The sequence below is a fragment of the Vidua chalybeata genome, chromosome 5 (assembly GCF_026979565.1).
Source record: "Vidua chalybeata isolate OUT-0048 chromosome 5, bVidCha1 merged haplotype, whole genome shotgun sequence".
Lineage (NCBI taxonomy): Eukaryota > Metazoa > Chordata > Aves > Passeriformes > Viduidae > Vidua > Vidua chalybeata.
The window spans coordinates 38,073,948-38,218,126 of NC_071534.1; the positions used below are offsets into that span (position 1 = coordinate 38,073,948).

The 144,179-nt window shown below is 38.4% G+C and overlaps 5 protein-coding genes across 11 annotated transcripts; 1 reads left to right on the forward strand and 4 right to left on the reverse strand.

Moving 5' to 3' along the window:
- The first annotated feature begins 302 nt into the window (after window positions 1–302).
- LRRC10 (leucine rich repeat containing 10) lies at window positions 303–1,139 on the forward strand. The gene has a single exon (XM_053944035.1). It carries the CDS (start codon window positions 303–305, stop codon window positions 1,137–1,139), a length of 837 nt encoding a protein of 278 aa, XP_053800010.1.
- A 2,486-nt stretch (window positions 1,140–3,625) lies between these two features.
- CCT2 (chaperonin containing TCP1 subunit 2) lies at window positions 3,626–14,117 on the reverse strand. The gene is made up of 16 exons (XM_053943716.1): window positions 14,017–14,117; window positions 13,163–13,237; window positions 12,630–12,695; window positions 12,420–12,531; window positions 11,510–11,586; window positions 10,682–10,794; window positions 10,014–10,216; window positions 9,717–9,817; window positions 9,511–9,638; window positions 8,996–9,099; window positions 7,341–7,460; window positions 6,645–6,773; window positions 6,456–6,559; window positions 5,351–5,450; window positions 4,505–4,646; window positions 3,626–3,925 (listed from the first exon to the last, which is right to left on the reverse strand). Exons 1-16 carry the CDS (start codon window positions 14,017–14,019, stop codon window positions 3,895–3,897), a joined length of 1,608 nt encoding a protein of 535 aa, XP_053799691.1. The 5' UTR covers window positions 14,020–14,117; the 3' UTR covers window positions 3,626–3,894.
- A 1,664-nt stretch (window positions 14,118–15,781) lies between these two features.
- Window positions 15,782–67,665, reverse strand: FRS2 (fibroblast growth factor receptor substrate 2). 2 transcript variants are annotated; one of them, XM_053942663.1, is made up of 7 exons: window positions 67,613–67,665; window positions 34,505–34,610; window positions 32,014–32,105; window positions 30,019–30,205; window positions 26,842–27,000; window positions 25,879–26,042; window positions 15,782–23,525 (listed from the first exon to the last, which is right to left on the reverse strand). In XM_053942663.1, the coding sequence occupies exons 3-7, from the start codon at window positions 32,077–32,079 to the stop codon at window positions 22,578–22,580; spliced, it is 1,524 nt and encodes a 507-aa protein (XP_053798638.1). In that variant the 5' UTR covers window positions 32,080–32,105; window positions 34,505–34,610; window positions 67,613–67,665; the 3' UTR covers window positions 15,782–22,577. The 2 variants fall into 2 exon arrangements, with proteins under 2 accessions (XP_053798638.1, XP_053798639.1); XM_053942664.1 differs by lacking the exon at window positions 67,613–67,665 and adding an exon at window positions 67,460–67,535.
- Window positions 67,666–86,573: 18,908 nt separating this feature from the next.
- Window positions 86,574–91,956, reverse strand: YEATS4 (YEATS domain containing 4). The gene is made up of 7 exons (XM_053944068.1): window positions 91,860–91,956; window positions 91,640–91,759; window positions 91,030–91,096; window positions 90,844–90,938; window positions 89,316–89,408; window positions 89,151–89,238; window positions 86,574–87,165 (listed from the first exon to the last, which is right to left on the reverse strand). Exons 1-7 carry the CDS (start codon window positions 91,908–91,910, stop codon window positions 86,996–86,998), a joined length of 684 nt encoding a protein of 227 aa, XP_053800043.1. The 5' UTR covers window positions 91,911–91,956; the 3' UTR covers window positions 86,574–86,995.
- A 9,568-nt stretch (window positions 91,957–101,524) lies between these two features.
- On the reverse strand, window positions 101,525–132,652 carry CPSF6 (cleavage and polyadenylation specific factor 6). 6 transcript variants are annotated; one of them, XM_053942172.1, is made up of 11 exons: window positions 132,526–132,652; window positions 121,923–122,132; window positions 120,670–120,773; window positions 119,761–119,906; window positions 118,944–119,117; window positions 117,348–117,852; window positions 116,050–116,142; window positions 114,952–115,067; window positions 114,459–114,612; window positions 113,676–113,867; window positions 101,525–106,181 (listed from the first exon to the last, which is right to left on the reverse strand). In XM_053942172.1, the coding sequence occupies exons 1-10, from the start codon at window positions 132,583–132,585 to the stop codon at window positions 113,681–113,683; spliced, it is 1,749 nt and encodes a 582-aa protein (XP_053798147.1). In that variant the 5' UTR covers window positions 132,586–132,652; the 3' UTR covers window positions 101,525–106,181; window positions 113,676–113,680. The 6 variants fall into 6 exon arrangements, 5 of the variants coding, with proteins under 5 accessions (XP_053798147.1, XP_053798145.1, XP_053798149.1 ...); XM_053942170.1 differs by having other exon boundaries at window positions 113,676–113,870; XM_053942171.1 differs by lacking the exon at window positions 101,525–106,181 and adding an exon at window positions 113,369–113,568 and having other exon boundaries at window positions 113,676–113,870.
- Between the last annotated feature and the right edge of the window lie 11,527 nt (window positions 132,653–144,179).

A 144,179-nucleotide genomic window follows, 5' to 3' on the forward strand; every position in this document is an offset into this window, starting at 1 on the left:
AAGAATATTTTACAGTGCGCAAGGGGAGGAAAGAAGGAATGTTTTGGGCGGGGGGGCAAGTGAGTGGGAATGTGGGGAGAGAGGGAAACCTGGTCCCTGAGTCGTCCTGTCTATAATCCCCGTCACCAAACACTCATTCAGTTATCAGAAGCATTTCAGAGCCCTTGAGATTAATGGCTGGTGCCATGTAAACAGAGCCTTATACTGGGAGGAATGAGTTACCAACAGGCCAGTGTGCAGCAGAAGATCAAGGCAGCCTCCTGTCCCTCGCAGTGCCCACCATCCCAAAACAAAATCCCGAGATGGGCAACAGTCTGAAAGCCATACTTGCTTTTGTGCCCTCTAACAAGTGCCAGAAATACCTCCTAGAAGACCTAGAAGAGATGCCAGTGGATAAAATGGTTGATCTGAGTGGCAGGCAGATGAGGCGGCTGCCTGTGCACATTTGCTCTTTTAGAGAACTGGTTAAGCTGTACCTGAGTGACAACAACCTGAACCATCTGCCCCCCGAGCTGGAGCAGCTGCAAAACCTGCAAATCTTGGCACTGGACTTCAACAACTTCAAAGCACTGCCCCTAGTTGTGTGCACACTGAAGCAGCTGTGCATCCTCTACCTGGGCAACAACAAGCTCTGCAGCCTGCCCCTCGAACTCCGACTCCTGCAGAACCTGAAGACCCTGTGGATCGAATCCAACTGCCTGCAGTACCTACCCGAAGTGGTGTGCGAGCTCAGCCTGCTCAAGACACTGCACATTGGCTCCAATGCCCTGCGCAGCCTCCCTCCCCAGCTGCAGTGCCTGCAGGAGCTGCGCACCATCTGGCTGTCAGGAAACCTGCTGTCCGAGTTCCCTCCCGTGCTCCTGGACATGCCCTTCCTGGAGGTGATCGACGTGGATCGCAATTCCATCCGGTTCTTCCCCAGCCTTGCTCACCTTCCCGGCCTGAAGTTGGTGATCTATGACCACAACCCCTGCAGGAATGCACCCAAAGTGGCCAAAGGGGTGCGCAGGGTGGGCAGATGGTCAGAGGAGACGCCTGAGCCCCGCAAGCGATCCGGGGCGGTAATAGAAATCACACTCGACGAGAAACCATTGCTACCTCCTGCTGCCAAGACCGAGCCAGAAACTGAGCCCTGCTGACCCTCAGCTGCCCCTTTTGGCCATGGTGGCAGCGCACTCCCACCACTGCCCAACCTCTACTTCTCCCTTGCTTGCTGGTGTCCAGGGAGCACCACACCGCCTGGCCGTCATTAGGACTATGTGCACCAGCTTGGAGCAAAACTCTTGCACAGACATCCGTCTTTTTGCAGCACCCAGCACTCTCCCTGGAACAGACTTCTTCCTTCTGCCACTCCTCCCATGCCAGGACCATGCACAGTTCACAATAGAGATAAGATTCAGTTTAGATGTTTGCCACGGGTAGATTGCATGGAGCAGAATGAACTTGGCTGCTCCTCACCCGTGGGCTCACTCTCCTCCCTTGCACCTTGCTGAGGTGTCCCAGCTCAGCTGGAAGCCACTGCTCAAGGTGATCACTGCTGAGACCCACAGCTCTAAAGCAACCCACAGCATTGGTCTCAAATTACTTTATCTGAAACACAGCAACGCCTTGAAGGTTTCCCTGTCTGCTGAGTGGGAAGTGGTAGCAGAGTCCCGGCTGCACTATCAAGGAAACAGCACATATGTACAGGGGGCTCTCCTCTTTCTTCCTACAAAATTTGTGACAACTGTTTCATTACTGATGAGCAGCATTCAAATGATGATGAGGAAAGATGTAGGCTTTGCTGCTGGGTTTTGTTACTGACAACATTGCCTCTGAGGGCAGCTGTACAGGATAAGTTTTCATGCAAGAGCAAAGAAGAAAATTAAAGCCTGACTAAAAAGGAAAAGCCACAAGAGCTGCAGAGGTAAACCTTGCATTAATAAAATCCAGGGCTGTGAGCTGTCACTATAAGCTTGCACATAATCTGATGAGGCAAACTTTACTCAGATGATTTTAGCTGGGTATTTCTCAAGCTTGCAACTTGGACCAGTTCAGATCCCCTTAAAAATGCACTTTTTTCTTAAGCTTTGCTTTAACTGACTAACAGAAATCTGGCTCAAAGTGATATTTTAAACTTCAGACTCCATAGCATGATTGAATTAGGTGACAGGTTTGTTACTAACAAGAGTGGAAAGCCCTTGGTGGCACACTCTTTGAGTAGAACTGTCTCACCAGCACAGCCTGCAGAAGCGGCAGTTGACTTCCCAGAAAAGGTTTGATTCCATGCCAGTTTGTGACTACTTAATGTCATCTACATGCTTGAAAAATTATCTGGAAATATATAGATTCTGATAGCACTTCTTGTCTTGTAAATTGAAGTCCAAATTTGCATCTGGCTGGCACCCATGTAGTGTACTCCTAGTCAAATTAAATAAAAATATATTAGCATCTTGCAAATTAAAAAAAACCTTCTTTGGAATTAACAGCAAATTCTTTATCTAGTCTTGTTCCAACAATTTCTTCCTACAAAAAGGAAAGCAGGATGTGAGTTAGGGGCACTACTTTAATATCCAAGGTCAATATTTTATATCCCACAGAACTGAGCTGGTACTGTATTTATCTGAGGGGATGAGGAAGAGCGTGCTTTCACTGGCCTATCAATGGTCTGTGTTTCACTCAGCCCTCTCCATACAGCACTGTCACTTCCGAAGAGCTGAAGAGTCTCTGTCAAGAGTTAAGGGGAGGATTCTGTAAGCAGATCCCCTTCATTTTAAGAAATCTAAGGGAGAAACATCTTTGCACACATACTTGCTTATTTCAGCTTTATCTTTCTGTTTGGCAGACTTGCCCTGGTGTTTGCCAGGTGCTGTACTACACTTGCAAGAGCCAGAAAGGTCACAAGGCCCGGCAGGCTCCCACACAGACAGGGCCCCTGCTTGTCTGTGCTTACAGTCCTCACAGATCTGCAGACTGCTGCAGGCATCACAGGCTTCCTTCCAACCTAGGCACAAAGAAACTAGTCCAGTCAAGAAACACGTTGCCTTTGCAGCAACTAATATAATAGGAAAGTGAATATAAAGATAGGATTCTTTGACACATGAAAGGGGTGGAGCAGAGAGGGCAGGAAGTGAATGTTATGGAGCCTGACATATTTTCTAATAAGTGTCCACAATTACAAGTGTTTGTAAAGTCAGCCCAGTACTTTATAGATCAACACTCAGACTGTTTAGTCCAGAATGTTGCTATCTCTCCCAGACTACATGTTCCTCTCAACTCCCCTGAGCAGAATGTAACATTTGTGGTGTAAAAAGCTGTAAGATCACTTAGTTGTAGTTCTGGGCATTGAGTGAGGTTCCTTGTCAACTCTCTCTCTTCCATCATCAAAAAAAAAGAGTAATACTCCAGTACCACTAGAAAAAGATACCATCTAACTTAGGAGCCTATTTCTAGGACCCCAATTCAAAACCTATGCAGCCAGGACTGGAAAACATCACTCACACTAACACAGCAGGTCAACATGAACCAGCAAGCCATGAGGGCTTAGTCATTCCCCAAAGCACCTGAGGCCTGAGGATGTGCACCACAGCTGTCCTCATGGATCTGCCCTTCCTGGTTCTACAGAAAGAAAGACAACTTTGGGGAATCTGATTTTTTTTGTTTGTTTTTATTTCTGTGTATTTTAAGTGGAACCTGGAAGGAACAGTGTAAAACCCCTGGATTATACACCCCTGAAAGTGAATTCTTCCTCACAACACATAAAGGCTCCAGTAAGTAAAAACCAACTGAAGACAGTGCCGTTGATGGAGATCTGTTTTTCTCAAGCTTCTGTTCCATAACCTCACAAAAACTAGACCATTAAAAAAAATTACTAGGTGAGATCTGGTCCACACATCCTCTGGTACTGAAGAAAATTTAACAGGGGCGATGGTCTGGTACACGTTTTCTGGGGAGAAAAAAAAAAAAAAATCAGAAAATTCCCACCATGCTGATGCCCACCAGCTCCTCCTCACCCACCCTTATTTTTAACCTTTAGTTAGTACTTTGTGCTCAGTGACAGCTTTACCTCTCAGCACAAAAAAGTACCACCTCAAAGCTAACACACCACCCATGACCATGCTAAAAAAGATCTTGTGATTCAAAAAGCAGTGAAAATTACCTGGTAGCAGGCACCCAGGGGATAACCTGCCTATGAGCAGCAATTCTTCTCAAACCTTTTAAGAAACATCTAGACATTTCACTATAATTCTTGCCAAAAGAAAAAAGAAAGCATGATCCCTTACATTTTGATGAGCCACTTGCGCAGATGTTTAGTGGTGACCTAGGATTATCTAGGCACTACTCAGGCACAGCAATTTAAGCTTGCTGATGGCTCTAAAGGCCTGATGATACTGCTAATGCAGTAAAATTATCTAATATGAACATCAGCATGTCACATGTCAGGTTCCCTTTCAAGTAAAGCATGTTTGGACCAAGACTTTACTCTTCCACAGAAGGACTGACCATGCAGATACTCTGATCATACCTTGGTGCTGCTTTAATGATGTCATCTACACGAAGAATCATTTCCGCTGCTTCAGCTGCACTCAGCAAAACTTGTCTCTTGACCTGGAAACTTTCTGTTACTCCCAAAACTGACATGTCCCCAATGACCCCCTCTTTCATATCTGGAAGAAGAAATAAAGGCATTAAGAGGTGAGGCTTGGTTTTGTTTTTTCAACTTAACATTGTTTTAAGGAAATTACAAGAAGCTGGGAGGATAGTAATTTACCTGCTCAAATGAGCTATATTGATAGGGAAGTATTAAATAAAGTCTTCTACCTCAAGACTCCTGATTAAAGCCTAATTTTGCAATTACATACAAACACTTTTTGATAAAAACTTTATACACTGTGATGAGGAGACAAGATCCCAACAGGACTCTCAGCGCTATGTCCCTAGGTACATTAACTTCAGGGTTCTTCTCCACAACTCTGTGGTTGTTCTTCGGTTGGGTTTTTTTGGGGGGTGGGGGGGAAGGGGCAAAGGGAAGGATGTTTGGTTCTTCTGGGTTTTTAGCTAGTTGCTGGTTTTAAAACAATGTTTTTCTTTTTAGGCTTCCTATAACTAGACTCAGTGTTAGGAAAGTGGTATTTAGAGGTAAAAACCATCCATTTAAGAATCAAAGGTTTTCACTCTACTGTCAAAAGCCTGGTAGATCAGAAAAGAATGTAGTAGTGCTGTACACCAAGTTCTATGCAAAGCAAACAAATCAACATACTCACTTCTCCCTGCTGAATATACATGACAGACATACATGAACAACTTTAATGAGCCTAATGGACCTGGCCAAACAGCAGTTCAAACACAGAAGTGAAACTGATCCCCTTACCCAGTCCGTAAGTAGTCTTCCCTTCACTATGAGCAGCTCTGAGCTGAGCAACCAAATCAGCACTGTCATAACCAGCATTATCAGCTATTATTGTTGGGATCTAAGGGGATAAACACAGGTTGTTTTCAATTGACATAGGGATTGACTGTTAGTAAACATGAAACATACTTTGATGTTATTAGTTTACAACTGAATTTCAAGAAGATGCTTCAGAAACATGCCAGATGATCTGTTACTGTGATAAGTAAAAAACACAAACTACTTTTCTAAGAATTTCAAGACTCTGTTGTAAGAAAGCACCTATAAGGACAGAAGCATGTTAGCAGATCTGTAAGCTCATTTTACATGGACAGAAGATAAAAAAAAATCTTATCATTTTATCATTTCAGACTACAACTGGAGAAATGTTTTCATTTAAAAAGTACAAGTCTGCTGGTAAGCATTAACTACCTGACCATTCTGTTCACTATTTCCATGATAGCAGTGCAAACTTGCATGTGCTGACTGAAGGGGTAATGCCAAATGTTACTATGCTCTTGAATTTATTTTTTTGGGAGAGAGGTTTTCCCTAATTCAAATTGCAGAGAAGTCAATTTTTTTCTCAAACTGACAGCCTGTTATCACAATTCTATTAATGTTTCTTGTGACACACTCATTTCCTACTAAGATGCAATCTCCAGTGCAAGACCAGAAACTTGTAGCTAGTACTAGAGTATGAATACATCCAAACAGCACTAGAGCACCAATGGAACAGAAGGGTTGCTCTTTTCTACGTCAGTTGTCAACTATGTTAGATGAGGTCTTTATGTACTATTTCTGCAGCACTTTTAACTAGCAGGTAAGGTGAACAAGAACCAATTAGAGGAGGGTTAGCATATGAACACTTACAATTCTGTAACATGCAGAATTACTAAAACACCATTACTTTTTTCCTAAGGCAAAAAAACAATTTCCCCCTTTGTTTATCCAAAATGTGTTGCTAAACTTCACTTTTTTACTTTGGACAACCAAAACTTTTAAAGTGAAGCAAATATCTGATGTCACAACTAAGTAAACTTCATGAAACTTTGTCTCTTAGTCCAGCAATCTGATTAAATAAACCTACCATTCGTAAAGCCTTAGCAAAGGACTCCATTGCAACAGATTCTTTGCCAGGTGTTCTGACAGCAAGTTCTGCAACAGCATTAGCCATCAGCATCTCTGAACAACCTGTTCATTGAAGATACACAGATGTTACGTATCTAACATTCAGTAATACGAAATGTGTGACATGTACGAAGAATCTGATATTCACCTCCACCATACACAGTTCTTGTGTCCTTCACAGTCTGGGCCAGGACACAGAGAGCATCATGCAGAGACCTCTCTGCTTCATCTAGAATCTGCTGTGTGGCTCCACGCAAAACTATGGTGCAAGCTTCACCTGGAAAGCACAAATGTAAAAGGATTAAAAAGAGAAACCAGGACACAAAAATGGGCTATCACAAAGCATTTACAATGGTTTTGCTATTGCTGTGGTCAAGTTCTGTATTACTTAATTTTGGGAGCAAAAGAAAGCATGATGACATTTCAAAGATAGAATGAAATTATGTGCACAGTGTAGTGCTTTGATTCCACAACACCTTATTTAATTTAACAGAAAATTAATATCGCCTCAAAACTCCTTGAAACATTAGAGCATTGGCACTTACTAGAACAAGAAAATGCTGAACAAGCTCTTTAAGTATGACATATTGCTACTTTTCTCAATTGAATTTCCCAAAGCAGAACCCTTGGTTCCCATCCTTAAAAATGATTATATGTTCATTTACGTAACACAAAACATCTAGTTTCAACCATGAAACTGTGCAAGATTTTTACTCAAAAGTAAGGCTTTAATAAAAAGTTACATAAATAATTACAGAATTCCTACGCATCACTGGAAACTGAACAGCATTAGCAGAGGGTTAACACAAATGTTACAATACACTGTTAGCGATAAAACACTTACCCATTGCTACTCCAGAGAAATGAATGAGTTTATCTTCTCCAATCATGACTTCTTCAATAAGCTTGCAGCTTCCTAGTTTTACTAGCTCAGGGTGATCAAAGGTTGAAGCAATTTCACCACCTACAAGTGTAAGATCATAAAGAAATCAGAGCTCACAATGAAACCATCCTCTTAGGCAAGGTCTAACCAAGGGCAGGGGGGGCTGTGTGTGAAAAAACGGTCTTCATAATTGCCCCAAAATAAATTTAAATTAACAATACTGATAAGTCAAGACTTTCTCATGTCAGCATGTGGCACCAGAAACCTTTAACCAATGCTGATAAATCCTTCAAAACCCAATGTTTTGTTTCACATCACAAGACATAAAATGCTTGTGAATTGCATCTGATAGCAGAATAAACATTAATTTTTGCTAGCATTAAAATGTCATTATGTTTCAAGTTTTCACAGTATTTACTGATTAAGGATTTATAAAATACTAAATGAAGTCTCCTATGCTTTAAAAGTTGAGCTTGTGACAGTATTCATCTTGCCTGCCTGATGATGGCTGAGAACCAGTGGCCACCATTCTCCTGCATCCCAAGTCTCATTCCATGCTGCAGCAGCAATACTCTGCACAATCTGTAAACTGCCATATTATAAACAAAACAAGCATTACAAAGACCAAAATGTCTTTGAAAACAACATCGTTCTAGTTCTTGATCTAATTCTTTCCTCTTCCTATTAGAAAACTCTTTACATTTATGCATTCCCAATGCATGCTCAATTATCCCACAGTAGATTGCAGCACTGTGTAGTTGCAGCACCACAAGAAAAACTAAGACTTGTAGCAGAGAGTTTGTGTAAATTAAAAAACTGTCCTTTTTCCAGCTATACCATTCAAGCCAGTGTGGCCTGATAAGGCCCATCTGCTCTGCACAGAAAGTTTGCTTTCAATTTGTTTCAGAATGTAATCAGTGTTCCTCTCAATCAAGCATTTGCCTGTGTCAATGTGCCTACTGACAGTTATACGCAGTTACTACTTCAATTTTGCTAAGATAAGCAAGTCAGTGTCTTTTCCTTTCTCCTGCAAAGCAAATTCATCCTCCTGATCACTTTCAAAATCAACTATGATGTCCCAGTTAACTATCTATGACTTCAGCAATGAGAATTATCTGTAGCATTCCAGAGGTTTCATTTTCAGCAGTTACTAGAATCACATTTATGCTGACCACTACTTAAAATATCCAGATTGCTCATGTCATTTGGGGTCCACCTCAAATCAACAACTCAGGCCCGCATTTTAAACAAAGGATGACTCTTTAGTCTTCTCTATTGTCACAGTCAAACAACAGCCATTTAGAACCAATTGCTAGAACAGAATCAAGAACTGTTAATACTAACTTGTGGAGTTATTCTTTCTGTTGCTACATTTCATCTTTTCCTTGGGAAACAAACATATCAAAATCTTATCAAGCAGGAACTTAACTGAAAATATTTTTAAAATTTGAAAGAAAATTACTAACTGGCACTAACTTGCTAAATTGTAACTCATGTTTTGCATTATGATCCTTTATTCACAGATGCTGAAGAAGTATGTTTAAGTAAGTTTAATGTTTACTAATGAGCAAACAAATAATGTGCCTCTCCAAGTTTCATACAACAACTCTACATACCTGTGACAAGAGCCAGACGTTCTACACCAGCAAAGTCTGCATGTTCAATAGCCATGACACCAGCAGCTCCAAAGAGATGCTCAGGGTAGTTGTAGATCAGCTGTCTAAAACCAAAACACATCTCACCATCACACACAGAACAAACCTTTGAAAATAACACAGAAACAAAAGACTCAGATTCTCAGTAGCATGGACACAGGACAGATTTTTGAAAGCTACTAAAGCAGTCAATGGATGAGGCATCTGCCACACATGGAATGTTACACAACACAGAAGAAACTGTAGTGAAAGGAAAACATGCAAAGCTAAAGAAAAAAAATCAAACTATGATGTTTTTTGAAATATCCTTTCTCTGAAGAAAAACTACCACACTAAGCACAGGCAGCCATATGCTTTAAGGTCTAAGTCCTTTGATCCTAAGTGCCTGCCGGACACCTAACCGCCTATTCTAGCAGAGTGAACTAGAACAACATGGAAAGTAATGTAACTCTCCCTTTTTCCCAAGAAATACATACCTGTTAATAAAGCAATTTATTCCATGTTTAAGAATACGATCCACTTTCTCCTTCATTTTTTCTTTTTCTGCCTGTTCTATTTCTGCCACTTTTGCTGTGGAGTCCACTCTAACACGAGAGCCAAAAATCTAAATCAAAGGGAAAAGAGCTCAGTCTCAAAATTCCATTTACAAAAAGAGTTTCTCAACAGTAGTTCTGTCACATACCTTAATCTTGTCTGTATCCATACCAGTATTTGCAATAAGAATCTTTGCATTTTCAATTCTTTTTGGCTGATTTACACCAATCTTCTTGTCAAGTAAAAAGCCTGTAGTAACAGAAAGGTCTTGTAAAACTTCAAATTAAAAAAGGAGAGTAATTACTACTTATTACAAAATCCCCCATCTTTAGTGTTCAATTTAATAATAACATAACAGCGTTTCCTGTAAGAAATGTACATAGATGTGTAACCTTTAGCAGTTTTATTTCTCAAGTGCATACACAGTCAACACTCAAAAACTTACCTTCATCTAAGTAGGAATCAGCCAAACTTCCACCAAGTTTCTTAATGACATGGATAGCCTCCAAATTACCAGAACCTTTCAACCTAAGAACAGCTTCTACAGCTAGCTTGACAAAGTGATCTTTATGGTGAGTAAGTAATTTTGATGAAAGAGTTGTTCCCGCAATGTTCATCAAGTCTTCACGGAACTTCACTTCATCATTACTAAAATAAAGACAGTTCAGTTAGAGTAGAAAGTCTGAAAGCCTTAACTACCACTAGCTACCACCATGAGTCTTTGCCCACTTCTTCTAGCCTGTATCTGTATGTACCGTATTTTGAGGAACGCTACACAGAATCCCTCCACTTTCCCAGAACACAACCTTCCTCCTATTTGAAATACAAGTTTTGTTAGGAGAATTATTGCATTCAGCTTTAGAAAGTTTGTGCTCTCAAAGTGTTGGGTATGGGAAATAGTTATATTTAAAATGTGAGTACAAAATCTGAAATAACAGCTCAGATCTTTGTTACAGGGAGCAAATTACAGCTTGCATATCATTTCTGCACATCATAAGTAATTCTGAACCTTCTTTAACTCATTTGAAAAAAACCTCATTATTTTTTTCTTAACTGTTAAAACTAATGAACTCAGAAGTACACTGAGAGTTACAGCAAATGGACATTACTAACCCATGATCCACAGCTGCTTTCAAAAGTGCTTCTCTTGAAGCCTTTGTGGCTGCTCTCCAGCCTGCAATGATGGTCTGAGGATGAATCTTCCTCGCAATCAGTAATTCTGCCTCCTGTTTAAATGAAATCAATAATTATTCCCCCCCCCCAAAAAAGTACGATTTCACTAACTAGAAAAGACATGTTCACTTATGGATGCAACTTAAAAGTGTAGTTGAAAAAAGCTATCTTTATTTTTCTGTGGAACTTGGCAAGCTGATAGATCATTCCTTAAGATGCTCTTGATCCCAGTTACTGGACCTGAGATGATCAGGCTTTCTGACACAGCTCTGCAAGGAAGAACTACGCATTTCTTAAATCTCTTTCATAGTAATTTCAGGTTTAGAGTTTGGCAGTATAAATTTTTCCATAAGCATAAAATCCATACAGAGCAGTAAAGGAACAGTATGAATTCAGGCCTCGAGCAAAGAACAGAATTTAGCACAATTTTTTTTAATGGAAATGGATTTCAGAGGACTGAGCCTCACAACTAAGCAGTGCTGCATGCTGCTCGGTGCAATAGCCAGGAAGTGAGCTTTAAGAGTCAACTTAAAATACTTGAGAGTTTATAAAAAATAAATAAGGAATAATAGTCTAAAATAATACCCAGAAAATGATGATGCAATACCTAAGGGTTGTTTTTTGCCCCCTATCAATTTCACCAGCAACAGAGCAAACTATTCCTTTCTATGCTTTGGGAGCCCTTTCACAAACATAATATAACACACCTCCTACTGGTGGCATCACAGAAGTACACTGACAAACATCTGAAAAAACGTAATACATCACCCTCAGTAATTCAGCTGCCAACACTGTGACAGATGTAGTTCCATCACCAACTTCATCATCTTGAACCTTTGACATGTCTGAAGAAGAAAAACACAGTATTAATGCTATTCTTCTCATGCATTAATTTGGACAAGAAAAACAGATCTTACTCTTTGTGTAAAGAGGGAACTCAAAAAAAAAAAAAAAAAAAACCAAAAAAGCAAGAGATGCAAATGAAATTCAGCATCCCTCAAATTCCTGCTCCTCATTTGCAACCTAGACACCAGTTTCAGCCTGGTGATGGTCAGGATGCTCCCCTCTGTTCCCCATCCTAATGATGGTTATCAAAAGGAAGTACAGCTGGATAGAAGCTCTAAGGTATAGATACAGGATCAGAGACTATAATAACCAGGCCTGCTGCATGAACTGCTGATAAACTGGGATGCAGCAAACACGAAATCATTACGAAACCTGACACCCAATAGTTCAGGCTCCTGCTTGTCACCAATAGTGGACCACTGGCACAGCAGAAGAGTCACTCACAACAGTAAACTCTGTACAGAAGTACAGTGCTCACTGAGTGACAGAGATTTAAACCTGGAAGAAACAGAGAACTTCTGTTGCTGCACAGATTCAGTTCCGAATTTTCCCAATGCAAAAAAAGGGGCACACAGCTGTCTTTTCTCCCTTCTGACTCCTGGGACAAAGCAGGGTTAAGGGAAAAGAAGATAAACAGTTTTGAGTAGCAGCATACACCACGATTTTACTTTTGCAGAGTGTCACAACTCTTGCAGTACCCTGCCCTTCTTCAGATTTCTACTCCCCCTCCCTTCAATTTTTCATAGTATTTCATGAACATTTTTCTAAGAACAAATGAAAATTCCACGATAAGAGTTACAAATTAAGAACTATCAAGCCTTTAAGAACTCACCAACCAAGACCTTGGCAGCTGGATTGTCAACTCCAATAGCTTTCAGGATGGTTGCACCATCGTTGGTAACTGTGACAGAGCTGTCTCTCCCGGTACTTAAAAGAATCTTGTCCTACAAGATGCAAGATTTAGCACAGTGCTTGAAAAGGCACTGTAAGTATTAAAGCTAAATTAATGGGCATGACTACTGAGAGCCAGCAGCTGTCTTACCATGCCTTTAGGCCCCAGGGTGCTCTTGACTAGGTCACCAATGGCAATGGCACCAACAAAGGATGACTGAAATGAAAATAAATATACCTCAGGGAACAATTTATTTATATTCTAATACAAGAATTATACACTACCACACAGCTTTTGACATTTTAACCAACCCTTCCACTGTTTCCAATGGAAGCTTAACTGACCTTAAGGCAAGTTTCTTAACTGCTAAATTTTGATAACCAGATCAAATATACTTAAATCTCCCAGAAACTGTAAGTCTGTCTCAAAGCCAGAAGAAATGCCAACCAATAAACACCAATCTTCTGAGCTGCAGTAGAGGTACTTTGGTTTTGACAATGAAGAGTTTCCCTAAATTTTTTGTATAAACACTCCTCCTCCCTTCTGTTCACAGACATGCAACAAGAAAAGCCAGTTAAAAACAGAAGTTCCATATCATGACACAGTGAAAGTATTTTTAGTAGTAGAAAAGACAAAGTGTAATTACCTCAAGTACTACCAGTTTCTTAGAGAATTAAACTTACCAACCGAGCTGTTTCTGCCTTCTCTTCATCTGCACCTGCCTTGAAAATGTTCACAGGAGCAAGGGAAATGGATGCCTAAAACACAGTTAATGTAAGAATATTGTTCTAGCTTCAATAAAACTATGTGTTCTAAAAGCAAAATCCCTGACTTTAACAACTCAAACAATTGTTTTTTTTTAAATAAAATTACTTCCATACTCCGTTTTGTTGCGATAACAGGTATAGTTAAGAAATAGTCAAGGTTCTTAAAAATCTGTCTTGCAATTTCGTAGCCCTGTGAAGAATTACAAGAGCGAGTGCAGCTGCTCGCAGTCTGCAGCGTACACAAGGCCCCTGCCAGCCCACCCCTTCATGGCTGTGCGTGCGCTGCTGCTCGGCCCAACTAGCCGGCCCTTCCCTACAACCCGACGGCAGCCACAACCAGCAGGAACCAAAAGAAGTCTATTTACTGGCCATACCGATCCTTTAGCATTTTGATACCTGAGCCGAACTCACCTTTTTTGGTTTTGTTTTTTTTTTTTTCATACCAATGCAAATTAATCATAGCGGTAACCAATACCCGCCCTTAAGGACCAACATTTGCAGAGCACCCAAGGCCTTAAACGAAGAAGGATCAAATACCCGAACACAGGTACCAAGGCTCTCAGAGTCGCCCCGCCCGCCCCGGCTCCAGAACCTTCGGGGCGGCCCCGCCGCCCGCAGCTCCCGGCACAGCGCGGGGAAACGAAGGGCGCGGCCTCCAGGCCCCGCGCGCGCGCCCGCCCGCGTGGAGCGCAGCCCCGCCCGGCCTCGCCGCACCCCGGCCCGGCTCGGCCCGCCCTGGGCTATGCCGCCGCCACCGCCCCGCCGCTCACCATGGTGCCGGTGCCGCCGGGACCCGCCGCCCGCCCCTCCTTCAGCAGAGAACCAGCGCCGCGCCGCAGCCCCCACGAGCTCCTCCGGAACGGCGTCACAGCGGCCGCCGCTTCCGGCGGCGCGCGGCCTTCTGGGAGCCGCAGTCCGGCCTGCGCCCGGCGCCGTCCGCGGCTGCGCCGCCCCGTCTGGGGGCGGGGGTGGGTTCTGTGACTTGGAGCCCTGTTAGGAAGAAATTCTTTACGCTGGGCTGAGAGGCACTGGAACGGGTTGCCCAGAGAAAGCGTGCGTGCCCCATCCCTGGCAGTGTCCATGGCCAGGTTGGATGGGACTCTGAGCATCCCGGTCGAGTGGGAAGGTGTCCCTGCCCATGGCAGAGGTTGTGGAGCTGGAAGATTGTAAAGGTCCCTTCCAACTCAAAGCTATTTTGTGATTCTGCGGTTCTGTAATAGTCCCGGAGGTCAGTTCTCAGACAGGTCAAAAGCATTTTTAGTTACTGCTTATGGCCTCCAGTGCGCTTGCCAGCCCAGCCCAGAGGGCTGCTCTTAGACCACGTCTCCAGTTACAAGCAGTGAACAGGAGATGCTGAGCACAATCCCACTCAATACACTGCAATTCAATATAGAAAAACTGGTAACTATTCCCCTGGCAGCTTTGCCAGGGTGAGACAACACTTAAACCTTGCTTTGTCACTGCTTTTCCTCTACACAAAAAGCCTGTTACTTGGCCATATAAAAAGAAAAAAACCCAAACCCAACCTGTATTATTTTGTATGAATCATCTTAAGAATTAATTCCAGCTGGTATCCATCTTCTTGCTGATAGGTACTAAACTCTTGGGATATATGGAAAGTTGTTTGTTCTAGATTCAAACTGGCCAGAGAGAAATCCATCCCAATGGAGACAGCAAAAAAGAACGACTAAAACTCTGCCAACTCTCACCTGTATTGCTAATTTTGTCAGTACCTGGTTAGTATTAGTTCTTGAGTACGTTAGGCTTTTTGTCCTGTTTTCTTCACAGAGTTAGATGACATTTCCCTCCAGAACCCTGTTCTGAAACTAGACTACTAATATAATTTAAATATCTTTAGTTTTCGTCATAGTTATGCTGAAAACTATTTAGGGTTTGGCTAGGGCAAATAATATAATTAAAACAATGTAAACAGCTTTTCTCAGAATCACAGCATTCATAAAGATGTGCACTGAAGTAAAAATTCATTTTAATTCACATTTGCTGCTACTGTGGTGAGTTGGGAGAAAAAATGTTTTAAAGTGCCTCAGACTTATCCAAGTTATGGCCTTTGAAAGATCCAATGCTCGCAAAAAAACTACAGCAAATTAATAAATTGGGTTTAAGGGGCTTTTGACCCTGAATTACTAAAGTATGCTTTATAATGTGTAGAGGTAGTGACACCAGAATGGGAAGAACACAGCAGCAGTGTTGGTTCTGGGCTCCTACCTCTCTCACCTGTGCCGTGCCCTCACCTCTCTTGTGCCAAGGGCAATTTTTCAAGTTGCTGTATGTTTCTTCACTGTATGTGAAGAAAAAAAATGCCTCATTTAAAAAAAAAATCTCCATCTACATGCATGACCAAAGGTGTGACAGAAAACCAGCAGAAATGAAACAAAATTTTGGAGATGGATTTACAGACTTCAAATCACCATGATCAGTTTTGGGGTTTTTTTTACTACTGAGTAATGAGTGGAATAGGGAGGCAGGGAGGAGGGCACAGAGAGAGGTACATGAAGCAATAATTTAAAGGAAAGCAAAAAAGATTATACAAACAAAACACAATACAGTGACACTAACACTGCAAACTACTGAAGTAATCCACAGACAATTTTTAATGTAAAATCAATAGTTTATTGCCATGCTACAATTTTTTTTTTTCCAAATGAAGTTGGCACTGGTAAGGGGAAAAATGTACATAACACATTTTTTTTTAAATGTGCATTTGGTAAGCTTTCTCTATAACAACAGCTTAAAAGAAGTGAAATTATTTTTTTTAAGATTAATGTGGAATGGCATAAAAATACACTCTTTCTGCATAGTATAAGAAATACGGAATGTTTGTAAAAACAAATTCACTGAAGAGGGAAAATTACTTGAAATTTTATAAACAATTTGGCAATGGTACTCCCACTGTTTAGACTTTTTTATATAAAAGAAATAAAAATCTAGAAAGCTACCTTTATACAAAGTTGCTATATTTATGCCTTTAAGTAGGAAAAAACATTTTATAATGCAAATTAGGACATACAATAATCTTACAATATGATACAATGTAATGACAAGAAAGGAACATACAACATAAGATTTTGGCCTTTGTAGAAATGTCTATTTCTGCATTTAATAAATGCATTTGTGGCACACTGGTGACTACTGTATCACTACTGTCAGTCAGCTTTGACACTAGTGCGGTGTGCAGCTGGCCTGCGGTTTGGCTGGACACAGACTGCTTTCCAGGAGACCAAAGGTGATTTTGCAATGAAGCGAGACATGAAAAAGGCAACATGCCTGCTGGTCGAGCCATCTGGACTGTGGGACACCATACAACACTCTTTCCTCTCATACCAGAGCATTTCTTATACATTCAGTTATTAAGTACCAAAGTCTTACAAGTGAGAACATCTGTGTTTGCGATTTGGCAAAATTGCAAAATACAAAGTTAGTACCAAATATATAATATATTATATATAAAATGTGGGTGTATGAGATACACACATATTCCAATGCAAAAAAAACCTGCATTATTATGGAGTTAAATTTGCTGACATCCATTCCTAAATAACATTACCATTAAAAAACAGGTGTAATCCTGACCTTTCACACATTTTAGAATCACTTCCTCTTTCATACACAACAGTTAAAGCAATATATATGCAACTATGACTAAGAAATCAAAACTCCCATAATTATCTGAACTCTGACCACAACAAATAGGATTTGGTTTTCAGTACACGTAATTAAATATATTTTTACATCTTTTTAGACATTCCTGAAGAACTTGACCAAGCAGGTCCTCAGGTGTAACAGAGCTGTTACGCCAGCAGTACTTGATCTTTCAGGAGCACATCCAGTGGCCCTTGAAACCAACAGGAATCATTTCTTAGTCTTCAAAGGACACTGCATGCAGACCGAACAAGCTTTGGAAGGGTCACCCCGCTAAAAAGGAAGATTTCCTGAGGACACCAAAGCTCCTTGTCAGACTTCCTTTCCTACTGCCAAGGGGAAGGACCGGAGCAAAGGATACTCTAAGCTCTCTGGGTTGCTTGGCAGGTGGTGCTGGGAACAGCCATACACTGCACAGCCCAGCACCGGGGATCGGCAGGGTGACCTTCACGGCACCTTTCATACTAAGGCTTCTCATGGAAAGTAGGGAGCTGCTTCCCCCACACTCCTCACTTGGTAATTCGGTCTCAGTCACTACAGGTCTCAGATGGGAGCTCTGGCTGGAACCCCAAGGCATTTAGTACTTTGTAGACATAGAGGAAGACGGTTCCTGTTCTGAAGGGTTTGAGCCTATTTTTTAATCATAGCTTTTACATAATCTCCTTTCTATATACACATAATTGCTACATAAAATAGAATTACACCAAAGTAATGGATATAGCGGAAAACATTGTCACAATATATGTATATTATCACACTAAATAATTACTAAAACTGCAAGAAAAATTTCAAAAATGCCCTTCATAATGTATAAAAATATAGAAATGTCCAACAATTGTTTCATCAACCTTATTTCTCATATTCTATTTCTACCTGTACACCTACATACTTCCAAACAAAATACTGCGTTAATCTGGAGTAAACACCGTGTTAGGAAAATATCCTCATAAGACCTCTGACAGACTTACTCACATACCTTACAGCACAGCACAAGAAATAATGTATACATGGTCAGAGTTGCAGATGCTAAGTTGCTCTTTTTTCTTCTGATTCACTCATCTTGTCCAAAAGAGGAAGTAATTCCTAAAGATCCTGAAAGAAACTCAACATGACTTCCTTTTTCATAATCTTCTGTAAGAAGGACATCAGCAAACCTGACTCCATCTTAACGCAGTTTTTTGTGGTGGAATTTCTTCTGGATTTTTTTTTTTCTTGGAGTGTATATGAATTAAAAATAAAGATATAATAAATGAACTTAGGTTTATAGTAAGTAAATACTGTCAAATATAAATGCCTGAATTGCTACCTCAAGGAAGAGATGGGAAAGATCATATCTTTAAATTCCAAAAATACCTAACTCTATCTATCACAATGAAGGACCAGACTCCTTTAGGGGAAATAGGAGAATTTCAGATTTAAGTCCACTACTAGTTCCTACTCCATTCGTTTCATCTTATTTGCAGCCATTAAATAAATTAGTACAGTGCAGAAATGGAATTTCACCATTGATCTCGCCTTACATGAAGCGAGGAATACTGCTTAAAAAGAGACGTCCAAATCAGATACATCATTATATGCTCAAACTAGTAACTGACATGAATCACTATTTCCACTCTTACTTCACTGACAATGAATAAGAACAATCTGCTCTCTCTTGAATCTCTCTCATTGAAAAGCGGGTAAATATAAAACAAAAACAAGAACAGCTAGATTTTGATTCAATACACAGTGTTATAAAACCAGCAAAATCAACTGCTGATCTGTCACCTATAAAAAGCAGCTCTGTTTTGACATTGGTTTGGACTTTGTACACTTTACACATTTCCATGATCCTTTTTACACCCAAGCCCTAGTTAGAGGTACACACACATTGTGGGGGGGGGGGGAAGGACATTTTATCAATTTATTATATGAAATTTCTACTTCAACACTTACATTTGCTATAAAAGCTCTGAAGACTTTAATAGGAATAGTGCTTCAATGCACACCATCAGATTGAACCCCTGTTAAATGCAAAACATACTTATTGGGGGAAACAAAGGATGTTCTAATGAATGTCATGGTTTTCAGAATGGTCTTTTTCAATATTGTTTTAGGAATTCAGCAAAAAACACCACAAGAATTAAAACAATTGGTCCTCCTTCTGACATCATTTTGAGGAAAAGATTATTTTCCTGATATAATAATGGAATAAATTCTCATTCCCTCTATTTCTAGCACAATCTTTATTATGTACTTTTGGTCACTTTTTTGTGTTAACAACTCTGTTTCCTTGTTTAAAAAATACAGTAATGTATGTCTTTCCCAAATCATTGCACTAAAGGAATACCTACAGTTAAAGGTTTCCCCTTGTCAAATGTGTTTGAAGGGCAGCAACCGACTGCACATTATGGATGAATAGTGGAATTGATGGAGATGCTACCATTTTTATAGGACCTAGTTTATGTAAACTTAACATGCCACATTTACTAAAGGAAATGGTTACATATTTCTAGTTTCTCAGTCTATACACCTGTGGGCCCAAAATAAATATGATCTAAATACCATGGAGAGATTTCAGCTGAAAACTGAATCCTAGATTACAGACACTAAATCTATCATCACAGCCTTTAAAAGAGACTGAATTGAAAAAATATTTACCAAGTCTCAAAGGGTAAAGTGCATTGCAACTGCATCTACTTCAAGGGGCAGAAAATAAGGAATGTTGAAGATGAGTAGTGTGGGTGACAGGGACTACCCAGTATGTTTGCAGCGTACACAAAACAAGAAAGCATTATCCCACCTGGGAAACGTAACAGGTTAAAAAAGTAGTCCTGGAAAATATGTCATCAGACTTCTTAATATAATTAAGGCTAGAGACAGTTGAAATTTCAGTATGTTCTCAATTCTGGGGACCAGAGCTAAGAAAACATTGTGAAACTTGCAACAATGTAAAAAATTTGCTCAGACCATTCTTTTTATCTGAGACTATTCAGAATATATGCATAGGACAGTGCACTGGAACTAAGGAGGGATATGGCTGGTCGTTGAAATTTCAGCAGGTCACTTATGATCTACCCAAAGCCTCTGCTTCCCTACTTAGTAGTTAAGAATATTATTACTTCCCTGCCTCACAGGTGTGTTTTAAGGGTCCATTTAATTAGTCCAAACTATACAGATGAGGACCATATATTGCTAAGCAGCTAGCTAGATCAAACAGGTTTGCCTCAAAACACATGCAACTCACAAATTTAAGTGAGCTATATGCTAAGAACAAGAATCACCAGTATTATTAACCCAGTAAGTATTTTGCAATACATGGTAATTTCTCTTCAGTACAGATGAGAAGGTCCATTCGGTGAGGCAATGGCAAAGATGTGAGGGAGCAGTTACAGAATCACAGAATCAGTAGGCTTGGAAAAGACCTCTGAGATCACTGAAGACAACCTATGACTGAACACTACCTTGTCAACAAGACCATGGCACCAACTGCCATGTCCAGTCTTTCCTTGAACACCTCCAGGGACAGTGACTCCACCACCTCCCTGGGCAGCACAGTCTAATCAGCCTTTCTGTAAAGAATTTCTTGCTAACATCTACCTGGCACAGCTTAAGCTTATGTCCTCTTGTCCTGTTGCTGGCTGACTGGGAGAAGAGACCAACACCCACCTGGCTACAGCCTTTAAAATGCCTAGCTCTAGGTAGCCTTTACCTTCTTGAGTACCAAGGTCTCCTCACAAGTCAGCAAGTCTATCACAAGAGTATGCAGAAGCTGACCATGAAATAATTAATAAAGTTTTTTTTATAAAAAATCTCTTTTAAGTTCCTCACAATGGTCTCAATGACTCCCATCTTTTACTTCAGCAAATTATGTTCTTTGTCCATCTGGTATTTCATACAGTACCATACAGTCTATAAAGAATAGTGAAAGCTGGAGTGAAAAGGTGGCCTGATGCCACCCAATGGTATGGCAAGAGACATATATTTCAGGTGCTGCTACTACTGCTGCCACTACTAAGTGAGAGAAGACCAAAGAAAAAAGTTGTAGGAACAGAAATACACACCAATTTAAAAGACAGAAAATAATTGTAGTTTGGTTTTTTATAAAATTTCAATTCAAATATTGCATGGAGGCCCTTAATGCTTTTTCAGATCTCCAAATGGCTTTTCTTGCATGTTTTTCCTCACAGTTCAAGGGTTATTTTCCATCATACCAGTTCACACAAGTGTCAGTTCCTTTGCAATCACAGGCTCAAGAGCAATCTCTTCTGCTGCTAGTACCAAGGTGCACCTGCAATACTGCCAGAATTCTAAGATTATTCAGAGTATTAATAAACAATACAGAAAAAAAAAAGTCTAAGGGCGCCTCTGGCATATTCAACCAAGAACATTCTACCTGGATGTACCTGGAACACTGAGCAGCCATCATTGTAAGCAAATTCACCAACTGCAAAAGGAAAACAAGTATGCTCATAGATAATACTACCTTCAGATAATTTACTACATATCTTTTTAAATTAAAGTACACTATCACCTATGGATGCACATTGCTAGAACGTACAACTTCCTATAAAGAACTATCAAGTCCAGTACCCTGCCTCCCATGTAACCTGTGTTTGACACTTTAGAGGAAGACAATAACTGCATAATAAACCTTTCCAGTTGTGCAATAATTTATGCTGCTGGAGAGCTGGGATATTTCTGTCAGGCATAAAAAAGTAAAACACTGGACGAAGACAACCATTTGACCTTCAAGAGTCTTGCTTTGTCAAATGCAGAGAGTAAGACAAATACATAGATGATCCTGAACAATTAAAGCTATGTACAAAATTTTGACTTTTAAAACAAGACATTATGAAACAAATAAAAAGGAAACACAAAACACAAAGAAAAGGCACACTGAACTAAGAAATGACAAGAGAGCCTTAATTCATACAGCCCACCTGTGAATTCCTTCACAAAAAAACCCCAAAACTCTTAACGAGATAAAAATTCTGTCAGATTTCAGAGGGAATTTGATATGTCACTTGGAATTCTATTCCAACAGAAGGAGCTTAAGGTTGGTTTTTGATGTGTTTATAGCTCCGATCAACAACCATTAGTGGGACCTCTCAAATACCACACAAGTTAAGAAAACTGTCAGGAATTAGAGGCCTTCTTGCCCACAGACAAAAAAGGTGTGGTGTTTATATTCCTGGAGATGAACCAATATATCCTGTGCATGTCAAACTGAGTGAATTAACACATTACACACAATTCATTCTGGAGGAACCACTTCAACGAGGAATGAACATCAGATATGTATATTGAAAGATTAGATTTACCTGCTAATAATGCACATATCAAGAGGCTTTAAAAAGTATTATAAATGCCATTAATGAGTATAGGCACCAGACCAGAATATTTATAAATTCAAAACTGGCATGTCACTCAGACTCTAATCAATTAAAGAGGCACTGTGAAAGGTGGCGATGCTGCTATGCAGTAATTACTTCTACTGTAGAATGAAATAGTGTTACCTAAAATGAATACTTGCTCTACATTAATTCCCTTTAGTAAGACAAGTACATGAAGTATGCAGAAAAAGTTCTATTAGTCTATAAAAGGCGTTAGTGTTAAGAAATGCAAAGTACTTGCATCTTCAATTTTATAAACTTCACAAAAGGTGCAAATGATTCAATGCTCCCCAGGCTCACATAGGCAGGTCAGTACTGTTATGTCTAGTTTTCCTAGAAGTACCATCATCTCGGGGCAGTGCTTTTTGCAAGCTTGACATAGCAGCAGTTCTTTCAATGTCTATCACAGCATACAGCTCTGTGCGCCTGGTTGGAGTTTGCGGAAGTGGAGTGGTGGGGGTTTTTGGAGTCTGAGGGTTGTCAGAATCACTGCCACCTTCCAAGTCAACCTGTATATAGTTGAGCTGCCTGTGTTCTAAACTTGGACGCCTAATGTCAAAGTTAAAGACCGTTGGGGTACAGTCCCGACGTCGTAATTCTACTTTATGAGCACTTGCTGGTACTGTTACATTCTCTGTATTGACATAGTTATGCATTAGATCTAGGTTATTGTGGTAGCCATTCAGAGACGGGGTCTTTGGTCCTAAACTGTCATCTTCATCTCTGCTCAGCTTCCGGGCTTCCCAAACAGGAGGCAAGGATGGCAAGTTCTCGTAGTTCAGCAGCGCAGTTCTCCTCTGAGCAGAGTTGTTAATGTTCTGGGTGTCTGAGGTACTGGTTGATGTCAAGCGACCTCTCCTGACCCCTGAGGCACTAGGGATTGATAACCTATTTATATTTTCATACACCAATTTATTACCAGATGGTGTCTCTCTACGTTCATCACTGTCATACCCAGTGTCCCATTCAGTGTTGTTTGTACTGCTGCCGCTAACTTGATCTCTCCCAAGTTGTTCCAGTTTCTCTCTTTCCATTAACTGCCTTTGAACAGGTGTTGGTCCTAAAACAAACTTCACTCCTTCAGGCTCCAGGAGAACCTGAGCATCTCTGTCATCAGTACACATCTGGTCTTCTTTCACTTTAGTTGTTTCAGTGTTTGAAAGCTTTGATTCCAGTGGCACATGCACACTTGATCGATTTTTTCTTTCCTCTTGTACTCCAGTAGTGTTTACGTAAGTATGCACCTAAAAGGGAAAGAAAAAAGAAGAAATTCAAACACTATTGTGCCTTCCCCCCCCCCCAAATTAATAAATTTGCTTCTTAACTCCCCACTTTTCTAACCAAAGTATCTGAAAAGAAAAACTTGTGCTGGCAGGTGTTTAAGAGCAAAAATCACCTCTCTTGCATTTTGCTGAACTGTAGTCAGTTTTAGTTTTTCAGTTCAGGTTTTTTCCCTGAAATTTTGTTATTAGTTATGTTAATGTTCCTCTAATGAAAAAACAAAATTTATATCTTACACTGATAATTATTTTTATTTGATGTTTTATCTCAGTTGTGCTCTAGTTCTAGAGTTTGGCTCTAATCAAGGCCACCTTGGGCTGCCTCCAGCCTAGCTCATAACTTTACCTGGGCAGATCACTGAGAGCTCTACTTTGCTGTCCCTTACCAGTGACCACCAATTACTTTGGCTAAGTTTATGTTCTTAACTTCCACACTGCAGGGAAATCTACTGTCCATACAAGTTAAAAAAAAAAAAAAACACACCCAAAAAGAAATGAGACCTAAGAAAACCCTCGCTCTCTTGCCTTGTGTACTACTCCAGGAACAAAAAGAGAGGTTGGGTCTACAGGCAGAACTATCCATTCTTTCTTCAAGAGCCAACAGCCTCCTAAGAAGAGGGAACTCATAGAAAAATATAAAATTCCATATCAAGTGTGGCACTCAGAATTAAAAAGAAGCAGCAGTTGGCACTGTATGTCACTAAGAAAGGCAGAAATACCCTCCCAGGTTTATCCCTCCAATTTCCACAGTGGATCAATACAAGGCTGAATGCCAAAAACTGGATTCCTTCTCTAAATTTTAATTCTGTGTCTGGATACCCAAATAGCAAAAGTAGTATTTTACAGCAGCAATCATGTAGCTTGTCAACTTCTCTGCCAAGCTCTGCCAGCTGAAGTGCCGTTTACCAGATCACTTGACGCCTACACTAATTTTTTTAACTCACTTACTATTCAGTAACTCCAATGATAATACCTGAGCTCTTCTGTGAGGGCTCCTAACAAATCCTTTCCCACAAGACAGTTCACAGCACTCTGCTCTGGCTACCTTTGCTGGTTTCCAACATTGTTTCTTGTCACACATGAAGGTCTTCCTAAACCACATGACATTTTTAAACTTGACTACCATTTTCATCCGCAACCTGAATGATGAGAGAGAACATACCCTGACAATTTTCATTCTATCCAGACTGGCAGGGTTTCCACTGAGAGGGACCTCTGCAGCCTAGAGAACCGAACTCATAGAAACCTTATAAAATTCAGCAACAGCAAACAGAAAATCCAGTGCTTGGTATGAAACAAAACCAACAGTACAGGCTAGATACTAACTGATTGAAACCAGCCTTGCAGCAAAACTTCAGGGGCCCAGATGGATGGTAAGTTGAATGCAAGTCAGCAGTCTGCTCTTGCAGCAATGAAAACCAAACATGCACTGGTTTGTGCTAGCAATAGCACAGCCAGTAAGTTAAGGAAAGTTACTATTACCATCAATTCAGCTCTCACAAGACTGAACCTGAGCTCCAGAGTACAAGACAGACAGCACCATACTGAGGCTAGTCCAGTGGAGGGCCAAGACTAGAGAGGAGCTGGAGCACATGACATACAAGGAGAAGTTGAGGACATCATCTTAGTTCCATTTTAAGAGAACGCAGGGAACCACCTAATATCTGTTTTCAACTATCTAACAGATAAAGCAAAGACAGAACCAGACCCTTCTTGGGGATGTTCAGCAAAAGGCCAAGGGACAGCCAACACCAGATGTAACAGGCAAAAATCTGGTAACACAGAGAGAAATGATTTCACAACAAAAGTGGTGAAACACTAGAACACATGGCTCAGATTCTGTGGAATCTCCTTGCCTGTAGTATTCAAAACGTGACCAGGACAATGCTCTGTGCAGCCATCTCTAACTTAAAACTTTGATCTAGAGGACTGGAGGTCCCTTCTAACCTAAATTATTCCATGACTTCTATTTGGCAAATAGAAGACGAACATCTAAAGAAGCTTTTTGACCAGGATCTCTCATAATATACAATTACTCATGTGTAAAAATAGTTACTGAATTTTTTAAAAATAGTATAATGCAAACACATACTTTCTGTATCTTTATTTTTATACAAAATATAGATTCCTCAGCAAGCCATTCTACAAAGTATCATTTTAAAGAGGCAAGGCAAACACTTTTCTGAGGTAGTTAAAATACCGTAGGAATACTTTACACCTGATGCTGAAAAACATAAGTGAAAGCCAACAGAACAATCATTAGAAAAATCTGAAGTAATGTAGAACCTAAGCTGTACAAAGGGAAAAAAACACCCACTTGCTCCTCTGCTACAAGTAAAGGATGTGTTGATTCTTCACCGACAGAGGGGAGGCGTGCACTGCCAACAGAAGGATGTCTGCTGGAAGGGTGTGATGAAGCATCTCCAAAAGATGGGTATCTGGGGTAGCCGTTGGGTAAACTTTGTGCATTGAATCCAGGAGCTGATTCAATTAGAAAACAGCCAAAACCGTATTAAAATAGAACATCTTACTGTATATGAATAAGATACTTTATATCTTAAGTTTAATTTTCAAAAGAGAAAGTAAAATATGTAAAACAATATTAAATATTTACAAAGCTCAATTTTGCTTGGAAGAAGGAAAACAGAATAGCATCCCAGTATTTACGAGAGCACATTTATGAAGCAACCACTGAAACCTACTGGATGTATTACACACCCAGTAAACTCCCTCCAACTTTTTTTTTCCCCATTAACATCTCTCCCTGACAAACAGACTCCTTTACCTAAGCTTCCATTTCTCTGAAATCATCAATAAACTGGAATTCCTAGTTTCAAATATCAAGCCATCTGCCCGAGATTTCAAAAATACCAGAAAATTTTAGGTAAACACTTCACTCATCCATTCATCTACTCAGAGCAAAAGAAAGATTCCAAACCAACTGCACATGTGATTTAAACAGTAATTTTTTCCCCTAATAAAAAGTTTGAAGCACTGCCCAACATTAAAATTTCTCTGAAATGCTACAGGTAAAGCATGTTGACATATCATAAAGCAATTCAATAGGTGTATACATAAGTGTTCTTACACAACAACTAAGTTCCCAAAACTTATTTCTTGAAGATAATCCTCAGCAAGTACCTCAAGAGGTAATTAGCCTCTTAGCTTTAAATTAGCCTTCTTTTTAATTACTTAAAGATTAAATTCAAATCAAATGGTATTTTCAGCTAAGTAGCACATTACATTCAGGTATGTCATCCCATAGTAGAACCATACTTACTGGTAGGTGTTCGAGGGGTTCTTGGTACTTCCAACTCAGTTTGATGATTATTCCTTTCTACTACTGGTTCTTCTACCACATTTATGCTATTATTCTGCATTATCTCTTGTAACATGTTAAACAGCTCTTCTGCCCGGGCGCACTTAAAGGCAAAGATTCCTATAAATACATTAAAAAAAAATATATATCAAAGTCCTGTAACTCAGAAACATACCTTACAATATAGATAACTTTCAAAAAGTGGAACTGGAATCCACATAATGAATACCTGTTAAAGAAGCAAAAGTGTTATGAAATTTTTATTGCACCAAAACACACAAAATTACTGTGACAACCTTAGAAGTGGTTATCTAATAGAAGAATAAAGTTCCCATGCACCAAAAGTTAAATTAGAACAGAAAACTAAGTTTTCTGTCAGGAGCAAAACTAAGTTTTGAGCACTAAATGAGGGAAAAAAAACAAGTTGTTTTTTTTTTTTTAGCTAATAAAAAGGATACCTGTTAAATAAATATATATTTAAAAAGCATTAAATGAAACTATGGTGGTGCTACAAAGTTGTATTTTCTAAATCAGATTTCTATTAAACTACCATAAGAATAAGATACCTGCACAACAGAAAAGGGTTTAAACACTGGATACAAGTTTAGTTTCTTTAAGAAGACTAAAATGAAAAGCTAGTAAGACAAACTGTGTGAAACAGACAGTAACAAACTAATTGCTTTAGGCTAAAGGATAGACACAGAACACAAAGTTAGCAGCAATACCATGTATTTTGCGTGTGTATTGTGCCACTTTGCCTTTGAACAGCAGGGAGTGTCCCAACTTACCCTCACCAGCAAAGTCGCAGCTTTGGATTATTCTTCCATTGAAAGCATGAAGTTAAAGTTGACATGCTTGTTAAACGTGGGTGCAGGTGCTCATTTTTTAAAGTGAGTATTACAATCTTTAAACACTCTTTACTGAAAACTACGTACCTATATAGCCACTTCTGTAAGTGCAGTTATGTGAATATGCTGGCAATTACAATTCCTCATATATTTATTTACAGATGCAGAGCTGTGACAGATCAGAACCACCAGAAATGCTTCACGTGGCAGAAGTTCACACAACCCCAGCTGGGAATACACCAAATGGGCTACAAGGAATGATGCTTAGCTATAAACATGCAGCTGCTGCACTGATTAAGCTTCATGTTTGCAACACTGCACCTATAGAACTTCTACTACTATATGTACCTGACCCCTAATCCAGCCATGTAAAATAGTCCACATTTAATATTCTGTATATTTCTGAACATTCACACTGGATATTTCAATCTTAATGGACAAAACCCAGATTTTTAAAAAAATCTAGGTTCACAAACTTTAAAAGCTCCCAGTATGTTTCTGAGAAATTCAGCTGCCTTTAAATACATTCATATGTGATCTGTCACACAACATGGTGACATACCAACTTCTCCAGGTTCTATATCCTGAATTATCTGTTAGATGTGCTCCCAAGACATGTCTGCAAAGTTTGTAATACCTAGAACAAACTCAGTGTTTCACCATCATTGCTTCTCACAACTTAACAATAGAAATAACTTGATATTAAAGGAAAAACAGAAACAAGAATACTGACTAATGTAAGAAGTTGCTGGGCAGTATTCAGGGAATTCTCAAATGAAAAACTTCTTGGTCATCCCATTAAGTGAAGTTTTGCAACTGTGCCCACAAAACCCACTGTAGGTCTCAGGAACAATGTTCCATTGCAAAAGGGCAGCAAAGAACATTTTCTGCCAGATTTCTTTTTTCCCAATATTCACAGTATTTTAGTATTACATAAGGAAGGCAAGAAACAAAAGAGGGAGGAAAGGCTTGCTGCTTACACAGCCTGCTTAATCTTGTTTATATAAAAAAAAAGGATAAATTAGAAGGAAAGTGGGGACGTCAATTAGACTTGGTGTAAGATTTTGCAGAATTGCTAATAGACTATAGAGAACAACCTTCAAATTAGTATTTCAATTAAGTATTAGTAGTATCTGTTTTCAATATTCGGAAGAAACAGTAAATTCAACTGCAAAACCCATTAAAGTGATCTTCAAAACAAAGTTTATTACTTTAAGAATTAGGAAAGTTTAGTTTAGTATGGAGTATACTTCAGTGTTTGAAAATATCTCCATTTCTCATTAGGAGATGAACTGAGAGTGCCTTTTAAACTCATGTTAAAAAAAAAATACTTGTTTTCCTTTACCTCTGCTTGTACAATTAATATTGACTATATTTATATATTATCCAATTCTTCCATCTTTGACTTTTTAACACTGAAATTAAAAAACAAAACCTGTGATTTCTCAATGTCTAAAATTATTGATAAGAACATTGGTAAATGCCAAAAATCCAGAAGAACATTGGAACTTAACCTCACAACATACGAATACATAAGAATTCCAGCCACACACGGCTATTTCACAGTAGGAAGATGCAAAAAAAGGCTGAGAGCTCCACAGAAACAGCTGTTCCCTCAGGGTCTGCTGCAGGGGGAAGAGAGAAACACCTGAATATTCTCAGAGGAAGCCAACCTTGGCCAAGGCACGCATGGTCTTGGTACTGGAAAGGTAATCATCTTTTCTGATGAAAGCCACTCAAAAAATAACTAAGCATAGCTGAAGTATACACATCTCATACAAAAACGTCAAAATTTGAGAATTATGTCATTGATATTAATGAAAGTGGTATTTGCTTTAAGAAGAGGATGAAATACAAGTGCATTACTGAAGACAATAATAAGTTGGGGACATCCTGTTCATATCAGTGACCCAGGCTTTTAAAACCTTAAAAAAATATAATTCATTGAACTCTGAGGGGATTCCTCCACAGTTTCAGATTCTACTGCCTCCCCCTGAAAGTCAAGTCAACCTCTGAGGCAGGAGAATTTCCCTGTCAAAAGCACCTCCTGAGTTGACCAAAAGAATACTCACACAGAAGCTTGAAGTCCTCCAGACCTACAAATGCCAAAAAATATGTGCAACTCAAATCCTCATTCTACCAGAAGACCATTCCTCATAAGGTAATTTTTTTCCAGAAACCACATTCACATATAGAACTATAGCCTTTTTAACTCTTGCCAAAGGACTGGCAAAATCTTCCAACATCAAATAAATTTCCAAAACACTTCATATACAACATTTCCACATACCTTGTCCAGTTTGACACCTTCGACCACTTTCAAAAGAGAAAAGATTTGAGTCATAGCCATAGCGACGGAGACAGAGGTAGTGCCATTTTACAGAGTCCCTTTTACGGGTGTACAAAACTAGTTCTGTATCTGTAAGTTCCATTATGCCAGAACCCAGTTCATTACCATCATCATCCACATTAATAACCTATAAAATAGAAATTAAAAAGCATTAGGTAATTACTCTTTTGAGAAACAACACCATTTTTAATATTTAATGCCTGGCTGGTAGATTCCATCTGTGCTATCATATTAGTTAAAATCCTTGAAGTAAATGTTTAAAAAAAACAAAAAAAGAACTCAAGAAACTAGTTTCTGTGCCACCCTAACCCAGAATTTAAAAATTTAAATAATACTTATTTAAAAACAATACAAATGAGACTGCCTAACATTACTGTAAAATCTGATGAAAAATTTAGAGTAGAAGAGATTTGTAAGTTAAATATTTTTTTTAACTGGCTTTATGTACATATTCTAATATTCCCACATGGATAAGGCATACCTCAGATAACGGAATCTTTCAGAGCCCCATTTCTAAAAAAAAAAAAATTATTTGCTTTGTCATATAACCCCACTTACAGTTGGGAAAAGGAATGAGAAAGGGTAAGTGGCTCCAAGATAAAGCTTCCTTCACATACATGTATAGCCTTGCACTGTGCTGAATCACCCGACAGATCTAGACATTCTGCTGCCTTTTCAAAGTCAACAAATAATTCAAATACCTTATAGTTATCTTGTGTGAAAAGATGTGTATAAAGCTAAACTCTTGCTCTTTCTGCTTTTAAGCCAGTTTTGAGGTCATCTGCACCCTTTATAGAATTTGGACAATATATATTGCCCCTCTATTTCACCTCACAATGCTGCTTTTAGTAGGATTCTTACTTAATCAATAAAAAAATCTACCAAAAAAACTTCCCTACGGAATTAATGTTACTCCTTAAAAAATACATTTTCAACTTGAAATCTAGTCAATTGAAAAGAATTAGGAATCTGCCTGTGAGGCTTATGCCCATTTTCATCATTTTGCAGATTACATTCTTTTATCTCTCCCTCCCCGCCCCCCGCTAAACAAACAATAGAGAAATTCTACAAGGAGAAAAATAGGAACTAGTTACACAAAATGATGCATAAAGAGCAAGAAAACAGAAAAATATTTTATCCTTCAGCTTTCTTAACTGATAGTATTAAACATTTCCAGAAATTCACATGGCTTTAAAGCTCATTTCATTGTTGCCCTAAGGCAATGCATGAATCAATTTTCACTATGGAAGCATTACATTCCTTTGTCAACTCACAGAGACAGTCTGGAGCACAGAAGCAAACCTGACTTGTGTGACCTATGCAAAGGTATGTTGACTTACAGTCACTGACTTCAGCTGCTTCATGCTTAGCGTGTCAAGCACATGAACGAGTGTTTGCAGGCTTATAAATTCCAGAGATTTTTGAGACAAAAGGGCACTTAGAAATAAAATTTCTCCACATAAAGGACAAAAGTTTTCAAAATGTGTAACCAGTAGCGACCCTCAAGTCAAATCAGCAGTCCTAAAATTTTCTATTGATGACCCCACATTCAGGTTCATAATCACACTTCTCCAAAAGCTATTTATTCCCTTATACTAAGGACTCCTTTCCTAACATAACCTTCTATAAACTTCCATAGGCAACACCACTTACTTGGGCTCAACTACCTGAAATGGAGATGGATGAAAATCACAGGGCTTCTTCTCTTTCCTGAAGATCAAAACTGCCCTAAAAGGCCTACCCTGTCTTCCTGTTGAGAAGAGAAGGTTTCTCAAAGGTGCAAGAGAAACCTGTAGCCACAGGCGCCTGCAACTCTGCAGTGTTTCAACTGTTCAGAAATTTGCACTCTCTTTTCATTACTTGTTTTTCTAATCACAGACCTAGTCTGTAAGAAAACAACAAAATAGTTAACAGCACATCACACCAGCTGCATACCTTAAATTTGTTTCGGTGGTTATCTGGGACAGTTTCTTTATCTGGACAGCTACAACAGCTACCCATGACTTCTTTAGAAGACCATCTGATCTCTAAAGGGGGGAAAAAAGACCAACCAACAAAATGATCATTTAGTTGAAGTAAAAATGAAGTAACATCAACAAACAACCCAATGCAAATTACTCTGACATACAATTATTCATGATGAATCTTCCAGTCACATTTGATAAAAAGTCAACGTAGATGCTGCAAATATGATAGTTAACTTGGATTTGACAGTAAGGAGTGGCAACACTGAGCTGTTAAAAGTCCTACCAATAACTCAACTTGAGGTTACTACCAAACAGACTCTTTTGATTTGTCACCTTAATTCCCATAGTAGCAGCTTGGGAGAAAACTAAATCCAACCACTTATTGTGTGAGATTTTCATTTCCTAAGCCAAGCTTTTTACACAAGGCAGCTATCTGGATCCCAGTTCCATCTAAATAAGCACTCCCTGGCTCAGGAACACAGCGCTAGAGACACCCCTAGAAGCCCTGGGCTGTAGCAGGTTACCATGCACAAGCAACACAAAAAGCCCATATAGCAACCCTGAAAGGCTGCCCTGGCTTTGGCAGCTCCAGGGTGGAGGGGTTCCAGGCCTGCAGACAGCCCTGTGCTGGCAGCCACGCAGTGAGGCTCTGTGCTTCCAATTTTGAGTATTTCCAATATAGCAGTGTATATCAAACTATCTATTCAAAGACAAGGGAAGGAAAAAAAACCCATATTCAACACAAATGTCTTAAAACTTGGAGTTTCATTATTTCTGTACAGTTCCATTTGGATTGCATTATATGTTCATTTTTAAACAGTAATATACTCAAGTAACACTGAACAGCATGGCTAAAGTAATGAAACAAAAGATCACCTTGATTTTTTTTTTTTGTATTTTCATTTAAAGATTTCTCTGTGTGTGGCAAAATTTTCACAAAACAGTTTAATAAAATGTTCACAGAATGAAGTCTCATAACTTGCTTTTTCATCCTCTACCAACATAAAAAGGGGTTAAGTCTCACATTTCTTAAATACAAGAAAGTCTGACAAAAGAAAACCCATTCACATTATTTTTATATTGGATAAGAACTAAAATTTCCATGACACAAATGAAAAATGGGACAAAATCCTGGAAGAGAGCTATTAAGTCAACAAGAGATACAACACTAGAAATCAAGAAGAAAGAAGACAGTATGGACTGGTAAGTTTTCCTGACTAGAGGGAAAAAAAAATCCAATGTCATCATCTTAAGAAAACCATGACTTGGTTTCTAGACAGGCATTTGTATTAGCATGCAGCAGTAGTGTCCATGTAGCTCTTTAGTCTGTTAAGGGATAAGATGCAAAGAATATAATGAAGAGCAGCTAACTCTTCCACTTTTTTTCATCAGAAAAGCCATTCAAAAGAGATACTCCTACTCTAGAGACTGTATAAATCAGCCCCCAAGAATTCCCTGCAGAGGTAACAACACTGCTCCAATTAATCCAGTCATAAAGAGGCAAAATACCAGACACCTAATCAAAATCATGGATCCTTTAATGTCATTTCTGGCCGTAACATGAAAACATGCATTACATTAATAAATATTTTTTCCCCAACTCAAAATCAAACTGGGCATTGTTCGTTTGCTTCTACTGCTGCAGAGAGAAGCTATGCTAGACAAAACTATTTTTTTTTTTTGCATTGTGAAGTTTTGAAATTTTTATAGTAGTAGCAGCAGTAGTTGTAATAGTAATAGTTCTTCCTCTTCTGTTTAGAAAGGGAGATACAGGTGATAACACCTGATCCTGGTTTCCTACCCTGGCACCCCTCAATGTCAGGGTAATGTTCAGATGATGTTCTTGTCAGCCTGCTACCGCTGTGCTATTTAGCCTGAGAATCCCCTGCTATGAAGAGCAACAGATGACAATAGCCTCAACGCAGATTAACAGTGAATACTCTGGTCCATACAACATAGTTGCATGTACCTCGAGCAGCCTTCAGGCACAAATGCATGCACTTAATAAAGCCCAGACTCAGACCTCCTCAAATGTTTTTTGTAGTGCAAACAGAACTACATAGCTGCATGCTTTCTATGCATGAAATAACTGACAAAGCATGAAATAACTGACCAAGTCTGTAGAATACAGGTGCCTGCTTCTTAAAAAAAAACTTTAAAAACAACCCCAGAACTTCAAATGCAAAGCACTTTGGAGACAAAAAAATCACTAGAGTTGCAAGAAAAAAGCTGTAGTATATGAAGATGTTTGAAGCACAGCCTCTGTATCTCAGGAAAAACAAAGAAAGGGTATGTAATCAATAATCATACAAGCTTGTTATTTTGTCTCAAGTATGCTCTAACACTAATAATTCAGAAAAAACAAGAATTGAAATGCTGCTTCAAAGGAGAGATGTGAACCAAGGCTATCAGGAAGAAATTAAACAGCTAGGGAACTGGCAGAATTAAAAATCACTCACCTAGATTTGGCCATTAATATTCCCAGCCTCTGCTGCAGCATCAGGGCTTCTGTCATACTCAAAGTGTCATGCTGTCTTGTTACAGAACTAATCATTGGACCTAGAACTAAAAGGGTAAATAAAAAAATGCCAGTTGGTAAACTAACAAAAATACATGCTTTTGTTTATAACTATTTTGTGAGTATTACATCAAGCAAGGTCTTCATGATGTTTTAGATAAGACTGACCTCTGAGTTGCCCTGGCATTTCAATGCCATGAAAATAATCTGGCATTCCTTTCTGCAATGTAGCCTGTCACACTGGGGACTCCATTCATTCTCCACTCACTGCGTACCCAGTTCAGTGTGGAAATGACAGATGTGAAGCTCCCGTTATTCCCAGTGCATAGCAACCCAACCCAAACCAAACCACAGCAGACAAACAGAACATGTACAACTCACTCTATTTAACTCCCTCCTGCTTATCCTACTGAACATACACAAATGCTGAGTTATATGGCTAACACATCACCCTTTCTTTGCTTCCCCCATGATTCTTGCTCCATGACATTAACCATAAATTGCTTGCTGTTACTTACCCCCCCACCCGGATTATTCTCAAACTAGCTATCCAATCACATGTAACACTTAAAGCTAACTGCTGCTTCCATCATGCTAACAGCTGTTCTCTCTTTGTCAAATTGCCAAGCAAGCACTTGATGCTTCCTTTGATGCTGCTTATTAAACTCAATAGATGGGCTAATTTCTCAGAATAATACTTTATTATTATGTGTATGCAAACTTCTTTGAGACCACTGCAGCTTGGCTTATAAAATTTTTGCTGCAATTCTTTGTATTCATCAGCTGTCCACTGTCTTGCCCCTAGATTAAAATCTTCTTGGCAAACCAAAGCACTCTGCATTTCTGCATAATATCACGTGCAATGTAGTCCTAATTTCATCCCAGGTCCTAGGGATGATTGTATCAGTTGCAGAACCCTCTTACTTGTGAGGGGATTGTGGAAGAGATTACCAGAAATTCAACACTGGCAAATGCAAAAATAACAGTCCTAGCCAAGGAGCTCATCTGTTAGGAAAGATCAGTCACATAGTCATGCAATCCAAAGGAAACTCTAGCTGGACAGCTATCATAAAGCAAACAAAACATAACTGTTTGGAAAGACTTAAAAGTGCCAAACCAAAAATACAATTCTACTGCATTAATCCATAGTGTACCCACAGATGTAGTAATGTATGCCATCAGGCCTCCCCTGTCAAAAAAGAATAAAAGCAGAAATATGCTACTTAGACAACTCAGGCTGAAAAAAGGAGCACACAGAGCAGAAAAAAATAGTACAGAATTATAGGTGACAAAGAGAAGATAAATAAAGCACAAGTATTTTCCAAATGCAACCATTAGGGAACAGCAGTTGACATTATTAAGGGGGTTCAAACACATAAAAGTTCTTTTTTGCACATGATCTGTAGCTAAGCTTTGTGATCTACAATGAGTTCCAAAATGTTAAAGATTCAGAAAGTAAATTGGACAAATGCAAGCTCCACAAAGAACTTTTAAACTCAAGGATGTAATATCTTGCTCAAAAAGTCTCTAAGGTGCAGATACTTAGAAGGGTCTTAAGGAATGATCATAACATGTTCCTTCTTACTATTCTCTTCCCTATATATTTACCATTGGCTCTCAGAATATACTATTTACTGTCAGAAAAAACATACTGGACAAACTGACACTTCAAGTGTGACCCAATAAAGCCATTCGGATTAACATATATGGATGATATCAACTCAGCATAGATTTGTGAACGCTCTGCCATAAGACTTTAAAAAAAGGAAATAATTAATAACTTATACTTAACTTGAAACTAAACCCTAGATTTCATAAAGGTACCAAAAGGTAAACTTACTGAACTGCTTGACAGAGATGTACTTTTGCATACAGTTGTGCACCTATCCCTCTGCAAGGTCAAGATTTGGTTATGGGATGACCCTACCCAATTCTAGCTGGTATTATTAAACAGTGATTTTGGTCAGGTTAGACCAAAATCTGGCTTAGCATACCAAACCAGCTAGCAGAGAGTCTGGCAAGTGCCAGAACCAGCTGGGGACAGAATCACAGCCTTAGTCACATCCACCTAGTGTTCAGAAAAATTAGTCACTTTACTAACTACTGGGATTGAAGTTTACCAAATTCCTTGCTAAAATTTTCAGAACAGGCAAATGGAAAGAGGGAGCAGAAAACCTGACCTACCCACTTGGATGAATCTTAGGAGGTAGTCATTAGAAAAATAATTAAAATAAAAATGTTCATAGGCAAGCTATTCTAATGCAGGTATGTTTGCACTGGTCTTTACCTTGGTATTTTTCTAGCAGAGTTTTAAACTTTATACATGGTTTGTCTACCTAAAGCAGAGTAGCCTATTTCAGTTACCTAAGAATGATTCTTAAACAATCTAAACAGAATTTTATAATGGATTAAAGAAAGCACACAAACCTGCAGCACTTAACTTCTTTTAAATGTAAAGCAATAACAAAATTCTCCAAACAGTTGATTCCAATCACAAGTTGGCTGTTTATTCAGTTCGGGACTTTTTAAAATTTTCCCAGATTGCAAAATATTTACCCAAACTTAAACATACAAGAAGAAGTAGACATTTACACAGTCACAACCCTAAGTTATGTCTACAATGTCAGATTTAGTAGCTGTGACTTCCCATTCACAAAGCATTAGTGGTGGTTGGGTGCAGTCCTGCAAGGAGGGGGAAAGGGATGGAAGGTATCTTCTGCTTGTTCCTAACACATTCATTACTGCATTGCAAGGTAAAAATCCCAGGCAAGACAAACCAGGACCAACACTCATCTAAACCTTGTTAATGGGAGTGAAAGGTAGGAACTGCTGTAACTTGACTAGGATTTATTACTTGGCTTTGTGAAGTGAAATGTGGCTCTTTCCCTCACTAATTAAGCAGGGCCAACAAGTTATGCTAATCTCTCAGAAGTCGAGGAAGACAAGGCATCAGTGTAAACAAGAGTGGATACTTTAATAAAAACAACACAGTCAAAAGCTTGCAGATATTCTAACATTTGCAATTCTGCAGTCTCTCCAGGCTGGGAATGATGAGAACAAGGCATGTATACCCCTGGCACAAGAAAGGCCACACAGACATGCTGCTATCCGACTCCTCATTTGCTGGTAGTGACCCCATTCAAATCAGCTCATGGTTGCAAAGCTGATCTAAAAGCTGGAGATATTTTCCATACACACAAATTCCTCTCACAAACCTCCTAAAAATCAGGGAGAGAAGAAACCCCAAATCATAGCACACCTCAGAAGAGGCAGGGAGAAGCAAGGGTGCCTTGTCTGTTAACCCATCTTTTGCACAGTCTTTTCAAACGAAAAACTGGCCTTCCAAACCACTAGCTTGCCACAGTGCTAGGTCCTCTGCTATATCTTTCCATTTAGTGTGTAAGAAACAGAGTCCAAACATTGGTTGTCTAAACTGCATCTAAACTAGACACTAGGAGTAAATATCACAAATAATGTACTAGACAACTGAACACACTGAAAGAGGCAAAACTAACTTGGATAACTTCCTCTCAAAGTTCAAAATTCCTGGCCCTCAAGAATTTGGATGTTTACAATTTCTAGAAGGATTCAGAGAAGTATCCCCAATTTAGTATTACGGTGACCATCAGTACACCTGCCCATCCTGCAATCTCACACACAAATAGGAAATACTTACAGAAATCTCAGCCAAATCCCCACAGATACATTATAACCCATTTTTTCATCTCAGTTTCTGAGCACTTGTCAATGGCTTTTCTACAGCAGGTGATAATTTCACCTGGAAAGTGTTCCCTCAGAGATTAAATTGAAACTGAGAGTATAAATCTGAACATTTCAGGTTATACATAGAAAATTTCTAAGTAACTCATTACACCCTCTCCTCATTAACCAGAGTAGTCACTACAGCAAAGTAGCTTTCAGCTTACCACACAAAAGAAATGTATGGAAGTGTAAGACAGCAGACAAATAAGAAAAACCAATTTAGCATGTAAGAAAAATGTTATTTAGTAAGACAATGACTGTTTTATTGGCATGTTATTAATTTCAGAATATAGGTGAAGGATGCTGAATGGTACTGCAGTCAGTCTTCTGAATTTTGCTGGTAGCTGAAAACTGCCCATTTCACAACTGGCTAATGCAACAGATTAAATGGATAACCTCTGTACCTAATGTGATATATCCTAGGTCTTTAGAGTTGTGATGTAATCCATGCTGGCAAATTCTACATGATTTAAGAATCCTGGTATCCTACTCAGACTTAAAATAACCTATACTTTGACCTTCTGTTTATTTTGGCTAGCATATCTTCACTGCCATGAAGCTGAGTTTTTCAATTGGAAAACAAAATGTTTCTGGTACACAGGACTCCTACGTACCAGACCTCACACGCACATAAGAGATGAAGCACCAAAATAAAACTAATAATTACTGAGTGTGGCCTTAAAATCCAAGAGCCTTATTTCCCCAATGGTCAAAAAAAGGACTTCTTTGCTTTATAATTACCAAAAGGGAAAAAGTAAAATTTGTACATCAGCAAAGACTGATTTGAATGTTTGGAATCACAAGAGACAAAAGAGGTGCCAAAGCTGGAATGTTCTCCCATGGAAACACAGGGCTTTAATGGCATGTGAGTGTTCAGAAGAACAGGGAGAAACCCCATGAGAAATACAGCAAAAGAAGCACAAAATGTTCTCTTTGCCTGCCCATGTCTGCCACCATCATTCAAATCTACTCATCTTCTTTCAGGTGTTCTGGAAGGCTCTTGCCTCGCAGAGTCTGACAAACAACAACATAACAACAATTCACACCCAAGAAGAAAACGCATTTTGGGAAGAAGGCGCTTTAATAGTAAAGCAAACTGAACTAGGGTCAGACATAGTCCTTGCCCTTCATCCACTTGGCAACAATTACTAAGAAAATTAATACTGAAGGTGCCTCAATACCTTAGATGGATGAAAAAAGCAGTACTAACAAACCATAGCAGAGTTAAAAACTACAATGAAGGAGATCCAAGAAGAAACTAAACATGCTGAGAAACAGTTTGGTGCCGCTGGCTGCAGTTAGGGAAAACAAAGTACTAAGGGTTGAGGTGAAGCTGCAGAATCTAGTTTATAACTTTGCTTATGCTAACAGGTGCAGTTTTCACTCAATATTTTTATTAAATGAGCATGTTGTCAGACTTATGATGAAAACACAGCAATAAATGTACACCCCTTTTCTCTCTTTAGCCCTTTCCAAAGGGAAAAACAAAAACAAAACAACAAAACTGACATAACCCAAGCTAAACTGTAAAAGCTTTCTGGCTCCAATGAAAACAAAATTATTGCAACCACACACCAGCTTGAGCAGACCAGCTTGCCATTTCAGTGCAGTGCCCTCAGAGCCTCTTTGAACACACCCTGAGGAGGCTGATGCAGAATCACACCAGAACTCGCCCTCTCAGCAGCATTCCTTTGCCGGCACCTTCTGCTGCTGCCAACTGCCTGCTCCTCAAACTCACAGGAGACTTTCTTTTTTTCTTACTCCTGCTTTTTAACACTCAGATCACCTCACAATTTGACCTGTCTGTCTGTACATGTTTCCATATATTTGGATTCAAATGAACAACAACTTTTTATTTCATATTTATTAGTGCCATATAAAAATAGCCAATATCATTTAACAAAACTAAAATGGAATAAAATTAAACATAAGGAAAAGCAAACTTGGAGCCTTGTTGTTTTTTAAATTCAGAACTAGCAACTGATCTTGAAGATTCATTATGCCAACAGTATGCTACTATTAAATTAATTCTTTACAGTTTTCCTTAGAAGTGATCATTTCAGCAAAATGCTCAAATTTAGGTGAGATAGTTAAACATTTGCAGGAACACTGTTCAACAGTAATTCCTTAAAAAAACACATGCTCATTCTGACAGAAAAGCTTTTATATTCACCACAATTACCGCAGAAGTGAAGATCAAAGACCAGGTCAAGTAGCTGAGCTAAGATGAGCAGAGAGAGAACTGCAGCAGGCAGCAATGTTGTGCCAACCCTAAATACTTCATGGCATTTAAGACCAATTTACATAACACCAATCCTACACCTCTCCACTTTGCTCTGGCATGACATGCTAAGAACTGCATTCCCTTATCCTGACATGCGGTACCCCCAAACTTCAGCCTATCCCAATGCAATATAAAGGGTGATCACTTATTTCATCCAGGTACTAGGTTGGTACAACTGTTCTATTCAACAAGTGCACACAGACACACATACAGCCTTAAACGGAGTTTTAAATTTTCACCTCAGTGCATTTTGAAAACTCCAGGTCTTTAATGAACATGAATCTTGAACAGGAGCACAAACACTGTTTGCTTCACCATCCCCATCAGTCCCTCTGAGGATGTGGGACATCGTTGCTTGCTCTACTCTTTAATCACTCTCCAAAAAATGATCCTCTTACACTAAACTTCCAGAGAAACAAGACTTATGTTTTACTTGGTATCATTTTTAAAACAACTTACACACATGCAAATATTTTCAATTTCTTAGTAAAACAATTTCTCCAGATCCATACCACCATATTGTTTCCTGTGAATGTCGGCCAGATTAACTGCATCCTTTTAACAGAAATAGCAAAACATCAAACTCCAAACCATGACATTAGGTTAAACAAGCAAGCATTATAAATTATTTTATTCTTGGAAAATCTGAATTTCTTTTAAAACATCCTCTAAGAAATAGCATATACTGAAAGCATCATTTTTACACAACAATAAACCAGCAGACATGGGACTGAAGTTTTAAGAGCTGTGCTATAGAAATGCTTTTTGGATACAGGATCAAGGAGTAAGGCAATGAGATGGGAAAATATAGTGGAAGGCTACAATAATTAAGTAATGGGGCCGAGGAAGAAGAGAGAATCTAGCTTAATTCTTGAAAAGGAAGCCTGACTTTAAATTGTTTAAATAGTGAGTCAGTTCTCCAATATTTAACCACAAATGCCTTGTACAACTTGAGGCCTGCAGCTCTTGCCAAGTTTTCAAAGCCAGTAAAGTACCAAATCTTGTCGTTAAGTAAATGGCATTGAGTCTATATTTTGCAATATTTTAATATTTGAAATATTGTTTGTTCAAACATTTCAGGAAGGGTTACGTTCTGCTTTTATGTTTTTGACATGTTTTACACACAATTTTCTAATAGATTAATAGAAACTACTCTGGAAAGCCTACAAGGTCTTTCTTACTGAAATATTAAGCAGATTCAGTAAGAAGTTACCAAAACTGAGACCATTCCACTGTGTTTTATTAAAATAAATAAATAAACACAGTTTGTATATCATTTTAGTATGTATTCTCAATATGTGCCCTTCTTCATCTATCCATTGCTTACACTACCAGCAAGTTCTCAGCACTTGGATACAAGGAATCTGGCCTTACCTGAACATCAAGCTTTTATATATGGTTTTTATTTCTTGGAAAACTGACAACCGAATCCTCCCAAGATCTCATTAAAGCTATTAAAAAATAGCTTGACTTCTTTAATTACCATTTTTCCATTTTCCACACAGAACTCTTCTCATCACTTTTGAAAGGCTCACAATTTTCTTAGTTCTGTTTACATATCTCCTCATGTCTTTCTTGCACATTTTTTTCTTCCCACTTTAGGAGACCCTCTAATAATCATTAAAACTTACCTACCCTGTGGCCCCAAATTATTACATAAAAGGGAAAGACTAACAACAGCTAGTTACGCCTCTAAATCAAAACTATGCAGATTGGTCACTGAAGTAAAATCCACAGTTTTAGGGTATCTTTTGTCACCACTGAACTACATCTGCCAAAAAGCAGGTTTAAATTAAATTCATTTTCTTTGTGTTCACAGTGAAGAAGAGAATAAAAACATTTAGTTAATGTGGCTGATTTGCTAAATCATGGTAACTTGATTGCGCAGATGTCTGTCTGTGCTTTGGGCTACAGCAACTCATTCAAATTCTGATTATTAGGATGTGCATGGCAGATTTAAGTAAAACCCAATTATAATCACATTTTTACATCCAAGCAATTATTTTCTCCTTTTCCTTGTTGAATCTCTTACAGTCAATTTTATGTCATTAAACAACTACATCTTTGAGTACTACTTTGTTACTGATTTAACACCCTCCCCATTAGTCTAGTTGATCCATGCCCTAAAAATTACTTTTCTATTTGATATGGAAGCTACTAAAAACTAGTTTGATCTAGCTGTAGGATGGAGAGCAAAGTTTCATTAAGCAAAACAACATTTATTCACAGTCCTCCATAATTAACATACCTAAAAGGTCCACTTCCTTATATTATACTTCCATGTGTTTAAAAAGCTCCATTTAGGGTCTTATAAAATGTGTCCTTCTTGATCACTGCTGAAACACTACAAAAATGTCTATATTAGCCTAGTTCTCTCAATACAGAACCCTACAAAGATTTATTCTCTTGTGGATGATTTACATCATATTTTACAACTGCTGTTCAATGTTAAGATCAGGCACCATTTTGTTCTAACAAAGAATAAATGTACCTTTTAATAAATCCATATTGTCTGCTTTGCATAACTGTCCTTTTGTTATTTTAAAAAGCTATAAAAGTAATATTAGGGGAACATGTATCAATAGAAATGTGGATGTCAGCACGTGCATGTCAATATCCACCAGAACAAGGAGCAGGACAAAGATTAAAGCTTAGCTTGCCCACATAAGGGAGAGCACCATACCCACAGGAGTGCTCCCAGCACCAAGGCCTGATCAGAACAGCCACCAGTGGAAGAGCCTGCAGCCTAACACGAGTTTGCATATTGCTGTGTATATTGTTCCTTTTCCTGTTACCACATCCCCGAAACAGACTACTGACACGTATTTTAACACATAATTCACCGATGCCCCTCCTGTGACTAGTGGAAGCTGAAGATTGAGAAAAGCATACCACAACATCTCATGATGATTAAAACACATAAAAGATCATGCAAAAATCATTTTGACATTAGCAGTTGATAAAGATGCCAGAGATGTCATTAAGATGTTACAGCTTTTTTCTTGTCCCGTGTCACTCACAAGGAATCCTGGCTAAATCACCCAGGCAGAAGTCTGCTGCATAGTAAGCAAGGGGACACAAGACTGCAAGCAAATTAAATCTGTCAGAGAATGCATCTCAGGTAACTTGAAGATCAGAGAAAAAAATATCACTTTGCCCTACCACAGGATCTTGCACTGAATTTTCTTATGCCATTCTTCCTAAAAAGATAAAAATAAAATTAAATCTCTGATCCTTATGGTAAAATAACTTTAATAGAACCATTGGTTTCATTACAAAGTTTGCCTGAGTAACCATTTGCTCACTTTTACTTTTCAACATAATGAATTGTAATATAGGAATGAACATATGGCTTATGCAAATGCAGCCACTATTTAGAATTCCTCAATACCATCAGCTGTGGACCTCATTATTTGCTACTATTTACATAATTAATTTTTTTTCCCCCCCTGGGTCACCTTTTTGAATTTCTATTACCAACTCTATTTCCTAGAAGAGCATGGCCTGGGATGACAGGATTTGAGATGGTGAAAAAAGGGAGGCAAAAAAAAAATCTGATTTTCTTATTTTTGCAAAATTTAACTCTTCCCAAGACATTACTGCAACTTAATCTTCAGGCACTTTACTGACCCATGTATTTAGATTGAAAGACTGTACAGTGATAGTGCCCATTTTGAAGAAAGGATATTTACAACAAAAGGAAGCTTTTCTCACCAGAGAGAAAAAATAAATATATATATACATTAAAAGTGTATATCTATGTTTATATATATATATGTATATGCTTCTGTTTAAACAAGTCCTTCCATAAGATCCTTTCTATTAACAAGTCTGATTAGCTATCATTTAGAAAATAATTTCTGTGGAAGGTTTTTAGGATTAAACTGTTGACTTTGTGTGTCACATGACATTTAGAAGTACTCTTTAGAAGCACATTCTCTTTCTTGTACTGAAATGATCTCCTATTATCATAAGTGGTAGATATTTAAGGATGAAAAACAACCATTTTGCATCTTCATTTTTGTAACGTATGCATGTTTTCTAATCAACAACTATGATGCCAAAATGTGTGCACTACATGCTCTTACAAAGCAGTCATATCCAAGATTTGGATTCATAAGCTGAATAAAGACTGAATAAAGTAGGAGTGATACAACTAGGTTAAAAAAAACAAACAAACAAAACAAAACAAAAAAAAAAAAAAAAAAAAAAAAAAAAAAAAACAAAAACAAAAACAAAAACACTCCCAAGTGAAAGGCCTAAAGAAGTGCCCTGAACTTTCCCAGTGCAGGCACAGTAGCCTTAAGTTTCAGCCTCAGACAAACCTCACACACCTTCTCTTCTCCTTGGCCATGGGGAATTCCAAACACTGCAGAGTGTCAAATATCACCTGAAACACTGTAGCCCTTTAAGCCTCCATACAGATGTTTTGTTTCTCTACAACTGCATTCATCGGTAATCTCTACATAAGAGTTCACGCTGACTATATGTTTCTGTATTATTTTGTGACTCAAATCTTTTGTGCTGCAAATTTCTATAACTTCTAGATAAGAAAGAGGTTGATGTAGTTTAAATACCACACTAAAACTCCAAACACGTTTGCATATGGAAAATAAACTGATTTGATTTATAGCTAGCATGAACAAGCTTGCCCTTGCCCACCCATTTTGTTACCATCTGATGGCTATATTGAATGCACATTTTCTCTCACAAAGAATTAATTCTAGAAACTGCTGAAGATGCCAAAACTCTACCACCATTACTAACCATGACTACATCAAAACAGCACTCACAATACTCTTTGAAAATGCTATCAGTTACACAACAGGGTCTTGTCTTTACCTGGGACTGAAGTCTCCAAAATTTACCCTCCACAGCTACATAGTTTGTGTTTTTTTCCTGATGCACTTCCACAGTGGAAAACATATACATTTGAAGCCAGAGGGCCAGCATGCGTAGAATACACTACATTAATTCTTCGTATTTTTATGACACTTTCATTCACAAATCATTACTTTTAACTGATCACACTGTGATACTGTGTGCCACCTATGCTATTTAATGGATAGTGAAGTAGTACCACTTGGCAGAGCACATTAGCTTTTAAGGTCCAAACAGTAGCTCTGCTGTTAATTTTTTATTATTAAACTTCAAAAAGGCCTTGCAAACAAGAAACCAAAACAAACGGAATACTGAAGCTCTGAAAACCCTGCAGACCTCCATGAGAGTTGTTGATTCTGAGGCAGTATTGGCTAAAGCAGACAAGTTGTCTCCTTTATGAAGAGTCCCTATTCATGACTTAGCCACCATCTCCTAAACCAGCAATCCTCAAAAGGAAGCTCGCAATCTCAAGGTTCATTTCATCTTCCCATCCCTCTTTTTCTCCCCTGCAGTTCAAGCTCTTTGCAGGAGGCAATGGAGAATTGCAATGGGATAAACTGAATTATGTTCCTCCTCCAGCTAATACATCTCTACCTAAATGTATGTAAAATACCATTTATCGCTACTGAGAAATAAAATACAAAATAATAATAAAATCCCTAACCATCTGAATTCCAGATGTCTCAGGTTTTCCTTTCTAGAAATATTTTTTGCATTACCCATCACTTCCAAACAATCAGCAGGTCACTCATAATTGCTCATTGTTTTCCTTGCTTAGCTATTTTTTTTAATCTGGACCAGCTTCCTGATCAGGTTCACCACATGAACACTTAAACATAAGTCAGGGGCTGGCACTGTTTACACCATCAGCACCACAAAGAGAAATGCTCTTTGAAACCATGCCTACAGATACATCTTTGTAGTTACTTATTTCATGTTCCAGGTAAGTAATCAGTCACATCTTACTGTCATTGAAAAGTCACAGAAAACCTGAAAGAAAGGACAGAATAAAGAAGAATTCAGATTTAGGCAGGTTCTTTCAAACAGAATAATTAAAAGAAAGTTATGGTTCTGACCAATCCACGGGACTTGGAGCTTAATTTTAAAGCAGTTGCAACAAGCAAAATGGATACCACTCCAATACAACAATTTTCCAGAAGAGGACAGATAAGTTTAGTTAGATATTTCAATCAGCCAATTTGCTGTTTCAGAGTATTAGAAGTCTGCCCAAAAAGGACACAAAACCCGGTCATTTGCAGATGCTGAAAGTACAGCCCTTTGTGGGTAAAAGCTCTGCAGTCTCTAGCAAACGAGCACCACTTGTTTAAAAGCATGAAATGTAATATGACTTGGCACAAATCCCATTTTAATAACAAGCCCATAAAACTTGCTGGCACTTACTTTGAAAGGAGTGGAAAGAAAACAAAATCTATTCTAATTCACTCAATTCTAAGAACTAGATTCGTATTTTAAATGTAGTATTTATACAAGACGCAACATCTTAAACTAGACTTCAAGTACAGAGGAATGCAAGTTCCTGACTTACTAAGCCCCTTCTAGATTTACTTTCTAGGTGAAAACTCAAAGCAGTAACATATATAAAGTGCTGGTTTCCTTTGTTATATTTCTATACTCCAGCTTATTAGCATTTCTGCAGTGAACTATATATTTTACCAGTTTTTTTTGAAAAAAGGGAAATTGCTTCTTACCACTGTTAATATTCAAAATCCTGTAAAGTAGTTACAGCATATTCTCACTCCCTATAGCACATTTCAACTGCTCAGGGAAGTCCAAGGAATGATACACAAAAAGTCTAAACCAGCTAAACTGAACTACCACTGTCCACAGAAGAGACTGGCTTTTACTAGTTACTGTAAGAAAATACAGTAATTTAAAAGTAGTTTCTGCTGAACACCCTGCCATCTGAGACCCATGTATTTTATTGTGTGAAGAAATGCAGTTATTTTTGAGGTGCTCTTTTGTGTATAAGAAACATGGGATATTACCAGATTTCTGAGCTGTTTTATCTTAAACAAGTTCTAGGATTAGAAGTTACAGTTAATAAATATTTACACACAAAAATTATTGGCTACATAGAAAAAAAAAAGTTTACACTTCATTATGAGAAAACTTGATAGAATGTTTGAAAATGAAAAAACCTTTTAAATCCATTAATTATAAAAAATACCAAATACTTAAATACAGAATAAATACATGGTAATTAATGTCTGCAATAAGATGACAAGAGTGGAGCTTCGATGTCTTGAAGAGATCCAAGATCAAGGTTAAAAAACTTTCTGGAATACATAATTAGGTAGAAAGTTAACATCTTGCAATAAATGGGTGAGATGTAGTGTCTTATCAGAACACAAAGGATTCAAGATACACTCACACATAAGCAACTTATAATAAAGAATAAACACTGGCATGAAAAAAAATCCAACCAAACAAGAAAAAATCCCTTTCTCCAATACTTACCAATTTTCAAAAGCAGTTTCAGGATAAAAACTATATTTGAACTTAGTGCTGAAATATATTCCTGGCAAGAACTAAATTCTAGCATAACACCATGTGACATATTAGACTGACATAAATTTCAGAAGCGATTACTGAGGATCTTAAAAAATGGAATCATGGAAATAAAACCAATAAACACCAACACTTTGAAAGTATGTGGATGTTTGGATAGAAAAATGACAATGTTTGATACGTAGCAAAGCTACAAAGTCTGCAATGTAAACTTTAACATTTCATTAATATAACTATTAATCTTTTATAATTACTTTCTTTGGTATCTTTTATAATGACTTTCACCTATTCATTAAAGGAGAAAATGTCACTGGACTCTCTAAGAGGAGGTTTTCCAACAATTCAGGTAAGATTTTTATATGACAACTGATTCATAAAACATGATTAGTGAACACAGTGCTTGTTCCTTTTCTGTCTACCTCAGTTACTTCTTCCTGTCTTTTCCATAGCATTTAATCTCCTCATGCACCTCTGCTGGCAAACACCCTGAAAATAACAACTGACCCTTTTGTACCAGCTTAGGCGGGTTTAGTAAATCAACAGGGTGATCAGTAATAATCACCACACTGCCACTTATTCCGTCCAGTGAAGACAGCATCAATTGGAGCCAGGTGGCAGGACCTGAGGCAACTAAGGCCAGGACCTTTTGTTTCCAGGACACCGGAAGGAATCTCTGTACAGCTCACTGATGGTCTTTCCTATGTTGTCGAGAGGTTTTTTTTCTGCTACAGTCCTCATCTCAGTTCCTTGCACCCTCTCCTCTCACCTCATCTCAGTTATCTGCCTCTTTCTCCATTTTTTGTTCAGCTCTATCTGAACAAAGCTAGTATCTGGGAATTTGCTACCACCATTGCTGTCAATCTACAATCACTTATATAATATAGTTTTCTTGTTTTGCATGCCTGTCTTATCCGTTTAGACTGTAAAGAACAGTTGGTAACACCTGCTCTAATATTTATATTGCAGCCATCACAGGAGATGTGATTGCAGCTGATCATTACACACAGTGTAACAGACAAAAGCTCTCAAGCCAGCATCAGCTCCTTGGCAGGAACATGTCTACCAGTCAAAACTGGTATCCCCATTTTATGGCACAGCTACCTTGCTTTTGTCTGTTCCCACGCAATGAAAATATTCTGCATCCAAGAACTGGCAATGAGCAGATTCATTTCAATTAAGTTAAAACACTGTTATGCTTATAATACAGTTTAAGTGCCTTGTACTTCATCCTTAATTTGTGTACAAGTTACGAGGGGGTTTCATGTGCAATTCTGCACTTACAGAGATATTACCTGATACTGTACTGCTTATAACCCTTCTAACCCTAAAGTGTGAAGACACCAAACACACATTTGATGGGTACAGGCTTTTAAAAGCGAAAGTGTACAGTTTGTCAGTAAATTTGGCTTAAACAAAGCTTCCTAAGAAACTACAGCTACACCTTATTTACAGTCAGCAGAGTGATGACAAATCTACTTATTTATTTTTATCTTTAAAAACTTTCTCTGCAACAGTTCAAGAGACAAGGGAAGAAAACATAATGGTGGATGACCTTGAAATAAAGAAACTCTCAAGACATGCTGTGCCAATTAGTTTACTTTTCTTACAGAAACTGTGTTCTTAGAGATAATACAACTAGCAAGTCCAAAGGTCCATATTTAGGAAACTCAATCATGTCCTAAATATGAAATATTTTAAATATTACCTATTAATAAAGTATTTAAAATATTTTTTGCAACCGTTTTTAGAGTTTTGATCATGCCTGCTAAGGTAGAAGAGGCACCCTGTCACGAAGTCTCACCCTTCCCTTACAATCTGAAGGCTATATAAAAGAAAGTCTATGTGGCAAAGAGAAAAGGTGAGTGAAGAGAACATGCACCCATCAAACATTCAAAAAACTTTCTGCATGGCAAATGAAGTTGAGCACTAATTAGTATGGATTACACTGTAAATAACCAGTGAGAACTTTAATGAATAAATAGTCTTTAGGATGACCTATTTCTACCAAATACACAAAAATTATCTCATCAATCTGCCCAAGTGATCCAACAAACTTGCAATTTTGGATATAGGCATGTTTTGGAAACACACTGGCAAGTATACTTGACTGGTTCAAAAATCTTTGGTCATTACTTGTATTGAAATATCCATTAATTGCCTACTCATAAAATACACAGAATTGTTCCAGTTAACAGCCTCTAAAGCAAAAAGTTCCATCTTTACCCAAACTACAGAATAAACTAGCAGAAGGACATGATCATTTCTACTCATCAGCATGGTAATACAGATGCAGAGTCTCTGAGCATGTAGTTTCTCTTTTCCAAAGCTTTACTACACACCAAAACCTTGTTACCCAGTGCCACTGATTTTAAGCAGAGCAGATTTTACACGTGGTCTCAACCATAGATAAATCAAGTATTTGCTATCCTAACTCTGAAATAGCTTGTTGGTCTTCATAAAAAGGAACAGCCTCTTTGAGCTTTCTATAAACTTCAAGGCACCAACTGCCTGCCTATGCCTCCATCTCACCACTGCTACTGCTGGCTGTGCTAGCTAGATAAACACTCCTACCTGTAAATATCAACAGGGATCCCCAAAAAGTTGTACCAGATCTGTGAGAACTAAGAGAAAGATTATCATTTTGCACTGAGTTAAGAGACAGTCCCCTCAAACCACCACTTAAAAACAACCAGACAAATTAACAATAGCCCAGCCTTGTATACCACACTCTGCATTTTCCCATAAAAATGTACAGATATACACAATATGAAACATTAAAGGATGCCATTAAAATTTAAACATATTTTCCAAGTCATCCCTTAAATTTATTCCTTAAAGTATTTTCCAAATCATTCCTTAAAAGCCACATCTTCAGTTACCAGAAACTGATGCTTCCAAATTCAAAATACTGAAGTGGTCTTGCTTATTTAGTCTATCCAGAAAAAGACAGGAGTACAAATAGCAAAGCCAGATGTTGTTAATAACACCTAATTAACACCACAAGGTTCCTACTGATTCACTGCAAACCCAGAAACCTGGGGTTTCTGTTGTTTTCAGGCAACCAGGAGAGATAGGATGTTTCTGGGAAGAACAGAGAAAATAAGTGAACATCTGTGTCTAATAACACTGCTCACAGTCAGTAAAGCTATGAGTTAATATTAAAAATTTAAGTTTATTGTAGTAATATTTCAATCATTCTGAATTTAAAAGTCAGGAGAAATCCCAAATAATTTTGCATTTTAATATATTCTGCACATCCAAGGACAATACTAATCTAGGCAGAATGTACCCAAAAGTCCAAGTATTTTGCAAGTATCAACAAGTACTTAACATGAAAAGGAAATACAAAGGTTAAAAGAAAAGTGTGCCTTTTCTACTCCTATAAGCTCATGTTAATAAGGGCCATCTTTTACATCAAAGATTTGAACATTACAGCCAAACAGCTTTCAAACAGTTGAAACTGTGAAAGCTCTTTTGACCTTGTACTCAAGATTAAAGCTAAACTTCTAGAAGTTTTGAGTTTCTTTTAAATAGTCTCTTTCATAATTAAAAAAATAAGACCTCACACATGACATTACATGTGTCCCAGAAGTCATATTTAAGTACATGTGATACAGGAATGAATGGGAGGTAGGAAGAAGGATGTAAAAAAATTCCATAAACAGAAAAAATTCAGTTGTATTCTACTGAATATAATTTTCATTATAAGAAGTACTTTAACCACAGTGTTTGATTTTAGTTACATTAAGGGAGTAACTTAAGATGACTGTACAACTTTAAAGAAAAAAAAAATAAAAAGGCCAAAACAGTGAATACTGGTAATCAAACAGTTGTGTAACACTCACTAAAGATTAAGTTGGGCTGCTCCATAAATTTTTACACTGCCAACCTCTGCTTGCTTGCCTGAAAAAAAAAAACTAATTTCTTACTACTGTTGTGAAATCACAAGGATGTCCAAATGACTCAATACTAATATTTACATACCTATGTCCTACTCCACTTGTTCTTCTTTATATGTTGACACTGAAGCCCAAAAATGCTAAAAATAATTATTTTTAAAATTTGTAATTTTTCTCTACTGCAGTTATGTCTACTAGAATTGACACAGTAAGAGGTAAAAGGTAGTAACAAAACCCATCTCTTTCAAAACCAAGACTATGTTTCTGAGGTAATACAAAGTCAGTTTATAATAAGGATGTATCATTTCCTCACATGAACAGAAAATAGTTGTATTTTTACCAAATAGTGTGAAGCTTTCCTTTTGTAAATTAAAAAGTCATTGTGAGGTAAGATGTATTAAATTAACTGCTTTTCTTTCTCAGAATGCTATTTTGTGTTCCCCTCAGCTAATCTAAAGGTGACAGCAGCTGAAAGACATGATCTTTCCTGCTCTGGCCATATTCTAATCAGCCAGACAAGCTTCAATCCCAACTACTGCACTGGTCTTGCAGATCAAATGACTACACTGTGACCAGCCAACAAAGGGAAGGCTGGACCATGATGCCTAAGGAGAAATCAGATCCTTCGTTTTTTCACAGCAGGTCACACTTCAACCATCTTAAAGCTGTCATGAAAATAAAGCTTCATTGTAATCTAAGATGGTACTACCAGAATTTGCCAAAATAAATTAAACCTGTGTATCACTGCTACTGAATCCTACAGAAAATCCAAGGGAAAAGGAACCAATCTGTAGCCTCTGAAACTGCTTTCTTTTAACATACATTATGCAAAGCTAAATTCATATAAAGGCAAAGTTATGTGCCAAGTGTAAATCTGTTTAAAAGTTGGGAAGAGCTTTATACATACAAAGTACAGTATTTCAGGTGCAACATGAAAAATTGTATTGATAAGGCTTATTAAATCTAGACTTATACACGCAGCTGCTTGGTATTCTACAACTTCTAACAGTGCTATTTCTAACTTGCATTTACACTACAGTGCAAGTGTCAAAAATTCTGCACAAATACAGCTTCAAAAGTTCCTATTTATTCAAGAGCAGGATTAGTGACAATTTAGCCAGTACAGATTTTGTATTCTTACAGAAGTGCACTTAATTTTGCATTTTGTTTAAAGAACACAAAGCCTCATTTAAGTGTACAAGTTAAGATTAAGCTCCTGACAGTTAAGCTGTTTCAGCTGACTGATGGAAGTAATTCCTATCATTTCTCAAGAAGTCAAATACAGATATCAAGTTTTAAATTACACTTTACATAAACACTCAGCATGAAACCTTTGGAAGTTTGTCATTTTCTAAACCTGATCACTAAAGTATTCAGTAAGCACAGCTATATATTGAAAGATTTTTGTCCTCCCATCTGCAAAAGATAAATAGGAGAAAAATTAATTCAGAGCAAGAACAAACTTTAGGCCTTCACATTTTACATCTGATTTCTAATGACAGCGCAAGATAAATTATTTGCTTTCACCTTACACTTACTACTGTCCTAGTTTACTGAATACCAGTTTAAAAACTTATACTACTTGGCTTTTAACTTTCAAGTTAAAAGGATATCTTTGAAATTATAACTACATATTGTCTGAAAATATTTTGGCACTGGCACAGAATCTGCAAAGAATAGCCCAAGTTTTAACTTAATTACCCTTTTACAAGAACTGTGGTTTGAGAAAACACAACAACTTCGTAAACATAATAATCACTAAGAGTAATTGCCTTTGGCAGTAATGTCCCAAAGCAAGTTTGGATAGCCAAGATAAACCATGATTCCTGTTCTTTCTTTCTGTACTTTCCAGTTAATATAAAAAATTCAAAAGTAAATGAAAATGGTGTGTCTAACACTGTACAAGCAAACAAAATACAAGTTTCTGTCAGAGCAACATATTATCATCAATAAATAATGAAATCAGTCAACAAGAGTATGTTACAGAAACTGTAACCCAACAATAAAATCTGCAAAAGTTACATTATTTTCTAGAATAGAAATAGAAAGGAACTGATGAAAGTTTAGATGCAGTTACAGAAGCAGTGTGAAATAATCATTATGCTACTTACAGTATACTTTAATCCCAGATACACTATCCACTTACTGCAACCCCTTCGTATATACTGGAAGACACCCAACAGCACAGAAGCCATTTATCCCTGCCTAAAAATATTGCAGGGATTTTGAAAGCAATTTAGAAAACTAAGAAACATGACAATTATCTAATGTTAAGACAGTAAAACACCATAATAAAAATTCTATATGTAACAGGCAACATTAGGATAAATTAAAGCAAGCACACAAAATTCCCAAAAAACAAGCTTCTTCCTAACTGATTTCAAGGCCCCTTTCTTTATCAGTTCCCACACAATTCCCTGTGCTGATTCACTGCCTCACCTTATCTTGCCCAGATCCTACAACTTCTGTTTTAACCCACCAACCTTTAGGCTGCTCACCTGTGCAAAACACTGCAAGTTTTCACAAGTCCAGTTCTACATCTGAATTGGATGTATTCCCTCTAATAGCCGATCATTAAAAGAAGTGAATTGTTACTGTGTTTGTAAACGTATGTGCTTTGATACCACTGTACAACTCCAAGTAAATTGAAACAATTGAACATGTTCAGAGTAAACTATAGGTAAACTAACATCCCTACACTCCTTCATATAAATTCAAACCCATTTATGTTGACTATCTGAATATGTAGCTCAATTTCTGTACATTACCCTCTCTACTACAGCAGGAGAAAACTGTTCAGTTTAGCTGGAAGTCAATACATTTTAACAAGGAGGACTTCTAATTTACATTATTTCAGTCATCCTATACACACCTGCAATGTCCCAAGTGAGAGGGATGCAAAATGTAGTGCAGACTGGAAAAGAAGTAGTTAGAAAACTTTTAAATAATACATGATAGAACCACAACAAGATTATATTCATACCCTGCTTCTGCTGTGCCAGCAAGTAAAAGCCTGTAGTATGATGCAGCAAGGAGGGCTGCTGTCAAATTCTGAAACCTGCCTAGTGCTGCAGCTTGACATAAATTCTCCTACTGCAGAAGTGACTTTTGCACACAGCCCTATTACACCTTCAATCAGGCAAGCATGTTAACTTTGCCTTTTCTAACAACCCTCACAGCAGCAGCATGAATCAATTAACCCAAATGGTGTAATTTTTCAATTATTCAACCTAAATTGCATTAATTCTTGACTGCTGAGGCAATACATTTTGTCTGTTATATTCACTGAACTATGACCAAACTGGAGAGGACAAATTTGTATGGGTATGTTAATGCCATTTTTGTAACTTACTGTGTATTGAAGCAAGAGCTGAGTTCTTTAATGTCTAGCAAACCTAGGCTTCCTTGATGGTCATCAGATAGCTTAGCAAAAAAGAAGCAATCATAGGATTCTAAGAACTCAGTCTGCTACTTGTGTGGTACTGTACATGACTCATTTGAGAGTTTCCCTAGGGAATCTTCTAAAGTGGACACTTATCAGAAGTCTTATTACATTTTTAAGTGTTTAAAATCTCTGCCAAGTCACTACTATAGACTTATGCCATCAATTGTGAAATATGACCTTAGCTGAAGCACGTCTAGTAGCTCTGTTAGTTAAAAAAGTACTAAAATAGATTTATAAATAATGCTTAAAATCCATATGAAAAGCTCCAATGCACCACAAAACCCATTAGCACAATTCATTACATTAGGCACAGGTCTAATGTGGGCCTGTGAATGCACACACTTCATAGAAAAGCATTTACAGGCTTCTTAGAAATAAAATGAAGTTCTGGGAAGTAGCAACTACCATCACCAAAAAGCCAGCCAATAAATTCACTGTACTCACCAGGTGCCAGCCCCCCCACCAAAATCCCCACCTTATTCAGGAGACAAACCCCGAGCCACTCACGAATCAGCTGCTAAACTGCTGCAGTTTACACCATGGCCTCGTAAAGCAAACAAACAAAAAAATACCATAAGGCCATACTGTAAACTCATTTATAAACAGTTCAATCATAAGTGTGCAAGAGGAATGCAAAACAAACTATAGAAAAAAGTTCACTACCTGCCCCCAGATATGCCATTTCTGACTTAAAAACCCAAATCTACTGATACTCAGTTTAACTGCTACCACTTCACCCAAGTGTACAGCTGGTGGGCAGAAATGTGCTGTTCAAACAAATTAAAAATATAGTTAGAGAAAGGGGGAATGCTCTACTCACTGTGCATCTGCACCAGAATAAAACTTTCAAGCCTTGGAAATAAAGTGTTTCTATTAAAAAAAAAAAAAAAAAAAAAAAAAAAAAAAAAAAAAAAAAAGGCAAAAGTCTCTGGCCCCAATTTATACAATATTTAGCAATGACCAAAGGAAATCCAGCTTGTAGATTTCGGTTATTTTTGCCAAATTTCCATTTAACAATGGTTTTACTTTCACCACTAACATAAGAGTAATATATTCACAAATAATTTTGAAGCCCAAAAAAAGTTTAAATAAATTCTGTTATTAGGATTAGCCTATCAGCAGCTTGGCAAATAGCTTTTAACATACAAAATTTAACATCAAACATTTCTGGTTACAATTTTTGGTAACAATTTTAGTTGCATTTTATTCACAACTCTAGACTTGTATTTCAAAGACAACACTCCCTTATTCTTTCTAGTTTTAAGTTCTCTTTACCTGTCACTATGTAGTTTCAAAATTTCCTACAACTACCCACTTCGAAACAGTTCATTCACACTGAAAGGCAATCAGAGATATGATGGCTGAAATAGTCTGGTATTGGAATTAATTCATAGAAAGCCTTTGCAACAAATGTCAACCAAGATCTCTCAGAAATCACTGTCAGACCACAATATTTACTGTTCAAAGTACTATGTTAAAAAACCACTTCTAGTGTTCACCACTGCTAGACTTTATTATTCCATCATCAGAAGTATTCTTCTGTGATATAGTCATGATTAGAGAAGGTACATTTCCCTGGTATAGCACACTCAAAAAATAATATTTCATACAGAATAAACCTAAAGTGTAACTATTTTAAAAGCTCACTAATACACTATGATAGGACACTACTGATAAGAATCCAGTGCACCCTCCTTAACGCACTGCTCACTTTAGAAGTCATCATCAATGAAATAGTGCCACTGCATCCAGTCATCAATGCAAGAGCTGCCTGATATGTCACATAACAACTGATTTTATGTCTACTTATCAGCATAAAGTATCTCCTGGTAATCAACATTTAATCATTTATTTAGAGCTTTCCCCAGAGTACACCACTTATCACTTAAGTACTCTAGTCTGTCCTCAAGGCCTCAGCTGAACATTTTTCTTCTCTTCAGACATCATCGTACAACTTAAAAAAAAATCCTTCCTATGGAGAGCTTATAACCAGTAAAGCTAAACTGATATGGTAATGGTACAATCAAACCTTCAGAGAGGTAGTTTTAATTTGATACTACTGAGAATGTTAAACTGCTTTTCACTTTGATACGAAACTATTTTAGAACCATACCATTTGCAATTACTAAGTCACATCCATTTAACAAATAGAATTCTATATTACAGCTGACATAAATGCAAACTCTTCAAGAGAAGTAAATTTAAATTTAGCAGACATACATGAAGTTGTGCTCTATGGGACTAGTGAATAGGGACTTAACAAAATAATGAACTCTAAAGGAGAAAGAAATAAATATTTATTAAGCAAATGTACTTAAGGGACTAAAATAATTATAAAACTTAGGGACACTTAGGGAGTAAAATAATTATAAAAGAAAACACATTTGTGAAGGTCAGATGATCAACATAACACTGTAGGCAGAGAAAATTCAAGACAAATAACTTGAATTTTAGATTTTGAAGAGCACTTTGTTGCACTTTACTAATAGAAACATTTCAAGAACCTAAGTGTCCATAAGTATCTAAAAAAAAGAGTCGTAATGTACACTTAAACCCAAAGAGTCCTACAGAAACTAGAAGCTTATTTAAGTTTCTGGTGTATGTTGTACCTCCGAGACAAAACACACGTTGCTCTAGAACTAAAGAGCCACAGGTCAAGCTGGAAATGCTCCCCAAAGCTCCGTTATCAGAAGTTGTTCTGGAACTTAGGGAGGGAGAATATAAATACTGCACAATAAAGGTTCACCTCTCTACTGAAACAAAAAAAAAGGAGGAGGGAAGAAAACATAAAAAAATAAAATAGTTTGTCTGAGGTCTATGTAGCACCTTCCCTTTTTCATTTCTTCTACACATTCTTTTCTAGACCAGCAGTTTTTAGGAATGGAGTAGCAGGACTGACCAATTAGCATGCATTACTTAGAATTTCTCTAACTATAGGGACAACAATATTGTTAATATAATACTAAGTAAATACCACAAAGTTCAAGCTTAGAGAACAATTTATTGGACTGGATTTAATATTAGCTTGTTTGTTCTTTTTAAGATCTAAAAAGCTAAAATACCTTTTAACAACAAAGATTAACATAATGGCATCCCTCCTAGCAAAACATTGGTACACCTGAGAGAATTAACACCCTTAATTATCACTGCCCTTGTCCTTTTACATTTATGACAATACAAATTGATGTGCAACACATAGACTACATTCTCAATTTCAAGCATGAAAGACTATTCAGCAGATTTTAAGAGAAGAAAACATAAGGCAGCTGCCAGGACACAGAAGAAAGTCACAACAATTTAACGATACTATCCTAAAACATTTCTAAGACACATACAGCAAGCTATACATTAAAATTTATTATTTTATCTATTATAACTAGTTTACTTTTTCATGATATTACCAGACAAAAAACCTCAAATTACCAGTAGCCACAGCGGTTTACCTTTCTCCAAAATAAACCCCCAAAAAATCACAAACAAAATGCAAAACACAAGCCACAGAAACCTTGGGACCAAAGCTTCACAAAGCATGAAAAAAATATTTAAGAGTGACTTGGCTTTCCTTAATAACAACAAAAGAAAAGTATTACCTCTGTTAATATTAGCATTAGTTCTACAATAAGTCAAGTGTCTGACATAGCACTTAATACTACTTCGACTGCCAGTTTAATTCAATTCTTATATTATTTCAATAAAAGCTGCAGATTACATCTGCCTCACCAAAGAAACCTGCCAAGTGCACAATATTTACTTACTGAAATCACATATGATCCTAAACGTCCACAAAACATGACACTGTATTCACACAACAGATTTTAAAGCATGCCACTGGTACACTTTACTCCAAAGTAAAATCACTGGACAAATAAATCAGATTTAAAAGACATACAGTATATACATTTCCCAAGTACCTATAAGAAAAGATCTAAAGGTAACATGTATCCCTGACCGTTTACATGGTTTAAAACGTTATTTATCTGTATAAACAAAGAGACAACAGGAAACTCTAATACTCAAGAAGAAAGGTCAGAGGTGCAGTCATTTTCTCTTGTAATAGTATGAACATATATAACATCTCAGAAGTTTTGTAAAACCAAAGTATATGAGATGAAACATAAGTAAAGACTTGGGGGGGGAAGAAAAAAAGACAGATTCAGGTGCCAAAAGTAGCAAGGAAAAAGACTATGATGCAGAAATATGAGACACAGTTCTTGGAATTCAAAGACAATAAATGAGCTTTATCTAGATGAGGAAAGTAGCAGTCAGACTACTGAAAAATTGTAGCAGCTGTATTTTGAACAGATTGCAGAGATAGGAATATCAGCAGAGGGAGAAGGTACTTGAAGTACTCCAGATGGCAGATACAGAAACTCCATTTGCAAAGACAGAAAAAGAAAATGTGGTCTTGAAATGCTATTTGGACAAGGAAGGAGTATATTAATAAAACATGACTGTGGACTCAAGGAGAAGAAGAAAAAGAAAGGGCTATTCCCAAACAAGTGCTCTCCCTGGGTGAGGGAGGATTATTACACTGTCAGCAGCATTGCAAATGGCAGGCAAATGAGTTAAGTTTGAGAGAAAAGATAAAGAGCTCTGAAACATGCAAAATGTTTATGATGACAAAGAACACTTAAAGGAAATGCAGGACTGAATGAAGACACATAAAGAGCCATGAAGCTCTACAAAATTTACAGCAACCTAAAATATAGGAGATGCAGAGATTTCTATGAATGTTGCACACTCTGGGATTAGTGGGAACAGGGTACAGAAGTGGGAAGATGCTTGCAGTAAGCAGCACCGCAAAGGCAGGAGAGGGTCAAGCCTGTGACAGCCAGGCAAGTTTCCCGACATCATACGTCCTCTCATTCCCACAAACCTAAAGCAGATTAGTTACGCATTTTATGAAAAGCCCAACTACACTTTGAAAATTTAAATTATTTTTAATTGTATTATTGTACCACCTGCCAGATGCACAACAGCAACTACCTTCAATTACAATTTTTGTGGTGATTTAAAAGCAAGATCATATTTTATTTAAACTAAAATTTGTGTTCTAACTACATGCTTCAATCAGCGTGGAGTTACTGAAAAATACCAAAAGCTACAAAGTAGTCTAATACCCTATACTTGTGATAGTTGCCTGAAAAGGCTAAACTTGTTGAGTGACATCAAGGGGAAAAAAGGTCCCCTTATGTTTCAGTAAGATTTTCTTAAAAGAAAAACAACAACTGTGCTTTAAAGGAGTAATTCAAAGAGATTAAAAAAAAATAAATAATAATAACCTACAACAAATGCTAAAATGTCAGAAGAATCTTAACATACTTTCCTGAAGAAGTAGCCCTCCCTGTGTTTGCTTGGTATCTTAATTCCTTGGATTTCAAAACCCTAGGCTTGCCAAGAGCTATTCCATTCAAAACCTCAGGAATTCCATTACTAGTTTTCAGCTAAATTAAAGGAAAATAGAAGCATTCAATGCATGGCAAAAATATGCACAAAGTGTTTGTTGATACTCATAAATAGACTGAAAAATTTAGCCATGTCTGATGGATAACTGCTGCAACTCAGTTTTGCTCTGCCATGCTGCTAAGCAAAAAGCTACTGCTGTCAGCTCAGACATGCTCAGCATAAGATTGATACATTGCTACCAAGACTGAACACAGCACTAGATCATTCATTTCTCACTTTAAGTTTAAATAGAAACTGAAGTTTGCATTTCTGCAGGAGAAAAAGAGGAAATAGTGTGAGTTCCCTCTTTAAAGCAACTGCTTCAACATCTCTGTCAGGGAAAAAAGTCTCACTGCCCTAAAGCATGGCAAAATCAGTCAACTCTCTACCCTGTCAAACATCTTGCAAGTAATGAAATAAAGACATTTCATCTCAGAAATTCATTTAGTATTGTGCTGATGAATATTTTTCCAATATTCACACAATTGGGTCTCTTCCAAGTCATATTTTATGATTCTCAGCAAGCAGTATTACTACAATCACATTTGCCCAATAAATAATGGTAAGAATTAAATGTCCCCACCTGCATATTGTGCCAGGTGTCACACTATCACACAAGAAGGTAATATCCCTGTGCATTTAAGAAAATCTTTGTGAAAGACAAATGCTTCATCTGTGTCAAGGTGTGCAATCCCAGCAGGTAAGAACTACTATGCAGTTTAACTTCTTTGGCAGCAGTGACAGGAGAACAGTGAAAATATCAACATACTATTTTAAACTGCAGCTCTCATGAGAGATCAAAGATCTGTATCTTGCATTAAAAACACAGGAATCCAGGTATATAGGATAGAGAGTTTATTTTACCCTTCAAAAGGCAGGAAATTAAAGCAACTTTTCATCACTGAGTCAGCAGCACTCAGTATGGATCAGGGGTTTACAGTAACCATCACCACTGTGTGAATGACAGCAGCAGCATCTCAACCCTGCCAGGACCAAAATCACAATGAAGAAAAGCCAAGGAAAAGAGTCAGTTCTTCAGACTGACAACATGGGGCTCTAGTCTATCCTGACTTGGGCATCCACACAGGAAAACGATCACTATCTCAGATATGCCAACTGTCCAATAGTATTTTACATTTGCTACAAGCACAATTAATACAATATTTGTAAATTAGATTTTTATCAACAGAAAATTAATACACACATGTACAAGAAAAAGCTGAATAGCAAGATATACTTGAGCATCTTTTCCATAAGATACACATTTATCGTAAATAAAGGAAAGAAAAAGGATAAGCTTAAAATCTACATTTGGGGTATTTTTTTAAATCCTGGTCCAAAAATATACCAACACAGAGGTGTTTCTATCTACAGCCAAAACAGAACCTAAACATCTATTAAAAAAAAAAAAAAAAACAAACAAAACCAAACAGTAACAAAATAAAACCAAACCAAACAAAAAATCCCCACTTCTGTGAGAAGAAACAGCAGGTCTAGTAACTGGCTGATTCTAGAAGCTGAAGTGAATAAAGGCCATCCAGCATGGTCAGGTATGATTGCAATGCCATGCAACACAATGATTTTACATTTGCAGTATCTGAGAGGAACACACTGCCTGACACAGATACTAGTATTACTTTGTTGATTGGGATTCAAGCAAAAAGTTCAGGGATTACCCTGGACCGCCTGAGAAGTCAGTAACAGATTACATATCACTCCTGTGACAAGGAGCTTCTCATCTCACTACCCCGCATATGGACATAAAAGCATTTTAGAAAAATAACAAAATAAAACATGAAATTAAAGTACTCTAAGACATGAGAAGGAAACAGTCAGTAATCACAATGCCATTTCCACTAATTAGAAAAGAATGCATATAGTCAGTCCCAAGCATGCAATAATCATGAATTTTTATTGTATAAACATCAGAAATAAGTTATTAGTTCTTTTTATTTAAGCCAAGAGGTAATTATTTCTGTTGTCATTTGAAGCTTGAGGGGAAAACTGAAATTGTGGAGAATCCCATGGTTGCAGGAAGAGGGAAATCAATAAAGAGTGAACTAAATTCGCCATCATGATTGTTGCCACCCTCCCAGATGCAGTGAAGATGAAGCTTTGAAAAGTACAGCTGGAGAATACATGGCATACATACATTGCACTATATTTGGAGAATACATGACATACATACTCAGACATTTGTATGCACACATACTTATATAAGAAAGCAGAACACACCTATTTATCACCAGTTCAAGTTTAAAAAGAATCATCACATCTAGCAGTGATTACACAGAAGGGCCAAAAACAAAAGACTATGTTTAGGAACAGAAAACTGGAAGTCTATTACAAGTGCTGTTCTACAACTCATACACAACCAAAATACCATCTGCATGCCCTACATGAAATTACACATCACTGGACAGCAGTTTTCAGCCAGCAGTTCCTCAAATCATTTTGATAAAAAAAACAGTAGCAGACAAAAATAAAACCCATTACATTTTTACAGAAAATGTTACTTAAGAGCTGCAGATAGGTCATCTCTTCCAACAGCAGCTACTGTCCAGTTACTCATCACCACTGAGCGAAGAGAGACTACCGCCCATACAGACTTGCAACAGAGTGAATCATGTAAGAGCACACTTATCCACTTTGGGAAAAATTAATCAAGGTAACTGACCAGTAAAGGTAGGCTGAGCTAATACTGTCCATTTAATGGCTTATTATGCCTAAAGCATGTAACACTGCATACGGCTTCTCTGGTGGAAAGGATTATTACACATGGTAATCCACAGCAGAGGAGAGATAAATGGATGGGGGCACTCTATCTACATTCTTCACAGATATTAGGGGTGAAAAAAAACATATAAAAATCAATGCCTATCCATATCCTGAAACATTAACTACAACCTTTATGATAGGCTGAATAAGACAGATTTTGAAAACCACTATCCATTATAGTTACTTAGGAAGAGAAGTCACAGCCTGCCTCCCCAGAAACTGTGTGAAGTTAGAATGTGTATCTTACATCAGCCTCATAATTTTCATAGATTTGTTCTGTCTCTTTAGCTACAAAATACCCCACCATTTTCTTAGTGGACACTCTGATCACTAACTTTCCTTATTTAAATTTTTTTAATTTAAAAATTCAATATACATGCCAAACAAATTCATTTGTGCAGTAATTTGATGAACACCAGTTATATGAAACAATAGGTACCAAATAACTTTTTTTAATTATTTACTATACAAAAGGCTAGATTCTTCCCCCAAAATCCCTTCAAAGCACAGAATGAAACCAGACACACACTACTCTGGTTTAAGGGGTCTTAGATGTAAATATTCCCAAGAACCATAACCAAAGGATGCCTTCAAACCCTTAATGCTGTACCATCTTAACTTCACAGAATTAGACCAGTATCAAATATACTTGAAACTGCATCATGTGTCACTGTCACCAAAAGAAACAGACACACCCTGCTCCCCTTACTGCTTGCTTCCATCCCCATCTCTGCGCCAGCACAAATGTTTGTGCAGCAAACTGATCCAGCTCAAAGCGAACCCTTCCCTGCCTGCCCCTCCCCCAGGTTAGTTCAATCCTCAGCCCAGCTCACCACATAACCATACAAGTATTTCCTGCACAAAGGAGGAAGCAGCAGAGCAGGGTGGAAGCAAACAGAACCATGTTTTTCAATGGTGGAGCTGGTCTGTGCCAGCTGTATGCCTATGCAAAGCAGCAGTAGGTCAAAGGCTGGAGTCCTGCAATACCAACTGATTGTCTGCAGCAGCCTCACAGATCCTGCAGCAACCTCACAGATGGAGGCCCGTGGCATGTCACTCTTGCCCTTCCTCTCTGGGATCCCACCCCTCCACTCACACAGCCACTGACAGCTGTGCAACTGCTGGGTGAGTCGGTTCAGGGTGCCGAGTCAACCGAAAAATAATTCTACCAAGAGAAAAAAAAAAAGTTGCTAATTTTCAGCCAGTACAGGTTCATGATCCAGTTCCCAGTGCAATCCTTACCAGCAAAAGGAAGGAAGAGAAGGAAGGATGCTGGGAAGGTGGGAGGTCCAATTTTTATCAGCTTGGGATGGTGTGGAAACACTCAGACACCACCACATTTAAATTTCAACTTGCCTGCAGAGCTGAATGTGACTATTTTAATAAATTTTTTTTCCCTAAGATTAAACCTTATTCCAATCTTTGCAGGAGCCTAAGCAGCCATAGTCGACTTGGGCACGAGAAGCGAGGCTAGTTCACTACGTTAACCACTTTCACCCTTCACATTCAATAAAACAAAGAAGGAGCATTAGTTTCTGTAACTTAATGATAGTTTTACCAGATAATTGTTTTAAACATCACTGATTAAGTGACCTCAGATATTTGCATACAAAGAACATACATGGAATAAAAACATTGCAGTCATGTTAAGTATTATCTCAACCATAGTTTAGTACTCACAAGGAATTTAAACGGTTCTGGTGATTAAAGTCATCTAACAAACTTCTCCACTCAGAAGTGAATTTCACCCATTATTCAAAAAGTTGTTTTGCATAAACTACAAGTCCCAATGATCACAGAAATGAATAAAATCAATTTCAATGAGGTCATAATCAGACACCTAATAAAAATTGATGTAGCTATTTTCAAGCTAACTTTTGAGCAATGAAGTATCATAAGTAGGAGTACAACTGTTAGCAACGATTTTTTAACTTATAAACAATTGGATTTATAACTGAATTGTTAAATTTAGCAGAGATCTATTGCCATGCAAAGTAAATGTATGTTTATGTTCATCCAGTTAACAAAGAAAAGAAATATAATCATATCAATTCAAAAGATAAGACCTAGCAACATTATAGTTAAAGAAGTGCAGAAGCAGATGCTTTTTCCTGAAAACCAGTCTTCCCAAGTGCCATACATCATATTTTTCCAGTTAATGAAACTCTCTTACAAAGCTAGATTCTTTCACAGACTACCACCTGCCTACCACAGCATTTTATAAGACAATTGATCTTCTCTTTAACAGAAATTTCTTGTATGATGACAAAATGTTGCAAAATACTCTGCCTATAAAAATTTTAGAGAACAACAGTTCATTTTTACTACAATTCACCACCAACACTTGAGACAAGACACTGAACTGGAAAGTGAGCAAAACCCTGAAAAGCTATTTAACCATATATTCATACAACTGCTGACACACTGTTTCAACAAGCATTTTCAAAGCATTCTTGACATGGAAGTAAATAAACTCAGGGACTCTCTGTCAAGGAATAAGGTTCTTAATTTTGTTCCCTTCAGCATGGAGTTAGCAGTACTTGGATCTGAACTGGTGATTTATACTGACACAGGTTTCCTTTCAAGCTGGCATAGACAGGTGTGCTGTTCAAATGCACTTGCTAACCAAGGAAAACAGAAAATGAATTTCCTTGGCAGTTCTGCTGATTTCAACAAAAAAAACCAGAATGCTTATTGGATCTGAACCCGTATATCTTAATACCAAGACACTTTTAACAGAGCAATAAATCTTCAAAAATTAGTTTTTCATTTTGCTAAATACAAATACACGGTAGAATTAGCAGAACAGATTAAATGACAGGCTCATGACATGGAATTACTGCTAATGTTAACATCATTAAAGATTTATTCAGAAAACTCTTTTTGCTCATTATACTAAACATCACTTTGTCACTAGGCATTAAAGTTAAAAAAAATCCAGGAGTATTCAAAAGTGACAAATAAAATGCTTGTTAAAAATATTAATATCAAAGCACAGTTTGCAATATTTGCAATACTTACTGAAATCTATCTTGATTTCTACACTATTTTTTCATTGCAATAATAGCATTACTTTCAACTCACAGTCCAACAACATCCCTAGTGATTTCTGATTATCACATTTTATGCAATGACTTTGAGCAAGATGCAGTGACCAGGAAGATGAAAAAACATGCATTTTTCTTCCAAGATTTCAAGTTTAGATGAGCACTCAAGCCAAATCAGTGCTGAGACATCTTTTGACGTCTGCGTGTCTTCAGATCTATCCTTGCTACATTTACGTGTAGCGATATGTCAGAGGAAGGGCAGTTTAAAATGACGAGGAAGTGAGCCCGGTATCGCTTTCATTCATATGCACAGCACCCCTCCCAAGAGCCGGGAGGACCCCCTTCCCCTGGCAGGCTCTGTCTGCCAACCCACCGACCCGACAGAGCTCTCAATTAGTCTCAGGGCTGGCACCTCGAACGCCGTGGATTAGCAAACGCACTTGTCTTGGGAGGCATGTGACGGACACAGCTGACCTAGAGAAAGGTGCGAGGGCTTGACAGGTGACATGAGATGAGACACAGCCATCAGACACGCCGAGAACCGAGGAGGCGGTCAGGCAGCCGGGAACGCTCCCCGCGCCAGACCTGCCTCTAACACAGCCACTGCACGGACAAATTTATCGCCTCGTCTTTTGTTTCTAAACTCGCACTCCGCTCGTCCACCCCCGCACCCGCCCCAGCCCCAGAGTAAGGCAACGATCCCCCGCCGGGCCCGGCCTTCCCCGCCCAGAAACAGCCCCGGGCCGGAGCCCCCCGTGCCCGTGGGGGCCCAGCCGCCACCGAGCTCCCGCGCCCGGACCCACGGGGAAAGAGAAGCAGGTCCTACCGCGGGGGACGTCCCAGCCCGGCTCCCACGGGAGCAGGCCAGGCAAGGGGCTGCTCCGGAGCCGGGGGGACTCCACTGGGAAGAGGCGGCAGCGGAGCCGGCCAGGCACCCCACGGGAAGGAGCCGGGAGAAGGGGCGAGGGCCAGCACCCACCTGGGCCATGAGCCCCGCGCTGGCCGCCGGGCCGGGCCGCCTGTGACGGGCGAGACGGCGGCCCCGCGTCGGGCCGGGGCACAGCTGCGCCTCCGACCGCGGCAGCGACAGGGCCGCGCTCTGGGCCGGACCCTGCCCGGCTCCGCTTCCGGAGCGCGGCACGATCGCCTTCCGGGGCAGCGCCTGGGGAGCCGCGGGGCGGGCGGGGCGGGGGTCCCGGCACCGGCACCGCCCGGGCGGTGGGGCGGCCGCGGGGTCGGCGGGGAGGGAGGCGGCTGCGAAGCGTGTCTTACTGGTTCCTCGGGTTAAAAAAAAAAAAAAAAAATTTAAAGCTGTAATTGCACGCACAGCTCTGGGAAGAATTGGCTCAGTTTGCCCTAACTGTTGGAGCACTCGGTGTCACGCTGTTACTTCAGGCGCTGCCGCGGTGACTCCTCACCTACAGCCGTCGGAGTTGGGCTGTGCTAGTAAGGTTGCACTACATGCGACTGAACGCAAAGGCAGGCGCTGTGCACATCAAAAACAAAGATATAGTACAATTGATGCGGGAAACAAGAACCAGAGGAGGTGCCACACCTGTGCAGGTTTGTGGAAACGCTTAACGCTCCTGTTAGCCAGTGCAAAAACACCCACGCATTTGTTCTTGCTCTCGCTACCTCCGTGTCACCATGTCTGTTCCCTCTTTACAGACCAATATGTGTGACAGGTCTTGGACCAGATCACACTGTGATCTACAATAAATCTTGAATGTGTTGGTTTTGTCCCAACATACACAGAAACACACTGCTCACAGTCAGAGCAGCCAGCAGCCTGCATGAAATTCAGCTTTGTCTCTTCTTGTTATCTGCCTGCTTTGGCCATAAGCTAACTTCTGAACTCTTCACCAAACAATGCCTTGCACCAAGGTCTTCTATGTCCCTGACTTTCCCAGGGGTTGTGCAACTCCTCTTTTGACTCTGTTTCAGTCACCTCATGATAAGGAGAATAGAAAATCTTGCTCTCACAATTGCTCACTTTCTTCCCTTCCCTGGATAGTTACTGCTTTGTAGCAGAAATGTAGAAAGTAAATGGATCACAGTACTCCACTATCCTAAGATTCATTTAATCTGTAGGTTGTGTGAGAGCCGAAAAAGCTGAAGTCCATGCAGAAATTTTCTTCAGCTGGACATGCTAGAAAGGTGATAATACCTAGAAGGAAAAGGGTGGAGAAAGCACAACTGTGGTTTAGCATTTGTACCACCGCAGCTATTGGCTCCTGTGCATGTGAGTCAGGACCCAGAGGACTAGATGGATAAAGCACAGCAAATGGGATTTTCCTATATCTGAGTTATGTAATAGGAGAAGTAATGTAGCAAATGCTGTCATCTAACAGACAGTATCTGCTCGTATGCCATAAACATACCAATGGGCCACAAAGCAATAGGCTGTTCTTAAACATCTGCAGGATTCCTTGTGACCTTCAGGTCACAGGACTTGCCTTAAAGTCTGTTCAGATGCAGTTGTTGATCCTGATGTGTGAGTGCACCTTCAACTAAGTATTGTGCCTTGCAATTTTTCCCTAGTCTTTTCAGCAGTGTCTGAATGAGCAAAGTTTCAACGTGTCTCTTCTTCTGGGTAATTTATTTATTTTCTCCTCCCTCTGGCGCTCACCATGCCTTCACCAGTTCATTTAAATGGCTGCACTTAAATTATGTCAGGATTTGTATTAAATTAGGATAGCACAGCATCTCTTTGACAGTCAAGTTCAACATCTTCATCAAAGGTGAAGTGCTGTGTTTGTTCATGTGTGAAATTGGTCATCCTTACTGTTTACCTGAGCGATACCTTACCCAGCTCACTCAGATTTACTGACAGACCAATTCAGTATTTAGATACTGGACCTGCATTTTGTGGCTGTTATAGATCTTTCTCCAGGGCATTTTCTTTCTTCTTGAGACCTTGCTGTGTTGCATTCCTGGTGGGAATTTCTGTTCTGTTGTTGCTCCTTCTCATTCTCACTACACAGATGTTTTGGATACATGACATATTTTGTTGCTGCTCCTATCTAGAATAATTTCTATCATCCCAAAGTGAGATTATTGTAGCTCTGTCCGGATGCTGCATCAATTACAAGTCTTTCAAAGATCACATAGCTGCCTACAAACTTTTGTAAATTATGAATTTTTATTGCTTTACGTCCTTTGAGGGCATCTTCATTTCTATTAGATCTTGCTAAACTTTCTTTATGTCAACTTTGAAGTCAAAAGCCTTCTGAGTTATTTCACTGTAGCTCACATTCTTTCTTTTTAAAAATTAGGTGCTGCTACTATCTTTAAAGCTTTTCCATAAATGTTTCATCCATAGATAAAATTTGTAAAATTATTATTTTAGTAACTACACTTTTCAAATTGTTTGCTTCAGCATTTCTTTATATGGTGTTATACAGCCACTACAGGGTGTGCTAAATGCATGGCTTTTCTGAGGCAACAGAATTTAAAAATTAGGTCATTAGGTCAAGATGATACCTGACACGTTTTGGTGCCTTTTATAATGAAATTTGGACGCTGCAGATCAAGCGCTTTTGCCCTTGGCCTATGTTGATTTAGGCAGTATTCAATTCTCGAAGCAGGAGCGCAGTCCAGTCACATACATTTTAAGAGCAGATTTTTTTCCCCTGTACTGAACATTGGTGAGGCCTTGCCTTGAGTCCTGTGCCAGTTCTGGGCCCCTCACTGCAAGCAAGGCATTGAGGTGCTGGAGTGTGTCCAGAGAAAGGCAGTGGAGCTGGGGAATGGTCTAGAGGGTAAGTCATATGAAGGGCAGCTGAGGGAGCTGGGGTTGTTTAGCCTGGAAGAAAGGAGGCTCAGGCTCCCCTGAGCCTTATTGTTCTCCACAACTACCTGAAAAAAGGCTGTAATAAGGTGGGGGTCATCCTCTTTTCCCATGCAACTGGCAACAGGACAAGAGGAAATGGCCTCAAGCTCCCCCAGGGGAGGTTCAGGTTGGACATCAGGAAGAATTTCTTCATGGAAGGGGTTGCTAACCATTGGAATGGACTGGCCAGGGAAGGTGGTGGAGTCACCAATGCTGGAGGCATTCAAGAAATGACTGCACTTTGTGCTATGGTCTAGTTGACAAGGTAGTGATTGGTTACAGGTTGGACTCAGTGATCTTAGAGGTCTTTTCCAACCTAATTGAGTCTGTGATTTATCAGATTAAAACAGTGTTTTCTTATTTATTTTGTATTCTTTCTTAATATCTGGACCTGTCAAAGAGAGGACTCTTGGGGAATAGAACACCAAATTCTGCACTCTGTTTCTGCAATTTCCTTTCATATGCTGTTCAGAGATTCATGGCAACAAACTTGTCAAAGCCACGAAGTGGAGACTTATATCTCTTTTTTTCAAGAACTTTGGAACCTTTTGCATTTCATGTGTAGTTTGTCTTATCCTAAGGGAAGTCTTTTCTGACCGGTATGAGATACGTCTACACCAGCACAGAGCCTGGATGTGTTTCTGCGGATGAATATGGACTCAGATCCTTAATGTTTCAACTATAACTTCTACTCTTGCAGTAAACATAGGAGAGTATACCATTTCTCTTAAAAATAAAATCATAGGAACGGCCTCATAACAAATCACAGAAGTTTGCAGTCGCTTTGTTTTGTAGCACAGAAGACCTTTGATATTCCTGTAGGCACCACCTAACAGAGCTATAGGTGAGGGCTGTACTATAAACACTCCTGGTTTACAACTGCAGCGAAAGCATGTTTCTGGTTGAAATCAGTGCAGAAGTTTGTGCACTTTCTCTGCTATAGGAGGCTACTGACAGTAATTGTATTCTGACCCACACTTTCCAAAATCCATTTGACACTAACAAACCCTTCTTATTAAAAATTAAAACCCACACATTCAGACTATGAAAACATTTCAGAAACTGGAAGACAAATTTACAAAGGGAGAGAGTTGGACTTAGTGTGCTAACTGAACACAGTAACTCCAGTCACATCACATTCTGTGTCCCCTCATGTGTGGTATGTTAAGTAGAATAACCCTTTGTACATCACATCAAGAAGTTTTTGTTTTCATAACCAAACAAACCCCCTGCATACAGTAAGGACTATACAGCAGCTACTTATGGTCAGATCCTGTCCTTCTTATGAAGGCACATCTCCACAGTATAGTTAATATTTGGGGTTTTTTTGTTTTTTTTTCAGAAGGAAGTGCAAGGTTGAGCTAGTTTAAACTAGTAGTTTACTGCTTCATTGAATATTGTCATTACTTGTGATTTCACTTTAAAGTGAAAAAGAAAGTATAAATCCAATAGTAAATAAAGGTGTCTTACAGCTGGACATTTTCATTCACATAGTGAATTTTTTCCTGAAATGACTGCTGAAATTTCCTGAAATTTCTGCTCTTACAGGGAAAAGTGGAGCAGACCTGGACATTCAGGAATTCTTCTGATGACTATTTGTATTGCAATTTGGTTTTCCTCAGTTTTATAAATTGTCTTGTCCTTGTACAAATAAACCTCTGACAAAGTTAAAGGACCCATGAGTTCTAAGTAATATTCTATGAAGGACAGGGTAGTTGTGACAGCTGGTCAGTAAACTTTGAAAGATAGTACAATGAGTTGCAAAAATGTAACTTTAAACTTCGGTCTCTCCTCTGACCTCATTTTAGTCTGAGCTTGCTCTCTGACGTATTATGTAGTTTATTCTTAGAGATGCTAGATGTTTGGTCCTTTATTATTTGAATATTGAGAGCCTGAAAAACATCATTCAAAGTGAAGCTGCTTTTTGGGCCTCACGAGTATATATACTAACTCAGTTCTCACAAGTTAATGTTCTTTGTAACCAAATTGAACTGGTTTCATTTTCCTAAAAAGGGCTTTCATATGCAGTTCCTGTAACTTTTTGGTGTTTGTTTCCCTGGAGAATCATCAGTTTGTTGAATGTACACACGTCTGTTTCCAGGTTATTACACCTGTAATAAACAAGTGGGATATAAATCTAATTAAGGGCCTCAGAACCATGTACACTTGACTATGTGCTATGTACAAAACAGTGTCCAAAGAACACCATCACAATGGCAGACTTATAAATCAGGCAACTTGTGCAGCTGTGTTTTTAACTTCCTTGTGGGCACCAAGTATGATAGAATTAGGCTGCCTATCATATGGCATTTTTCTATTTTGTGTTTTTTGGGGGAGAGAATAGAGGCCTCTCACAGGAGGAAACAGTTGGTTATTTTAAATCTCTGCATGCAGCAAGTGCCTTTTGCCTTATTCATTTAGTGAGTAAATACTTAGATATTCTTAGGGCATTTGTCATTGTGTTAGTTGATACTTCATTATCATTAGTGGAACTATGTCTGTGCTTCTTTGGCAAGAGAAACACTAGAGTTTCATTTTGCTTACAAGGAAATGTGGGTTAGGTCTGCAGCGCATCTTGGTACTGCACAGCTCAGTTTTGTGGCAGTTAACATTGAATAACCTTGGTGCTGGGTGAATTCAATTGCATCTGGTTCTCTGTCCAGGTTTCCTATGTGGTATGTGATGGAAGAAACTGGACGAAAGGATCACTTGGGATCCACTCTGAAAAAGATGCTGGCTAAACTTTTCACTGTGAAATGACATTTATGTGACTGAAGTCACAGTGACTGGGGAATAGTGCTAAATAATATTGGCAAATGCTGGACTTGTGTCAGTTGTCCCCTATAAGCCAGTATTACAACTGCTATTGGAAAACTTGTGGGTGGACTGTGCACCTTTGCCTCAGCCATGACAATGCTAATTCAGGAATGTTCAGTTAAGTCCACACTGCAAGTTCATAACCAGGACACTGACAAACTCCATTTTGCCAACACAGCAAGTATTTCCATGTTTCAGTACAGAGGCAGAGCAGGCAGAAAAGTACAGATGCAAAACTTAAAAGTGTGTCCCTCAAAATCCTCAAAATAATAGAGTTGGAAAGAGCTGCTTGCTCCACTAGGAGTTAATGTTAGTGAACTTTTTTTGCTAGGCACTTTTTGTGCAGAATGTGTATATTCGAGGCTGGGAGAAGCCATCCTGTCCTTTTCCTGTAGTTCAGTGATTAGAAAGCCTGAAATTCACCTGTGGGGGATGTGGGTTTCATTTCATCCTCAATCTGTGAACTTATAAATTAGTATTTTCCACATACTCAGAGTGTGCTACAGCCATCATAGAGTTATTACAGCTTCCTTCACCTCAGAAATTAATCCACGGAAATTGTTTAATTGATCATGTGGGCCGGACTTCTAGGAGTAGAATTATCTTGCTGAGAGATACATGAATTTATGGAATATAAGCACCTTCATATCTGGAAAACAATTGAGTGAGAATTTTTGAGACAATAATTTGAGATTTAAGGAACATAAGTGTTCATTTTCAGCATCTGAGCCCTCTTGTTGGAATAGTCAGCAAGACTTGTCTCAGGTCATAGAAGCTAACCAGTGACAGAGAGGTGGGGTGAGGCTTTAGTATACAGACAAATACGTCAGACTGTGGAAAAATCAACATGGGTTTTCATAGATAGAGGAGCTTTGTCATAATTATTAAGTTCTTTGACGAAATCAACAAACTGATAAACCAGGGTGATACATTCATTGTAGTGATTTCAAAAGAGCCTCTGGCACAGTCTCTCAGCAGTGCTGCTAAGGAGTACTAGCTGTCACAGGCTAGGAAGGAAGCCTCTCCTGTGAGTTAGTAACTACCTGAAAGAGAAGGGTTAACAAGGTAGCAATAAGTAGTCATTTTTTACAATGTGGGAGAGTAGATTGGACTCCCACAGGGATTCATGCCGGGACCTGCACTAGTTAGCATACTCAGAAATGGTCTTGGAAAGAGACTTGAGTAAAAGAAGCAGCAGCAAAGTTTGCTGCTGATGCAAAATCCTGTGCAGTAGTCCACAACGAAGCTGACAGCAAGGAGTTTCGAAAGATCTCCTTCTGCTGAACAGCATGGGTCTTAGACTAGAAGTGGAAATTTGGTTTCTAAATGTAAAGTAATGCAGGCAAAACCAATAAAGGAAATAAAAGAAAAACGGTGCATTAGCAGCTAGTAAATTGAATGGAATATAGTGGCCTTTCGTTCTGGTTTTCCCTAGCCAATGATTTACAAAAAGCTGAATATATATCAAAAAAGATTGTGCTATACTTGACCTGTTCTTTCTACCCTTGACTGTTTAGTCCTAGTCATTAACTCCAGAAGCGAGTTGGGAATACTTGTGTAACCTGATGCAGTATGGCCATTTGGCAGCTAATATAGGACAGAGACACCGAGATGGTCAGGGGGCTGGAAAAATGGTGTATTGCTTCAAGGAGCCAGCTACAGGAAGGACTTACTGCTGTTGTCCACAGGGAAAAATGTGCCAGATTCTTCTCAGAGGTGGACAGTGGTAAGCTGAGAGGGAATGGACGCATCCTGCTAAGTTCTGCTTAGATTCAGAGATTTATTTATTTATCTTTCTTGCTTTCTTTCAGTCTCTCTATCTCTCATTCTGTCTCTTTCTGTCCTTCTTTCTATCAAGAAGGTGGTCAAATATCATAAGAAGTTGCCAAGAGAGGCATGTGACCTCCTTCCAGGGAGATACCCAGAGTCTGAGTAGACATGTTCCTGAGCAGTCTGGGCTGACTGGTCCCACTTTGGACAGTAGCTGACCAAAGCAACACTGTCCTAAGTGGCCTCCAGAGGCCCATTGCAACCTATGGCTTCTGGCTTCTTAAGATGGGATCTTACCACGTGCTTGTGCTTAGCTATACATTATTTCAGATGGCATACTCATGACAGAAGTGGAATGTATTTGCTCCATGTTAAAAACTACGTATTAAAACTCAATTCAAGAACATTGTGGGGCTAAGACCATTTGGATTTGGCATGAACAAAGCAAGAGTCAGCTATGGTATTTTCTGTCTAGTGGCTTGACAAAGTATTAAAATACTTTGTAAAATGTCAACAAGAGGAATTGATTGTCAGGGTGCAGCTATAGCAGGAGTCAGTTAGTGGTACTGTTTGTTGTCTGTTCTTTTTGGTTTTTTACTTCCAATGTCTTCTTTAAACAAATGACATAATTCATTTGTCAGACACTGAATGATGGGGAAGAGTTAACGTGGCATACCATGTGCTGCCATGTCACATGATGTGTTTGTATAGGTACATATTCTCTGCATCTGGATCAAACCTGTCTCCAGCAAGAAAGTCAGTAAAAAGATGTTCTTCACCCTGATATGTCTAACTAGGGTCAGTGCTTTTTAGTACTTGGGCTAAGATCTTTGAAAGGTGAGATGCTGTTTGTGGCTGACTGCTTCTGTTCAACACCTGGAACACATGGCATGAACAAACAATTCAGACTACAGCAACACCCAAAACTGCCCATCACTGTTTTCTCCTGTAATAAGAACTTTTATTTGTAAGCTGAAGATCCTGCCACAGCTCAGCAACTTAACAACCATGTATTCATCAGCAATACTTATGGAATAAGCTGAGTCCTATAGTTTTAAAGAACAAATGTACGTCAACTTAATTACAGTCAGGCCTGAATAAAAATTAAAGGGTTTGCATGTTTGTTAGTCTGTATGTGGGTAGAAAGGCAGTGAGGTTAAGATAATAGTCTCAAAATGTATTCTCAGAAAACATTTAAAACCACAGCAGGGTGTGATTGTATGCAAATAAGTATTTTTGCAATAGTAGATTAAACACCTTATGGAATTTGTATGGAAAACTGCATGCTTGTACTTGATGCAAAGTATGATTAAGCATCAGTGTGTGGAGTTTTTGCCTTTGGTCAAAAATTAAGGCAGATTTAAATCAATCAATGTTTTTTTTTTCCAGTCTTTTCACAGTGTATATTATGAGTGGTGACTACTAGAGAGAAAACACAACTTTCTCCTTGGGTCTGCATTGTTACAAGAATATGTCCTGCTATGGGTTCCAATCAGTAAATGCAGGGCAGTAGCAGAAAGTCTGGTGATAAAATGGCAACATGTAGCATCTGAGACAGTGAGGGAAGAAAACTGGCAAATGGATGTAAACTTTTACTAGAGTAGTTCTTACTGTATGTTTTTTGCATCATCTTACATACAGCTTTTCATGAATGGGTGAATGAAGCATTTCAGGTTCCAGAACTACATTTAAATAAACTTTTTTCATGTTCAAAGATTGTTAAAATGATCCTCAGGCAACCCAGTGCCTTTAGGGGCAGCAGGTACCTTCTCAAAAAGCTATCCTTAGCAGTAGTAGAAAGACCTGCATTGTCACAGGCAGATAATTGCTGCTCTACTTGGTCATTTGCATAGCTAAGGGACATTAAAATAGTCTTCCATGTTAACTTCTAATCTACATTTACATACCAGAGTTGTGTATCTGCCTTTCTGAAACTCCTTTCTCTTATACACAAATTAGCATGTCCTGTGCAATGAGAGTGATACCATGGCTTTTCCTATAAAATTGCCCTTTGGTATGCTCAGGAAGAAGTTTAAAGGAACATTTAAAGTTGCAACCTGAATATTTTTCTCCTAGCAGTGATAGAACTGATTTAGCAAAATCAGATATAATGGTGATTGTTTTAATCCTGTGTTTTTCCTATCTGGAGTAGAAAAAATAAAATTCATTACTTCAAATTAACTTTTATATAAAATAGTGACATAAATTGGACTCACGGCGATATGCAGTTTCTCTGGGATGGATATAGTACTTCAGGAAAAACATAAAAGCTTCTCTGAAGAAGTCAGATTATCATGTTGAGAAACAGTAAAACACACTCTCTCTCTTCCAAAACAATTCTGCCTACTCAGCAGTAAATCTACAGAGGGACCCCAAGCTCACACTGGCAGGATTACACTTCTGCCTCTTAATCATGATTTGTTAGTGAAAGCAGTGGTCAAAGGAAGTGCAAGGTCAGCTGTTCTGAACACTGGTGGAGCAGGCTTCACTCTCCCTCATTCATGTGCCATTGTCCCATAGACTCCAAAATCAGATCTGGACATGAGTAGATAACTAAGAATTGTGACTTATACAGACAGGTGAAAACTGGAGCACTCTGAAAGGTATCACCCACCCTCCCCTTTCCTGCTTAGGGAAAGGTTTATGAAGCTATTGCTGAAGTACTGATCATAGCCCCATGTTTTAAGGGAAGAAAAGCGTAAATGCCAGGTTTTTTTTTCATTCTCTCCATCATATTAGGAGTGGACTTCTTCAGGAAAAAAAGAACTTTATAACCATGTGGGCAGAAACCACCACATGGGCCATCCAAAGTGATGAGCCGCTCCAAGCCCTTCAAAAAATAACTTTATAGTTAGAGTTGAGACAGCCAATGTAAAAGTCTGTGGAAATAACTTTGGACATGTTCCCTCAGAAGAGGCATAGAAGAAGAAAAGGTGACTTGTGGCAAAGCAGAATTATTGGTAGTGAAATGTAAAGCTGTTTTTGCACTGTCTCATTTTGCAGCCAGCATATTATTTCTCACTTTTAGCACTGCCTAAGTTCACACATAAGCCAGTAGAAGCAAACTACATAATTGCTTGAAACAAGGGAAATAAAAGCTGAGTTGTTAATGTAATGATATTTTAAACAATCATTATTTCAAGCAGAAATAATTAAATTTCCCTTCAGTAGCATATAATACCTTACATTTTAAGGCAATTTAAGAACAAAATCAAAATATATGCCAACATTATTCCCTCATGCAGAAACAAGTGTGGGGAAGAGTCTGAAGGATGGAGACCAAGGAAGTCTTGCTCATAAGATTTTTCCTGAAGCAGTTTGGTTCAGGTGGGACTAACTAACTCTATTAATAGAGATTTGCCCAGTTGTGTTTGTTGTTCCCCACTGCTTCACTGCTTGCAGGAGGAGGGAAAGAAGACAAAACAGTTTTTGCTTTAATAAAGCATTAAAAAAAAAAAAAAAAAGTCTTGTGTTTACATCAAAGAAACCCAAAGAAACAGGCCTTCAAGATGAAGTGAGAAAAGGTGAAGTTTATGAGTCTGCCTTTTGGGGAAGTTCATTGCATTGCTAAGAAAACTTCTTCCCCTCATGACAGAGAACTTCTGTCATGTCAGGAGAGCCAAACTGATAGCTGCCAACCATAGATGACCTTTGATGGGCTTTTCCTTCTCTCTCCGTCACACTCTTGGCCTTTCCTGAGATGTTCAATTAGTTGCTGTTTGTGTCAGAGTGGACTGACATGGGTATGCAGGGTAGACTGCATATCCTGGTTTTAAATGAGACCCACTCATCAGTACAGACCACTGTGAAGCAGCCTGAAGTATTTGGGTTTTTTGTTCTGCTTTCAAAATTGGTGAGAACAAAATTATTTTGTCAAAGTATGAAGCAAGATGCTCAGAGTTTTTGTTCTTTTTTTTTTTCCAAGGCTACTTAATTCTCTACCAAACGTGTACCCACTTCAACCCTCAAACAGTCTTTTTGCTACAAATGGCAGAATTTCAGAATATTTTTGCTCTTTTTCAATCTCTCCTTTTTTAAAGCCATAACAACATTTTTCATGCAAATGACTTCCTGGAATACTACTTCCTTTAAAATAAGTCTGATTTGTTAAAGATGGTAAATTCATAGACAGCAGTTGCTTCTGACCCACTATAGTCAGACTGGGTTGTGCTGCCACAGGATGAGAACTGCACTGTACTGAATGCTTCTTCAGATCAAAGTGGATGAAGGGTATAATTTTAGAGCTGAAAGACATTGCTTACATTTTGAGTAAAGAACTGCAATTTATTATACCACCCATCCCATGTTGCCCATTCAGATTGCAGGCCTTGAGGCCTGGAACTCTGCCTGTGCATTTTACATGTGCAGTATTCTCAGGATACAATATAAATAATAATATATCATCAGTGAAGGGAATAGTCCGGTGGAACAATCCACAACTGAGTGAACCTTTCTGATATTGTGGAACAAGGCCAGCATTACTTCAAAAACATTTCTTTTTTCACAAAGTCAGTCAAATGCCTAAATTAAAATCCTACTCAATTGCTTTGGTCTTATCAGATAAAGTATCTGTATGTTAATTTAATATGTCTCTCATGCATTTTATCTTTATGCTTCATTTAAATATGAGAAGCAAACACATTTTATATAGTTGTTATTCTCCAATTACTACAAAAGCTTCTTGGAATCTTTGATCATGAGAGTGTTATTTCAAATCCAGTTCTGCTTCACAATTACAAAGTATCTTCACTTAAGTTAGTTTGGATGCAATTCTAACCCGAGTAGAGTAAACCACAGTCAGTCCTCAAAAAAACAGGTATGACTATGAAGCAGTAAAGAGATCAGCATAAACCCAAATAACTGAGTTGATTTATGTGGTGATGGGGGTTTTTAGACAGAAATTCCAACCAAAGCTGTAATAATAACAAGAATCTGATGTGAAACATCAATGATTTAGCATTACATGGCATTTAAAAAACATTATTATTAAAATACAGTAGACCAGCAAATTTTATTTTTTTGTATCAAGGATACTAGGATAGAGGTTCAGCCCCAGAGTTTTGTTTTCTTAGGGGTATTTTTACACAAGGCCACAGAGAAGTGATGCAGGTATATAATAGCTGCTAACCAAGTTCAACATGCTGGAGTACACAGCTATTCAATGATCACAATGTATTCAGAGTTGTCACACAAACTGTCTCTAGATTTAAGTAAGACTGAAGCTAGCATTCTACAGCATCAGTGTCAGCTAAAGCTCAGGAAGTAACAGCAGCAAAAACAAGTTACACTGCTTTTTGTCTTACAGATCATTTGCCTAGTATTTCTTGAGTAGTGAAGTAATTGTAGCATAGAAGTGAGGAGAATGATGGAACTTCTAAAGGGCAAATCTTTTGGCAAATGTGCAAAATACAGTGCAAAAACTCTTTTTACAGCAAAGTCAACAGGAGGACATGCAGTAGCCATGGCTAGGCGACAAACTGACAAGTGGTTTGTTTAAATTTATGCATAGGATATCTTCAGATTTCCAAAAGCCTTAGCTTAATACTTGTAAAGGAATGCTGTAAAGTCTTAACTATCATGAAATATAAAACATTAGAAAAGTGTCCCTTCTCCTATTAAAATGTAGCTTCTTCACTTACTGATTTATTACCTTCATTCACCAGAGGTCTGATTGAAATTCACTCACTTCACAAGGATTGAAGGTCAGTTTATTTAGTGAAGGACCGAGCATTTCCATCTCCAAACAGAGGCAGAGCAATTGCAAGTATTTAGTAGCATATGGAGTTAGATTAAACTACGAACAAAGTATTTTCAGACAGTGAATCCATTAAGAGTTTTACTGCTTTTCCATTTTAAAATACACATATTGTGTCAGCCTGTTCCAAAAAGTAATGATTTTGTTTCTGTCTTTTATCCCTGAGGGGAAGAAGAATACTAGAAAGAATTCACAGCCTTAGAAATGTATCTTCTTTATTCTCAGCAAATGCACAAGGACTAGGACTCATTTCTTATTTACTAATAAAAACCAAGCAAAACTCACAACACAGTTTAGTTTAAATTCAGCTAGACTGTGTTCGATATTTGAAATTGTAGACTCCTGACTACTAAATAATATCAAGTGAATCTCTCAGGATGCAGGACTAGCAGACAGATCAGTGATGAGATGCTCCAAGAGTACAAAGTGTCACCCAAGAGGAGCAGCCTCGTGGTTGGTGACTTGCAGGCCTGGCACACCAAATCAGCTGTGCCCTCTGACATGGCCCACCATTTTCTGTTGTGATCCAAGGCAATGCCCATCTTCATCCAACACTGCACCTCCTGGCTGTTGCTGATAAGGACTATAAAAAGAAGATTCACAGCAACCACAAAGCTTTGCAAAGCAGCAGATGCTTGGATCATTTTAAAAACATTATTATTGTAGTGGGTGCTGGAGTTCAGTCTGTCTAGTTAGTCCTGTGTCTTTCTTCACCATGCAAACATACTTAACCTGTTTGATACCACCTGTTTGTAGCAAGAAGAAAAAAAAACCCAGTTCCAGTTGTCCAATGTATATATATACATATTTATTCTACAATCACTAAAAAGTTGTATAACTTCTAAAGGTAACAGGAAAATAATTCCATCTAATTTAGACATATGTATTTACTAAGGATGCAACTCTTTCCTGAGATGGTGGGTTTTTTCAGTTTGAAAAAAAGCACTCAATTTGTTTTCTCTAATGCCCTAATCACTACATGAGATTATGCTTTTTCTTGCCTGTTCCCTGCCCAGTCTTAGAGAAGTCCTGCAGAGCTGACTGTCTACAGCTCACTGTTGGCAGCAGCACAGGAGAGTACTCTCATGATCTCATGGTGAAGAACTAAAACTGTGTGATGCAGTTTTCCTCGGGAATATTTAGCTTACCAAGTAAATGCTTTACCTACTACATAATCTTCCATAAAGAAACTGGGAAATAACATCAAAAGTTAACTGCAAGCTCCTCAAACATAACTTCTCAATATTCTCCTTTTTACCCGCTCAGATTTCAGGTGGATTGGAACCTGAATGGAACTTTAGGTGGAACACAGTTGTCACTCAGGATAGTAATTAAAACAAAAATAACCTAGATTAATTCTTATTTTAAAAACATAGAGATGCTTTTTTAACATTCTAGATCAGAGGTTAAATAAAATGTTCAATTTGAAAAAAGCTGGTTTGTAGACTAAAAAAAAAGTGAGATTTGCCCGACATTGCAGAATTAAGATACTAAGAAGAAAATAAGATATTGGTCACTTCAGGTGAAAGTATTTGCAAAGCAGGAGCCAGTAGTAGATCAGATAAAATTGCTTTTCTGTCCTAAAGTACACAATTTCCCACAAGTGTGGGGGAATGAACACCTAATATAACAAATGAACATCTTAAAAATACAGTCATTATTAGGGGCAGAGTAAGACAAATACTGTATATTGCAATGTTAATGAAGTTCTTTTTGTGGCCTAATCACTGGCATTCAAGAGATTTTTCCTATGAAAATCAAGATGTAAATTTTAATTTTGGATTTGTATTAGCTATTTGCATAGGCCAGACTGTTTCACTAGAAACTTACCTGACTTCATGTGCTAGCTTAAAATATTTTTAAATGGAAATATTATGAATGTATCATAAGCAAATGTTGCATAGATCCCAACTAAATATATACATAACATTAATTTCTCATTGCTGCTATTCTTTTCTACCATCCTAATTCTCTTTTCTTCCCCCTCTTAAGTGAAACTGCTCTTCCCTGCTGTATGCAGGAAAATTAGAACTTCCAACACCCTTGGAAGCCAAAGGTTCATTATTTATTATGCAGTAAGTAGTCAAATAAATTTATTAACTTCTTCAACATTAAGTTGTAAAAAGTAATTACTTTTACTGGTGTAAAATCCTGCCATTTTGGACATGCAATTGAGTGCAAGCATAGTGTGCAGTCCAGCAGAGTGCCTAAGTTATGTTTTGTGCACTAATTTGACACATAATCTTGGCCTGAAAAAGGAAACAAAAAATGAAATAACTAAAAGCAACCCCAGAGATTTCTATTTTGAAAGCTCTTTCCCTTCCCAAATAGAGAAAAATTACATCACTCATGCTTTATTTTGTGCTTCCTGGCATGGCACACTTGATTTGTTGACAAGACTGCTGTTATGTTCTGTAACATGCAAGAGATCATTTGGTCACCTCTACAGAAACAAATACAGGTGTTATGATCAGGACCCAGTGTCAAAGCAAATGAGATTAACCAAAGATGTCACAGATCCCAGATGCCAAAATCCCAGTAATTAAGCTGCTGTAGAGAATACTGGAGAATATTTTGGGCATACCTGCCCCCTGGTGTTTGGAAAACACCATGCCTGAAAATAACCTGAAATGCTCTTAAATCTGTATTCTCATTAAGATGCAAACACACTTTGATGTATTTTATGTGGATGAAATACATAAGCAGCAAAAGGTTGGTGTTATTACCAGCATCTGTCTAGAAAGAAAATGAATACAGTGCTTTAATGTTGCTTCCAGTCCCATCTCTACTGACTACAAAAATTCTTTAACTGTGTCTACATATCTCCTGTCAGATAATGGCACTTTTGGTGAGAAACATCCTGGGCAAAGCCTTATAGTACTTCACATCTGACTGTAAATTACAGTGTGCCAAATCCAAAGGAATGAACTGAGTTATATGAGGTGGAGCTAGCTAAGAAAAAGACTAGTGATATATAATACTGGGTAAATGATTCCTTGTCTGAAATTACTGTGATGAGTATTAATTTGTCTTATCTAAAACATTTAAAATGCCCATGTCTTTATAGTGGAAGTGGCAATGACACTAACTAATAGTTTTGCATACTTGATATTGATGCTCACTGGTAAAACTCAAAATAGTCAGCATGTGAACTGAGATAAACCATGTTTATCTTTACCCAGCAAAAGGTTACTTCAAGTGGTGGTTAAAGCTTTGGTGCAGGCAACTGAACAAATCACTGTACAATTCAGTGATATCAATAGCACAGTGAGATTTTTTTTCTTCTCCTCTGCAAAGCAAGATTGAAATACAATTGTGTTTCCCAATGATAACTCAGGATGAAGCCACAGTCTAAGGTCAGCCTCAGCAATATAAACAGCATTTAAATTTGCACCCTGGCAAGCACAAACTGGAACTATTTTTCTGGAATTGCATCTCCATAGGGTTGCCAAGCGTAGCATTTGGGTTTGTCTTTTTTCTTCAAGGCAATGGAGGTCAAATGCAACTGTATCCTTAGGTGCCCCACTCCATTTCAGTTCTAATAACTTTGAAAATGACATGCACTGTAAGATCAACACTTACTGCAAATTTACTGTGTACACACACGCTCTCAGGTGTTTGCATCAATAGCTTTTAACTGCAGAGCACATAGGAACAAACATAACCTCTCAATTAGCTGAGATCTATGCAGTTCTTGAGGATGACCTGTGCAAGGTCAGGAGCTGGACTCAATCCTTGTGGGTCCCATCCAACTCAGGATACTCTATGAGTGAGTCTATGATTAATTGTCATTAACTTCTCCCAGAATTTAGTTACTGTGTAATACAGCACCTGAAAAAAAGTGTTTTCTAATGAAAACACAGATCCTAGCTGGAACTTTGTAAAGCAGAAGGTGTTCTTCCCGTTGTCTATTAACAGTGACTACTCAACAGAGACAGCTGTGTTAGCAAATTAGGACTATTTTCTTATTATTGAGAAAGGAGCCTAATGGCTCTTCTAAGATCTTTGCAGAGTGCGCAAAGGAGAAGAAAAAAATACAAAAAGTTGAAAGAAAAAATGAAGAAAAAAAGACCACTAACTCCAAACAGAAATTACATCAGTGGTCTAGCATGCTGATGGCTACTAGCAGTGGAGCCAAGATCATTGCTTCTGTATCCTAAGACACTAGGCTGTTTATTGGATGTAAACAAAAAAAAAAAAAAAAAAAAATTCAGCCTCCCATGAAGAGTTGGATTCAAAAGGTACATCTCCATTATTTTTTGGTGTGCTCAAGTCTGCTCAGACCTGTTCATGTTAGTCACAGCTCCTAGAGAACCTCTTTAATATTCCATTTGAGTTGGTCATCATTACTATTATTTTAACTGACAAATATGAAAATAATAATGTTGTATACACCAAAAATTGTGTTTTCCATTCCCATTTTGTTTCAGCACGCACAATGTACTGTGGCTTATGCAAGTGCACATCTCTGGAAATGGCATTCTTCAGCTGCTGCTTAGAAGGAAATTGGCTAGTGAATAAAGAAACTAAAGCACTTAGGTAACCAAAAAACGGACAAATTTGGATATTCTGCACTACTAGAAAGGGTCTGTGTGGATACCAGAGTACAAGCTGTTCCTCAGCCTATGTGTATTCATAATACCTAAACCAAGTGCCACAGTGATGTTCTTAATGAAAACTCTAAATCTACATATGGAGTGATGAAACTTTCACTTTACTAAGCCATATAGAAGCCCATCAATCATCAGTTGTTTCAAATATGAAGAAATGAGTGCTTTGTTCTTAAAGGATTGATGAAATCATGTACTAATTTTTCGGGGGAACACATGCAAGTGACTTAAGAATTATGTGGCAAGGTTTTGGTAGTGAGGGGGCTGTAGGGGTGGCTTCTGTGAGAAGCTGCCAGAAGCTTCCCCTGTGTCCACCAGAGCCAATGCCAGATGGTTCCAGGATGGACCTGCCACCAGCCAAGGCTGAGCGCAACAGCTTGCTGATTTAAAAAGGGAGGAAAAAAAACCTGCTTGGGCAGGGAGAATGGGAGTGGAGAAAGGAGAATACGTGAGGAACAGCCCTGAAGGCACTGTGGTCGGTGAGGAAGGAGATGCTCCAGATGCTGGAGCAGAGATCCACCTGCAGCCTGTGGAAGATCTCACACAAGACCAAAGGGATGCCCAAAGGAGACTGTGATCCCATGGAAAGCCTGCACTGGACCAACTCCTGTGGCCCCATGGAAAGGAGCCTACACTGGTGCAGGTTTGTTGGCAGGACTTGTGACCCCATGAGGGACTTCATTCTTTGTGAAGAAATGTAGCCATTCAGAAGCTCTCCCAGTGGAGGAATTAATGAAGACTGCCTCTTGTGGGAGGGACACCAGGCTGGAGCAGGGTAGAGTGAGAGGAGGAAGAAGTGGTAGAGATAGTATTTGATGAAGTGATTGTAGTACAGTACAAATATCAAACAAAATCGTACAAAACAGTACTGGAATAATTTGCTGCTTCTGAACATAGTTTGTAGCATTGATGCATTTGTATGTGTTAAAGCAGCTTTTGGGGCTAGAAACTCTTATCTGTAGATACAAAAGTTATTTAAAATCCTGTTTTCAGAAAGTGTTCTCACTATGCTGATCAGAGAGAGACATGCCAAAAATCACTTAAATAACTTGCATACCATTGTATTTCAGCCTCTGCCTGAAATCAGGGTATGCTACTTACAGTAGCATATTTACAGTTATTCTTGAAGCCCACAGCTGGACAGAGACAACAAACATTAAAATAAAAAAACTGCGTATTTTATTTTTAGCTTTAAAGATGCATCTCTAAACAATCAGTAGAAAAAAAAAGTAAAAAAAGTAAACACCAGCATTTTGTAAAATCACATTGAACTAATACAAGACTTAATACAAAGTTTTCATACATGACTCAAATGCAGTTTTCAAAGAAAAAGTAGTCTGGTCTTCAAGACCACTTCCACTTGAAAAAAATCGTTAAATACCCACAGGTTTTAACTACAAGACAAGGATACAAGCTTTCTTTTTTGTTCCATTTATGGAGTTGATCACCACAAACTTGAGTCATTTGCCAGTGAAATTCTTGTAGTCTCAGTTAAAGAACTGAAGAGAACTCATACAATTCCATGACTGAAGTCTTTCCATTTTCAGCATTTTCAGCACACACTCAAGTCAGCACTTATCACATATCTTTAGACTGATCATCTTCTTCAAGTTTTCTGATTTCATTCTTTAAACAGTTGATGGTTTCACGACTTGCTTTTAGTCTTTCTTTAAGCTCAGCAATTTCAAAACTAGTCTTCTTTTTGGCAGCTTCGAGTTTCTCCCTGGTTTTCACTTCCAGATCTGCAACTGTGGCAGTGATAAAGAAAAATATGTATTTTAAGTGCCATGAAATTTGATTTTTTAAAAAAAATTGAAACAGTAATTTGGATATAATTTGTCCTGAAAAAATATCTGTTACTGTTAGCCTTAGAGATTCAATAATTGTAATCAAAATGGTATCCACATAAGAGTCCGGATTTAGGAAAAAAAAAAAAAAAAGTTTGTTTTGCAGCGTTATTCAGCCCTCAGCCCATCAGTTTTGCAGATAGTTATACAATTCATAAAATAATTTTCTACTTTTTTTTTTAAAGATTAGGTGAGGAAAATAAAACCTGACATGGTGACAGCAAATACATGGGAAATTACAGAGAACTATGAATATGTGGTGCCCAGTGACAGCTCACAAGGCCACAGGCACAAACTGAAACATGGGAGGTTCCCTGTGAACATCAGGAAACTCTGACTGTGAAAGTGACCACAGGTTGCCCAGAGAGGTTGTGGAATCCCCATCATTGGACACATTTAGAAGCCATCTGGACACAGTCCTGGGGAACTAGCTGTCAGCAGCCCTGCTAGGGCAGGGGGTGGACAACATGCATCCAGAGGTCCCTTCAAGCCTACACCATTCTGTGGTTCCTTCTCCATGTACTCTAACCATTTTCTACGTCTCACTGGAGTTTAATTCTCAATTAAACTCCATAAGCTTCCAGAAACTTCCTGTGGATCTGGAAGTTTCAGTTACGCTGCCCTGCTTTAACAAATATCTGACATCAAGTATTCTATTTTTTTATTATTTTTTCATGCACAAGTTTTAGGACAAAGATGGCAATGCCAACAAGTCTATGAAGGCTGCAGAGATCACTCATATCCCACACATTACATAACTGTGGGCAGTGGCAAATATTATCTGCTTCATTAGCAAATTTTAAAGACGTATTTATACAAAGAAACCACACTGAAAGTTTCTACTGCTATCTGGAGAAATATCCAAAAATTTTAAATGAAAAAAAAGTTTAAATTTGGATGTTTTTATCAATCATATGATTAAACATTTTCTAAACAAAAACTGTAACATGCAACAATAACAGAAATCCACCTCAAGACTGGCTGAACTGAGGCAGGAAATACAAGTAGCTCACATATCCACACAACCAAGCAGACATAAGGCAATCAGAAACTCTAACTCTGAAGAGCTTCAAACTCATAATCACTTGCCACTCGTAGCTCTAGGTGTTTGCTGGCCAAAAAAAATACCTGACATTTGTTGTCAGGTGAACATAAGGTCAAGTGAGGTGGACTACAATGGATTAAGGTTTGTAATTAATAGGGCAGGATTTTGGCTCAATACTACATCTACTCTCAGAAAGCAAATAACAGATGAAATACAGAAGATCAGAAAAGAAATAAGCACTAAATGCATTACAACTACAACTTATGAATCAATGGATCTTTAATTTAATTTCCTTCTCTTAATATTTTTGCTTATATTTGGAGACAAACTGGATAAAAATTACACAAAAAACATTATGCTGTACTTAAGAAGTATGTTATGAAATTACCTACAATTAAAGAAGTAGAAGGGAAAAAGAGCTTTCAGACACTACTCTTTATCCACAAAGAATTGTTGCTTTGACTTAAACATCACTAACTGTTCTGTACTTCATGCCTTCAAGAGTGACTTTTGCTTGCAGTGCTGAACAGAACTGTACCATACGGTGGCCTTCATTTATCCTCTGTTTTAATTTATTTCAAAGATGTCAGACTAGGTGTAGTTCATGCCATCATACCAAGTAATTCCTAATTCCTTTGTTTTTAGCAGCCATAGGGATAAGAAGTTTTCAGGTAAGTATTAATACCTTTGCAAAAGCTGAAGTTAAATTTAATGCAAAATTACCAGCTTTTTGCAGCATCCAAATCCATTGTACTGTTATAGCCCCGTATAAAAACCATGTTAAAAGCAAATCCAACTATTGTTATTTCTAAAGTTTAAAAAATTTTAGTTTTCAACTTACACTCTGTTTCATGTTTATAAGCACCTAGTGTTAGTTGACGAGACGTTGTTAACAGCTGCTGCATCATTGCAGTAGGATCTTGAAATATCTGATGAAGGAGAAAAATACATGGTATCACTAATACTCTTCAAAATAAAGTGAGGATTACATTAAGAATGTTCATACCATTTCATCATAGAATTCAGAAACTACAGTTTTCTTCCCCAGGATGGCATTGGTATCCGACTGAAAGAGCTTCAGCAAGTGATATAAAGTTACCTATGCAAAAGACAGAATTTTATTAGCTTCAAAATTGTAGCGAAATAGAACTCCTGTTCTAGATATCAACAATTAACATTTGATCCCACAAAATAACTATAGGATTTAAACATGTTTTAGGAATGCAAATATAAATGTCATATAGCTTCAGGAATTACTTTAAATTTAACATTAACTGTTAAAACATGCCAACTATCCAAAGGCCTCTTGAGACTTTAAAAATGTCTCCGAAGTGGTTTAGGACTGGTATATAAAAAATACTAATACCATCTTTTCTGAAACATTTTCAAATGGGTGATTTAATTCAAACTGACTTTCTCAATTAATCAGTTAGAAAGTGCTTTCTGTGACCTTATCCTCTATTCTTGAGAAAATGAAGCACCAGGGAGGCTGTGAATTGCTTTTCACTGAAATCTCTCTTTGTGGGGTTATTCTTCCATTCCTGCAGTGCAAATGGCATGGTGGGGAGAGGACTGGAAGCCCTCTGTGCAGCTTTGAGAAGCCACTGACCACCTGGTCTGTGGTCTGGGAAGAGCACACACAGGCCACGCTTCTCCCCCTTCCACAAACAGGCCCAGGAACGGTGGTGGAACAGAGCAGTACCTGACTCCCCTTGGTACCTCCTGGAAAGGAAGAACGTGACAGGCTCCCAAACAGCCTTCCAAGAACAGCAGCAAAGAAAAAAAACCCAACCAACCTTAGGACAGCTTGGTCAAGCTGTGAACGGAATTAATACAAGTCAGGATGCTACCGAGCCCAACAGCACAGGAAACCCATTCTTACCAATTGCCACATATTCAAAAAAAAAAAAAAGAAATTCAATTTCACTCTCATTTACCAAAAAATTGATTAAAAAAAGGATTGTTCATGTGACAGAAGGAACTCAGTCCTTCCAGAAATAAACATCCTGTTTCCCTAAAATAGAGTAATCAAGTTCTTACGTAAACCTGCTTAAACAAACCTACAAGATATGTCTAAAACACAGGAATGGAAGAAAGAAATTAATTCAAGTACTTTATGTAACTACAAAGTTGTTTTAACCTGGTCTTCTTAGGCAGAGACTTATGCTAGTGTAGTAGCCCTACTGCTTTTTGATTGATTTTGATCTGACAGAAAGATTAAAATATTCAAATATCCTAGAACTTGGAAGCTACACGGAAGAGAAATCCTCAGCGTGTGCTCAACCCAGGTAAGATGTAATACGTGGTCACATATTAGTATATGTCAGAGAAGCCAAGCACAGGAAAAGCAGTCATGAATACCAGGAGTGTAGCACAGAAAGAGGAAAATGTGACCAATCCGTAAAATAATTTTCTTCAAAACAGACCTTTATTACTTCCATGGCCAATGAGACTTATTTTGACCAGCAATTTCCTAGAGCTGTAGGCCACCATAATTAATTATTTAAGCTTTGTTAAAAGTTCAATGTACTTACAGGTCTTTCATTTGGATCAATGAAAAATATCTTAATGATTATTTCAAATTCACCCCAGCCTGTTTCGGTGATTTCATATGGTGGTTTGGTAACAACTGCAAGAGGCAACATAGAAGCGTTAATCCCATGATAAAGCTGGATGAAAAAGCCCAGTTCTAGGAACAACTGCCGAAAAGCAAAACCCACCTCTTAAAGGATTACCGTAGCTTTCATGCAACTTGAATTGAATTTTTTTCACATACGCAGACATGTCCTAAAACAGAAACATTGTTATTTCTGATTGTTCAGCACACCAAGTTACTATTCAGTCATCTATCCTACGGGCCTACGTTACTTCTGATTTTAAATAGTATTTCTTCTGACTTTAAGCACAGAAGGATAGCAAAGCAGTAAACACAGGTCCGTTAGTATTTAATCCCCATGAATATTCTCCAATCTTCCCCTACACTGGGAAAGATCACTCCAAAAAACATAAATGGAAGCATGCCTTTCCCATGGTTTTCCTTTCTGGAAACCCACCAGCCTATGTGTTTTCTTGTCTTAAAGGCAAAGCCCCTCCTGCCCTTTCCTTTAATTCCGGCTTTTCAAACCCCCACGTCCCGGTGCTGCTCGGTCGGAAAAGACCTCTAACATCACGAAGTCCAACCCTTATTAACCCAAGGCCACCACTAAGCCATGACCCCAAGTGCCACATCCATAGGCGTTTTGCACCTTTCCATGGATGGCAGTTCCCCGGTTTCCCAGAACGCCTGTTCCAAAGCCTGACCAGCCTTTCGGGGAAGCGGCTCTGCTGTACCTCGTTCCGGTACGGCTTCACATACACCGTCCACTGGTGAGTGTGACCATCCTCCTCTCTCTTCTTCCCAAAATACCGCGCGACGTTCCCGTACACGATCGGCTTCACGATGGTAACGCCCTTAAAGAAAAGGAACACAGGCGGACACGGCGCGTTCAGAGAGGCGCTGCCGCGCCGCCCCCTGCGGCCCGAGCCCCGCCAGCGGCCGCCGAGGCTGTACCTTCACCCTGCCGCCGGAGTCAGGCCCGAACTCTGCCATTCTCTTGAACATATTGCCCGGGGGCGCCGCCCGCCGCCGCCCGCGACCGCCCCGCCCGTCTCCGCCGCCTCTCCCGCCGCCGCCGCCGCCCCGCGACCGCCATCCCCCGCGGCTTCCGGGGCGGGGCTGCGCCGCTGCCGCCGCCAGCCGGGGCGGAACGCGCCCGCCGAGGAGCGGGCCCGGCCTGCGCCGCGTGAAGGCACACGTCCATGGACGGGACCCCAAGGGGCGCCCCGGTTCCACGCCCAGCACAGGGACACCTTCCACTACCCCAGGGTGCTCAAAGCCTCATCCAGCCTGGCCTTGGAACACTCCCAGTGATGGGGCATCCACAGCTGCCCTGGCAACCTGTTCCAGTGTCTCAGCACCCTCACGGGGAAGAATTTCTTCCCAATATCAATTTAAAATCTGTCCTCTTTTAGGTTTAAAGCCATTCCCCCTCGGCCTGTCACCACATGCCTCTGCAAAAAGTCCCTCTCTAGCTCTCACGGGCCTCCTTAGGCAGTGGTGGTCTGTTCTGAGGCCTCCCCGGAGCCTCTTCTCCAGTCTGACCCAGCTCTCTCAGGAGGAGATGAGTCTGAGGGGGTTGTTGATTTGTGGAGTTGCTTCGTGCCTCAGCTGCACCCTCGCTTCAGCCCAGCTCTGTCTGTCCCTGTGATGGACTGGAGAACTTGGTGGACTCCTCCAGGGAGCTGCACACAGACCCTGCCTGCAAACCATTTTCCAGAGCATCCCTCTCGCGTGGCCCTCTGACGCCTGACAGACAAGAAGACAGTGAACATCATGCCTAACCCTCTCCCAAAAAGCAAAAATTTCCTACCCTGTTCATTGTATGAACTAGATTGTATGAACAGCATGCTCAGCTCTGAAATGTTACAGCTCTTTTTATTAAAGCAAGTTGGCAAGACTGGCAGCTGGGCCACTCTTTTACAGGCGGTCAAGCTCTGTCTTCAAAGAAAAATTTTCTGTGGTTAATCTAACTTCTAATTACTAACTGGCTTCTGTGGAAGACTCTATTCCAGTAACAAGATGAACAAGAAGGGGAATGGTGCAGTTCCTGATATGAAGAAACCTTTTACTGCCATGTACTCATGACTACTCTACAGATCTGCCTTTGGGATGGGTGGGCTTGAACATATCTGCTTTGGTTTTTAAAAACAGAAGTGTAACCAACTTACAGTGTTAGTCTGTCAGAAAGAAAAGAGGATATAAGAGCATTAAAAACTTCATCAGAAGCTATCGTACAAACCCTGTTAAGACCCCATCTGGAAAAGAGTGCACTTTTCAGTTAAAAGAGTCTATAATAAAATGGGTTGGGAAGAACCTTAAAGGCCATGTAGTTCTCGCCCTCGCCGTGGGCAGGGACACCTTCCACCAGACCAGGCTGCTCAGAGTCCCATGCACCTTGGTCTTGAACACTTCTGGGGTGGGGCATCCAGAACTTTTCTGGGCAAGCCATTCCACTACCTCACCACCCCCACAGTAAAAAAAATTCTTAATATCTACTGTATTATCTCCTGTTATAGAAAAAAAGCTAACTGAAAGGCAAATACGCAAGAACGTGGCAAATTGGTGTAAACACCATGTGCTCTAAAGAAGGCCACAGCCTCCTTAAACAAATTTGCCAAAATAAAGGTAGAGAAAGTATTAACTAGCTGTTGCAAATGCCTTAGGGGGTTAAGCAAGATGGGAAGGGAAATAACAAGAGGGCAAGCAGTATCAGCACACAAATGAGATTAATATAATCTAGCCAAAAAACAAGTCAGACAGCAATTTCCTTTTGTAACCCCTGGAGCATGGGAGTAGCAGGATACTCATCCTGTAAGAAGTGCAGGAGCAAACACCCCAGACAGACCCTATGAGGCTTTAAGAGAAATGATGGAAGAAGTTAAATGATGCAGTTGCCTGCCCCAGGACAAGACTGAGCTTCATATCCCAGGCAGCATTTTCCAGCCTTTCTTGCTATTTTGCTTTCTTGTGTAGCCTTGCAATGGAAAGGCTAAAACACACCCACACCATTCCCAACCTGCTTTGCCTATAAGCATGGCCAATCACAGAGATATAAGTTGACTGAAAAAGAAATAAATTCCTTTTCTAAACCTGATACAAAGACTTGTTCACCAAAAGAATGATTAATGGATTTATTATCTAAATATTCACAGGCTTGAATGTTATTACCAAAATGGAAGCGCATTTAAGAAAAGAAGTGGCAGAACTGGAGAAACTGGTACTGGACATGTACTCTGTGCCAACTGAAATAAAGGAAATCATCTCAAATGCAGAAGGCTTCAAGACAATCACTGAATTTCCGAGTCAGATTGTGGCTATGGAGGGCAAACCTTTGTTGGAACATGTGGAATGAGAAGAATCTGCATAACAAGATGACATAGGAGAGATTGGAAATGGATGGGATTGTTTGAACTAGACCACGTTAGGCAGGTTCCTGGCTGTAGCAATGGGCTGGCAGTACCCTAGAGAAGTTAAGTGCTGAAATCTGCTTCTACCAACCTGTTTTTGGGAGCTGCTGCACATGATCTGCCACCATGCTGTAACTGTTGAGCCCAGCCTGTGTCCAAGTGTGCAGTTTAGGTGAAGTTTCTTCATATGCCACTGTTGTGAAAGGAAAGAGCCACATACAGGGAGCTGGCCGCTCCTCAGAGCTGAGCCCTTTACCTGCCAGCTGTCCTCAGATAGCACACACAACACCGGATACTGGCATTACACAACACATAAATAAAGAACAACTTCCAACTCCAGATTCTCAGCAAAATTACCAGGTTCCTCAGCATCTTCACCCAGGTCAGGTCATACCAAGATTTAATTCCAAAACTGTGGGTTTTAATTTTCCTTTTTTTTTTTTTTTTTTAAAGTTCAAAAGAGATGGTCACAGTTTTATTCTTTGTAAGGGGATTACGTACAATCTCACAGGAGTTGCCCTTGCAGTAGTGTCATGTAAGACTTTGCTCAAACGTCTTCCAATCCTGGAAAGGACAAACTGAGCGGGCCACCTGTTCCAAGGATCAAATGCAGCTGGAGGTAGCACAAACATAGTTCCAGCAAGGAATGGTATACCATCATCTCTCTCACTAACCCTGTTTTAACAGACTACTAATTTAATTTGATGATAACATAGTTTTGGCAAGTTGCTATTTTTTCCCCCAAATAAAGCTGCATTTTTAGAAACCTTCCCTTCTTCAGTGACATACCCAAGCGCCTCACAGTTAAAAATCTGAACTAGCTATTGCTGTAATTATAACAAAAAAAAAAAAAAAAAAGGAGATGATAATGTAGAGGTTTAAATTTTATTTCTAAATTCTTTTTGAGTAAAAGGCATAAAAGTAATTTTAAAATATGATGAATTACTTAACTAAATGGAATAGGCATGGATAACTAGGAATTAAGAGGGCACAGTAGGAATCCTACATAACAAAATAAGTTATTTTTCTGAAATATCACACTGTTACCACTGTGAAATTAACAGGAAGAAAATTTTCCTGGACTGCTGCTGAGATGGAAACCAGCCAGCAGATAGCTTTAATCGTATGGATAATTTATACTTACACAGAGAAGCTCAAAATACAGCTTTTTAGAGCTGCTAATAAAACATTGGCCTTCTCTGATTCTTTTTATTCAAAGTACTTTATGTACTAAAAAAAGAACCCACCAAACAATTTAGACATTATTTTCAACAGTATCTTCTGCAGAGTTCTGTTAGCCATTCTACACTATTCACCATTTTCAATATCCTTACACTACAGGTCTTGGAGAAAGTAGGGGCTATGAACCTTCATCTTGCAAATAATTCAGGCTAAATCACTTTCAGGAAAGTGAGAACTGCAGCTTTAATTACATATAGGCTCCAATTAAATTTTTGAGGTGGGAACCCAAGTCCCTTACAACTTTACCCATGAATAAGGATTCTGTTTGGCATAAACGGTCTCTGTTTCTATCCCCTCCCACCAGTGTGGAGCTATAACACATCCAAGCAGAGCCATATATTTTTTAAGAGAAGCACAGTCTGCAGATTGTAAAAGGTGGCAAGGGTAGCTGTCTGTCAAAAGAAGTAAATGGCTAATAGGGAAATGGGACACCAGCAAGCCTCAGAAATCAGTTTTAAGTATTAAGAGTAACCATTCTGAAATGCAGCAGCTCCATAGAGCTCACTGCTCCTTCAGAAGCAAATGCTGCCTGTTTCACAGGGGAACCCACCCTTCTTCAGAAGGGTTTTAGAGATGCATTCGACTACAGGCAACATTTTATGTACCTGTGTGGACAATATCTTTTTCCAGTGTCTTTAGCATCAAAGAAAGGTTTCCATGCCTTAAAGTATTTCAGTACCCGTGTATCATATAAGGAAACACACAGAGGAATGTAAGAGCAGTGCACTCAAAAGGCATTCAGACAATAAACAGGGATTTGGATTTTTTCATGAGGTGTCAAGGCAAGGAAAATACAGGTTGTTTATTTTGTGGAAAAGGAGAGTAAAAAGTGACTGCTATCTTCTTAAATTTAGGACAGTTGAGGATTATTACACCTAGTTCTGCTGACCATGCAGACACAATTAATGAGATTATTAATTAAGTGAATAGGAGTGGGTTTTTTGTTACCACTAGATGGCAGAAAGAGCCCTTTTCACTCCTTGATCACATCTACACCATTTTGAACATACCCTTACAGGACACCTAGGGGCTTATCTTCACCACTAAGATGCAGGATAAAAGAAAAAAAATCTACTTAATAACTGCCATTGCTAAGTAGATTAAAGTAGTTTTGATAAAAAAGTTCAGTAATATATAATTTTTAAAACCATCTGTTTACACTAGATCCTTTCTGTAAAGCTGAGAAGCCTTGTTTGAGAAGAAATTAATTTTACTTCCCATTTACACCAAGTGCAGGATTTACAAGGCTTCCAGCAGTCTGATGGGAAGCAAAGTGCTAAAAATTTTCTGCAGATTGTTCACAAGAGAAATAAACAGGTTCATATTGAATTAATTGAAAGGACTAGCAATCTTCTATCTGCAGCAAAGAGCTGTTTCTACTGGGCTGCATTTGTTTTTCACACTGTCTCTTGAGGAACAGAAAGAACGGGAAAAAAAGCTAGCAAATTTTTGATCAGTTCCTTGAACACCATATACTTCTATGTTTCAGTGTTAAGAGTGTGAGCTGATCTTTATTTGTTTTCTATAATATTACACATTATGTTACACTGTGTCACTTCTCTGATTCACTTCAAGTTCAAACTTAGTCATTAAAAATCTGTCCAGCAGAAGAGCTGAACTGCACCAGCCCTTCTCCCTCCCTCATCCCAAGGACAGCACTGCATCTCTCAAGCTTGCAACATCCTTGACAAATGTGCTGCATTCCCCAGCTGTCACTCCACAGCACTGCTTCTGCACCTTTTACAAACCCCTCCTTTCTCCTCCAGGCTAAGAAAGGAAATATATTCCCACCTCACTCTCACTTTGGTCTCTCTCTTGTCTCTTTTGTACATCTCCCGGCAAATTACTTTTCCTGGACACAAGCAGGCTGATCATCTCCCCATTCCCAGCCATTTACTTACATTTTACAGAAGCCATCACTTGCTTTTGTATCTTCCAAGAGATAAAATAGCTAAAAATTCAATGTGACAGGTAAGTTTTCCGCCTTATGCAATTCCAGTTCCTCTATCCATCTATTGTGTAACAAAGTCTCCTGAGCAGCTGCAGCCTTACCTATACTAATAGAACATGAATGTGCATTAAGTCATAAATTCTTCACAATGTCTGGAGTAATCTCTGTTGTTAGTCAAGATACATGCAGAAAGCAATATCATACTTTTAAGTACTTTAGGATGTGCTAAACCCATTGTCAGAAGTGTTGTGTTCCTTTAACACATATGCTATGCTGACCAGGAGGTTATCTTTACAAAAATGCTAACTTGGCAAAACTCCTTTCTCAGTCAACTACTTTATATCTAGGAGCATTATACTGCAGGCCTTCCAGGGGACTCGGCTAAATCCCAATGCAAAACAGAGGTCCTGGCCCCAAAATTATTAAACCAGTTTTTCCTCACCTTGTGTGTCATGATTTGTTATAGTCCAGAATTTTGGGGTACAGATGCTCAGGTGTCTGCACCTGAACTTCATGTAATAATGCTTGTAAAAAAGGCATCTTTGTGATCATGAACTACACACATACCTCTGTCTTCCTTTACTCAGTCTGCACCGAGTGCAGAGTGGAGTGAGGACAAACTTACCTTTTCTAGCTTCATAGACTTTGCTCTGCTTATTTGGGTGTTTGATTTGCTTTCTGCTGCTCATCTCTTTTGCAGCTTACCATTTTTTCCTGGACAAGCTGCAGTATTATGAAAATGTCTGAATGATGAACCAAGGGAAAATTTAAAGGCAGAGAACAGCACTAATACTCCAAACCTGAGCACCTCTTTCCAGCCCAAACAAGGGTTAAAAAGACACTTCCAACTTCTTACTCAGTGCCTTCTTCCCTGAAAGTGCTCAAGATGTGTCGCTTCCACAGAGACAAATTTTTAAAACTAAAGCTTCTCTCTGATCGATAACTCCTGTACTGAGAGTAAATAAAGCAAAATGCCAGCTTTGCAAGAGAAGAAACTTCAGTAATGCTTTCAGTGAGGCTGACACAGAAAAGGCACAGCAGCAAAAGGGAAGACTTCTTCGTATAAAAACATCTGGAGAACTCAGCTGTTCCACTGCCTGGCATGCAAAACCCACAGCAGATGTGCACAGGAAGTCCAGAGCTTCCTCACAGAAAAAGTTCATACAGTCCAGTAATCTCCCCACACTAATTGCAGTTAGTGTAACAACAGAAGGCTCACAGAACTATTTTAGGCTCCCCTGCCAAACCTCACAAATGCCTTCTACCTCACTCTCCTCCCAAAAAACTAACAGTCAATAATAAGGGCCACACTGTGAGGTTACTCGTAAGTAGAGTTATGTTCAGGAACAGGTTTATCCTGGTGTGGGTGATTTTGGGTTTTTGACATTTTTATCTTGTTTCCAACTGTCAGAGGACATGATATATGGGAAGAGTTAGCTCTCTGCTGAGGTGGCAGAGAGGAGGCTTCTGCACCAGCTTCCACATTGCTAAGCACTGGGGACTCTCCAGACAGAGAGAAACAAGCAAGAACAATAATCTGGAGCCCGGATTCCACCAAGATCTCTCCCTCCAGCTCATCTAGGCCTCTGGGTCTTTCAAGCTGCAGCACTTATGAAGAAGACCCTGAAAGAGGTTGGAGGCAAGTTTCTTACAAGCAGAATTGAGCAAGAACATTTTCCTAGTAAGTGTTATCAAATTATTTCTAGGTCTGCAACTCAAAGGATATTTTTCCTAGGGAACTCTCATGGAAGAAAACAAACCCCATGCTTGTTATATTACCTTCCCCATTCTCCAATACCATTTCAAAGCATACCTTGATGGTCCTGCATCCTAGTTAGTTGACCTATGCTTGAACACCTCCACAACGAATTCATCCACATACTACTGAATCCTCACTGTGTTTATCTTAGAGTATACATCCCATGTTTTGGGGGACAGGATGCTTTACGCTTGTCTCACATTTCAGCAATTGGAACTGCTGAACACCCTAACCTGGAGGAAAATTGCAGGAAGATACTTTCAAAATCAAGACTTAATGATTTCTCCCTCTGCTTTTAACCCAGATGAAAGCCTGGAATCCCGTAAACCCCACCAGCCACAGCCCAACACCATTTCCATCTCTGTCTGAATTTTCCCATGGTCAATGAAACCAGGGTACAACACACAATCACTTTAAAAACTCAGGTCATTACAGTGAATTACTCAGTGGTCAAGTTGGCTTTGCTATCCTGTTTGTTATTTGGATAAACAATGTCTGAGCCCTTTAAAGCAAGTGAATGTTATTTTCATTGTTGCAGGTTTGGAGCACTACCCAAAGAAATTCAGGTTAATTTTGTAATGAACATTTTGTTTCCTCTACAGAGACCTGGACACTTACCCATTGGGTAAATGCAGTCATGAATGTTGTGTCCTTCCAAGTCAATTAGATTAAATTTTAGACTTATTTTTGAAACGATATTTTTTTTAAAATGAACACCAGCATTCTCACCTAATCTTACCACTGTCAAACGGCAGAGGCTCATCACAGACCAAAGGTGGAGCCAACAGCACAGAAAATGATACCAGTAATCTAAGATGGTACAATGGATCTAGCTTGTTTTGTGCCAGAGTATTATGAATTATGGAAGTTCACCACTAGAATGGTACAGTATAGCAATGCAAGTGGCTTTGTGTATGTAACACAGAGATGTGCTTTATGTAACACAATGTTCTGCTTTAGCAGTTAAAATGTTTGCCCATGTAACCCCCAGTATCAAAAGTAGTTTTAAATCAGAGGATGTCACTGGTACCAAACCAATATTTTGCATGAAATGAGCTGACAGTAGTTCAACCTGCCATACAGCTGTTTTACAGCCACTGCGTTTAACACGCACATGCTTTGCAATCATTAACATTGCCAGATTTAGTCAAAGCAAGATTTAAATGCTCTATCATCAGTGGTTTAATGCCTCCTATAGAGAAAGCCCACAGCTCCAAACATTACTACACTGATGTCTGAGTCTGAAAAATGTGATTTTAAGAGACTGAAATTGCTTTATGCACATGCTTATTTTATTCCCTTTAGTTAAGAGACTTCATGTGGCTCACTGTATTTTACAGAAAAATAAGGTTAGCTTTAAAAAAAAAGTCTGCACTTATCACTGGTTGTAAACCCTGCAAAAAGTCCAGGTAAGGATAAAAGCTAGTATAAACTATTTCTAGATTCAGAAGTAATTACAGCACAGAATCTAGCTGTAACTATCTTAGAATGTCCACCCTCCAAGTTTTAATGCCTGAAAATTTGAAAAGTCCGGCAATAATGGGAATTGCAAAGAAATTACACAAGCTGAAATGAAGACAGACAAAAGTATTTTTTAATATAAAAATGGTCTTTATTTCTTCAATACATGGTAAACTACTATTGCAGTTTAAGACCAACACAAAAGTTGGACAGCAAATTGCTTAACAGTCTCCTAAAGGCTGAAAAAAAGAAACCTATGAGAGCTAAAAGTTGTGCAATATTTCAAGTATAACATCTAAAAAAACGAAATTATCCCTAAATTTACAGATTATTTAAGTACCTCTGCTGAAAATGTATTGAAATGCACATTTGTTAGGATACCATCTTACCTTGCAGAGAAATAGAGGTCTCCAAAAACTGCAGTATTCAACAGACTCTTTGGCCTGCCAGCATCAGGGAACTGTTTACTATATATATAAAATCCTTTGGAGTCAGGCATTCTGACAGGCATCCACTTCCTTACATTTTGCATTGCAATCCTGCATTCCAACCTGGATAACCCCCCTCCTGTATTTCAAACCATTTCTTGAATATATCCTTGTGCAAAGCAGGAACCAGGAAATGGAATGGTACAGGAAGACAATACAGCCTTTTGTTTAGAAAGTCAGCAGTGCTGGTAATTGTCATAAAAATGTTACAGTTTACCAAATAGGAATGTATTTCACCTTCAAAACATTTGGCTTTTTTTTCCTTTCTTTATTATTTTAAAAAAGGACAACTGCAGTAGTAAGGAATATGAATTTGCAACCACTTATATTTATAAAACCACACACATTCCTAATTTTCTTACTTCTGAAGATCAAAGGAATGTCTGTTTCATAATGTGATAATAATATGCACAGTTTAAAATATTTTCTATTACAAAATACTGTGTACAAGAGGGTGAGGCTGAAGTCTATTGAATATACTCTAAAGTGTTAATTCAGAAATCATGTAAAAAATCACATTACATGGTATGAATAGATAGGAATTTTTACAACTTAAATGCTCCATTCCATCAGGATCAAAGATATATGTTTACTATTTTCAAGAGACTTCTGTAAAATTAGTGTATTTTTAAGATTTAAGCACAGGCATATGCATCATTCCAGAACCCACTGCAATCACTGGGGCTACAGAAAGGGTTCATGAATTAACAAACATATAATATATAAATGGAATAAGGAGCTTTACTGTATTTTGTCCAACACAGGGGAAAACAAATTCTACAAGAACATCAAATTGATGAGCTTCTATACCCCAAACTGCTCCTTTATCCTCTAAAGCTTAACAGAAATCTAAAAATACATGGGATGTCAGACCTTAATAGGGTATGAGGAAGAAAGGGGGGGAAGACAAAACAACTACAAAACAAAAAAAAACCCAACTCAACAACCCCATCCACCCCAAGATAGTCCGAAGTATTAACTGCAAGGCATCATAATTGCAAGAGACAGTATTTCTGCATAAACATCATGATTTATCAGCATGCTGCAACCATTATGTTCAAGACCTGTGCGGTCAATTACCAAAATAATTTGAATCTCAACTGAATCCACATTGCTTCTTTTCTATATTACCATTCTTATTTTGGAAAGAATTCAAATTAATTCGTATTTTTATATGGACACTGACCTGCACTTTCCTTCTCTAAAATCTTGAAGGGTTTATATTTCAATGCAGAAGCAATTTAGTGTCTCAGATCTCTGAAGAGTACCCGTCCTAAACGTGCATGTTTTATCCTACATGACTGACAGTATCTTAATGAGCATTGTATTAGGAAATTTAAGGCTGTATCTCAGTTCACACAAGAACCAAAGACAATTTTAATAGGCTATGTATAAAATTCTATAAATAAAAATGGGAGCAATGTCTGTTTGACCTGTACACAAAGAGCAAGTGGATAAGAAAGAAAATCAGGAATTAAGTATTTCTACAAAGAATGCCATGTATTTTACTAGAAACACAGATGACAAGTATATACAACATTTAAATCTCCAATTATCCACATACAACTAGGAAAAAAACATTTACAAGGGTTTGGGTATGCAACTAAACAATCAGGTAAAAAAATACAGATAGAAAAAACTAAGCCTCACCAATTTCAAAGGAAGAAAACCAGAAAGTACTCAGTCCATAAAGAAAAAAGCTAATGTCTAAATTTAATAAAAATATCTTGTTTAACACAAAAAAACAACAGCTATCCAAGCTTATAAGCCACACTGTAAATAAAAATCTGAAGTTCTGACAAACATTTTCCAAAATGTCATCAGAACAAAAAATATTGGCACAGAAAGCAAAAAAGGAATGAGGAAAAAAAAGACTGTACAGTTTCCAAAATGCTATGTTCTTCTTAAGTACTTTGACCTGTCAAAATGTATAGTCCTGTAAAAATTTTACTTTTACTTTAAAAAAACCACCCTCTACTTCTAAAAAACAAACCACCAAAACAAGTTCTGTTGGTAAAGCACCACCACCCCTAAGTCACTACTTGTTAGTTTTGTCTTTCAAGATAAAGAACATAGCCTTAAGATAATATTTTCAGTGTTACTTATATACTCAATATTTGAAAAAAAATTAAGTATTTCCTCACAGATTATTTCATCCTTTCATCAGCAAAAGGAAATGAAATACAACTGAATGAATATTAAACAGCAGTAGCCATCATGGCATCACCACCAGTCAGCAAGTTTCCAAACTGCCATTTCCTGCATGTGCACAGGAAACTGCAGGAACCTTTAGTAAAACAAGACTCAGTAAAAATTCTACTACAGATCCAGTTACACATGATGTACATTAGGCATATTCCTTTTTGGTGTTTATCAGGGTCTTTGGATTTTTTTCTGTACATTTTTTTGTTTTATAAAAAAAAAAATCTAACAAAGGAAGCTCACAACAACAAGAGTATTATCTAAATTGCAACACAGTACATTTATCGGTTAAAACTAAGAATTTGGAGAACAGGCAGAAATAATGGGCTTCATACAGGGATCTCATCTCTCAGGTCACAATGGTCATTCTGTTTAAGCTACATTATTTACCCCCTGCTATTCTCTCCCTGCTATTTCCATTGCCAGCAATGGAAATATGTGAGTGAGAAATGATCCTCTATGTAAAAAGAGCAACAGTCTCAAATCTGTTTCAATGTGGACTAAAATATCAGTTCCTACATAAAATGCTTGTAACATTACTTTTTTTTTATTTTAAAATTTAATATATCTATGCAATGGAACATTACTTACCTGCTGATTTTCCAGTATAAGCTATTCCCCATTTAATTGTTACAGGCAGGTAATTTCTTCCTTAAACTTATTACACACAGTAGTAAACAATGTTTTTAAGTAAAGAAAACGAAGTTACAACAGTACTGTTTGTAACCAATACCTATTCACATAAAAAGCAGGAACTGATTCATGACTTGCTTGATACAACTTTCAGTTTTACAAAACTTTTAAAGGCAGTTTTGATTTTCAAACAGGATTAAACAAACATGTGAAATATCTTCTCAGAAGCAAATAGTTCAATAAACACCAGTGATCCCATGTGTGAGGAACTGAGGTACACAATTTAAGAAAAAACGAAAAAGGGGAGAGTCTGAAGCTGTAGCCAAGTTCAACAGTATCAACCTGGCTGCAGGCAACCTGGTTGAACAGTAGGTGCCAAAAATATTAGAGCATTTCAGGCTTATGCAAAACTTTTGCAGTTGCACAAGCTACCGGTCCCAACTCAGTAAAGTATAAAAATCACTCGCATATGCAAATACGACACTTAAAGCATATGTTTACATTTCTTGAAATCTATGAAATGTAAGCACATGCTTTATATGCTCTGGAAAACCAAACAGATTTAAATGCTTTCCTGAACAGGGTAACATTTTAAGTCATCTGTAAAATCTTCAAACTTGGTAAAAAAGAAATAAAGAGGCTTCTAAGAGTTGCCTCTTAAAGCCATCTGAGGTCTTGAAACTTAACTTAAAACATTAAGTGCAGCTATTTGAACAAGTGACAACTCCAAGATTGTGGCTGTTACATAACACTTTACAATAGACTAAAAATGAGCCTTTGTGCAAGGCTGACGAAAATGAAGCTTTTGCAGCTTTTATGAAATTTCTATTTGCTTACATTTCACACTTGATGAAATTTAAAACAAATTCTTTAATTTGATGCCTACTTTCACTGAGTGCTCCATTAATTCGTTTTTAGGTAAATTTACAAAACCTCATCTGACAAATTTAATCAGTGCCATTTTTTGCTAAGACATTTTAAATATTGCCCACTGGTGAACAAGGATATACAAATGTACCTTCTCTTTCATATGCATGTGTGAATAAACCCCAAAGTATTAAGAAAATACCAAACCCATGAAGTTATAAAAATGGTAACATTTTGTTTCTTCTGGCACATTTCTAATATACAACTATGTACAGACTGCTACAGCCTTGGGAGTGGACAGGGAACACACACAAGTACTATTACTATAAAACTGTAAACAACTGCAGGATTTTGAGTGTTTTAAACCTCATCTTTCTACCCCTTATTATGGGAAGCTTAAGTTCACATGAACAGTCTAAGTTTATATTAACTGTAGTGTCAATCAGGATCAAGGCTGTATGAGAGACAAGATTTTCAATGTGCTAAAAATCACAGACCTGGGACTATCTCTCTTCAGAACAACTGACCACAGAGAGCTGCAGTTTTTACAGTTTTATAAGTCAATTAGCAAATTCACAGGCCACCTAGGTAAACACTGCTAAAAAGCAAAACAGAATTAAAGGTTCTACGTAACCACCTATTTTTGTATCAAAACTGAGTGGGAGAGCGCAACATTAGTATGTTTAACTTGCTGAATCCAAGATTAGGTTGAGGCATATGCAAGAACTATTGCGATGTTTTTGAAGACAGCATCAATGTTTTCATTGTAACATTATCTTTAAATATTGCTGAACACATGACTTTCCCTGAGGTGTAAACATCAAATAACTTGAACAGCTTTACACATCAGCCCCATTAAACAGTTTATTACAACACTACATCTACTGTAATCAGTGGTGCTGTGTACAGACATTATATGAACAGTTTAACATGAACAAACTACTATAAAAACAAGCATTTACTTGACTTTTTTCAATTGCTTGCACATTATAATTGCCAAATGTATATAACCAGTAATAAAGTTGCAAAAGCTATAAGGTTTAAATCACACAGGTTTCCCTCAAATAAAACAGTTAAGCAACATAAAAAAGTAAAAGAGCTACTGGTTACCATGTATGCAGATTTGCTTTATTCAGATCTATTCCTGTTCATATTATCCATGAATCCTTACAGGCTCAGTTCAATCACATGAAGCAAACTGCTGGACAAGCATCTTTCCTTGAAGAATGTATCTTGTCTTGCACGCTGTTCCTCTTCCTTCAGCTGTAATGTGTCAAAATTTGTGATGTAGATTTTGCTAGTCCCCAAAACACACAGAAAATTGTTGGCTTATCTATACATACACAACTCGTGCATCTACTTCACCATGATTTTAACTAACAAAACAACCAGAAGCAGTAGCTACTCATTTGAAGTTGTTTTCTAATACAGTAATTAAAAATAAGATTAATGTTGTTGTACAACAAAGTTGAAAGAATATAATCTTCACAGTTAAAGTATTGATGATAAAGAAAGAAATAACTGCTGCTTCTGTGACTAACTGCCAAATTTATATAGAACACTTCCTAAAGTATGCATTCTGCAAGAGTAACTGAACAAGAATTTAAAGTAATTTTACCACAATTAGATTTTTACATTTTTACCTACTCACTTACATAAGTTTTAAGCTGGTTTAACATTTAAGTAATTAATTGATTATATAATGAAGTGGATGGCTCACAGCTCAGTAACTTTTAAAAGCACACAGAATCTGACACCAGTACTTCAAAAGACTAGTGGCAAGCTGGATGGGGCTCACATCTAAAAATACACACTTGCAGTTATACACAAGAACCCACTTTTCAATTAATACAATGTAGATTTCCTCACCTACTTGGCCTTGAAAAAACCCCAAGCCCTACTTCCTGCTCTTATCTATTTTGGCAAATCAGGGAACCACACAATTCAAAGTTAATTACTGTAAGAGTTCACAAAATACTTGGGATGGTATAATTCCATACACTGGATTTCAGTAGAATTCCATTACAAAACAATTAGCTATCTTAATTTCATTAATAATTCACAATTTCAACATTCAATAATTTCAAAATAGTTTCAATCAAATTATTTTAAAAACCCAACACATTAAATTATTCATTTGAAAACCAAGACATTTAGAGAAGCAATTTCATGAATGTGCAACAGTACACAGCTGTCAAATATTCTTTCACTAGTACAATAATTTCATAACTGGGAAAACTAAGTATGCAATTTTTCTTCTTCATTTCCTCAAAGTGACTGTTAACAATAACTTTTAAAAAATTCCTAAGTATAACCAAGTAGATCCTATACACTATGCACAGTACAGTATCCTATACAGTATGCACATAAACTAATCCAAATCAGCAAGTGAAATTTCTTCTCTTATTCACAGATTTTGTTCCCAGGTCCTAACTGCATCAACAACTACTTTTGGGGAAGTTCGTTTCCCAGAGGAACTCCCAGTGTTTCCATGGGAGTTATGTACTTTTGAAATTAATTAGTAGCAAAGTGACAAAGTGCTACCTCTACAAGAAAAACATGTTCGGAATTGTGAGCTAAATTAGCACAAACAGACAGGAGAGAATCTCAGTTTTCTAGTGGAGAAAGTCAGTACTTGACAGCTGTGAGACTGTACATCAGAATTTGCTGCTCTCATCATACAATTGCTGCAGCCAGAATTATGGATCTTTATTATGTCTGTGGCAACAATTAACAGATCCAAAGCACCCTATATACGATTTATAATACTACCATAAGAAAGCTTCAGTTCCTGGGAATAATTTGCTATATCTGTAAAGGTACTTACGGATCTACAGGAACTCTAAAGAATGCACAATACGGTGAATTTAGGATTAATGCTTTTTGGTATGGGGCTCTTAAGATGGTCAGCACCACACTGAGCCTTCATTTTTAAAAACATGACCAACTAAAATCCAAAGTGGTGTACATTCAGTTCCAAGTATTCTGCCACTATATCCAAAACTGGAAACACTTGTGGCTCCGAAAAGAAATAAATCTGTATGGATTATACCTGCGTGCTCAGCCCTTTTCAGTATTCTACAAGCAAGTAGAATATTGAAGCAACAAAAATCTTTTAAAAAAATTAAATCTCTAGTCAATATTTCTTGGCATCTTTCCATCTGCCTCAAGCTCATACAGAAGCTATCTGTCCCAAGCACGTGTTAGATTTGTACAATTTATCACCAGACAGCAATCAGTTTCTCAGCATTTCTACCAAAATTTACCAAATCTATCCAAATTTCAGACTTAAGTGTTGAATAGAAATCTTGTGGTTTAAAAGTTAGGGGTTTATGCCAGAACATTTCACAAATGAAATCCCAGAACTTGAGTGATCCAACATTTTTATATTTATGCAAGATGCAACTTGAGCACTTTTTTACCCACAAAAACACACTCTTACAACAAAACCCCAATAGATTTCTTATATATATATATATCTCAAAAGCATCTTGCAATAGCAGCTCTAATTTTTTCTCTTTAATTTCAATTATCCAAATATTAACATAAAAGCTTTAAACAGCCTTTAAAATTTTGAAAATTCTACAGTAATTTTAAAGCTGTATATACATATAGCCATCAAGTTTTATTATAGTAATTTATTTTCAGAGATTGAATTTCAATCTCACATGTTCACATTTCAGTAAAATGCACAAGATACATTTGTTATTATATCCTAGACACTCCTATGAATTACTTCATGTAATTCTCCTTTATTTTATTCTATACATGAAGAAAAATAAATATACAAACCAAAAATCCCACAAAAAGTATCAGCTTAAAAGCCAAAAATTTCTTTTTAATTTAACCTACATTCCAGAACATCACAAAATACCCCAAATATTCTGATGCTTTAGCTGTAACATAGTGAGAAAGAAGGAATGTCAAGCTTGACTTTCTATTTGTCTTTCAGCATGTGAGCACAGATATACATGTGGTTCTGTCCTGTTCACTATACACGTACAGAGTATTTTACCAGCACTAGCACCTTATCACATTTGCTGCCTGTTCCCCCCTCCTATTATGAGTGTACTTACCTGCTGTCTTTGTTCAGTCTTAGTGTGTAATTTAAGATCAATACAACAACAATTTCATGATTGTATAAATAATTTTACATGGGGGAAAATCCTCCTAAACTAACTTCATTTGTCAGGTATCTTTCTTCTATTATCCCAGCCTGTCTATTCACCAAAACTAACTGATGAACAGAGAGGCGCATTCTGAAAATTCAATCTTTAGTTTACAAATTAAAAACATATTAATTACTGGCAAGTATTTTTCACATTAATATTTGAGGGAGACAAAACAGTAGATTGAGCTGCCACAGGAAAACATAAAAATTAAGATCTCTCATGTGTCTTTTTTTTTTTTTTTTTTTTTTGGTAAAAAGAAATCTTAGTTCTCAAACCACAATGAGCAAAAGTAAAAAAATGATTTTTTTCATTCTCTGAAGAACATTGATTCAAACCAACATTTTCACTTCTGTGTTTCATATGCCTAAAGTTTCTTGGGGAACTTTTCACACAGATCCAATTTGTCAAAACTAATGAATTCACAAAATAAAGAAGGCTAGGATATGAGGAACAAAAAAATATAAGTGTGTCTACAGACACCTCAGAAATCAGTAAAATTACATCAACATATTCATGGCAAAAAAGTAATAAAAGTTATGCATTTGAAAATAAGTAGCATAAGATATTCTGTTCGTTTTCTAAACCCTTGTTTAACCCTCAAGAAAATCAGATTAATCACTGAACATTAACAGAAACTCTGTGTTTCTGCAAAGCACCAGAGTAATGGTAAAACAGATTTTAAGAAGCATATAAACCAGTGGCACTGCTTGCCTCTATTCATGCTATGCTGGATTGCAAATACTGAATCAGATGCACAAAGCATTATTTCTCTGGTGAATGCTAAATACAGAAGAATAGTGCCAGCTCCACATAAAACACACAGTTAAAAAAAAAAGATATTAGGTAAGCAATATTAATAATAGCTTAAGACTAAGACCTGATATAATTCTAGACAGGTAAATATACCCAGGTCTTGAATGATGTTACTACATGATTCACTTAATATTAACTAGAAGATTATATTATTAAAATAGCCTATTAAAAGCAAACATTTCCCAATTCATTACAAGTTTTCTTAAAAGGCTAATTTCATACTTCGCTTGATGTTTAAGTGGTTATTAGCACAGTTACAAGACCATTCCAACTTAGAGAAGCAAAAATAGAATTAATACTATGTAAGCCATCAGTACAATTTCCCCTCCTACTGACACAAAAAATTCCAACCATGTTACTCTTGAATCACTCTAAAGCTGAAAGTAATTTCAGAGTGATCTGAAGCAGTTTTTGAAGAAGCATATGAGCCTCAAACTTCAAATTATTTTGCTTACAGTGGTTTGAGAGCAGAAAAATCAGAGAATAAACATGAAATATGGAGTACAAAGTCTACATACATATCAACTGTTACAACGTTGTGGTTTTGTCTTTGCAATTCAATCCAAATCCAGTTTAAATAGGAAATAATCAATCAACCCAGTAACAAAAACATAAAATGAAAAACTTAACATTCAGCAGTTATAGAAACTCAGACAGATTAAGATTGGGACAATGTATCAGCTAGAAATACATTATTGATTATCAGTTAAAAAAAAATTCTGCCTAACAAGTCAGGACTCATGTTCATGAAGTTACATTACTATTCTGTTTGTACACATTAATTTTGCTGTTAATTCTTCTAAATGTCATTCTACTGGGTTCTCAGTTTTTTTGACTAATACAGGTTGGACATTTGTCTTAAATCCGTTGGTTTTTTTTATATTTACAGGCTTTCTATGACAAGATGTTCCAAGGAAGGATTCAGTTTATAGTAATTCAGGAGAATGGATTGTTAATGTACAGAAGTCTTACTCAAGTGAAGGCACAAAAATCTTGCAACAATTTGATTTTAAATCATGAAGTGTACAAACAGAAGTGTAAATACCTGATATGATACAACTAAACTTTTTAGAGTTTTACTGTTATAAACATATTTTGTAAGTTATTCCAATTTAACCCACCTCTATAAATGTAATACAGAACAAACAGAATTTCACTGTTCACAAAAGTTTTCACAACGGACCCTTAGAATCCTTCTGAGCTAGACGTGTAACACTTTGGAAAAAATGCCAGTACAGTATCACAGTCATGACTATAGGTACACAATAAGGAGAAATATAGGTGCCATTCATAGGGTGCAGGCACAGAGGCAACTTCATGTTTTCTAGCAAAACACAGTAATATGGGGAATAACTGGTTTCAGCACTGTTGATATTTATTGAATGACTGAGTGTTAAATCAGTTTATGAATATTACTCAATGTAAAAAATGAAACAAAAATGTATGGGAACATACATCTTAGTGAAAATGAAACATACAAACCAGGAGATAACTGTATTTCTTTTGTATGCGTGTGTGTGTGTATAAATATATAAAAACAAAACTACAATAAAACTCTTCTTCATTAAGACAGCAACAAGACAAACTGTTTACAACTTAACTTAAAAAATACCAAATGCTTTAATTTACATATAGTATACTAAATTTGCCATTTCAATCAAGTTCTAAGGACTTATTTTCTTTGCACAAGGGAATCTTTTTGCACAAGTCCCCCTTTTGAAAGAAAAGAGAAATCCCAGCACACAACAAAGCTGAAGGATCTTGCAAATATAAATCCCACCTGAACTGAGACTGAAATCACAGCCTCAGTGTAAATTGTGCTTCAGAAATTATAAAATGCAACCTAATGCTGCTTGATATAGATTCTTGGGGTAAGAGAGTAGGAAATCTGTACTTGGCACAGTAAATCTGTATCTACGTGCACAACACTAAATACACATAAATTAAAGCTAGATTAGTAAACTATACCAGGGGTTAAAAAAAATTATCTTTCATTCCAGGCTATTAACAATTTTTAGTTTGGTTTGCTCATCTCCACCAGAAGGAAAACACTCTGGAAATGCATCCATTACTCAGCTCAATGGTTAACAACTATTTGCAAGTATCAAAAATATGCAGCTATTATAAAAGGTAAAAACCCAGTTCAACAAAAGAAATTACATTTACATTTGTTAAATCTGTATTTTTATGTTCTCTTATTTGACAATTAAGAGACAGAGTTGATATTTTTACTAAATTCCAGAAATATTTCTACCAATCCATTTTAATGGCAGAAAGAGGCATTAACAGAAATATACTGCCAACTTTATTTCAGCTGCCATGTTTCACCTTCCTATTTAAGCCTTTGACTCCCCTTCTCTAGGTCTTATTTCTTTTTGTGTCCCCTGCTGGTAAATGAACCTGAGACAACATCCCACTTAATTTTCAACACACTAGAGTATTTACTATCATAATTTGTTCTCTCCCAGAGGAGTGTCAGTGACACAAAAAGCCTGACTGAAAAACTGACATTCAACACATACAGAACTGTATTTTCACTTAGGACTATACTACATTTTATTTGACTTTTATAAGTTTTGCTTTGTAACATCTATAAATGAACTCCCATGAATAAAAAACACATGCAAATCTGGAAATTAAATCTGAGGTTAAATGTAAGAAATGGAAGCTGGGCAGACAAGCATGTCTACAAGCTTCAATTTCAGTGTAGATGTAGTGGAAGTTCTTTCAAGAAGAGAAAAGACCACTAGAGAGTCACTACTTAGGGTTGTTTTTTTTCAATTGTCAAATATAAGGAATCATGGGTGGCTTTAATTCCCAACCCTAAAAATGGTACATTACATAATGCCATAATTTCTGTGTATTTTAAAAGCAGTACATTGAAAAGAATCATTGTTTAGCATGCTACTCTAGCTGTCTAGACATTTGATGCATACAAGACTTCAGACACATGAAATAAAAGAGCACGTTAGTTTGTGAACAACCAAAAAAGAACCAATTCTAGTGTCACACATTGGTTTACTGGTCTTCAGAAAATGACTTTACTACCAGAAGGGGGACGGACTGAAAAATCAGGGTGGTGGCAGCAACTGATAATAAATTTTACTGAAGGTTAATACCTGGATTGAGCTAGAAGGCAGAAGATACTGACAGGTCACATTTCATAAAATAAAGAGGAAAATCTGGTTATATTTCCTGAAGTTGACTAAAACTCACCAGGAAAAAAATAAAACAAAAGCAACACAAAACAAAACAACAAAACCCACAAAATCACTACCATACCTGTGCAAGGACAATAACTGTATGGACATGGAAATAATCCACACACAATCTATGCAGGGCTAAATGCTACAGTCTTTACAGAAGTATAATTAAAAATACAAAATTAGTATTTTAAAATACAATTAAGAAATAAACTGTAAAATTCATATAATCTTTTAAGATTACAAAGAGAACAGTCTGACTTACTGCCTTTTTAAGAAGTGGTTCAATCACATTTCATAAAAACTGGAAACACTATTATCAGCCACAATAAGAGAAGTGGCATGCAGAATGTAGAAGATAATTACACAAATACTTGCTCCCTCCCAAGATGAGTTAATTACCTGTTATTACTTACCTATATTCATGTCAGGTGCTGCAAGAAGGAGGTGATGCAGTACATACTGCAGGATCATTTAAATACAGACATGAATGACACAAATCATCTCAAACCTAGAGTGGTTACTTTTAGTAAATCAGTACAGTTCAAGAACATGAAAGAAACGCTCACCTTCTTTAACGGTGACGATATTCTCTCTCTCTGTCTCGTTCTCTGTCACGATCTCTGTCACGATCGCGATGCCTCTCTCTCTCACGGCTTCTTTCCCGGTAATAGTCATCGTGACGATCTCTACTACGCGATTTGTGGCGCCTACTTTTTTCTCGTGACCTACTGTGGTCCCTCTCTCTGGATCGTTCACGTCTTCTAAAAGAAATTACTTCATTAACTTTTTCTTCAAAATACTTGTCATCCCCATGCCAGTTTTGTACTCTGCTTATGAGTAAGAATTTGATAAAAAATAGGTATGAGGGAAAGATCTGTTCATCGTGATACAGGTATATTTTTGTACATAACATTAAAGATATCTGGTACAAACAGTGGTGGCTAAGAACTCAGTTACAGGTAGTAAGGGGCACCCACTTTCTAACGTAGCAAGGAAAAGTCAAAGTACATACTCAGAATGGAGGATGACTGAAATCAGCTGGGGGAAATGCAACACATCAAACGATCACAATAATATGGCTGCAAATCTGCATATGAAAAATATGGGCCAAAACCACTCAATAAAACTAAGAGTTAAATTGAAGCTAGTCAGATCAATTATGAAAAGAGGGTTAATTAAAAGGCAGCTTTCCTAAGTTCAGCAAAGCCTTATTTGGTTTCTTCATATATTTTCTGGGCAACACAGCAAATCACTGACTTCTTACAAGCCTTAGTTTCTTCTCTGTAAACTAGTCCTGCACCACGCCATCTCTTTCTTAAGTAAGAGCAGATGGAAGAGGAAAGTTTTACCTGGATCCAGAACCATAAGACTTGGACTCAATTCCATGAAGGCAGTCCTGAAGAGAGCTAATAAGTACTTTGCAGCGATCATCTGCAGATACTTTGGACTGTTTGATTAAGGAAATTGCAGTTACCAAGGTCTCTATAGCACTTCCATAGTCCCCTGAAAATGATGTAAGATCAGGATCAGAAAATCATGCAAATTAAAACACAGATTTTTATCTGTAACAATATTGCCATTTTGAGTAGCTTTTCTTAAACAGCCATCTAGATAATTTACTGCAGCACCAAATACTAAAATACTGTCCCAATCAGTACTCAGAAGGTTCTCTTAGAAACTAACCGAAGCACAGTACAAAATCAGTCATAAGTTGTATCTAAATTCAGCGTTCTAACAGGAAAATGTGGCTTCAGGCCTTTCAGATTCCTAATTTTAAAAAAACCCACCGATTTCTTTTCAGTTGGGTAGAATAACAAACGCATTACTTGGAGTTTTACTAACCAGCACTGGCATCTGATACAGCTCTTGAAATGGCACTGCTTGAGATTGCCCTATTTCTATTCATGATTTCTTCAAATTCTGCTTCACTTAGAGGTGTCCTCGCAGCATCCATTTCTCTGCAAGCAATAAAACCAGTATTTAAAAGGTTAAGGAGAACTTCAGAAGCTATCATTGCAATTTCAACAATCCAAGTTTGCAACTTTAAGCAGTGACAAACAGAAAAGAAAGCAGGATCTGGTTTTGGTTTTTGTTAAAGACCATCGTTACAGTATAAAATCCTGAAAGCTTAAAAAAAAACCCCAGAAAAACCCCAACAAACCAACCAAATAAAAAACCCCAAAGAAACAATTAAGACATTGCTGTATAGACTGTTCATCCCATCTATTTCAAACATTCAGCAGCACTTAATATTGTGCTCGACAAATATTTACAATTTTCGTAAAATCCTTGAAGGTACGTAAATAGATATTCCCAACTGAATGGATGTGGAAATACATGTACATAGGCAATGCAGCTTTGAGCAAAATTAGAGAAAATTTTCATAACAATACTGGAATCAGAACTATATGATCCTGTTTCCCAGATCTTAACTAAGACCAGAATGCTGTAACTTTTGAAAAAGAAATACAGTTACCATCTTTAAGAAACTCAATTTTCTGAATGATATGTCAGCATTTTACAGCAAATTTTTTTTTTTTTTAATTTCTGGTCAAGTTCAAGGTACTCCAATTTAATCTCCCTACTAGTCACAGTAAGGAGGAAGCAATAAAGCAAAATCCTCATACTCATTACACTTCAATTATCAGCTACCTATACAGGGTTTGCAAAGTAACAGAAGTAAACCTAAATTTTCCCAAAAGTTTTGCAGTGTTCTATTAGCCAGTCTCTGTGTCACATAGAAAATTTGGAGAAATGTGTTAAGAGATAAATGGTGAGACTGTCAAACTGGCCCACTGCTTAATATTTCTAGAACAGTGTTAGTTCTTCTGGTAGAAAGAAAATGCAGAATAATAAGCAATGCTATCCTCTTAATTGCAAGAAGTGGAACAAGATCCTATAGCCAGTTTAGCATAAGAGGAAATGTCTAAAAATTCATACCTCCCTGAGTTTTGAGTATTATTTTTCGTGTGCCTCCCATAGAATGGAATATGTAATTTTTCTCTTATGGACATGTTATTTCCAGTGAAACGCCTATGATATATAATTAATGACAATTTAAATAGTTATGGATGATAGCTTCAACATTATTAATGAAAATACTGGACAGTAAGTTATACTGTCCTATTCCCACTCCTTCCCTCCCCAGACATTCTATAAACTGCAGACAACCTTGATTTAGTTCATCAAAAAACACCCAACACCTTATAGTCTTCTATTTCAGGCAATTAAGCCAAATGCTTGAATTTCTATAGTTTTTTTTTTGCATGAACATCACATGTACAAATGCTTGGCGGGGGTTAAACTTTGTGGTAAAAAAAAAAAAAAATAGCACAGTATCTTTGCAGGAAACATTTTAAGCCAGAAAAGTGTCTCTCATGCTAGCAGTAAAATTACTACTGAAAAATTAAAATCTAACTATGTAAAATTGCCTCTTACAATTTATGTCAAAATTTTTGACAAATACAAATATGGTGAAAATCAAGAAACAGTAGCAAGACAGAGATGTTTGAAATCACAGATGAAAAAGATGTTTCAAACAAGATGTGAAAAACTTGACAAGTCAAGTCAGGGACTTAAGAACTCTGTCACAGATAGGATTAACCACAGGAAAAGCCACTGCTACAAACACAGTAAGATTGCACCAAATGATAGGAAAGGAAGGTAAAAGTCTTGCAGTAAATTCACACCTAGCTTTTAAGACAAACACTAAATTTTAATTAAATCCTGAAGAAAAAAGGGACAAGCAACACTGCTGAAAGATGAAAATGGTATGAGCTTGGTAAGACCTCAACATATACACATATTCAAAAAAGAAAACTCCAGAGCATTCTTAAAAGGAAGCCTGCAAAGCACCATGACACAGGTAAAAGTCAGAATTTCAAGTTAAGACAGAAGCACAACCAGAAGCTGCTGCGTAAGAAATGATATATAAGTTTACATGTAGAACACATGGAATGATGACACTGCCAAATACAGCGAAGACAAACAGTTCAGAGCTGAAAAGGGAAGTGAGATTATTGGTGTTGCATTTCAGGATTTTCCTCCTGCTGCAAATATGCTTCTCAGATTTAATCCCTTGGAGAAGTTAAAAGGGGCAAACTACAAGATCGGTGGGATCCCTTCTGGCCCTACTTCTAATTGTTCCTAACATTTGCATTAAAGGGAAAAAAAATCAAATACTTCCAATAAGAGGAGTAAAATCTGCTACCCAAACACATTAGACAAAAAGAACTCACCTTCCAGGTGGCCCATAGTCACCTCTGTCATATGGTGGAGGTCGGCCATATGGATCTGTTGGAGGTGGCCCACGGCTGTCTGAAGTGGGTATGCCACTATTGGCAGGTGGGGGGAAGAAAGCTGGATTTACATGTGGTGCCGGTGGTGGAGCACCTGGCGGTGGCCCAGGGAGATGTGGAGGAGGAGCAAGAGTCAGGGGTGGCCCAAGAGGGCCAGGTGGACGAGGGGGAAATGGACCCGGAGGTGGAGGTGGACCCTGCTGAGGTGGTGGTGGACCTGGTGGTGGCCCATAGCCTGGAACTGGTGGTGGAGGGCCTGGAGGAAGTGGCCCAAGTGGAGGCTGACCAAAAGGCTGTCCTGGAAACAGAACTGGTGGTGGTGGACGATCACCACGATTAGGAGGTCCAGCTAATGGAGGTGGGAGAACCTGACCAGGAGGTGGAGGGCCTGGTGGGCCTGGTGGGCCAGGAGGACCTAAGGGAGGACGTGGGGGAGTTTGTCCAGCTAAAATAAAAACAAACAAACAAACAGAAAAAAAAAAAAAAAAAAAAAAAAAAAACAACAAAATTGAGTGAATACAAAGAAATAAAAGTATATAAAATTCTTCAGGTTTTTTATTCTAAAAAACAATGACAAAAAAGAAACCAACCCTCTCTCCCTGAACACTGTGCAACATGTACAAGACATGCATGTTCCTGCTTTGGGTCCAGTAGCCTAAGAAAATATTTAACTTATCTGTATCTATTGATACTATATATCTAGAGATATCTAAAAAGAACAACATTATCTTGAACACTGACAACTCCCCTCCTCAAATCACTTAATCATTACATCTTACTGCAGCTAGTCTTTCATATGGGACTTAAGATAAAATATATATTAAAAATATGAGACAAGCTGTATTGGAGAAAGTAATGTAAATGCAGTATCCAAACCTTCCTTTAGATTCTTAACTGTTTTTTCAATTTGACTATGTCCCTTGGACTGTTGGTCCAAGACAATCTATTACTGAATGATATTTATTAAAAAATATGTCAGCTGAAAAAGAGCTTCAGTGCAGTGCAAACCTAATTGTTTAAGATATTTCTTCTGTATCAGATACCTAACTAAACATGAAGACCTCCTCTTCAAATTTCTGGTGTTTTAAGCGCCTACTGACTGACCAGTCAGTGGGCATGAATCAGAGCTGAATTTCTGATCACACACAAACTTGTACTACAATAAGGAAACTAGTTACCTTACACTCCGCAACACAGGCAATTCTCAGCACATATAGCAAACCAGAAAATCTCAACTACACTACACTAAAGCCAAATCTACTTGCTAACATGATCTATTTTAATTTTTTTCATACTTAAATATGTATATTGACACAGTATAAATAATGTATCTAAAAAAGCTCTTGCCTTGCTACCAAATTTACTAGGTCCAACTTCTTGTTGAATATCAACAAAGGAACAGTCAAGTCCTACAATCTAGCTGTGAACACTGATTATAGCACATTACTGAATTGCCTTGATCTTTATCATTTCCCAAATAAGTAAGCCACATTGAAACACATCTAAGACTGGAACTCCATATATGCATAATTTTACCTGGGAAAGGCGGTGGCGGCCCTCCTGGCCCTGCCGGTCCAGGGAATCTGTCTCCACCTGGAATGGCACCTGGAAAACGGCCCCGACCTCTATTACTAGGTGGAAATGCTGCTCGTGAGCTTCCTCCTGGGGGACCAGCTTTACCTTCCCCAGACATCTGGCCAGACTGTGTGGCTGCAATGGCAAAGCAAAAATGTCATTACATAGATCAAAATAGGTTGAAATATTTCAACACTTGACCTAAAGTTTTATGCAGTGCTAAAATGTGACCTTATGAGCACCAACTTGCTCCCTGTACCCAAACCCAATGCATTTGGGAAGGCAAACATTCTTTGCTAAAATACTATGCCTTATACTAAAGGAGGAAGATCTGGAGAGACTGCCAGTCTTTCCTTCAATGAAGCCCAACACCACACTGGGAAACACAAGACAGGGTGCTAAAGTACAACATGGAACCTGTCTTCCCTATTCTATCATAAATACAGACTGTCCACTCATTAGAATTTATTCCAGTTTGTCTACAAATGTTAAATTTCTAAATGCTCTTGTGCTTTTTTTTTTTTAATTACATCCACAGGAAATTGAGAAAGCATCCACAGCTGTCAAGACAAGAGCTGCACGAAGCTGCAATCTTCTCTCAAAATGCAGCAGCTCTTCAGTGTATGAAGTGATTTCTTTAAACAAAGATACAACTTCATTCACCTGGACTCTAAGTATTTTATTGCTATTTTAAACTGTGTAGAAATTTTAAGACACTGAGCTAAAAATCTGCCATTCTTTTTCTGCTTTTCCAAGACAGCACTTAAGAAAAGCTTACTTTTCCTTGACTGCATTTCAAACTGACTCAGAAACTGTTTATTACACGGAGTTACAACAGGATTCTGCCCATGCAATTCTCTTTTAGGCAACAAATCCATCAGCTTTTTGGAGGATGCTTCCGATCCCACACCCACAAGGGCAAACCTGAAAGGAAACAAAAACAGTTAGACCACCATTTGTTCATTTTCTGACATCCTGATGTCTCATGAAAAAGATTACACACAGTAAGCAAAGATTACACACAGTAAGCAAAGGAATAGGTGACAGCTAGACACAAACAATATCCCACAGGTCTTAGTCCAGTTTTCAGAACAGATAAAATAACTTATCCTAGGACATAAAAGAAGGAAACAAAACAACAAGTACAGAATGCATCAAAGTTTATCCCAACAAAGGCAGCTTTTTGGTGGAGTATCAACAGACTACATAATGAATTCATATGATGAAGTTATTAAGCATATACTCATACACTGTTCTCGTTGTTGCCAAAAGACAGAAAGGCACATTCATGCAGTGAAATTTAGGTTGTCAGTGAAAAATGGGCTCAAGCACTTACTTTAAACAGCTAATGGAAAATAAAGATGTAAAGAAAGATTTTAATAATGAAGGCTGGGGGAACAGCATTTACACTGAAGAAAAACAAGCATCACCACCACACTACTAAAAATATAGGAACAGTCTTATATGAAGATCACTAACAAGCTTTAACTCCTAAAATAATGAGTCACACAATACTATCACAAAAATTTACACCTGAAACTTAAGTCATTAGTATGAAATCATATGCCAAATCAGTTCTGGATCAATAAGCTGAGCAGTTCAAAGATTGACAATTATGAAAATTGAGAACTCCTTCTCCTCCCAAACTTCAGTCCACATATAGAAAAAAGAAATGACAAGTTCTTACCCTTTAGACTGGCCATTAGCACGATTTTCAAAAAATTTTATCTCCAAAATGTCATTTACCCCCAGTGAATGAACTGCTTCAGTTAAGTCTTCATCTGTTGTCCACTGAAAAATATTTTTAATATTCAACTATGAGAGCTTATCTAAAACACCAAGCAAAGGGCAACTAAATTTTCCATGAATTTTTGAGTGTGTGTTTGTGCGAAATTGATCCAGAGTAGTATTTTACTCAGGCTGTCAATATATTCTGACTTTCAGAGTAGTCATTTTTATTTTACAATTCAACAATTAGTTCAACTAATTCACACACATTTTACTGACTCCATTCATGTACTTCAAAATGGGACAACTTAAGTCAACAGTCAGGTCCTTTACTTACCTATTAGCTCCTGAAGTACTGTAAAAGCTAATGAAAAAAAACCACCTACATTAAGAAATTATCAGAAATGAAAAAAATTAATTTTTTAAATTTATCTTTTAAAATAGAATTTTGCATATGTGGGCCCTGAAGAACTTGATTTCATGTAAACAGATAAAAGCTCCACTTAATTCAGCTGCTGACTAGCTCTTGCAGTGTTTGCTTAACTGCAACTGATTTTAAAATATTTTAATTCTAATAAAAGTAATTGTCCTAAGGGCAACTGGAGTTAAGTGAGTTATCATAAACCTGTTCTTCTTGGATGGAGAAATAAGCCTCAAGACAAATACCTGAAAACAGTTATGCTGAAAGAGTCACTGCCGACAGAAAAGGCCCTGGAAAAATGTAAAAAGTAATTTCAAGAAAATCCCAGAGAACCTTCAACCTCCTGTTAAACTAAAACCTTCAGCAAGAGTTTACTAAAAATTGGGTTTGTTTAGTAACCTTGAAGTATATACAGGCATGAAATATTTAACAGTTTAAACTTGTTCTCTTCTTTCATTTGGTTCTCTGAAAACCTTAAGAACATAGTAGCATAAATATCCTTTCATAACACTTAAAACATGACAGAAACTCTCAAGTTTATATTTACTGAAGACTTTCTTGATTTTTATGACATCACGACAGCTCCAGACAGGCTCTCCAAATTTCAGGTAAAAGGAAAAATGACCCCACAACCACAAATGAAAATTAAAGAAAATCAAACCAACAACAAAAACAACTGGGTTTTGATACTCAGTATTTCATATAAAACATCTTAAAGCAAAAAGTTTTACAAGTAGTTACATCCATAATTAAAATTGCTGTCTACAACTAAACAGCAGTAAGATACTTACCCAAGTGAGATTTCCAATGTACAAGGCAATTCTCTTTCCAGTATACGTATAGACAACATTTGGTGCAGCTCCTTTACCTACATCATCCCCAACAGATGGTGGAAGAGAATCCATGTAATCGCGATCCTCTGGAGCATCTCCATTATTTGCAGATGGAGAAATTACATCATCATATAAATCAATCTGATCATGCCCACCATATTCAGCCTCCTAAAATAAAAAAGACATCTTGATTATAATTAATATTACTCTTAAAATTTATTGAAGCAAAAGTTGTGATAATTGCCATGTTCCACAGACACAGTAAGTCTGATCAACCACCTACACAACACCCCTGTTGAAAAGCTAAGCACCAGTTTCCTCCACATCAAAACATATAAAATTCTTATGACTCCTGTTATATTCTAAAGTTATGCGGAAAAAATATTTCTAGCCACTGCTTTCCATTCCCAGATTGCAACTAAGTACCACACAGTTATTCACTCACTTCTCCCTCCCCAACCACTCCATGGGATGGATGAGAAAAATCAGAAAAAGGTAAAACTTGTGGGATAAGAACAGTTTCAAAACTGAAATAAAATAAACTGCCAATCCCTGAGCAGCGATCAGCCCCTTCCACCCAACTCTTACCAGTTTATGTATTCCATCATCAGCTTTCCTCTAATACAGCAGAACCCAACAATAAACTAGGTATATTGCATCTCATTTTCTGGTAGCTTATTATACAATGGGGCCCCTTCAGCATGTGTTGTCTCCTCCTCTGGTGACATTCTGAAATCCTTGTCTTTTAGACAGTCCACGATAATTTTCAAGATTCTTGGTTAACTGAGCTCATTATATGGTCACTGCAACCCACTTATTTCATGTAGCACCAGTTGCAGGATGCGTACAGAAGACCCTCCCTTTGAAAATCCAGCCTGGCATTGGCAGTCACTGGGGAGCTGTGCTTCAGCACCAATCCCTTCCAAAGCAGCTCCCTAATTAGACTCCAATACCTCTTTCAGCAAGAATACAGGAGGCATCAGATACTCTGTCTCCCCAGTTCCATAAGAGAGGACTGGAGATGGCCTGGAGTCTCTGCTGGTGCTTTCTGCCAGACACCCTAGGTAGGGCCATTTGCCCCAGCTCCATTATAGAGCCCATTTTTACATCTTGCCCTGCCCAGAAGGGCCTGGGGGCTGTTGCATGAACTAAGTCTCATTTATTTTGTTAAAAAGCTGGTTGTTGCTCAAAACCTCATTTGAAATCATTCTACTTCCAGGTCATTTGATAGAGAGGGTTTACAATGCAATCTGGAATATGTGCATTCTCTAAAAACCCACACCACCTTAGAAAGTGTGTGTTTATTACTAATTGGTGGAGACATTGTTGCTGTTTTGTTGAGAACATCCATTGGCATCTGACAACATCCATCTTGCCATTTTATTCCCAAAAATTCAATATCCCATGCAGGTCCCTTGACCTTACTATGTTTTATGGTAAAATCGGCTTTTGGAATAATTTGGACTATTTTCTTTCCTTTCTCAAAAACTTCTGCTGCTGTATGGTCCCACATGATGATATTATCAATGTATTGCAGGTGTTCCAGACTTTCACCCTGTTCCAATGCAGTCTGGATCAGTCCATAGAATTGGCAGTGTTTCCATCCCTGGGGCGCTGGATTCCAGGTCTACTGGACATTCCTTTAAGTGAAAGTAAACTGGGGCCTGTCAAAGGTATTGGAACACATTAGCAATGTCAGTTGTGGCAAACCACTTGGCATTTTTTGACTGCAGCTCATATCAGAGTTCCAGCATGTCCAGTACGGCAGCACTCAACCAGTGTGACTTCATTCAGGCCACCACAGTTCACTATGGTTCTCTGTTATACTTTCACACTGGCCATGTGGTCCTGCTGATCACTGCTTGATTCTCCAGCTGATAAATCAGCTTGTGAATGGAAATCATGGAGTCTCGGTTGGTACAATGCTGCTGCTGGTGCAACACCATGGTAACAACCAGCACCTGTTCTCTGACCTTCAGCAAGCCCAACAGAAGTGTCCTCTGAGAGAACAGGCAAGGCAGGCAGCTGCTTAGCTTCCTCTGCCTCCAAGGCAGTGGTACTGAACACCACTTTTGGGTCTTTGAAATACCCTCTCCTAAGACAGTCTATGGCAGGGATGCACAGAACCTCCAGGCCAGACAAAGAGGGTGCTTTTGCCACACTTTCCTGCTCAGGCTCACTTCAGCCTCCAGTTTAGTCAGCTCTTGGGTTCCCCTCTCTCTCCAGAAACAGAAATAGGTTCTGCCCCTGCAGAGCTGGATGGCATTGGGGTACCCCGTGCACTAGAGCCTTCCACTCCTGTGGGCCTGATGTGCCAGGCCACAGGATCCATACACTCCTGTAAACCCAGCATATGAAATTTGCATACTCTGGACAAGTTTCTGCCACAAGGGTCACACACACTGGAATTCATCTGGGTCTGTGGGTGACTGCGCACTGTCTGGGTCATAACAAAAGTACTGGATACCTCTGTGGTGGCCCTGGGTGACATGGAACATCTTCCTTGAAGGGATGTCTTTCCTTCACACTCTACAGGAGTCACCTCCCAAAGGCTGAAGCCCTTTGCCAATCGCCTTGTCAATGCCCCCTTCCTTCAAAGGTGATCCCAGCTGCTTGGTTTCCCTAGCCTCTAATTCCAGGCTCCTAGCCCTGTTCCCCAGCATCCAAGCAGTCAGGTGATCTGCTGAGCAGATCACCTGCTCACCTGGGTGATGGCTGAAATCTTTTTGCATATCCCACAGCTCTCTCTGGGATAGGGATTGAGTGGTTCCCTCTTGTTCTGGCTCTTCTTCTTGCTCTTGTGATGGTCCTGCTTTGTTGTCCTTTGCTAAACAAACTCTCTTGTGTCCATTTCTTCTGGTGAGAAGGGGTGACTGATACCGGCAGGGCTTGGTGCTCTGGTTCAGCTGTACCACCCATCACAAGGGTCTGAGCACCTGCCACCAAGGTCTGATTAGCCACAGTGCCTGTCACAGGGTTTGAGTAGCTGCAAATAGTTGTCTGACCCTAAACAAGACCTGGCACACAATCATGATTTCTGGCAACAGGGCCATGCTTTTTTCAATATCCCAAGGGTATTCAAAATTTTCAAGAGTTACTGTCATTAGCTTGGCAGAGAAGGGTAAGATGTAGGATCATGTCACCTCCACAGGTTAACTCTCAGAGGATGCAAGGTAAAAGGTGTAATTATTAATAGTTTACAATAGATCACTCACAAAGTATAAAGATGACAGCAGAGCTGAGTACAAGTAAGAGATTTCTTTCACAACCAACAATTCTGTTGTATCATATGCCAGCGCTCACAGGATCATCAAATGCCTTGGGTTGGAAGAAACCTTAAAGATCATCTAGTTCCAAGCCCCCTGCTGTGGGCAGGAATATATTCCACTAGACCAGATCATCACTAGACCATCACAACACAACAACCGTAGACCAGTTCCCACAGGTGAAAACAGCACAACAGGGAGCACACACTGGGAGTAAAGGAGTTAAAAACAATGGAGCTCTGAGAACAAGCAGAACAACTGCTTGAGAGCATAAAATCAACATTGTGTCCAACAACTATTAAAACTAATATAACAAGTGCTTAAAGCAATTTTGTTCTAGCATGTTCTGGTCACATTCGTTGTTTTCTCAACCTGTCAAGCCCCACAATAGGTGATCAAAAAAGGGCTATTGTGGTTTAACTCCAGCTGGTAATGAAGTACCACACAGGCATTTGCTCACTCCACCCCCCAAACCCTGTGGAACAGGGGAAGAGAATCTGTGAAAAGGTAAAACCCGTGGGTTGAGACTAGAACAGTTAATTAACTGAAATAAAGTAAAATATAAAAAAGAATGATGGTGATGATGAAAACAAAAAGAGATTAAATAATGCACAAGCGAGTCAAGTGATGCATAACCACTGATGTTCACCACCCGTTAACCAATGCCCAGTTCATCCATAAACAGCAATTGCCCCTCTGAGCCAACCTCCTCCAGCTCCCTGTACTCTCATACCTTGCTCCAGAACAGAAACCGCCTCTGACAGGTTTTGGTATCAGAGATATTTCAGCATCCACTATGAATTTGTATTCAGAAACTCACAGAAACATCCTACACAGAATAGTTCAAGGTACCATATATGGCAGCTACAGAGAAGCAAGTTGGACTCCACAAAACACAGGCTGTAAAGGCGGCAATGTTTGCTATAAACCCAAGATATCCGCAACCATGATTAAAAGATCCACTGTCTTGAAAATATAAAAATATTATCAACTACTGCTTATACAGGGAAAGCGTAACTAAAATATAATTTTAAAAACTAAACAAACAGGTGAACTGAATTTTGGCAGTATCAATCAAGTACCTTTAATCCTCAATAAACTGCACTGTCCCAATAAACTTCAACTGAAAAATCTCTCTCTAAAGGTAAACTTATCACAATTAAATTAAGGGTTTCATATTACACCTAGTCTATCCAGCTCTCAGTTTGATTTCTCCTATCACCATAGCTAATGAAATGAAGTACCCAGAACTGCCTGAGACAGGCCTAAACATGACATCTTACAGCTAGATTAAGGTTGATGTCACAAGGCAATTAAGGAAGTCCTCTGCTAAATATGCAGTAACTCTAGTCATCTATGCATATGAATTACTTCAGGGAAGTAGAATTTAGTCTTGGTAGATAGATGCAAAAACACAATCACCAAACCTACAGCAGATATATGTACACTAACCTACCTCTCTGAGGTCAGCATTGCCAAAACACAGAGTGGGCAGCAGTCCACAGCTCTGCTGCACTCTCCTAGCAACAAGCAACTCCTCTGAAGCAGATCGTTTGTATCACACAGGCTTTCAGGTCTCCATCAGTGCAGAGAGAATTATTAAGGCAGCAGAGTCCACATGTAATTGAGAGTGGGGCAGGGCAGGCCCAATAGCACCAGTGTCTTAATTTAAATAAATAAAGACACAAGAGAAAACCTGATGTTGTTCACTAGAATTTCTTCTCACATCATGCTGGTTTTGCATCCAGCATGGAATTAATTCAGTTACCAATATGTCAGCAAGGTGTGTGCTTCAATGATTAAGAATGATCTGAACCAGCAACTCCAAGTGTAAACAGAAGCGAGGTGTCCTGGTGGATGTTGCAGAAGATCCAACAACCCTTTCTTCTTCATCTGTGTTCTGTGGAAACTTACCTAAACACACCCTTCTTTCCCAGATGCAGAAGAGGAAAAAAAGTACAGGAAGTGTTACTTCTCTAGTCTCAGTTATTTAAACAAATGCTCTGCCTGCATCAGGAACCAGTTTTGAACTCTTCCAGCTTCCTTAGGTACAAGGACATCAAGCATGAAGAAAAATTATTTTTTCTCAATTATTATAACTCACAATCTTGCAGATAAACATGCTAAGAAACAACATGCTGTTCTGGCCCCCTCTAAAACCGAATCAGACAGCAATGCATTTCCAAAGTCTATGTTTTAACGAGACTACAGTCTGAAGTACTTTATCATAAAATCAGGATTGAAATTCCACATTCTGTGCTAATAGGTGCTATTGGGTGAAACATTCTCATATGAAAGCCATAAACACATGAACTTCGTGTCCAGGAGGGACAAACTTAACGTGTTATTTCTTATTTGGAACTTAGTGGTCATGCTCCTTTGAGCTGCAGAGAACCACTTACTTCCTTTACAAGTGCTGTTTCGGAAATGGCTTTTGTTTTTGTAATGTAAAATTTCTTTAAGGTGTCCATATGTCTGTTAGACTTGCTTTTTCTGCAGACCTTTGTCCAATTTAAGAGTTAAACAATAACTTACATCCTGAAAAAAACACATTTAAAAAATCAAGGTAAATAATGTTTCATGAAAAATATTTACTGTTCCTTCTGGGGAAAAAAATATAAAAATTAAATTATCCAGCTTCCCCCTTACTGGTTTTTTTCACTCAAGTTACCATATTTGTGGTCAAAAACTCTAAACACATGTTAGCATCCACACTTAAAATAAATAAATTTGTAGGTTCTCAGGAATAACAAAGACATAAACAAAAATCTTATTGGTCTTGATTACCTGTCTGAACATACAAAAAGGAACATTAACAAAAAAGGGGGACTTTGATACTTCTAAGATAGCAAATTCCCTATGGCAGAAGTGGACAAGTTTGTTAGACCATAGGATTCATGTTTACTCTACAGGCCCAAATGCTCTTGGCTCTAAATGGCACAGCACTAAAATTTAAGCAACCCGATCCCTTGTAACTAAAAATTACAGAGTAATTACAGAGTTACAAAAATATAACTAAACATTCACAAGTAGTCAAAAATACAAACTAAACATACATATCACTGTTCACATTAAAACAAAGTGAAGAGGTGCCAGATAAGGTGGTCTGAAGTTTTTCTGGAGTTTGTTATTTACCAATATACAAAAGTTACGTCTTCCCAGGGCTCATTTCAGCAGAACTGACAATATGTATATGCCATCACATATTGTGGACATATTTTATAACACATGCAGGTCTGTCAGCTTATGTTTTTTCTGACCAGGACAGCCCCACTGAGTAGCAATTCATTATACCACAATGTGTCCATCCCCTCCCATGATAAGACATCTCTCTTTCTGATATAAAGGCTGTTCTTAGTAACTGGCTTTAACTGGCCACTAAATGCTAGCTTTTATTATTTATCACACACACAAAAAAAATTCCTTTGTGTTACAGATCTGAAGTCAAGACAGTAACTAACACATTCCTAAGATACTGTAGCTTTCAGATAATTAGCCTCTAAACTACTTATTCCATCTAAATCAGATTTATTACCCAGCTACAAAATACAAAGTGAAAAGTCTTTCATCCCTAATTTGTTAGCATTTAAATATCAAAACAGAAAACTACAGGCATGTTTAGACATATCCACAGTTCAACTATCCAAGTTTACTCATTAAGAGTATAAACAAAGCAAGCACCTTTTCCACAGCATTAAAATATGATATGCTTAAATTCTTTTGCATCCTCTTTCTGACCAGAAAGATTTTTACATGTATATATGCATATAATAAAAGTTTTTACTGTTTAACTACATGCATGAGCACATGTGGAAAAAAACCCTCCAAGCATGAAAATGCAAAGCTGATCAGAGCATCAGGGAACTTGATAACACATGGTCAAATTTTCATGACCATAAAAAAGAAACCCAGTTTGCTGGCCAAACTGGCAGGCAGCCTCAAGTCAGACCCAAACTGGCCTCCATCACAAGCTCCTTATAATCTCTGTACCACACAGCAATATTCTAGGGTTTTGTGTATAAAATCACACCCTAATATTTCCTAAAGCACTCCAAACTTACTGAGGGTCTTCTACCCTTGAGAGAATGCCATCCCCAGCTATTTGTATGCAGGTAACAGTTCTAACAAGCATCACAGACCTGCCTCTCCTGAAGAGCAAGATGTGTAACATGTAGGGAGATGCTTAAGGTAAAATATTCCATGCAATACCTATTTCTAACAGGGCACAAGCAATGGATGCAGGAAGTACTACATTTATGAGGCTATCATCTCAAAATGAGACTTTAAATAAATAGATAAGACTGCTGGATGGGGAAGTCAGAAGAAAAAAATGAAAAATTATTCAACCAAGGTCTCCAAGAGAAAAAAAAGAAACCACAATTTAAACAAAAATGTAATTGGTCAGAGACAAATTGACTAAAGCTGTTAGCCCAAGGACAAAAATATTATTTTGATGAACAACAAGTTAATAAAAGAGTAAGAGGCAACACTGACAGACAATGAGCTTCAGCTGGAATAGGAAAGATGCATTTTCACTCAAAAGATCTGATATCAAGTTAGTCAGCTCATTGTAACCAACACTAAATACAACCCAAGACAGTTTACAGCTGTCATCCATCTTAGCCAGCTTGTAAACCCCATGGCTCTGTGGTCTTTATTTCACCTTTATAACCTATGGTTCATTTAGCACTAATCAAGCAGAACAACCTTACCCTCCACCTACTTGGAAAAACGGCATTAAAAAAATCCCAGAATAGCCTCAAGGATGAGTACCTTGAGGTGTAGAACAAGACAAAACAACCAAGGGAAGTTTATCCAGTTACTAAGTCCTAAATCAAGGGTTAACTCCAGATGCAAACACAAGTCTTGTCCCAGCTTGGGTATAAATACAGTTATGTAATGCGTACAGAAGAACAGCAAGCTCCACAATACATTTTTCAGTCCCTGCCAAAACCAGTGGAAAGGGTTTCTATACTCCAATTTAAAAAATATTAGTAAATCACATTAATGTAGAACAATAAAATCCAAAATCAAGTTCATTTAACAGATAACGACAATTTATTTTACAAATATGGTGTTTGTAAAATGCTCTCTACATAACCAAATTAATAATGCAAATCACTTTCTCCCTAAAGCATTTTTAATTGTCATCTTCACACATCCACAGAACTATGTTCTATATTATTCATTTAAGCTGTCAGCTTCAAATCAGGAACAGCACTTCATGAATAAAAGTTTCTATACACCTTTTCTCAATGATGTCAGAATTAAGAGGCAGTAACTAATACAACTTGCCTTCTTTCACATATGACAGAAGGAAATGGCAAAGTGCGGAGGCATCAATCTCTCACAATGTTAAAAAAGGAAAACTTATATTGTCTCAAGACTTACTCAGTTCAACAATATTACTTTAAATAGAAAGTCACAGAAATTAAATTTGGAAAAGAACAAAGAACAATTTTTGGGGGTATGTGACACAGTCAAAAACACAGAAGAAAACCCCCTAAAACAAACAAACAAACAAAACCCCCAAATTCAAACTGATGGAAAAAGGGCAGTAGCCTCTTCTCACCTTTCCGCCCTATATTTTGCAAGATTTATGAACTGAAACAACAGACTGCAGAAATGCAAACCCAAGAGGGAAGCAATTGAGGTGAATACAGTGAAAAAAGCTAAAGGACTCCCTGCCTGCTGGATTAAGCTAAACTAAATTATCACAAGACTTTTCATTTGTACCACCATGGTTATACAGAATATCAACAGTAATGATGACCTGAGACCTGAGTAGACCAGGACCGTGTGAGTGAAACAGATCATCCCCATCACTTTTGTTCCAGCACTATCTCTTTACACTATACTTACAGCACGTAACTATTCTACTCTGAGGCCTTCTGCACACATGAATTTACACAAACACTACCAGATTCAAGTGACATTTTTTTCCCTGAAAAATCTGTTTTGTTATCAGTTTTATCTAGAATTGATTAAACCAAATTCAAGTTATCACAGAACCTCAAAAAATGTACTCTTCTGCTGAATGGTGCCTGTCCCAGGGCTCATTCCTGTTTAAATTCATATAGTGGGTCTTCAACTGTAAGGGAGAAGCCTTCACATACAAACAAACTAAGAGCAAATCAGCGCTTTTCATCATCTCCTTTTAGTATGGCATTCTTTCATAGTATACCTTTATGAGATTATTAATACTTAGAATTACTGTATTAATCGATATCTGAAGACACAGTCTTCTGAGAAAGCTACCAGTTGCTGAGAAAGTTACATATTTCCTGTGAATTCCAAAGCCATTGTTTATTTCCCAGTTCTCTGCAGGGCAAACTGGCATACAGCTGGGCCCCGTAAGTGCGCGTAAGTGCAGTTGTTCCTGGTTATTTTATGCTCTAGGGCAGGAACAAAGCAATCTGGGGCAACTCAACCTGGAGAAGTGCAGCACTCGCTAACAGGACAGATGGCATGCAAAACTGATACAAACATCACGTTTCGGTAAGAAAGTTGGCACACGGCTATTTGGTAAAGATGAGAGTGAAAACAAAAAAAACCTAAAAAAACAACCTAGAAAAGTGGACTACTTATAATCCAGAGAAGTTGTTTATTTCATCTATAGTTCCTCAACAAAATATGAGCTCGTCCTCTACAAAAGGCTTGTACCAGTTTTTAAAATTGAAGATAATAACGAGCAAGAAAAACAAGCAAAAAAAAAAAAAAAATATAAAAAGCTGGATACTCTCTCCAGTGCTGCAGAATAAAGCCGCACTAGTTCCGCCTCCCCCGCAAAGCGCGGCCGAAAAACAGCCACCGCTCGGCGGCTTTTTGATTCATCTGCGAACAATGGCAGCGCTTCCCCTCCGCCGTCGGCGGGAAGGGGCCGCTCTCCCCGCCGCATCCGGGAGGGTCCCGTCCGCCGAGCCGGCACGGGAGAGCCCTCTGGAGCGGCCCCTGAGAAGGAAAGGCAGAGAGGGAGGAAGGCTGGTAAGAAGCGGAAAAGCGAGGGAAGGAAGGAAGGCGCTCGCCGCCGGCGCGTCCAGCCCGCCGGCAGCAGCCGCCTCTCAGCGCCAGGCGCGCTCTCCGCCCAGCCGGGCCCGCCGCCGGCACCCGCGGCCCGGGCGTGAGGCCGCGCCCGCCCAGGCCCCGCGCAGCCCCGCGCTCGGCGGCGGCGGGAGCGCCCGAACAATGGCGGCGGCGCGGCCGCCGCGCTGAGGGCCCTGCAGGCGGCGCGGCTACGAAGGCGGGCGAGGGAGGGGGAGCAGAGTGGAGAGGCCGCGCCCGCCGGCCGCGCGTACCTGGTTGAACTCCTCGCCCACATCGGCGTAGATGTCGATGTGGTCCACGCCGTCCGCCATGGTCCCACCCGGGGCCGCCGCCAGCCGCGCCCGGCTCCCGAGCCGCCGCCGGGAGGGGGAGGGAGCGGGGAGGCGGAGCGTGGCGTCACTTCCGCGGCGGCGCGGCGGGGTTTCCGCCGGCGGCGGGCGCCGGGTCGCTCCTCCCGCCCCGCCCCGGGCGCTCCTCGCCCGCCGGGGCCGCGTTACGCTTCTGCCCGGCCCGGCCCGGCCCTGCTCTGCTCTGCTCTGCTCTGCTCTGCTGTGCTCTGCTGTGCTCGGCGGGCCTGTGCTGTGCCGTGCCGTGCCGTGCCGTGCCGTGTCGGGCGGTGAGGTCCGTGTCGGCGCTGCGGGGCGTACGCTCTTGTGCCGCACTGCCGCGCTCCGAGGGAAGGGAGCTCCGGCACAGTCACAGCGCGTTGGTGCTCAACAGCCAAGGACAGTAATTATCGGCTGAAAAATGAGCCCCGTGCTGCGTGTTCAGAGCAGGGGCGCGCTGGGCTCCGGAGCGCAGTAAAATGTGCAGAAAGGACACAAAACAGGCACACGCCGAACTGCGTTTAGCCAGGGCTCTACTGTGCTGCTGCAGAGCACTCTTTTTAACGTCATAAAATGAAGACAATTAGTGTCAAATCAAGCGGTGTTCTTTTTTTCGGTGTTAGTTTTTTTGTTTGTTTTGTTTGTTTTGCACAGTTCTGTGCATTCAGAACTGTTAGGCTTACAAGACAGCTTCAAATTAATTTTGAATGAATGTTCTGTTACCCAGATCCATGTTTAAGCACCAGGTGATTTTTAGAAATAGCATTTCCTGGTATATGAAGCACAGTGCACATAATGCTCTACATAATAGGTTATGTTCGGCTTTGTACATTATGTTCCACATCCAAAAATAAACCTGCTTTTTTTACTTTGTCACAAGCTGACAATAAGAAGCCTGTGCTTCTCAGACTGAATTAAAATAATGTAAAAACATCATTGCAATGAATAAAAATATTATTTTTAGCTTGACTCAAGTTTCTTGTTTCATGACTGGGAGTACTTCACAGTGTTTGGATCGGCATCCAAAGTGTACTGACTTCATCTTGGTCCTGGACCTGTGTACAGATCACCCCTGTCTATCTTGCAATCCCACACTGAAGTGCTCATGGGAAAGAAATATGAATAGACCAAAAAATAGCTAAAAAATCAGAGATCCAAAACAAGGCATATATTGTGGAGCACACCTGCTGACAGTCTAGACAGATTTCAGGTATGGAGATGCTTAGGTTATTCCTGGTGGTGTTATCCAACTAGTGACGATAAATTTTTCAGCTGCAGATCCTGTGTCATTCCTGCTGTTAATTCCAGAAGACAGCAGTACTATATTTAAGGGATTTTTATTGGAGTTTCCAGGTTAAACTAACTAGCAGACTGTGAGCCCTTTGGTTAAAAAAAAAAAAAAAAAAAAAAAAAAAAAAACCACCACCAAAACCCATAACATTTTAGAGGTGGTAGTTAGGAACAAACAAACAAGACATCTTTATTGAACTTCTAATGTTGGTTGCAATTATGATTTACACTACTACATTTGATCACAGGTTAAAAGTACATGTTCACATCTATGAATGCACAAATTGCTGGTGAATGAAATGATTGATTGGTTTTGCAAGGAGAATCCACTCTTCTGGATTTCTCACAGTCCATACAGATACTGTGAAAGTATTGAGATCTAATTGGGTTCACATACTTCCCTAATGGTGAACTGATTTAGTAACTAGTCTTCTAGAGAGTAAAGTGAAGCACTGTGACAGTTACCACTTCTGGCCACGCTAAATAAAGTAGCTGAAATCAAGACAACCTAAGCCTTGCTATCCTAATGATCAGATTAAAAAATAACAGCAGATACTAGGTGTGCAATTTAATATTTTATATGCATCTGAGTATTATCCATAGATAGTTTAAAAGGGTGAGGAAATAAAATATGAATGAAAAAGTCATCAGAACCACCTTGTCACACTGCGACACGAAATAACTCACAGAAGCAGCCTAGATGTGAAAGGAAAGAAAAAACCCAAAAAGGCAACTTTATTTTCTGACTCCAGTATATATACAATAACAAAAGTGACAGTGGATTGGAGGGTGAAACTGCCACCTCTCCAACCACACTGGTCAAACCAACAGTCCCTCAATTCTCCCCACCCACAAAGAAGAATGCAAAACAATCATTATTTACATGAACCTGTGTGAGAAAACTCAGTTGAAATATGTAAATATCAGAAGGCATAGGAACCTTTAGAAGAACTTTAAAATTCTCAAAAGAACAGGGCAACACCACCTCAGGGATTACCACTAGCATTTGAACGATCTCATGTGGGGCCTTTGAAGAGGCAGGAAAAGACATCAGCCTCTGCTTTGCTTGCTGTGATAACGAAGGATGATCAGTGAAGCCCTTGGACCCCCGTATGCTGTTGCATGCTCAGGGGGCTTTTCCACTTTGGAGCCTTTTTTAATAGTTTGACTTGCTAGATTTATTGTCCACAGTCATTTACAGACTAGATTATGATCATTTTTATTCTTGTATGCATGTTACTAAGTAAATTCTGTAGGCAGTGTAGGAGACTAAATATTATGCAAGTTGTTCTCTTCCATTTATTTTCTGTTGTGTTTTCATTCTTTCTATGAATAGATTTACTAAATACATCTTCCTCTTTCTTGTGGTCATCAATAGCTTCTTTGTGAATTACTGTGCCTCAAGGGAGCAACTTCAGGGTTGATCTACTCCAGTGAAAATATTAATGCTTTATGTATTGTACACATTTAAATTATTTAGACAAAATGTTGCCATCCTTCACCCAGTAAAATTCAGGAGGCTGAGGTGAAGCAGGGCTTGAAACAGAAAAGTGATCACGAAAGAAAGAATTCTTGGCAGTACACATGGTCTTGGAGAAGTGTCCTCATAAGTTTTGTTGGGGACAGCAGGAGCCACTACTCATGAAGTAATCACACACATTCCAAACCCTTAGCACACCATGGGAACAAATGACAGCAGATGAACTGGTGTCTTCCTTCAATTCTTCTTTCACACCGTGGGATGTTCTGTCATTTGATGATGACAGCTGGAGCTCCCTTAATAGCAAAAGAAGGGGGAAAAGGCACTGTAGCAGTTCTACATAGGACGGTAGCCTTCGCGTCTCTCTTTCGCATGGATACACAAAAGCCTATTTACTTGTATATTGTTCCTTTGGTCTCTTGTGCTGTTAATGATGCAATATAATCAGATATAATCCTCATTTTGAATATAAAAGCAGTAGCTGGTTCTCTGAGGATCTTGTAACATACATCTTGTTAGCCAACAGAACTCGCCATACCTTCCTCTTCAAAGCATTTCAGATTGTTTTCTATTAGGATGTTCCTGCTGCAAGACAAAGGGGAGGAGAGCTATTTTCCCAGCCCTTTGTATTGTATGTGATTATCTCAAAAATATTTAAATATATTACTTTAGTTAAGAGTGGGAGAAACAGTTTCAATATAATAATGCTTTTAAACATTAGCCTATTTTTGCCAATATCAACATGACAAAAATATATATTTATATTTTGAAAAATAATTTTATGTAGAATTCACCTGATGAATCAAGACTGAGATTGGTGCAAGAATTTTCAAATGGACTTTTATTTCAATGTCAGCATAAACTGTTCATGCTGTAATGTTATAGGCAACAAAGTAAAAAGCTATGAAAAAGTGCTGTGTTAATCAGGATAGTACTCAAAATCAGAGGAGACCTCAGTTAAGAAGTGCATTGTATGTTTAGTTATATAAACTTATGTCCTAGCTATGTCAGTCCAACTGCAACGACTGTTTTGTTTCTTTACTTGTAGTCCTGAAGGCTTTGATTTTTCCAAATCCTCTTGGAGCCACTCTGCACGCCCTTTTATTGTTTTTCTCCCAGTAAAAGATCCAAATAGTGAAAGTCTGTACACTCTAAGCTGTAAGAAATTGTTTTTTCCACTGAAATACCTTAGTTTATAAAATTCCACAGACAAAAAGTGAGAAAAAAATATATTCTAAATGAGATGGCAAATAGGCACAAATCTGCATATTTGCTTTCAGAGGCCAAAATTTCAGGTTTTGTTAACTCTTGTGTAACTGCAGGCTGACATGAAAAGAGACAATTGTGTTCCCAACAAAGGTAGCAACAGCCTGTGCTGGGAAAGAGAGAATATTACCTCATCTTTTGCTTGCAGCTCACAGTTAGATTGGATTAAGTGTAATATAAAACTGCATCCAAAGGGCATCTACAAGAACTCCTACTGACAGAGCTATTGTAGGAAAATAGCTTGCATTATTCATTGCTTGCTCAGAGTTGTCTTTTTATAGGTATTCAATTGTTTTGGGATCATACATGTGAACATTGTGCTCCATCTTTTTTCCCCTGTCAGTCTGCTGATTCTCTTGGTTCAACTGTTCATTCTCTGGTTCAGAGCCAGGTTGAAAATTATGGTTAATCAGGATATGATTTGCAAATATTATGCATCTTCTAACCCTCAAGGCAGAAAAGTGTATTAGAGAAGGTAAGTATAGTGCAAAAGGTGATAATAAATTCAATTGCCTCATTTGAATCCACTTTCATATGAGCTACTAATCAGAGGTCTCAGTTACCTTCAGAAAAAGTATGAAATTGAATTTCCAGCTTAATATCACATCCTATTTTTTGATAGCTTCGCATTCCCTTATTTAAAGACCTGTCCCTAAAATTTTATTTTTACCCTTAAGACTGTCACTAGTTTACTTTTTCCTTTCTGCAGTTCAACTCCTCTTCTAAATTGATTGAAACCTCTAAACTTGTTAACTGCATTAAACACATCTTTCTTTCTCTGTATTGGCTATATGCATATACAAAAAAAAAAAAAAAAGGAACAGCACCACAAAGACCACTTTAGGATGCTCTTTGATATTTCAAAGAATTTAAGCTCAAGGATAACTTTGTTACATAGTTTCTGTTTACTTCTGATACCAGGAGTCACTCTGAATTTGGATAAAATCTTCACTGCTCACTCATGTGCCTTAGTGCTTTGAGCACAGGCTGGCACAAGTCTGTTCTCCAGGCTCCCTCTTTGTCAAGCTGAGCTATTTAAAGATAGAGTTTCAGAGAAGAGAAGCCTCCTCCATAACATTCAGGTTTGGTCTTTTTTAAACTTGAACACTTCCAGATTTCAGGAGAGGTAGTATCTATCATTACTGTGTTATAAATAAGCAGAATGAGTCTGGAACTGGAAAGCAATGTATCTTATTCAAAGAGCAGGCCAACATTCTCACTCTGGCCCTGATCCACATCTCTGCAGCTCTGCTGAGCGATGTTCACGTGAGCACTTCACAAGGGTCAAAGTGGACATGCCCCTGCCTGTGCCCTCTGTGAGCTCCTCACTCCTGCTGTAGGGATGGGACAGCAGGTCCCAACCCCTATCCCACTGCTGGGATTGCACCAGAAAAGCTGAGTGTCTCATTTGTGTCACCAAGATTTTGAGGAGAGGCTGTCCCATTTGTACCACTGACCTTTTTAGGAGTGGCTGTGCTGGGGTGCGGCAGGGAGGTGCAGCAGGATGGGCTGTGCCAGGTACTGTTGCAGAAGTGCTATAGGGATCAGGGATCACTCTCATCTGCAGCTTTCATCGGGACCATCCTGCTGCAGAGACAGCAGAGAGGAACAAATGGTCAGGTTTTCCTTCCAACAATCCCTAAGAGTGCCAGGGACATGAGGCTGCACAGATAGCAAGGGGGTTTGGTCTTGAGGATATTGCAGAATAAATAACCATTCTAAGTCCCATGGCAGCTTCTTTCTGCTGTACAAATCAGGGATTCACCCCAGAGGAGGAGCCATCAACTGCTGCCCACACCATAAAACAATTATGTGTGCATTGATTACCATTGTTACAGGACAAGGGTTTAGATTTAAACACCACAAAGGGAAGCAAATAAGCAGAATATGAATCTATGAAAGCCATGTGCACTGTTGAGCTGATACCACCAGGCTTACTTGTATGTCATACAGCAGAGTTATGGTTTCCCAAGCCATTCTCAAGGCTTGCTTCAGCATTGTTTTCATGGGTCTGAATAGGACATCCTTTTGCTATTAACAGCTTGGTGGCAGAAAAGTATTCATTATTCTCAACAAGGTTATTTCTTTAGGCATTTTAAGGGTATCTTAGGAATAAAAAAATTGCATATATAATAATTAACTTCTGGCATAGAAGGTCTCATTCTGAATTAGCCCAAATTCATTTTGAGTTACAAAAAATACAGAAAATATTCATAAATACTTAGCATTTTCCCAACACTTTAAATATGAATTTGTTATATAATTTACAAGTGTTATGATTTATTCATTAACTCTCTCTAAGTTAGGTAAGAGTACCATGATATTTATTTTAATCAAAAGGAGACATTTGAGCTCAAATTTCCAAAAGCACCTCTTGAATTTTTGAGAACTGGACATCTAGAATGTCAGTCATTGCAGTATCAGCAGTAGTCAGGAAACACTGGTGAAGTTTAGCATCTTTTTATACTTGAGTTGCTCAAAATGAATGGACATTTTAAAAAATATTGATTTTCTCTTTCTGCAGGTGTGAGGTCACAAGATATCATTACTAAAGGAAAAAAAACTAGAAAATTTTAGAATTAGTGGAAGAACACCTCAATCAATGAAAACAATCACAAAAAAATGTAGTAAAAATTTAAAATAAAAGAAAGTAAAAAAATGTAGTCAAGAAAATTAGTCCAAAAAAATTTGACTAATTTAAAATGCAAGTAACTAAATATAAACTCCTGGTTTGTGCCTGGAATCCATTTGGGATAACTGAAGAGGAGCAAACTAGAAGAACAGTTGGAAATCTATTAGAAAAAAGATCTCATCCTAATATTAATCTGATACTTTACTGCAAGAGAAAAAAAAACAGTACCTATATTTGTAATTTTGTTTTATATGTGTGTCTTTATTACTTTTCTTTATTTTCAAGTAGAAATATATATTTTTATTGTGACCTGAACACATATATATTAGGAGCAATGGAGAATTTCACAGACAAAAATAAAAGAAATTGTATCTGTCTTTCAGGGAGGAGTTATGTCTCTGTCAGACATTTTGCATTGAATTAAAAATCAGACATGAAAGGATTAAAAAAAAAAAAAAGAGAAAAAAAGCAAGACATATCAGAAAATGTGGGGCTTGTCAGCCAGATATAAAATGGCTCTAATGGCGGTTTCTATGGCAACTAAAAATGAATGGCTCTGAAGATAAACTCAGTATTTTTCTCTTAGCAGAGGCAGTAAGGTTGCTGTTTACTGCCACACACCCCAAATAATATTCTCTGCCCCAAGGCTGAACATGTAAAGATTCAGTATCACCACCATATAATTTCGCACAGATGAACTGCAATAGCTTTTAGTTGACAGAATTTCATCCATGATAGAGACTCAACTGCTCTGCCCTGAGCAGTAAAACAGAGCCCTGGTTTACTGAAACTAAGTGATTTATTTTCTGAACTGATGCCCACCAGTGCTCACCTATCCTTTACATTTCCCAAAGCCCACTCAGCAGTTTTTTAACTCCTTGGAATTACATACCCTTTCTTTAAGATATGTTTATTACACATCATTGCTATGAGATTCACAGCACCCTTCCAAGAGGAGCTGAAGTCCTCCAAGCACTCAAGTGGAGACTGCCACTGGAGGAAGGGAAGCTGGCCTTCTGCAACACCTCCTCCTCTGCCTGCACCTTCCCTGTACATTGGCTGGCTCACGATACAGCTTAATCCTGAACACCCCTGACGGGGTAGGACAGAGAAGACTTTGTTAATTCTGGGTCCCTCTATTCTATTATCAATGCTCTCCCTGCCCATGTTATCGCAGAGCATGCAACACATGCTCACTGTTTCATGCAATAGAAAACCTCCCCTGGTAAGCTGCAACATGGTCATCCCATTCTTTCAGACTCTTTGAACTGAGGAGAAGCAGACAAAAGAGCAATTATGACTTGGGGCCACAATGGTACTATGGGTGAACTGTTCAAGGGCCAGGGATTTGTGGAGAGGAAGGAGACATTCTCCAGAGGGGACCAGCTGTAAAGAAAGTAGCTGCAAGTCCCCCTGCACTCCTTGGCACTCTCTTAATTGGCAGTAAAGTGTAGACCATGGGTCACAGCAGTGATCTGATTCAAAATGGTAAAAAGAATAAAGCTGACATGAGGCTTTAGGATCCTTTGTGTGACTAGGTGGGAGTGGTGGGGGCTGCACACACAAGGGTCTGGGAAGGGCAGGGTGACTTCTCTCAGTGGTGATCCTGGTTTATGGTTCCAAACAATAGTGAAAATAAGGCCTTGCTTAGCACCTTAGCTTGACTGTTTTGTTGAAGTTTTGTTGGGCTTTTTTACCCCAGAAGTTATGGTGTTATAGCCAGTGAAAATTATTTTTCTTTTTCCTTCAGATGAATATGCTATAAGCATGTTGCACAGAGGACTTTCAAACAGGAGTGCCTTCAAGCAGTAACATATTTCACACCAGCTTACTAAAAATCCCAGTGTCAAAACAGCTGATATGGAATGAAATCCTTAGGGGAAGCTCCATCTGAGACACAACCAACTTGCACCAGTCTTTATATGAGATGACCTCTCAGTGAACTACAGCATCATGTGTTTTATTAAGGTCTGTTTTCCATTGCTCAGTAAAACTTCCAACATTTACATTCACAATACAAGTGAAAAGGAGCAGGGGGCACAATGCAGTTCACTGGAAAGAGGGAATTAACCAGCTGTAAATCTCTGCAGCCTTTGCAGTGCAACTGTCAGCTGCCAAAAGGTCTGAGCAATCATCAGGAAGGGCAGGCTGGTTTGAAGAAGTAGAGAGCAAAGAGAAGAGAGCCCCATCAATTTAAGACACAAAGCAGTATAGTCTTGTATTAAATTTGGTGTTTGGGGATGCAGCCAGGTGCATTTTGGATGTGAATTCTCCTGACTTTATTTGGAAGCAAAGGTGTTGAGAAAATATGAAATACCATTTGGCTGCAGGTTCAGTAAATTAGTGGATGTGGTCTAGAGTATGAACAGAAATCATATCCTACAAAACCTCACTTTTCAGGGTCATGGTTTCTTTCTTTGCATCTAGAAAACTAAAGCCTGATACAGAAATAGTGCTAGCACCTTTTACTTCATTCTAGTATGTGATGTATTTCCACATTTGCATGAGTATCTCTGGAACATAATTACCTCTGATTTAACAAACATGTAGAAAAATTAGATGATTGCAAATCATTGATTACTCTGCAGGGGTGTCCAGACTACAGCAGCACAATGAACATGGGCAGCAAAATCGCGAGCTGTATGTCAACTACACCTGTCCTAAGAGTTGGTTATGTCCCAGTCATGATACCAACATGCCTGAAAGATCTCTGAAAACTGCTCTCTCTCTGCCTTTATCTTGCTTGAATCAGGGGAACTCTCTGTCCTTTCAGCATGTTCCAGTTATCTACAAAATGACAAGGTTTTCATGCCCAGTTCTGTCTTTGAGATTGCAACGTTAATGTACTGAGATATTTTATGTATGCTCATTTTACTGGAGCATTGGGATTTCTGTGTATGGAAATCTACAACTTTGCATTCCTGCTCTGGCAGATGGGCACAAAATTCAACTCTGTGGCACTCTTTTGGTAGAGAGGTGTTTAAGTTTAGCAGAAAGTACATTCAAAGGAGGAGAGTACAGAAAAAAAGCCTTTTGTTTGGCCATTCTGAACTCTGAAGCCAGATTTATACACCCTCAGAAAGTCTTCATTGTAGTTTATATATCTGTCCTAAAATTGTATTCTTACTTTGCTGTTTTACTCTGAAGGTCCTTCCATTTATATTCATATATGACTTTGAGTGCTTGTAAACTCATAGATTGATTTGATTACAGTTACAGTGGAATATGAATGAAAAATAAGCTCAGAAGAGGGAAATTTTAGAATAGATCTGGACTCTCTGTGTCTGTTACTACAGCAGATGGCACTGTAACTTAAGTCAAATGAGTAAGTCATCTGGACTGGAGATCTTACAAACCTCTAAATGACATTCTTTAAGCAATTTTAAAGAACACTCCAGCAAGGAGTAAGGATCAGGCTTTTCGCATGTATCTGTGTTGTGGCCAAATTCCGGTTTTAGATTTTTCAAGTCAAAACGTTTTCTTAGGAAAACTCTGAATCATGCATTTACATAATAGTTTTTTCCATCTGCTTGCATTTCTCAACTCAGAGAGTTTTTTTGTTACTTTTAATATTTCACCTGAAAACACATGTGTCTTGTTTTCTTTATTAACTTCTATTACAATTTTGAGCTGTTACCAGCAACATACAACATGGTAATCTAAACTTGCTATTTTGTTATTACTAACTGAAACAGTCATGTCTGGCTGGAAATTGTGAGGATAACATCCTGGAAAGATACTGCAAGCACTTGATATTTACACATTAATAGGACTTATCTGATCTAGAATTGTATATCTGACTCTATATCTCTATATGCTCAATATCTATATTGGAGCACCCCAAAATTGTTTACTGATTGGGCTCATAATATCCCAGGAGGTAGGATAGCAATTATTCATATTTCTAAATAGAAAATCAAAGAGGAGACCAGATAACATCACCTCATTCACACAGGGACTGTGTTAGAGTGGAGACTTGCATTATATATGGAATGTATCTTTATCTCAGATATACAGTGAGCATATTTTGGTTCTGCATATCCTATTTGAAGAAAACAGTGCACTTTCCTCTACGCTATTATTTAGGTTATTCAGGTGTTTTAAAAAATGAAGGCTCAGTCTAAAGTGATTGTTGCTGTTAAGCCATATATACTTTGGAAAAGCCTTAATGTTTGATATCCAAATTAAAGATTGTTAGACTAATCTAAGGCATTTGTAGCTGTTACTAAACCTCTTTCTTGTTACTGAACTTTCTTTCTGGTGTATTGAGAAAAATCATAGAGCTGTAAATAAATCAGTTCTCTAGCTTGATAATATATTTAAAAGACAAGCTGAATCTCTCCAAGGGGCAGAGGAAGAATTCCACAAGAACGAATAAGAGATGTAAATCTTCCCATGATGTATCAATTTATTGTCCAGTGTATACTGAAATACAGCTGTGGCAGCTACTGCATTCCATCAGGGTCATCACTTTCTTCAAGATAATTTTAGTTATGTATGGCCCTTTGTTTCTTCACTAGTACACAGCCAAGATAAAATCAGATCTTGAGGTATAAGGTTTTTTCCTAGTGTCCAAAAAGAAATGCAGAAAGGACTCTAGTATTTTTTACCATATTTTGTTGGCATCTGTGTGTCTGTGTTCATCAAACCAGTTATGCTGCTGATAGTACTTCCTATAATGCAAGGACATGTTTTTTTCTAGTATAACAGAAGGAATTTTAAGACAACAACAGCTAAATCTGAAAGTCAGGGAGAACAAGATATTGCTGTCTTAGCAATACTATTAATTTGGCAAAGACCACAAAGCCTTTCCAAAAGCTAAATCTTCTGTGATTCATTTGCACTGAGGTGCACTAGATTGCCAGAATGAAAGCGGAGAGTATGCTTCCATGCGAAGAAGAAGAGTCCTCA

Excerpts from the sequence above, each read along its gene's own strand:
- LRRC10 (XM_053944035.1), top strand. The coding sequence starts at position 303 with ATGGGCAACAGTCTGAAAGCCATACTTGCTTTTGTGCCCTCTAACAAG.
- CCT2 (XM_053943716.1), bottom strand. Across the intron at positions 9,100-9,510 it reads ATAAATTGCTTTATTAACAG|ACAGCTGATCTACAACTACC; the intron begins GTATGTATTTCT and ends TTTTGGTTTTAG. Across the intron at positions 7,461-8,995 it reads ACGTCTGGCTCTTGTCACAG|GTGGTGAAATTGCTTCAACC; the intron begins GTATGTAGAGTT and ends TTACACTTGTAG.
- FRS2 (XM_053942663.1), bottom strand. The coding sequence starts at position 32,079 with ATGGGTAGCTGTTGTAGCTGTCCAGATAAAGAAACTGTCCCAGATAAC. Across the intron at positions 30,206-32,013 it reads ACCACCGAAACAAATTTAAG|GTTATTAATGTGGATGATGA; the intron begins GTATGCAGCTGG and ends TCTATTTTATAG. Across the intron at positions 27,001-30,018 it reads AAGGTGTCAAACTGGACAAG|GAATCTTTGCCTTTAAGTGC; the intron begins GTATGTGGAAAT and ends ATGTATTTATAG.
- YEATS4 (XM_053944068.1), bottom strand. The coding sequence starts at position 91,910 with ATGTTCAAGAGAATGGCAGAGTTCGGGCCTGACTCCGGCGGCAGGGTG. Across the intron at positions 89,239-89,315 it reads CTGAATTCTATGATGAAATG|ATATTTCAAGATCCTACTGC; the intron begins GTATGAACATTC and ends CTCCTTCATCAG. Across the intron at positions 87,166-89,150 it reads TTATAAACATGAAACAGAGT|TTGCAGATCTGGAAGTGAAA; the intron begins GTAAGTTGAAAA and ends TCACTGCCACAG.
- CPSF6 (XM_053942170.1), bottom strand. The coding sequence starts at position 132,585 with ATGGCGGACGGCGTGGACCACATCGACATCTACGCCGATGTGGGCGAG. Across the intron at positions 119,907-120,669 it reads GCTAATGGCCAGTCTAAAGG|GTTTGCCCTTGTGGGTGTGG; the intron begins GTAAGAACTTGT and ends GTTTCCTTTCAG. Across the intron at positions 117,853-118,943 it reads GCCGCCACCGCCTTTCCCAG|CTGGACAAACTCCCCCACGT; the intron begins GTAAAATTATGC and ends TTTTTATTTTAG.